Source organism: Polypterus senegalus, chromosome 13 (genome assembly GCF_016835505.1).
Source record: "Polypterus senegalus isolate Bchr_013 chromosome 13, ASM1683550v1, whole genome shotgun sequence".
Lineage (NCBI taxonomy): Eukaryota > Metazoa > Chordata > Cladistia > Polypteriformes > Polypteridae > Polypterus > Polypterus senegalus.
Genome location: NC_053166.1, coordinates 90,583,335 through 90,727,513, shown reverse-complemented (window position 1 = coordinate 90,727,513; position 144,179 = coordinate 90,583,335). Strand labels below are relative to the sequence as shown.

General features: G+C 38.4%; 1 protein-coding gene and 1 non-coding gene across 3 annotated transcripts; both read right to left on the bottom strand.

The window, feature by feature from the left end:
- Positions 1–40,435: 40,435 nt before the first annotated feature.
- si:dkey-32e6.6 (extracellular matrix protein 2) lies at positions 40,436–141,243 on the bottom strand. 2 transcript variants are annotated; one of them, XM_039773977.1, is made up of 12 exons: positions 141,150–141,241; positions 125,544–125,629; positions 119,713–119,878; positions 110,059–110,214; positions 100,959–101,152; positions 97,452–97,956; positions 96,947–97,062; positions 95,389–95,521; positions 90,329–90,486; positions 84,018–84,157; positions 43,860–44,186; positions 40,436–42,682 (listed from the first exon to the last, which is right to left on the bottom strand). In XM_039773977.1, exons 3-12 carry the CDS (start codon positions 119,861–119,863, stop codon positions 42,511–42,513), a joined length of 2,052 nt encoding a protein of 683 aa, XP_039629911.1. In that variant the 5' UTR covers positions 119,864–119,878; positions 125,544–125,629; positions 141,150–141,241; the 3' UTR covers positions 40,436–42,510. The 2 variants fall into 2 exon arrangements, with proteins under 2 accessions (XP_039629911.1, XP_039629910.1); XM_039773976.1 differs by lacking the exon at positions 125,544–125,629 and having other exon boundaries at positions 141,150–141,243.
- LOC120543436 lies at positions 127,311–127,413 on the bottom strand. Its single transcript, XR_005636336.1, has one exon. It is a non-coding gene; the product is annotated as a U6 spliceosomal RNA (small nuclear RNA).
- Positions 141,244–144,179: the final 2,936 nt, after the last annotated feature.

Here is a 144,179-nt window from a genome sequence, read left to right as displayed (position 1 = left end):
GAATAAGACAATACATACTTAACAAAAGCACCTTAATTAAAGAACATGTATGCGTGTCTGTGTATCCCTGTATCTGTCTGGTTGCTATGTCTCTGTCATTCCAACAGATGTGGCATTATTAACATTTGAAGCAATAAAATGCAGGGCATGTGTCATTCCAATAAGTGGCGCTTCACAAAAATTAACACTGCTTTTACAAAACCCCTACCCAATGGCATATAACAGAGACATATGCATTGCAGTTGTCCCTCCAATAGATGGTGCATACAAAAACTTTTCAAACATTTGTACTAATGAATTTCATTACTACAAATTTTTGTGATGCATCATCTGTTAGAATGACAAGTGCCATGCATTACATTACTACTTACATTACAAATACTTTCCAGTAGATGGCACACTGCAAATGTTAACCCTGAACAACCTGGGGTCTACATTGATTACTTAGATTTCAACCCATCTTAGATGGGTAGCAGGGCTAGTAACATTTCATTTATTTATTAAAGTTTTGAAATGCTCAATAACCTGTAAACCCCAGTTTCTTTTCTTGGAGTCTATACATTGTGAAGGACCGAGGAGACAGCAACAAGGGTTGGGGTTTCCGGCCCCGTATATTGTACAGAACTTTTTCAAAACAGAAAACAGGTCTTGGCATAAACAAAACAGTTCATAACGCGACGCCGACTCCGGGCGTCGCGGCCATTTTATTGGGGAGGAGCCGGAAGTGGAGGATGCGGGAAGGACCGCAAGGGAGGATGGGAAGGATGACGTCAGGGCAAGATGGCGGAGGAAGGGCGGAAGTATCGCACTGCGGTCAATCCAGGCCTATGGTGCAGGAAGGTCTTTCTTTCTATGAGGAAGCAGAGGGAGAAAGTTAATACCCCGCCATTCCCTGGCGAATGGTTTCCCAGGTGCTATCGAATCAATCCGCGCCTCCTACTGGCGTGCGACACGATCCCCCTTAGCCCAGGACCGTCAGGTCGGGCGGACCTAACCGAGAGGTCGTGAATACGAGAGAGGGCATCGGCATTGGCCTGAAGGGTGCCCGCCGATAAGTGACAGTGAACTTATACGGCTGTAAGTCCAGGAACCACCTGGTGACCCGCGGATTCGACTCTTTGTGTAGGGACATCCACTGAAGTGCAGCGTGATCAGTCACCAGAGCGAATTCGCGACCCAGCAGGTAGTAACGGAGGTGGGTCACTGCCCACTTAATGGCCAAGGCCTCCCTCTCCACTGCCGCGTACCGGGTCTCCCGGTCCATCAGTTTCCGGCTAAGGTACATCACAGGGTGCTCGACACCATCGACGCTTTGGCTCAGCACGGCACCCAGGCCTGTGTCCGAAGCGTCGGTCTGGAGAATAAACGGAGCCCAAAATCGGGCGTCCGTAACACAGGTGCCGGCGTTAGGGCCTTCTTTAGGTCACTGAACGCGTGTTCTGCTTTGTCGGTCCACACCACGTATAGGGGAGCGCCTTTTGTCAGGTCAGTCAAGGGGGCTGCTCTTTCGAGAAGCGGGAACAAACCGGCGGTAGTAACCGCAAGCCCCAAGAAAGCCTGCACCTGTTTCTTGGTACGGACGGGCCATTCTAAGATGTCTTTAACTTTGGAGCTCTGTGGCGCACCTGTCCTTGTCCCACGAGGTAGCCTAAATATTTGGCCTCCTTTAATCCAAAAACACTTCCGGGGTTTATGCGGAGGCGGCTTTAGCCAGTGTTCGGAGGACAGCTGCGACCTGCAGTAGATGCTCCTCCCAGGTGCGGAATAGATGACAACGTCATCCAGGTAGGCGGCACTATAGGACTGGTGGGGCTTCAGCACTCTGTCTACCAGACGTTGGAAGGTCGCCGGGGCCCCGTGCAGCCCAAATGGGAGGACCTTGTACTGCCAGTGCCCGCTAGGGGTGCTAAAGGCCGTTTTCTCCTTTGCGGATGCCGTTAAAGGAATTTGCCAATACCCTTTGTCATGTCAAGGGTAGTCAGATATCGAGCCGCACCCAGCCGCTCAAGGAGGTCGCCAATGCGGGGCATGGGGTAGGCATCGAACTTGGAGATCTGATTCAGGCGTCTAAAGTCATTACAGAACCTCCAGGAGCCGTCTGGCTTGGAGACGAGGACAATAGGGCTGGACCAGGGACTATGGCTCTCTTCAATTATGTCCATGTCCAACATACGTTTCACCTCCAGTTCGACCTCTGCGCGTTTTGCCTCCGGGAGTCTGTAGGGCCTCTCCCGGACGATTACCCCGGGCTCCGTGACTATATCGTGGGCAATCAGCGCGGTCCGGCCGGGTGACTCGCTCACTACCTCGGGGATGGCTCGGAGTGTTTGGGCTAACTCCTGCCGCTGCTTGGGGTCAGCTCTTCGCCGAGGTTAAGGGCAGTTGTGCTTGCGAAAGGGAGAGTGACCTATGGGAGCTCTCTCTATCTCTCAGGGCTTTAACAGGTTGACATGATAGATCCTCTCACTCGGTCGACGATTGGGCTGTTTCACCAAATAGTCGGCAGTCCTTTCTCTCCTTAACCTCGTAAGGCCCTTGCCAGTGGCGAGCAGCTTCGAGTGGGAGGTCGGGACGAGCACCATAACTCGGTCCCCCGGGCGGAACTCCCTGAGGACGGAGTTGCGGTTGTAACACCGGGCCTGCGCTGCTTGCGCACGAGTCACGTGCTCTTTTAGGAGGGGCCTGATCTTTGTGAGTCGGTCGCGCAGTTGCGCTACGTACTCCAAAATGTTAGAGGAGGGAAGAGCCTCGGCCTCCCAGCCTTCTTTTAGGATGTCGAGGATTCCCGGGGTTGTCGCCCGTATAGCAATTCAAATGGGGAGAAGCCTGTAGAGGCCTGGGGTACCTCCCGGTAGGCAAAAAGCACGGCGGGAGGAGCTGGTCCCAGTTCCTGCCGTCGCGCTGACTACCTTGCGGAGCATCTGCTTAAGCGTCTGATTAAACCGTTCGACCAACCCGTCAGTTTGCGGGTGATAGACCGACGCTTTCAGGTGCTTTATCTGCAGTAATTTGGCTACCTCCTTGAACGTATCCGAAGTGAAGGCGTACCCTGGTCCGTGAGGACCTCCTTGGGTATGCCCAGCGTGAAAACAAATTAACCAGTTCCGTCGCGATGCTTTTAGTATTAGCGGGCGCAGGGGAACCGCCTCTGGGTACCGGGTGGCATAGTCCACCATGACTAGGATATACTTGTGGCCACGGGTTGAGGGCTCCAGGGTCCCACCAAATCGACCCCTATCCTTTCAAAGGGGATGTCCACGAGGGGAATAGGGACTAGAGGAGCACGGTCCCTCCTAGGAATCTGGCGGGTCTGGCACTCGGACAGGATTGACAGAACCGCCGGACCTCCTCATTGATCCCAGGCCAGTAAAAGCGGAGCTTAATCCTCTCCAGTGTTTTTTCGGCCCCGAGGTGGGCGCCTAGGAGGTGAGCATGTGCCAGCTCGCATATCTCCGCCGGAAGGTACGCGGAATTAGCAACAACTTCCGCACCTCGCCCTCATGGGTAGCCACTCGGTACAACAGATCATTCTCAAGGACAAAGAAGGGTTCCCGGTGTGGATCCGTCCGCTGTTGAGCTGTTAGGCAGAACGACGCATTCGGGCAAAGCGCAGGGAGTCATCATTCCACTGCTCCCTCTTAAAGGAGGCGGCGTGGACCGAAATTGATGGTCCAGGCGCCGAGGGTCTTGGGGCCTGGGCCGGGAAGAGTTCCTGGCTAGTCCCTTCTCCGCGGAATCTTCGGGTCAAGGTCCGTAGCCACGGAAAGGTCCCCGAGACACCAGCGCCCATAGGGCCTGCCCTTGTGCACGGCGTGGAGGCCGCGGGAGGGTGCCTTTTCCCCTCATAACAAGATCCAACGAGGCCCGGGAGCGCGAATGGCTTACCGCTGATTCTTTTAGACCAGTCTTGTCCCAAATCACTGGGAAGGGGGTCAGGTAACACAGCGACCGTCATTTGGATTGGTTCCCCTTCCAGGTGACATAGCAGTGGCGGAACGATATGACCTAGTCCCCCATGCACACAGGTGACCAACAAATGCTGTTTTAACCACTGTTGCGGTAAGACAAACGGCGAGCAACAATGGTAATGTTGCTGCGGAATCAAACAAAGCCACCACGGCGTGCCCATTTAGCAACACCACTCCCGTATTGGACTCGCCAAGGGATGCGGCGGGTACAATACCTCTCCGCGATGTCCAGCTGCAGTCCATAGGCTCCGGGCGATGTGATGGGGCAGTTTGGCAGCAGGTGACGGTCTCGCCACACTTGAAACAGCGCGGCGGACCCGCCTCTCTGGCTCTGGCTGGCGCTTCTGCAGCGTCGAGGGGCTCGGGGTGGCCGCCCGTCCCTGCCGGTTCCCGCGAGCAGGCTTTTCTGACCCCCAAGTCGGAGGACCGCCAACTGGCGCTCCAGGGCGTCGAGGAGGCCCGACATGTTCTGATAGGCGTGTCCCGGACCTGCTGGGCGAGGGAACTGGGCATCGCGATTGACCAGGCCTTCACAGGCCACCCGCTCGACCACTTTCCGCCCGCCGGGTCTCTGGCCGTAGCCAGCGGCCCATCTTGCCCCAGAACTTCGAGCGCCTGGGCGCGAGCGGGCTTTTCAGGGTCAAAGACCCAGTTCCGCCATTCGGACGCCTGCTGGCCCGGGCTAAGGCCGAAGCGGGCAAGTATTTCGGGCTTGAGGAGGTCGTAATTAGCGGCCTCCTCCTCAGGGAGGTCATAATAGGCCGCAGGCGGTCCTTCAGGTATGGCGCCAGATGGGCGCCCACTCGGACCGCTGCCACTCGCTCCGGGTGGCCGTCCTCTCAAACATGCCCAGGTAGGCATCGGCGTCCTCGAAGGGCCCATCGGACTAAAGGATGAGGCGGCTGCCTGGGCGGGTCTGGTCTCGCCCGTTGGGCTTCCACTAACCTGGCCTCGTGGCCTCCAGCTCCCGGTGGTGGCGGCTTGCGCAGCTGCAGCGCCTGGAGCTGGTCATTCATCGCCTGCAGCACCGTGTTGAGGTCCTGTCCCTCCGTCATTCCGGGATCTCTCTATCCTGCCGACTCGCCACTTGTAAAGGACCGAGGAGACAGTAGCAAGGGTTGGGGTTTCCGGCCCGTATATTGTACAGAATCAAAACAAAAACAGGTCTTATAAACAAACAGTTCATACGCGCGCCGACTCCTGGCGTCGCGCCATTTTATTGGGGAGGAGCGGAAGTGGAGGGATGCCGGGAAGGACCGCAAGGGAGGATGGGAAGGATGACGTCAGGGCAAGATGGCGGAGGAAGGGCGGAAGTATCGCACTGCGGTCAATCCAGGCCTATGGTGCAGGAAGGTCTTTCTTTCTACGAGGAAGCAGAGGGAGAAAGTTAATACCCGCCATTCCCTGGCGGCGAATGGTTTCCCAGGTGCTATCGAATCAATCCGCGGCCTCCTACTCGCGCGTGCGTGACAACATATACATACAGTCTGTATACGTAATCTTGGTGTTATCTTTGACAGTAACCTCTCTTTTGAGAAAGGTCAATTCTGTAGTCAAGAATTGCTTTTTCCAGCTTCATCTATTAGGTAAGATCAACCTTTTTTATCTTCTAGGGATCTTGAGAAAGCTACTCATGCTTTTATTTTTTCTCACCTCAATTATTGCAACTCGCTGTATTCTGGGATTAGCAAATCTCTGATTCACAGGTTACAGCTGGTCCAAAATGCTACCGCTCGCTTTCTGGTTGGAGCAAGAAAGTATGACTCTGTTTCTCCTATTTTAGCTTCTTTGCACTGGATACCTGTCAGTTTGTCGAATTGACTTTAAAATCTTGCTGCTAGTTTTTAAATCTTTACATGGGTTCGCTCCTGCCTATTTATCTGAATTGTGTGTTTTACACCAGCCATCCAGAGTGCTTAGATCTTCTGTTCAGTTGTCTCTGGTTGTCCCTTGTACCAAGTGTAAAACTAAGGGGAACAGAGCCTTTGCAGCTGCTGCCCCTCGCCTGTGGAACTCTTTACCTCATCATAGAAAGGAGTCGTCTACAATTGAACTGTTCAAAACAAGATTAAAGACTCATTTCTATTCACTTGCATTCCGTGACCTTCAGTAATACTGATGGATTCCTCTTTGTGATTATATAACATTATTTCTATTTATTATGTATCTTATTTTATGTTCATATATGTTATTACTATTTATGTTTTATTGTCTATTGTTTTTGTTTTTTCTTTTACTCTATTATTGTAAAGCACTTTGGCCACAGCATTACTATGTTGCTTTATATAAATATATTGACATTGACAGTCATGGCTAAAATTTTTGAGACTGACACAAGTGTTGGTTTTCACAAAGTTTGCTGTTTCACTATTTTCAGATCTTTTTGTAACATGTTTTAATGGTACACTGAAGTATAATTACAAGCATTTCATATGTTTCAAAGGCTTTTATTGACAATTACATTAAGTTTATGTAAATAGCCATGAACAAAGAATGATACCAGAACATCCTCTGTGACCAACTTCTCCCAACCATCCAAGAACAATTTGGTGGTGAACAATACCTTTCACAGCATGGTAGCACACTATGCCATAAGGCAAAAGTGACAACTAAGTTGCTTGGGGAACAAAACATTGAAATTTTATGTCCATGGCCAGGAATCTCCCCAGACCTTAATCCCATTGAGAACTTGTAGTCAATCCTCTAGAGGTGGGTGGACAAACAAAAACCCACACATTTTGAAAAACTCCAAGCATTGATTATACAAGAATAGGCTGCCATCAGTCAGGATTTGGCCCAGAAGTTGACTGACAGCAGGCCAGGACGAATAGCAAAGGTCTTGAAAAAGAAGGGCCAACATTGCAAATATTGACTCTTTGAATAAACTTAATGTGATTGTCAATAAAAGCCTTTGAAACTTATGAAATGCTCGTAATTATTCATCAGTATACCATAGAAACATCTGACAAAAAGATCTAAAAACATTGAAGTAGCAAACTTTGTGAAAACCAATACTTGTGTCATTCTAAAAAACTTTTATATACATATACATAGATAATGTAATGGACACCAGGCAAGAACTGGTGTTCTGGCCAGGATGGCTCAAGGTCCCTTACCTGGCTGGGAGGATAGTTTAGTGGAAGAATGGAGGGGGACTGCTTCTATGGACTATTTACTCCCCTGACACAGCAGGTAGTACTCCTCCTGGTCTATAATGCCAACTTAGATGTGTGCAGGCTGGCTGGGAGTTGTAATCCAGTATCCAGTATCCAATATATATATAGTAAGATTTTTGAACTCTTTTGAGACCCTACCCAACAGGACAAAAAACAGAAGCTCGACTGCTGCGTTTGTTGAGGGTTGCTTGTCCATTGCCAAGGCAGCTGCAGATTCACAGCGCCAAAGAAACAACTACAAGCTGATCACTGCCGTGAGCAAAGCACAGGTTGAACAATGGGTGATGCAGGGAGCATTATAACCTGGCCACTGACCTGGCCCTGACCCTGCCTGTTTGCTGTGTCTGTGTATAGTAGAATGGTAGATCCTGCTACAATAAATAACCTTACTGTATCTGTTTCGAGAGGAATAAAGCTGGTTTTGCTAAAGTACTGAGACTCAGCCTTGTCTTTGTGGTGCAAGACACCAACTCACACATCAGAATTACCACACTTGTTCAAATGAAAAATTAAACAACCACTGGACCATGCTGATCACTCAATACTGGGACTTTTGAATTAGATAGATAGATAGATAGATAGATAGATAGATAGATAGATAGATAGATAGATAGATAGATAGATAGATAGATAGATAGATAGATAGATAGATAGATAGATAGATAGATAGATAGATAGATACTTTATTAATCCCAAGGGGAAATTCACATAATCCAGCAGCAGTATACTAAATTGCAGACCTCTGTAACATTCTACCCTTCTGACTTTTGCACATTCCAACAGCACTAGGAGAAGTAAATAACCACTGCAATGAAAACATCTCAGCAAACACTTAAAAAGAGACAGAGGGAGAGAATGATTCTCTTAAGTGCTGCAGCCGCATTAATGCTGTAAAATTCTAAATGGGTTTTCCTTACATTGACACGCCTCTGCAACATCGCATGGACATTGGGGACAGTGCCTCTGGATTGGCAGACTGGGGTGGTGGTCCCCCTCTTTAAGAACGGGGACCAGGGGGTATGTTCCAACTACAGAGGGATCACACTCCTCAGCATCCCTGGAAAAGTCTTTTCGGGGGTCCTGGAGAGGAGGGTCCATCGGATAGTCGAACCTTGAATTCAGGAGGAACAGTGTGGTTTTCGTCCTGGTCGTGGAACAGTGGACCAGCTCTACACCCTTAACAGGGTCCTGGATGGTGCATGGGAGTTTGCCCAACCAGTCTACATGTGTTTTGTTGACTTTGAAAAGGCATTCAGCCGTGTCCCTTGGGGAATCCTGTGGGGGGTGCTCTAGGAGTATGGGGCATCGGACCCCCTGATAAGGGCTGTTCGGTCCCTGTACAACCGGTGTCAGAGCTTGGTCTGCATTTCCGGCAGTAAGTCGAACCCGTTTCCAGTGAGAGTTGGACTCCGCCAGGGCTGCCCTTTGTCATTGATTCTGTTCATAACTTTTATGGACAGACTTTCTAGGCACAGCCAGGGTGTTGAGGGGGTCTGCTTTGGTGGACTCAGGATTGGGTCACTGCTTTTTGCAGATGATGTTGGCCTGTTTGCTTCATCAGGCAGTGATCTTCAGCTCTCTCTGGATCGGTTCACAGCCGAGTGTGAAGCGGCTGGGATGGGAATCAGCACCTCCAAATCTGAGACCATGGTCCTCAGCCGGAAAAGGGTGGAGTGCCCTCTTAGGGTTGGGAGTGAGATCCTGCCCCAAGTGGAGGAGTTCAAGTATCTCGGGGTCTTGTTCACAAGTGAGAGAAGAATGGAGTGTGAGATCGACAGGCGGATTGGTGCGGCATCCGCAGTGATGTGGGCTCTGCATTGGTCTGTCATGGTGAAAAAATAGCTGAGCCAAAAGGCAAAGCTTTCAATTTACCAATCGATCTACGTTCCTACCCTCACCTATGGTCATGAGCTATGGGTAGTGACTGAAAGAACGAGATCGCGAATACAAGCGGCTGAAATGAGTTTCCTCTGCAGGGTGTCTGGGCTTTCCTTTAAAGATAGGATGAGAAGCTCAGTCATCCAGGAGGGGCTCAGAGTAGAGCCGTTGCTCCTCCGCATCAAGAGGAGTCAGATGAGGTGGCTCGGGCATCTGATCAGGATGCCTCCTGGACGCCTCCCACATAATTTAGTGCCTGCCCAAATAAGGCCGTCCGTCAGCGGCAATCCAATAGAAACACTGCCGCTAAATATTCACGGGTGAAGGACTGTGCTTATGCAGAGGAAGATGAGATGGTCAGGGTTGTGTTTGGCACAAACTCAGCAAAACTGCGAGAGAAACTTTTAAGTGCGGGTCTTAGCTAACATTAAATACAGCCGTGGACATCGCACGAGATGGCACCAGCACAGCTGGGAACCTTCGATGCATGTACACCGAGTGGCTCACATGAAATGACGCAGTGCATAGACAAAAAGCAACAGTTCCAAAGAGTGCTGAACAAAAACCGAATTAAACAATTGAGAAGGCAGCAAAAAAATATGAAGCATGTGATACATACAAGCATATTCATAAGTGCAGCTACTGCGGAAACAAAGCACACGGTGGAAAAAGTCAATGTCCTACTAAAGGAAGACAGTGTAAAAAGAAACCTGTGCATGCAGTGTGTCACATCTCAGATAAAGAGGAAATTAAAAATGTTTAAAATGTTCCCTTTTCTTTTTCATAACTTTTTTAACACACTACTTATCCGCTGCAAAGCGCAGGTATATATATATGTATATATATACCCCGATCTACATACTCTCAAATAGACAAACCACATGCCATGGCACAATGGTAGAGGCTTCGCCTCTAGTGCTGATGTCTGAGGTTTGATTCCTGAGAGGGGGTGCACTGAGTATGTACATGCACTTCCTGATTCATTTTACCCTCGCATCCCCTTGGTTTGAGACGTATGAAAAAATATACGGTTAACGCAGAAAGACAGACCACCAATTGAAGCTTTATGAATAATGGATACAAAGTGCGTTCCTAAGACTGATTGGAGGCAAATTTCATTTCAAAAGACTACCCGACGGAATCCTTGATAAAAGTGTGGTTTTGTGCAAACTGTCCAAATACGAACCTGATTGAAAGAAATTATAATCAAATCCTTGATGACAGCAACACTCATAACGGTCACAAAACTATTACATTCACAATCATGTTACGTTATTTTTAAAATGTTTCCTTTTCTTAGCACAAGCACAGCTGAGAAGCTTTGATGCATGTACTCCATAACGCGTAAATAAAAATAACGCATTTAATCACACTTTCAATTTCAAGCAAAGGGGAACTTTTGTCAGTGCATGATTTCCTGGTACATCGATGACACTGATGCACACATCAGAGCTACAAAAATGTTAGAGTTGGAATAAAGCGCGTTCCTACGACTGATCGGAGGATAATTTCATTTCAAAAGACCACCCGACGGAAGCCTTGATAAAAGCATGGTTTTGTGCACACTGAAAAGCAAGCAAAATTAGATGCATTACAGAAAGTGGACTTTGTGGCTCTTACTGGGGATCATTGGACTTCCGTGACCGTTACTAATTCTAATTACATCTAATTACAAAATGTTCAATGATCACACTGTTTTAGCCTAATGTACAAAATAATTTTGGCTAATGTTACTCAGAGTTTAAAGGTGAAGCTGGTCAAATTACTGCCCAATTTTAGCCAGGGATGATATTTTTGTTTCTGTTTTGAATTGAAATGCAGTTTAAAAGCATTTTTTTTTTTCAGAAATTAAAAGAGCTTGAGTTTACTATATTCATGTCCATGTCTATTATTTGATTCTATCGTCCACTAAAACCCTTTTAAATTAAAAAAAAAACACATTTGCTATTTGGGGCAAATTTTCATGTGTGATTACATACGATTAATCAAGATTAATTATTACACAGCCTCTAATTAATTAGATTAATTTTTTTAATCGAGTCCCACCCCTAATATATATATGTAGATATATATATATATATGTAGATTTGTATATATATATGTGTATATACAGTATATATGTAGATATGTATATATATGTGTGTGTGTGTATGTATGTGTATATATATGTATATGTATATGTATATATATGTATATGTGTGTATATATATATATATCTATACTAATAAAAGGCAAAGCCCTCACTCACTCACTCACTCACTCACTCACTCACTCACTCACTCACTCACTGACTCATCACTAATTCTCCAACTTCCCGTGTAGGTAGAAGGCTGAAATTTGGCAGGCTCATTCCTTACAGCTTACTTACAAAAGTTGGGCAGGTTTCATTTCGAAATTCTACGCCTAATGGTCATAACTGGAAGGTATTTTTCTCCATTAACTGTAATAGAGTTGAGCTGGAAAGACGTGGGGGGGCGGAGTTTCGTGTGACATCATCACGCCTCCCACGTAATCACGTGAACTGACTGTCAACGCAGTGCGTAGAAAACCAGGAAGACCTACAAAAAGCGCTTAAGAAAACATGCATTATATAATTGAGAAGGCAGCGAAACAATAAGAAGCGAGCAAGTGACATATACTACCATATTCATCAGTGCTGCTACCTCGGAAAGAAAGCAAGGTGTAAACCTAAACTTTAAATTAAGTTCATAGACAGGCTACGCTGGCGTTTCACATGCCCACAGGTAATGCGGGATACAAGTTTAATGAGAGGACGCAGGATATAAACGAGAGTTTTGATCACTTTGTAACTAAGTTAAAATTGTAGGTGAAGGGGTGTGCTTATGCAAATTCGGGAGACTGTGTTTGTGGGGATTGACAGTTAAGGCGGTGGGGAGTCACGCCATCATCTCCCTCCCATTCATCTTATTTCGCTCTGAGCTGAGCTCATGCTAACGCCGTCTTCAAGCAACTTCGTCAGACTGCCACCAAATACTCACAGAAAAATCCACAAGTTAATACACACGCTGTCTCTAGAGTTTCTACACACTGAATCCTCCAGGCACTACTTACAAAAGGTTACATTGACAATCGTGTTACGTTATTTTTAAAATCTTTCCTTTTCTTAGCACAAGCACAGCTGAGAAGCTTCGATGCATGTGCTCCATAACGCGTTAAAAAATAATGCATTTAATCACACTTTGCATTACAAGCAAAGGGGAGCTTTTGTCAATGCATGATTTCCTGGTACACCGATTACACTGATCAGCGCATCCCGATTCATTTTACCCTCGCACCACCTTAGTTTGAGAAGAAGTATGAAAAAATATGAGGTTAACACAGAAAAACATCACCAATTCAAGCTTTATGAATAATCGATTCGACATCAATAATTGTTTTGGTAAAGCCATCCTCCTTCTATTTTATAATTTTTCCGCCATTAGCCATAATTAAATGAACGGTAAATAAAGTAAGAGCAAAGCGAGGGTGACTTATTTAGGCAGGCATATATATGACAGCAACACTCATGACAATGTCAATCATGTTACGTTATTATTAAAATGTTTCCTTTTCTTTTTCATTACTTCTTTAACACACTACTTCTCCGCTCTGGTAGCGGGTATTTTGATATATAAATATATGAATGACCTCCAAAGAGCGCTGAGACTTTTGATATCATGAACGTGTCTGCAAAAACTGGGGTCTCCTGCCCAGCAAAAGTCGAGCAGCCAGCGCGTGCATAGCTGTGCCGCCTTTGAGACGCTGACTGCGCTTCTGCCTTAAGTCAAAGTGAGCACTTTTAATTTTTTTCATCCTCCCCCTGCGCTATAGCCCAGACAAGTGCAAACACGGGACCCCTTTTCTACACCACGGAAAAATAATATTAAGGCGATTCACACTTTCTTTTGCACGTATACGATTATGAGGTCATCACCTCGGATTATGAAGACACGCACACAGTGGAGGACTCACAGTGCAATCACAGCCGATTAATGGCGGGACGCCTCACCAGTCTACACAAGACCCACCGCGACTGTCCTCAAAAGGCGATCATAACGTCAGCGAACACATCTCTCTATACTATATAAAAGAAAAAGGCAACTTTCCTTTCTTTACACCTTTTTTCCTTTTATCCCAAACCAAAGCCTTTCTCTCTTAACACTGCAGAGGACACAAAACTAATTTTCTTTAAATGCCGGTAAGGCACATTACCAGAGGCACAAATTTGAACGTTCACATAGAAAATGTAATTGCAATGTACCTGTACTTCTTAAAACGTTAATGTTTTACTGTTTAATAACTTATAGACTATAATTTATTATTTTTCCCTTGCACTCAGTGACCAAACCTATACACACACATATAGACACATACAAACATACACACAAGTATATATATGTATATATATACACACACACACACACACACATACAGTACATACATACATACATACATACATACACACATATATATAATTTGTGTGTGTGTATGTATGTGTGTGTATATATGATGTAGATAGGTATGTATGTATGTATATATATATATATATATATATATATATATATATGTGTATATGTAGATATGTATATAGATATGTAGATATGAAGATATGTATGTGTATGTATGTATGTACTGCATGTATGTATGTATGTGTGTGTGTGTGTGTGTGTGTGTATGTGTGTGTGTGTGTGTGTGTGTATATATATGACAGCAGCAATCCAAGCTGTGAGAAAACAGTAAAAAGGAGGCGTGTCAGATGTCGTGGTACATTTTCTGATGCAGCTAGACGAAAATAACTTTGTGACGCTGCCACCAAATACACAAAACAATTACTTGACAATCATGTTACATTATTTTTAAAATGTTTCCTTTTCTTTTTCATAACTTCTTTAACACATGACATCGCTAAGCTGGTATTTTGCTATATATATATATATATATATATATATATATCACAGCGACACTCATAACAGTGACAAAACAATTACATTGACAATCATGTTACGTTATTTTCAAAATGTTATGTATTTATGACCTCTGGCCGAGGGTTCTAGGGGTCCCACCAGATCAACCCCAATATGCTCAAAGGGGACATCCTTAAGGGTAAAGGGATTAAAGGAGCATGGTCCCTTTTGCCACAATTGACATTAAGGGCAGGATGTGCAAAAGCGGCGGACCTCCTCATTAGTCCCAGGCCAAAAAAATTTGAGCTTGATCTGCTCTAAAGTTTCTTTGGGACCCAGATGGGCTCCCAGGAGAGGGGTATGAGCCAGTTCACAGACTTGTCACTGTTAAATCCGTGGAACTAACAGCAGTGACCTTATCTCAACCTCGTGTTCTGCCACCCGATACAAAATGCCATTCTTTAACACAAAGTGGGGACCTTGTGGCATGGGATTTACTGTGTGTTGGTCATCTATTAAGACCACTGCATTTTTTGCAAATTTAAGGGAGTCACCGTTTCACTGCTCCCTTTTAAATGAAGCCAGAGTCTGCCTAAATTGAAACTGCAGACACCTGAGAGGATCAGATCCGACCTCAAGAGGCATGGTTTCAACTTGAGCCAGCGCAGCGCTTGAAGATGACGTGTCACACTGCGACAGCTCAGCCGTTGCCACGTCACTGTCAGAGACTGAATTCTAACCCTCCTCCAGTTGTGAACACAGTGTGGAGGTAGCTGAGGAGGGAGGATCCTTGAAGACCGCCACCACCATTTTTTTAAAACTTCATTCTGGCAGATGTAGCAGGCAGGTTGAACATCCCCGTGAACGCAGGTTAGACGGGTTTTAATTTTAAGCCATTGTCGTGGCAACACTAGATGGCGAGCAACAATGGAAATGTTACTGCCAGAATCAAATAAGGAGGTAACCTTGTGACCATTTGTGAAAAAGGCCAGAAGGTTAGTAAAGCACACTGTCCCCTCCGCATCTCTCCACTGACCCCTGCGTCTCCTTGTGGAGTCTGTCGCTGTGCACCAGGTTTTTCCAGAGCTAGCTCCACAATGTGAAACTGGGACTTCGAGGCAGGGACACAAATTCGTCAGGGTCCACATGGGTTCCATTCCGGATCCCCCAAGCAGGTTTCTGCTCTCAGATTATCTATGATCCCAATTAAAGATACCATATTTTTGAACATTTTTCCCCAGGCTAGCTGGGCAATCTCCATAGGAGTGCATTTATGAGCAAGGCACAGGCTACCTGCTGTACTATGTCGGGCATTCCTTTGATTTGGCCTCAGCCAATTCCCGACTTTCAGTCCAATACATTTTTCGCCTGCCAGCCTGAGGCACTCCCACATTTATCAAAGGTTTTTACCTTTGTGGGACATGATTGAGCGACCCTCTTACTCAGGAGCCCACAACCAGTCCCCAGTTTTTTCTCTTCTGAACCTGGCTCTCTTCTGTAGGTCCCTTGTCCACTAGCCAAGGTTACCTTCACAGATTTCTGGGTCGGAACCCACTCCAGCTTCCTCCTATGCACACCGACCTGCCCTCGCTCAGCAACGTGGGAATGCTACTCTCCTACCTGACGCTCCTTGGTTTGGCAATTTCGAGGGTGTGTCAAGGTTTTTTTCTGGTATGGCTTCCGGTTCCATTAGGAGGCCATCATCCTACTGACTACGCCACTGTGAAATGAATAGCCTTGACACACGCAAAAAGGTTTGGGGCAGCCACCCATATATTGTCCATGGCTGCAAAAGGGTTTTGGTACAGCACTCATGTGCATTGTTTTGAGTTCTTCACTGAACTGACTGGTAGAGGAAAGATAGTGGCTTTATAAGACGAAAGGAGGAAGTGATGTCATCTGGCCGGAACCGGAAGTGGCTTCTCTCTGGGGGCCGGCACCGGAAGTGTCGTTGAATCAGGCAGATTTTCCCTGTAGAGATAACAGAGATAGGTTTAGTGCACCCCGCCACCCCCTGGCCTGGCGGGTAATTACCTCCACTTGGTCCACTCAGCTCACTCCTAGTCGTACGTGTGAGATGGATATATATATATATATATATATAGTTGTGGAAAGATCACCCCAGCTACAGAGATGTATACCCAAAATATCCAGAACACACACTATTTATTTTTCTTTTCTTCTACACACAGCACTGTTTATAAATCACCCCCAATTAGGTTCAGTCCCATCTTTCTTTCTTTCTTTCTTTCTTTCTTTCTTTCTTTCTTTCTTTCTTATTCTTCTTCCACCCTCACTCCTCCACACACAAGCTCTTTTCTCTTCCACCCAACTCCCCTTTTATAATGCCCCAGATGTGCTCCAGGTACTCCGTGACGATCTTCCAGCAGCACTTCCGAGTGAGCCAAAAGTGCTACAATCCAGGGCTCCATGGGCCCCAACAAGGTTATGATTTTAAGCTCTGATCTCATGGCCCTATGAAGACCAGGGCGGCTGCTCTCTCGTGGTCCAGCCATCCGCCACGTAGTATACATACTGCTCAAAATAAGTATTGAAAAAAAAATAACAATAAAAAAGACTAAGGAAACTGGTTACATACAGTAGATAAACAAGGTGTTGTGATTCTGACAGAAATATATTTTTGTTTTTTTGTATTACTTTTTTCTTGAGGGGCGGGGGGTTATCGTGGGCACTGTTAAATTACTGGGACCAGAGAATCAAATTTTGTTTCTCTTTATGGTTGTTGGAATTACAATAAAAGATTCTTGATCCTTGAAATTGTGTTTCAGGTTTATTTGACAATTTGGAGGGCTTGGGGCATCAGACAGTCTTCATTCATCCTTCTTTCCTTTGTATGGTTATTTTTTTAGTCACTAGTACATCACATAGTTACATTTTGTCATAGTTTTCTTTTACTGTGATGCCATTTTGTTTTATCATTTTATGGTCCCCTTGTCACAACATGATGCATGGTGTCTATGAATGGGTAGTCTCTATGAGGGTGCCTTAGATGACAGTCGTATGACTTCAATGGCACAAAGCTTCAAAAGCTGGCACTATAAGTTCATTGACACTTAAGATTGCTGTTAGTACTTTCCATTGCATTTGCCTCTTCTACAGATTTTCAGTATAAGAATTACATTGACATTTCTTGACTAAGAGATCTGCTTATTTTTTAGGTTATGATGTCTGGTTTTCATGTGGTTTTGACTTTTGCTACATTTAAGGTTTCAATCCAGGGCCTAATCCCTTTGTCTATGTGCAACCCAGATGATCTGGTAGCACTTCTGTTTGTCATTTATTTGTTTTCTTTGCCTTTTTCCTTCTGCAGAGAAGCACAAAGACAATATTAAACATGTAAGACTGAAAAGATAACTCTATAAGAAAGCTTAAAAAAATCCAAAAAAATATTGGAAAAATACCATACAGTACAGCAAGGGATAAAAAAAATTAAAAGAATTAAGGATAAACCAAAAAAATACTATCAAGGCCTAAACTAACAGCAAACAATTTTTCCAGTGCTACTTAGGAAAAAAACCTCACATATACAAAAATAACTCATTGAAAATAAGAAGTAAACAGTAAATGAACAGAATAAATATTTTGCCTAAATATCTGTAAAAAAGAAATAAACATAATACCCATTAAAGACAAGCTCTGAGTTTACAGATTTTAAAACAGAAGAATCATGTACAGTGAAGAATAATAAAACCCACAAATCTGATGGCATTTTACCAGTTAAACTAAAAGAAAACAAAAATGTTGTTTATTATTTTTAATTACAGAATAATCCAACAGTCATGTCAGATGGCAGAATTGCCTGACAACTGGAAAATTGCCAATGTCACTCCATCCCACTGGAATGGGTCATAGTAATTAAACACAAATACACCTTAAGTCTATATCATTCAAAATTATGGAAACCATAATTAAAAAATAAATTAGAAGAGTACCTTATGAAAATAGTATACTACATAATAGCTTCTGGAGTAGTAAATAAAAGCAAAACACGATGGACTGGTGCTCTGTCCAGGAATTCTTCCTGCCTTGTACTACTTGCTAGGATAAGTACTGTGACCCTGCTAAGGATAAAGCAGGTTTGGAAGATGGATGGATGGATGGATGACATAATTTACTTAGACTTTCAGGAAGCCTTTGATACAGTTCCCTACTGAAGATTAATTTTAAATCCAGAAGCTATTGCCATCAGAGATGGCTTAAGACTATGTGACATTGTGCGATTTTTACAGCAATTTTCAGCCGTAGCCTTCATTTACATAATCTTAGCAAATTGGAGGCAGCTGGCTGCACACTCCAATGAAGCCAGTTGTGTAATGTGACATGCCCCACGACTCACTCCAACTAGTCTGCAACTTGCTCCAATAGAATTAAAAATGTTTGTTCTGTATTTAGCTGTTAGGTCAAGTTCTGTGTGCTTGAGAGCTGACAACCAATGGATGCTCATTCTGAAGTACAATGCGTATAATACACCGGATAGAATGGTGTCCCATGCATCTGAACTTGATGTACCCATTAATCCTTTGTACAGTGATGGTACAGTGTGAGGTTGCATTTTATTGACTGTCATAAAAAGAGGTGAGCACAAATCCACTGGAAGGTCAACACTTAGTCTATAAGTGTGACATGGCCAACAATTTGCAGTCGTTTAAAGTGACATGACAGGCAACAAGATCAGCAACTGCTGTTGGCAGGTCTGACATACCTAATGACTAGATGGTGACAGCAACATTACAAATACTTGATTCCAAGTTGGTTAATCAACATGGAAGAAATAGACAAAATAAGAGAATAATCCTCCACATAGGGTCATCAGAGGGGTCCCTCAGACATTTTACCTTGGAATGTTATTTTTTCATAAAAGAGTGCTGTCTCTCTTTGAATCAGTTAAGTTATTGCCCCAGTGTTTTTGTGACAGTGAAGTCATAAACATTGAACCTTAATTGAGAACTTTCGTAGGGTTCTTTGTGACTTATTTGGGCTATTTTAGCATAGCAGCCACCACTCCTGTCCTAAACATCCTCCATGTCAACAATTTAGCCACAACTGTAATTCAGTGGAGCTCCAAAGACTTAGAAAAGGTTTTCCAAACCAATTCACATTGTCAACATTTTTTGTACAGGTTTTCAGAAACCTCTCTTAATCTTGGCATGATCAAGTCAAGTTGGGCAGCATGCACTGGTACAGTGCACTGCCGCACCCACTACACAACGAAACAACTTGGAATCCCAGTTTGCAACCCCCCAGGCAGACACACGGTCCAGTCCCACCCTCCGGAAATGACCCTCTGTCTGCTGCAGCCAGGTATTACGTGGGTGACCCCTTGGCCTGGTCCAGCCACTCGGGACCCCAACAATGAGGATCTTAGGCGCCAGATCACCCTCAGGGAAACGCGTCACATGGCCATAGCGCCGTAACTGATGATCCCTCACAATGCAGGTAATGTGCCTCATTTGGGACTCCATGAGCAACCGCTTATTCGACACAAAGTCAAACCAATGGTACCCAAGGATTTTCCGTAGAGTAACAGTACCCAAGGAGTCCAGGTCACTGGATAGCGTCCATGTCTCGCAAACATATAGCAAGGCAAAAAGCACCAGGACTCTAAAGACTTGAACCTTCGTCCTTTTGCATGCATATCGGGAGTGCCACACACTCCTTTCCCGCAACCTCATGACCCCCCTTGCTCTCCCAATCCGTCTACTGACTTCATAGGAAGAGTCACCTCTCAACAATGTCAACACTCTCTCCGCAAACAGACACACTGCTGATGGCTGTGTCCAAGAGGTCATTAAAGGCTTCGATCTTGGTTTTTATCCAGGACACTCGCAAGTCCAGACACTCAGAGTCCTCACTCAGTCTCTCGAGTGCCACAATCAGAGCCTTCATTGACTCCGCGAAGATCACAGCATCGTCAGCAAAGTCAAGATCCGTGAATCTTTCTTCACCAACAGATGTCCCACAGCTGCAGGACCCAACGACCTTGCCCAAAACCCAGTAAATACAAGCATTGAACAGAATAGGAGCAAGAACACACCCCGATGAACCCCAAATTGAAATGGGAAAAACACAGAGGTCCTGCCTCCACTCTGCACAGCACTCACAGTACCAGTGTACATGCCGGCCATGATATCCAGCAACTTCGAGGGGATCCCGTGAATCCTGTGGAAAATCCTGAGGAGAGTCGATGTGGCACGATATGCATGTGTATGTGGAAAAAAAAAGTCAATGGTTGCCAACTTTATATTTAACTAGCCTTCCCCTGCAGCTCTGCCCACATAGTAGTGAAACAGAACAAACTTTAAAAATCAATAAACAAACAGGTATCTCTAGCTGCAAACAGTGGCTGGCACATGAGTGAGAAGGACCCTGATGTCATGCTTCACCCTCCCCTTGGCCTGCCTCTGTCTCAGATTAGCACGAATCTATCACTCCTACAAGCAAATTATGATTCTTAGCGCAATGAGGGAAGTCACAAAATCTCCGAAATGTTCAAGCAAATTAAAGAAAAAAACCTATTTAAATCGTTAATTAGTTCTCTCATTTAAAAGCTAAGAGGAGGTAACTTATGCCCCGAGGCTGGTGCATGAGTGAGGAAGGCCCAGCCCCCCCTCCCCTCATTCCGTTGCATCTCTCTTGGATTCGCACAAATAAATCGGTACTGCAAGTGAACTATGATACATAGCATAATGAGAAAAGTTGCAAAATCAACCGGAATGTTCAAGCAAATTATAGAAAAAAACCGGTTCTAAATCTAAATCCGTTAAGTATTTCTCTTGTGAAAAGCGGACACACATACAGACAGACAGATTTTTTACATGTAGAGATTTACTCTTATCAAGCACAATTTGAGTAATGAGCCCAGTGTGCTTTATAATAGCTACATATAACTGAAAAAAGAAGAGTAATATAAATATAAAACATAATGTTGAAACATAAGTATCACGTAATATATAGAGTAATATAAATATAGAAACAGACATGCAGTATATACAGGATGTTTTTATTAAGTAGGACAAAGGAGTGCATCAGGCATGATGTTTAGGTACCCTACACACTGCCTTAGTTGTGTGTCCCTTCCATGTTGGCATTCTTGTATATGAGTGGTAGCTATAACTCGTTCATACCTGAATTATGTGTGTTTGAGCGCAACAGTGAAAGAAGTAAACAGAGAACTTGATTCTTTCCTTGGTCTCTCCCCTATTTCAGAGATTACCTCATGAAAGACTTAATCAAAATTAAATAAAAAAAGAAAAGAAATAATGTAGGAAATAGTTTTTCACATTAGTATTCCATCATGTCACTATTACTCTTGCAACAATAAAGCACAGATTTTCTTACTTAAACAATTGAAGATTGTACATCTGCTCTGGTGCAGGTTTTCTTGGCTCTTTCGCTTCCACAGCTGTGTCAATGGATGCTGCAATGGAATTTTACGCCAAAAGCACTTCTCCGGATGAGACGACACATGTTTGAATGATACGTAGCACCAGCCATCTGTTTATGCTGAATTGTTCAGAGCCTGATGTTATTAGAGATGCATGTGTAATTGTCATACATTTATTCACACTGCTCCCTGGGTCAACATTGCTAAAATATTATTTATTTATCTGACCTGGTCACACAATCTCTACTAGAAAACACCTATAAAATGTTTTCACCCTCTTGGAAGTTTTCACATTTATTTGCTATAAAACAATCAATCACAGACAATTGAATCTGGCTTTTTTACATTAATCAACTGAAATGATTGCTTAATGTGAAAGTGAAAACAGATCTCTGCAAAGTGGTCTGCATTAATTCCAAATAAAAAGCATAAAATAACTAATTGCATAAGTGTTTTAATATGACAGACCTAAATCATTACTAGTGCAGCTGTTTAGTTTTACAGGTTGCATAATTAGTTCAATGGACCTGTCAGTCATCAAGATGTTTCAATTGATTGCACTGTAATGCATCTGAATCTAAAGGGTCCCAGTTACGGTGAGTCCATATCATGGCTTAACCTTCACAACAACAACAAAAGAACACTCCAAGCAACTCTTTGAAATGGTAATGGAAAAGCATAAGTCAGGGGATGGAGATGAGAAAATATCCAGGTCATGGAATCATGAAGAAATTAAAGAGTATTGCATACTTGGAAAGAAGAACCCGAGAAGACTTTGGGCAGTCTTCTGGCCTTGGAACACCAAGAGGTTTATTTTCCCCAGCCTCCTCACCACGTGGAGTGTTTTGTTTTCCTCTCATCCCTGGTCATCAGATTGTAGCATTTGTGTATTAAGCTAGATGGTACATGTGGCAATGCTGACCTTATAAGCATTTGTTTTCTCACCTTTACCATCTTAAAGAACCTTTTCTCAAATAGTTGTTCCTCAGGTTTCACTTTTGTTTTGTAACTCATTATTTTAGCAATTGTTGTAAAGCATTTTGAGCTACTCTCATTCACAAAAATATTCTATATACATGCTTTCAGAAACTATTCAGACCCCTCACTTTTTTCATTTTATCTTGCGCACTTAAGCAAAAATCTTTTAGATGAATTATTTCCCTCATCAAACAACACACAATAACAAAGCAAAAACTGCTTTTTGCTCATTTTTGCACATTTATTTAAAAAAAAACAACAAACAAAAAACTAAAATATCAAATTGAAAAAAGTATTCAGAACCATTGCTATAACACTTCTAGCTTAGGTGTATCTCATTCTATTGATCACCATTGAGATGTTTGTATACCTTGTTTGGAGTCCATCTGTGGTCGACTTAACTGATGGCACATGATTAGGAAAGGCACACGCCTGTCTATAGACGGTTCCACAGTTGACACTGGAGTGCATCTCCTTCCTCGGCCACCCTCCAATGCCATTGCGACTTTCCACGGCTCCTTTCTTGTGACTCCAATGATCCTTTACCTGCTGTGCTCCTGCTTGCACATTCATGCTGCCAACTATATCTCACATTGCTTGTGGCCACAGGAAACACCAATCTCACTCAACTTCCACAACTTATGACTCAATCCAAAGACTCCCTAGCCACCATGTACCCAGGCTAATGGATTTATGCAGCAGGGCGGATCTCACAAAAAACGCTTTTTAAGATTGTGATCATCTCTTTCTCTCTCAAACACAGACACACACAGACATACACACACTTTTCCTCTGCACTGGCACCTTTTGTGGCCAGCTCCTCAGGATGGCTCCATCCCATCTGACAACATTTCTTTCTCTCCCATGTTCTAGTGGATCTACAAGAATTTCCGTGTGCCTCAGAAGTGACCGGGCCAGATTTTGGAACTAGATCTCTGCTACAACAATTAAATATGCCGTGCTGAAGAAAGTAAATACATGAAATAATGAGTACTGATATTATTTTATTGATGTTACATACTTCCTTGTATGAAAGTGCTTGTGGCATTCCTTGAAGAGCCCTTTCATCCTCCACCTTAAAGGTATGACAGTCTTTTGTTTGAAGTACTAGGTTTTACATTGTCGGAGTGAGCAACCAGTGTTGCTGATAGGGTTCTCAGCCAACAAGTTGTTGATTTTTTCTGCTGTACACAAAATTGGGTTCAGACTGGAATATATGTGGAATTAACTGGTAAGAATTACTTTTAAGAACATTTTTAGATCTAGGATCAAAGAACAAACATAACAACATATACAGCAATTGCTGCCAATAGTATGTTATATCAGAAACTGGTAGTCAGTGTGCTGCCACATGAGGGCTTAAGCCACACCTAGAAATGCCAAAGCCTCTTCATAGCCGCAAATTTCCAAAAAAAAAAAGAAAAAAAAAAAAGAAAGCGTTACACTCCTTGTCATATGTGTCCGCTCTTTTGGGCCACAGGAAATATCTCTTAAAATAACTAATATGTACTGAGAACATGGCATAGTTACTGTCAAGATGGCCAGTCATATAACATGGCCAGTGTCTCCAATTGTCTTCCCATTGTCTGTGATCCATCAATGACCAGGCTCATTGTTCTACATGGGGCTTTTATTTATTTTCTCCTGCTTTCTTGAAAGTTTCCGTGCATATAGAAAGTAGCACAAATCTTACTAAAACTTGTAGAATACAGCACTCCATGTCCCCATGTAAAGCATCAAAGTCAGTTAGGTAATGAGCCTGTCCATCTTCAGGACAGTAATGGACAGCTGCTACACTATTATTTGTCTACCACAGGCTCAATTAAACATTTAGTGCTTTTTCATATACTTTGTAGTAAAATTTGTTTTCTTTAGTTTAGAGATAAATTTGTTACTTCTAAATGAAAGTTTGCCTGGAGTTTGTCTTTTTTCTTTAGCCATTAGACAGTGCCACCTCTGTCAAAACATTCTGGCACCATCCACATTGGCAATGGCAGGCCATTTCATCAAACGGGGTTAGGATGTCAGTGAATGAAATATAATCATGAGCCAATTTACAGAAGACATATTTGAGATGATCTGAATGTACAGCTGAGGGCCTTACGAAAACAATAGCGTAATAATATTGTAGAAATTGCCACAACCAGCTGCAGTAAGAAATATTTTATTATTATTATTATATTATTTCACAGAGTCTGTATGTTGTGTGACTCTTGGAGGGCCATTTACAGTTTGTTTTGATCAGTGCTGCTTCACGTGGATAATTCTTATGTATTCCTCCGCACTGCCTTCTGTACACTGGTGTTTCTCAATATATAGTCTTGCACCCCCAGTTTTGCATTTTTAAATTCATTAAGAACCTATTAGAAGCAATTGTAAACCTTCCCCTTTGTGAAATGAGTGTAAAACGAGTGTGAAATCTCACTGTGTAAAGCAAACTCCCTTAGAAACTGAGAAATATATGACACCATGCTGCTAAATGCTTAAGTGTTCCACCACAGCTTTCCTGTGAACCAATGATGACAACCCGCAGCCTTTGGGCGGCACGATCCATTCTTTGAGAAATGCTGTCTTACTCAGACCCGATGTACAGCTGCTGAAATACAGTTACTCCATACTGGCAGTTGACGTATGTGTACTCCATACCCACCCAGCCCCAAATGAAATTACGTGTACTCTTTCTGATCAGCAAACACCCAAACTAACATATGGCCAAATGGCCATTCCCAGATAGAGCTGTAAATCGGTGTTATGACTGTATATTAAATCACACAACTCTATCTTTGCGAGAACACACAAAACTTTATATAACTGTGTCCAATGTTACATTATACTAAAGGATTTGGGAAGTTAAAGATTGGAGTGCTGACTGATGCAGTGGCCTTGGCTCATATATTGATTTTTAATACATGTGACCACATGATGGCACCAGAGAGCCCCAAACCACAGATCCAGCAATACACCACACGTAAATAGAATAACATAAATGATTTTTTATTCTTCTCTCAGGCACGTTCTCAGTCCTCTCCCAATCACAAGCCACAATAATACAATAAATTATGAAATAAAACAATTCTTCTTCCTTCTCCAACTTCTTTGTTTCACCCACTGCCTCCCTAATCTGTCTCCCCGAGCCATGGTAGTGGGCTCCCTTTAAAGTGAGCCCGGGAGTACTTCCGGTGACATGACGTGGCCTGTTGTAAGCACTTCCAGGTCCTCACCTAGCAGCTCCCTCTATCATCCTCCAGGGATCCCTACAGGGCTGCACTCCCAGACTCCAACTCCCATTCAACCCTGTGGGTGTCCATACTTGGACTCTATATGAGAAGCCCTGCCACCTAGAATGGTAGGGGATGAACTGCTCCTCTACTGGTTTCTGCAGTCTTTGGGCATCCCAATGAGGACAGAAATAATAAGGTGTCCTGGCCAGGTATTGCCCTCAGTTTCTTTATTCTTCCATTAGGGCATCCCCGGCTGGGTAAGAAATCCTCTTCTATCCTGGGCAGGATGCCCATCCATCCAATGTAATAACGTGTTAAAACTGCTTGTGCTAACTTTTTCTAAAGGTTGAAAACATTAAGAAGTAGATAAGATGTTAGACATTATATGACATTAATTAACCTGCCCAGTGATTTCTTAAGATTATTTTCCTTTCTGAGAAATGTCAAATGATAAGGGACATATGATGTATGTTTCAGCTTATAAAAAGAGACCTTCAAAAGCAACTATCACACAAGTGTCCAGCAGCTGCAGACCGATCAATGATTAAAGTGTCTTTGATTTATTTTTCAGACTCCCAATTAACCTGTGATGGGAAAAACAACATTTTCCATACCTGATTTGTTGAATTCAGAGATCTGGGAAACAGCCAGACAGGAAGCAGCCCTGGAAAAGGTGGCGGTTCACAGCTTGGTACACTAACACACAAACCCTCACTTACTCAGACTCACCAATTCATTTTTAATGTATATATGACTGAGATGTAGGAAGTAATCCAGGGAGCTATCCTCACAGACACAGAGGATAACAAATAAACTCCACAGTGCTGGTGACCAAGGTGTGATTTGAACCCATTTTCTTGAAGCACTTAGACAGCAATGCTTAACACATAGTCACATGTGAAAAAAGGAAGACATTCTAAAGAGTGGATGGATAGCTAAATAAAATTGTATGCCGCCAAACACTGCTACTGAGATAAAGGAAACTGCTTTTTGGTGGAGTATCAAATCCTGCTGACAAAGAATTTCGTTCTGTTCCCTAACGCTGAGTTAATTAATTCAGGCCAGACAACTGGGACTCTAATGACCCCTGGAGATGTTTTCTTTTGCCAAGAAAACTAATGACTGCACATTATGTGAACCTCAAGTATTGTGTAAACATTTAGACTTATGGTCTTTTGGACACTGAAAGAAAGAATAGACCAGAATAAAGAAAATATGTTTAATATGTACATAAGGCAAATGCAAACCACAAAGCTAGGGTAAAAGAGATGTGTCATTGAGAAATATGGGCAAAAACCAAAGTGATGTCTAACAGATATTCTGTGTTCTTCTTCTAATTGGTTAAACTTCTGGCCATGAGAATATACTCACATGGCATGGACTGTTGACTTTGGATGTACCTGGAGACTTGAATTTACAAGCCCTGCATTGTGCAGTAAGAAAACTAAAAAATATAATTCTAAGAAGTGAAATGTTAAAAACCAGAACTCAAGTCCAATCAACTTCATATTGCAGATACACTTCATTTTATACCCAATGCAGTCACAAACTGGTAGTCATATAGATGAGATGGGAGCAGGTGAGGTGTTTTCTGAGGTTTCTGTGGAACTTTGAATATGACAGCATTAAGTACTTTGAGACAACAGACAGCAAAGGTAATGTTCTTTATGCCAAAAAAAAATTAACAATGAGTGCTGCAACATATTTTGTTCTGATGTTATCTAAATTTTCCAAATAATTTGTGTTATAAAAGGTATGAGGCCCTATAGCATATACATCCCCTTTAAACACAGGTTAGAAATAAGTGACTAAATCAACTTAACAACTACTGTCAGAGAAATAAAAATGTAACACAACAGCTGTTCTTGAAAAAGATTAAGTCCACCATGTAATCATCTATTTTTTGTACCTTCATGTTCCATTATTAGATCATGAAAAGTACAAGCTTGTTATGAATTGTGAACTTTGGGAATTTTTTTCTCTTTTAAAATACTCCTTAGAACAACATATTAAGTGGAAATTTGGGCTGCTTTTTCCTCTAGCATCTTCTGTGTAGGTTCTTCACAGACAGCTGTTTCCTGAATGTAATGATTAATTATTCACGGTGCGACAAACTTATTTTGTTTTACACTTGTGCGCTACCAGGTTATTGTTCCATTACTGGCACAGAGCTGCATGTTGCCATGGAAGTTACATAGCATGACACCACATTGCATGCCATCAACGTGACCCTTTAAATCCAGGGCAAAAATTCACTCGGTATCCGTGATTAGGATAAAAACTACAGTATATCAAACGTATTGCATATTCTTTCTCTACTTTTGGATTCTACTGTTTCTCTCTCTGACTTTGATATTTTGGTTTATGGTTAGGCTTTGGTCTTTACAGTTTTGACTTGTTTCTGGTTTGGCAAACATTTCATCTCCTGGAGCCTCATGCATAACGCCGTGTGTAGAATTCGCACTATAACATGACATAAGCACTAAAGCCGAAATGTGCTTACACACAGAAAATTCCAAATGCAGGAATGTGTGCATACTCCAACGTCCGCATTTTTCTGCTCCATAAATCCCGATCAGCGTAAAAACTAACGCACGTGCATGCGCCTTCTGTCCGCCCTGTCAACTCCCAGAATAAAGGCCTCTTTGAATATGCAAATTAAAATAAATAGGCCTTAAGCTCAGCGTTCTGTGAAAAGGCAATGACAAAAGCAAGAGGGAAAATATAAGAATTTCAGCGAATACCAAGTGGAGGCAAAGAAAAACGTACTATTTGTTGGTTTATACAGTGGTATAATCAACAAAAGGAAGCTGATTGAGTGACATAGCGTGCTGAAGAAACAAGCTCAAGTTCACAAAGTCGCACAGTGCCCGACATAAAAAAGAAGTTGTCACACATCAAAGTCGCCGTGAAAAGCTGAGACGTAGCCCACCGTCTGAGTGTCATATGGAAGCTTTTTAGGGTTGTGGTAGATTGGGGGCGCTCTTGCTCCCTTGAACCCCTGTCCACGACTCCAGACACCAGGTAAAAGTCCAATTGTTGACTGTATTTTGTTGCCACAGTGTACAAAGCACACTCTCCACCACAATACTCATATAATAATAAATACTACAATAATAAACACAATAAACCAATCCTCCAGCTCCCACAGTCCTTTTATATTCCCTGACCCAGAAGTGTTCTCAATCCCCAGTCCATGTGATCCTCAATCACTTCCGGGTCAGGTAAAAGTTCTTTTCTTCACCTCGGAAGCCCATCGCTCTTCCTATGACGAACTTCTGGGTCATATGGCACAAATGAGTCCTCGGTCCTCCCTGCAGCACCCTCTTGAGGCCCCTGAGGTATCCAGCAGGGCTGAGGATAAAAACTACAGTGTCCATGATTCCCTGCTGGTCTTCGGGGCACCTCCATACTGCAGGAAGGGCTCCATCTGGCAGCCTGGGGATATTGGCCGGGATGACAAGCTGGCCACATCTCACAGGGTATAGTGAGAAAAAAAGTCACAGAGTAGGAAAAAAGCACGAAATGTTAACTTCAATCTCGAAATATCCACTTTAATCACATAGTTTATTTTGTCATTAAAGTAGAACATAAACTTCATCTTAAAATCGTTTAATATACTAGTTTCTCAAATCCGATCGTAACTAAAGTAGCCTGTTAAATGCTTTATTTTGTATTTGATCTTCTATGTGCTCTATTTGTGTGAATCCCTACGTGCTTCCGTGCTTTCTCTTTCTCCGACAGGACACAGAATCCATTACATTCATGATATTACAGCTCTCTGAATAATTAAAATACTGAGATGTATACGTGTTTCTGATGAGAGGTTTTAGCTTCTTGGAAATATGTTCTTTTATATTGCGGTGTTTTAAAGAACCTGTATTTAAATAATTATAAATAATAACGGCGATATCCCTCTCTTAAGTGATAGGCAGCGACAAACTCACAGAAATGAAAGGATACACTTAGCTTTGTTTAATATCGGCTTACGCTGCAGTACAGACGGGAAAAACAGGCAGATTTCAGTCCGAGGATTCTGGGGACCCGGCGTGTAGAAATTGCTTTTATCGTCACAGCATAGGAGGATTTTAGACCAATTCGTCTTCCGTCCACACTGTTTCTCAAAGTTGGCAATTCTTTTATACTGCTTTCTACACGTGCAGGCCCCCAGTACAATTCCAAACAAGGTCAAACAATGTTGTGCTGACATCAGACAGTAGGTTCAAATAACATTCAGTTTTCTCCAGTGCTGGCAACACAGACCTCCAACTGTCCCTGTCTGTCTTATGCTTTGCTTGGCCCAGCAATTCTGAATGCTGACACTCTATGCTAAATCAGGCTCAGCTCGGCATGTTACACAGAAAAATACATTTAAAAGGGCCCAACAGAGACAGTGACAGAAATCTTAATATTATAACAAACTTATTATAAGAATACGTGATATCTTTTTCATGATGATAGGAGTTAAAGTAAATCATTAAACAGGGGAACATGGTGCGTGATTGTGTGTGACCTTCGATGAAATTATTGTAGCAGTGCAATCCTCCAATTCCTGTCCTTACCTTTCTTTCTCCAAATACCCAATCGCCACACAAGCAGCTCTGTAATAGACGTTAAGCCATCTGTAAGCTTACAATGACGATTCTTCAAAACTTTTAAGGAACATTGAAATATCTTCATAGTACATGTTTAATTATTCTACCCGTCTATCCTTCCAGTGTCACCCCAGTCTCAGCAAATATACAGCATGAGACAGGAACAATACGTGAACATGCAAGCACTGCGGCACCGTGTCCTCACATGTTTAATTATTAACAATACAGATTATTTAAATTAAATTAAAGTTTTATCTGTATAATATAATCAACATATTTTGCTGCATTTCATCTGACAAATAATACTGTCATCATATATGCTCTTTATAAAGTGACGCAGGTTGTGTAATATTTTAACTGTAGTGCAAGTTTACAGTGGGGTAATTGTACTTATAAGTACAAACAGTTCTACAAGGAGCAATTGATTGAGTTCGTTTATAGTTCTTGGGATGAAACTGTTTCTGAACCTCAAGTTCCGTACAGGAAAGGCTTTGAAATGTTTTGCCGTGGCTGAGGCAGCGTGGGCTTGATGCTGTATACCAATAATTCTCTTTCCGATCAGCTGCTATGATTCCCCACTCAGATACAGTGATATAAATACTCCGAGTGGTGCAGTGAGAGTAATATGGAAAAAGATGATCCGTTGTGGCAACCCTTAACGGGAGCAGCTGAAAGAAGAAAAAAAAAGGTGCAGTGAGAGTTACAACGCTAAAGCAGTTATGGTATTTGGAATACTATGGCTATTCCCTGGACCATTATATTGTTACAGGTTAATTACAATCAGATGCATTACACTAATAAACAATATGCCGTTAGTTTCAGTGTATTTATAAAGCCGCGTCAGGAATGTGGTTCTAACAAATAAAGAGTAACAACACAGGAACAGTAGCACAGCTTTGACGCTATGTGCCACCAGTCTGCAAAACCAAGCGGAAAACTTGCGTACGACAAAGGTATGAGGTACAGTGGAAAAGTGCGTGGCTTTACGCCAAGTTTAGGTTTTATAAATCGCGATTTGAACATGGAAACGTTCTTATGCAACATTTCTGTGCATACGCACCGTTTATACATGAGGCCCCAGGTCTTCATCTCACCTTCAGGCAGAATAAAACCTTATACTTCAGTACTAGATACAACGTAGAGATTAACCCTGAATGGGGTGCCAGCCTACTGCAGAAAAACACATGCATACTGCACATTCACTTCTACCCATATAAGGCCAATTAAAATTTGCTTGAACATTGTTATCGAGGTTAATATTTAATATTTTGATAAATGCAAGTGTGGTAGTCAAAGGGAATAACAGGCTTGCAAAATTATAACTTTTGGGGTGCCAACCTGGCTGTCAACACAAAACAAACAAACGGAGTAAAAATGAAATGGAAAATAGTCGCCACACAAAGTAACTGACTGCCATTAATGAATCGTACGAAGGAGGGTCTGGCTGCAGATCTTTAGTGCCAGGCCCCTCTCTGGCTCCCTTAGCCACAGGACCCTATGACATCAATCAAGGGCCTGTGGCTAAAGGCAGAAGTGATGTAGGTTTGCAAGATATACCTTCTATAAGAGATAGAAATGACATTGATGTTCAATGCTCTTAAATGCCATTTAATTTTTTATTAAGATTCTTTTGCCTGATCTTTTGTAAAACATGTCTATGCCATTATTTTTTATTTACAAATTTTGTTGCAGCATTTGCCAATCTTTTGTCACAAGCATTTAAAGTCACCAAACTGCAGCCAGATCCTTTGGCTGTATGTGGCATGTATCCATTGCATACACACACACACACACACACACACACACACACACAAACTGAAATTCATTTAACCTAAGGAGAAGGAGACCGACAGATGTGATGTGTTTTTACACCCAATTAGTATAGTTTTTGCTGTTTTTCATACACTATACATTTTATTAAGTTTTTGATTAGCCCAAACCGTTGTTGCAAATAGTGAAATAAAGTGAAAATGTGCCAAGGCTGGGAGTACTTGAAGGACTGTGATGTGTGTCAGTTTATCAGAAAAAATATATACATCTCATTGTAGCACAGTGTCTAATCTCTATTTTGAAAGGACATGGCTTCACAATGGGTTAAGAGTAAACATCACGCAATTCTTCCATGAATGTTTTCTAGAGGCGTAAAGTCTATCTTCTAGTGATGTCCTTGAAAAACAGACCTCTAAACCTTTCAAAGATAAGCTCAAAGTGATTTAATTGTATGCTTGATAAAAAGCAAATACCATGCTCTGTTGTGTTCAATGACCTTTTGCTCATTAGAAGGTTCTTTATTTGTTCTCCGACTAGCTAGTTGTGTGTTTGACATCTGTCACTGAGGGCATCTTCTTTTGTAAGGAGGGTTTGACAAATGAATTCCTTTCTGTCAAGTTGTTCACTCATTTCCACTAAACTGAATCAACGTTTCATAGTGCACTCATTCAGTGTCCCATCTGGAACTGAGCTGAGAAATGTCATGGTCAGCACCAGTATTCACTCTCAAAACTCGCAAATACCTTTCTCTCAGCACAGAGTAGTCCACTGAATATTGTTGAAATTTACACTTGTTTTTCTTTTTCACTGTCTCTTCACTTTTTATTCTGAGGTGATGTACGGGTCAGGCTTTTGAAAGAAAACAGGAGACAGACTGACATCCCAGCTTTGGTTTCTGTCTTGCACTTGCCTCCTCTGAGCAGCTCTGACCAGAAAAAAGAAGGTACAAAGAATACAAATTCTGTGAAGGATATTTTAAAAAACAGAGAGCCTTCTCAGATGTTAAAGCTTGCAAATAAATGACTGACATGGTACCATTAGTAACCTGCATTTTCACAGTTCAGAAAATAAAACTGGAAGTTAAATTTTTGTTCAAACAGTAGTAAGCAGTTTACACGAAGATGTTAATGTGGCCCTAAAAACACGCAAACAGGAAGCCATTAAAAGAAGAGGACTGAGTTGAACTAAAACCAGTTTATTTGTTTTTCATCTCAACAGAAGACAAGAGAAGCACAGCAGATGCTCACATTTTTATTTGTTCAGTTTGACCTTGTTGCCTGCAGGTAAAAACTTTGCTGTCTTTCAAAAAGGTAATGTTACAAACTTTAAAAACATTGAGTAAAAAAATTACGTATAGCAGGGAAGATGTTTATTAGGACGACAGAAAGCCACACCTGCAAATAATTAAAAAAAAAAAAGTTGAAAAAATGGAATTTGACAAGTGTTTGGCTGTCAGCCTGTAAAAGAACTATGATCTGATATTGGATGTCTTGTTTTTGTAGGTCAATATGTGGTTTTCAGTTCCGTCTGCGGGGAGATCATGTTTCATGTGGTATACTTTGATGCTGCCTACTTTGGACCCTCTTGTTGGGTATTTTCTGTTCCACTTGGGGATTCCTGAGAACACAACTGAGTGAGGTCAGTATCATCTTATTAAAAAAAACACTCATGGGATTCTAGCATCCTTCTTCATTATAAATAATTGAACACAATGTCATATAATTAAAAGCATCACTGTTATGCTATTTTCACATGTATGATTTTCCCAAAGAAGACTCGTAATAAAATACGCACAACAGCCACACACAGAACATCAGAAGTAGAAATCACTGGGCAGAATATCCTGAAGGAAGGACAGGCTACACTTTATGCCTGCACAACAATCTGTTATGCTCTTTTTCAAATATTGTGTGTGGCTTATACTGTAATCTTTCCTTCTGTGTAAATGTTATTTGGCTTGCATTGAAAGGATCTGTAGAAAATAAAAATGTAACTTATTGAATATGAACTGTTTGAAGGCCATTTATGGATGACTGACATTTTCAATTCAAATCCAAGCAAGAAATGCATACATAAATATATTCATTTTCAAAGTCTCAGGACAGCACAACAATGAATGAAGTCATAAAATGTATTGTATTAAATTATTGTGCCCTCCTCTTACTGCAAGGATGTTCATTAAATCATTATAAAGAAACAATAAGACTAGCTTGAGAACCATTATCACACAAACATGTTTATATCCTTCAGTGGTGGCTGTAGTGTAGACATTCATTGTTTGGATAATAAAGGAAGCTTTATTATTACATTTTGTTGAATACAAAAACTTAACCAAATTTTTGATAATATTTAGTTAGCCATTATTCTGTTATCTTTGATGCTGCGTCCCCACCTATTATAAAGCTTTCTCCACTTCTCTCTATCGTGTGTCACTTCCCCCACGTTTCTTCCTCTTGCTTCCTTTAGCACCATATCTTTACACCTCTTTCTTGGCCTTCCTGCTTTTCTCCTTCCTACTGGAATCCATTGTCTCACTCTTCTTGTTGTCCTTGAGTCATCCATGCACCATACACACCCTGCTCATCTTATCATTTGTGATACGTCTATTTCATTCAGCTCCTTTTCACGGAAATCCTTGTTACTAATCATTCTTGGCCATTTTCTCATAAGCTGTCTCAAGCATCTTTGGTCAAACACATACAGTTTTCTCTTAATTGCTTGGCCCAATGTCCACTTTTCAGCTTCATACATGGCTACCAGCAAAACAAGTACATTATAGACACTAAATATTTCCATGGTTTGATGTTTCTGTGCCTCCAAAGTCTCTTTCTAACTTACCAAATACTGTTCCAGCCCTACCTGGCACACTTAGCAGACTTACACCTCTTATGTTATTACAGTCTTCATTACTTCCATTCTTATGGAATGGTACAACTATCCCTTTTCTCCAATCTTCTGGTATCTCTTCATCCCTCCACTACGACCTCACCACTTTGTGCAGCCATTCAGCTACCTTCTTCCCCCCATACTTAAGATATTCTATCTATATATTGTCTATACCACATTTTATTAATAGGTTTACTTGAAACCACAACAAAAGACACCACTGAAAACTTAGACTTGCATTTAAAGCTTAAATAGAACTTGAAAATCATCATGTTGAACATACACTAAGCAAATTTTACAAGCCCTTACTTTTCGCAGCGAACTGAACATGTTTCATGCCTTTGTGTTGTGTTATTTATTTCTCATTTTTTATTAGCTGCCACAGGTAGTGGCATGCTTCATTGATGATGGGACTGCTGACGCCAGTGGTATAATAAATTCTGAGGTGTACAGAAACATCTTATCTACTAAAATTGAAGTAAATGCCTTCAAACTCATTGGATTCATCCTCCATCAAGATAATGAACCCAAACATACTGCTAAGACAACACAGCCGTTTTTCAAAGTAAAAAAATTGAAAATTCTTGAATGACCAAGCCAGTCACCTGATTTAAATCCAAGTGAGCATGCCTTCCATGTGCTGAAGAGTAAACTTAAGGGGAAAAGCCTCCGAAACAAGCAGGAGATGAAGATGGCTGCATTAGAGGTTTGGCAGAGCACCAGAGCAGATACTCAGCACCTGGTGGGGTCTATGAATTCCAGACTTCAAGCATTCATTGCATGCAAGGGATACTCAACAAACTTAATATGACTGCTTTAATATACCTGCCATTACTATGTCCCATACATTAATGTACCCTCAAAAGGGGGGACCATGTAGAAAAAATGTAGTGTGACTGAAATGTATACAAATACAGTGATCCCTCGCTATATCACGCTTCGACTTTCGTGGCTTCACTCTATCGCGATTTTTTTCTCATACATGCTTACGTCACTACGCATGCGCTTTCTGAGAACTTTTATCTAAGCCCCACAATGGCTCCTAAACGTGCTGCTTTTTCTAAGCCTTCTGACAATAAAACTAAGCGCCAGAGGAAGATGCTTACTATGCAGGAGAAGGTGAAACTCTTGGATATGATCAAAGATGGCAATACCCTATAAAAGCCTCCTCACGCATATGAAAAGACAGCATCAGCAACTGCCTATCAAGATGTTCTTCAGCTGCGCACCCAGACACCCACTGCCTACTCCTAGTACTCCTTCAGCGAAAGAAGACAACGACGCACCTGCTGAAGATACTGCACCACCTGAAGACTCTCCTACTGAGGTCGTGCCTTCATAGGTTAGTGGTTGTGTGTAAGAACTGTGTGTGTGTGTGTAATTAAATGTACAGTACAATAATCCTTCTATATAAAAGCGGTCGGTGTCCTTCTGTCCCGTGAGTGCTACACAGGCGCGGAGTTTTACACACGCCCCGTCCATTTTGCAATGCACGATGGGATTTGTAGTTTCGTTTTCCAGGTAAAGATGATTTTCTACTCCAGACTGTGCGATATCTTCTTCTTCTTTCTTACTGTATAAAAGTGGTCGGGATTGTCCTTCCGTCCCGTGAGTGGAAAGCGTAGCGGTATTCTGCTTATCACAGACTTACTGCTTGCAGCTTGCGGTACCAAGCGACATGATGTGAGCAGAGTTCTGGTGCTCCCATCGTTCCTTTGCTTTTGTGCGTGATGCGCTGGAAAAATAGACAAAATTATGTCTCTGGAAATAATTAATGTTGATGGAGTACAAATGCCTCACCGCGTAGTAAATATCAGGGGGGTTCAAAAGGGTGACCTCAATATAGAAAAAAAGTTAAAATTTCATCACAAAAATAACAGAAACTACGAGTATTAAAGTAATACCGCTCAAATGCAATATAACCAAATTAATGAGTTTGTATAAAATATCAAATTGATCTACATATTGAATTGCCTTAAGAAGTGGTTAACTTAAAAGTCGGTCGCCTTAAAAGGCAGGTCAGCCTAGTCTACTATATAAAAGCGGTCAGGATTGTCCTTCCGTCCCGTGAGTGCAAAGTGTAGCGGTATTCCGCTTATCACAGACTTACTACTTGCGGCTTGCGGTATGAAGCGACGCAATGTGAGAAGAGTTCTGGTGCTCCCATAATTCCCTTGCTTTTGTGCACGATGCGCTGGAAAAATAGACAAAATTATGTCTCTGGAAATAATTAATGTTGATGGAGTACAAATGCCTTACCGCGTAGTAAATATTAGGGGAGAGGGTGCTTGCTTATTCTCATCTATAGCTTATTTAGTGCATGACACTCCGTCTTTAGCGTTACAGATTCGGGCTGACATTGTACAACTTTGGACAGGCACTCGAGGGGATAAAAAAAACTTAGGTTTTCGGGAGATGTTATGAATGGGCACTTTGATGTTCTCATTCCCTACACTTACATGCCTGATGTACACATGGAGCGCACACAAATTGAGGATAAAAGTCGGTCGGGTGAGCCTAGTAATAATATGATATTTGTAATGTCTAATATGTCTTATTTTCCCTTATTTTGTCAAATATATTGGGTAATATGAGTGTAATGGTGACTAAAGGGTGTTATTTCATGTCTAGAGGGCTCTAATAACGTTAATAAACGTATTTAGAAGGTCGTAAACAGGTTTTCTATACTCTAACTGTGAAAATATTCGATTTCTAAATAAAGAATCCTACTTTGCGAAAATTCATTTTTCACGGTAGAGTCTGGAACGGATTAACCGCGATAAACGAGGGTTCACTGTACCTTTAAATTTAAGCCAGCAATGCACACTTTAATCATGTTTGAATTGTTTGATTTGTAATTTTAAACTGTAAAACAGAGGGGCAAATCAAGAGAAAAATATGTCTCTTTCACAAACATGGAGGACACTGCTAAGTCCTCCTCTTCAGTTTTTGAACATTAGAGTATTTCTTGGTAATTTTCACAACATTCTAAGTGAGAAAACTTGTCACATTTAAGTGTGGCCACACTGTATATCATGTCAGGCACAGTGCCATTTTTATGATACTTAGAGATCTCTGTACATACCACCGTGGGGTTTTCTTCATCCAATGACCTGTTTAGATGAATTTCATATCGATCCAAAGGGTTAGTGATTCTGTATCGGCTGAAGTTGAAGTATTTTAGGTTTTCTATGGAACCAAGAAAAACATAGGAAGCACTTCAGGAAATGCAGTGATAGAATATTGTTTTATCTGGGGAAAATTGAACAAACTGATGATAAATATATTCACTTTTAGGAAGAGCATCTAACACCAAAGGAATAAGTCCAAAATGTAATTTTTTAATATTGCAAAAAAAACTTTACTAAATATAATCTCAAATTCAATCCAGATAGCCTTTTCTCACATATGTAGATTTAAATGCAACAGAGCACAGCAGAAAAGCTTTGCCACTTCATAAATCACAGAATAGATTCTAAGGCAGCAATAAAGAAAAGGGTATTATCCCTAACATATACTGCATTTAGAGCATATCATCCTTTGAGGTAGATCTATGAATGCTTTTGTTACCATTCTTGCTAGAAAATTGTTGTTCTGATTGAGGATCTTGAGTCCTCAAAATTGAAAGAGTAAATAAAGCTTTGGAATTTCCTATATTTCAGGCAGTAAAATAACAAGTCTATGTCTGTGACTGAAACATGTCAAGCTGAGAAAATGAAAAAATGATGGCACAGTGACAAGTTTATGATTATTTTTGTAACATCAGAACTTTTACAAGTGTGAAAATATGTTAAATCTATGATTGCAAAAAAAAAACAGGCGGACTTAAGCTGAACTCCTACCTAAGTTACTTTACTGCTGGGGGAGTCATACATCCTAAAACAAAGCTTTAAGATAAATGTATTTGAACACTAGATTTCTCCACAGTTATAAACATATTATTTTACTTTATCTAATAATGTTAATTTGTCAAGAGTGTATTGCTGCCACTGTGTTGATGGAAGTGTTTCTCGATATTACAAGTTAGAAGTAGACACAATTTACCGATTACAGTGTATATAGAATGAAGAAGTGGATGTACTGTAGTATGGTAGTTTGCTCCAAGATTTGATTCATGGACCAGTCATTTTCTGTGTGGAATGTACACATTCTCCTGAATTTGAGTACATTTCTTCCATTGCCTCTTCTTTCACCCTATATCACCACTAATGCTCTGTTGGTTACATGGTCTGACGAGTGTTAGTGCGAATGTCCACTGATGGGCTGATGTCCATTCTAGGTTTGCTTCTGTGTTGAGAGGGTCCATCTTCCTGTTACCATACACTAGAAAAATAGCCTCAGAAACTGAATATAAGAATGGCTGATGGTTATTTTACTTTAACAGGGAAGATAAGCAGACAATCTATGCTGCTGTACTTAAAATCCTAAATTTAAAAATGTATGTTGCATTCAGACCCTTTAAGGAATACTGCACCCACCCAAAAATATTTTTTAATATATTACTTACCCCAAGTAGTTTTTAATGATGGCAGAGAAAAAATGTTAACGTCACATTTTCATGCAGAATGAGAGAAAAAAGTGAGACATAATCGAGACTAATGGCGACCCATGCTGCTCAATGGCAAACAATATGAAAAACATCCATGGAAAAGAGAGAATAATTCTCATGTTGTGTTGCATAATCCACATACCTGTTATCTAGTTACAAGCTCAAAATGCATGAATTTTTTTGTTAAAATATTATTAACAGTTAGAACATTAGAACAATCGAGAAAAGAACAGGCCATTCAGCCCAACCAAGTTTGCTAGTTTCATCCATGCAATTCTTCTACAAAAACATTGTTTAGTTTTGAAAGTCCCTAAAGTCTTCCAGTTACATCTGGAAAAAGTAGTGTACATAGTAAACAGGAAAATGCTACAGGAAAATGAGTGATTTTAACTTGCCCACCCCCAGGGATGGGAAAAAGAATTGATCTTAAATTAGTGAATTAGTGATCAGTTTTTTCTTTGGCAATGCCAGTAATCCACCTTAATAAAAGGGTAAGTGTCCGTGGGTCTGTCCATCCGGTTGCTATCTCAGTCATTCCAAACAATGGCACACCACATATATTTTAAGTAATAGTTGTATAATACATTGCATTTGTCATTCCATTGCATCACAAACTTTACCAAAGTAAATTTAACAAATTTCATACCAAATGGCATGTAACAGAGACATCTGCATTGCATGGTGCACTGCAAACCTTGATACTGAGGTCTACATTGATTACTTAGATTTGAACCTATCTTAGATGGGTAACACAGCTAGTTAATTAAATAATTTGCAAAGGTCTTTCCTTACCTTACCTTTCCTATCTGTAGGAGGCGGTCTCCAGCTGTTAAGACTTGCAGTATATCAAGGTAATTGAAGCACACTTGTTTTAAGAAACAGAATAATGCAATTTATTGATAATCAAAAGGATTATAAAAATAAAATAACTGAATATCAACATAGAAAACAGGATGCAAGACAGACAGCACAGAAAATATATATAACACAGAAGAGACTGGCTGTTTCATTGATATTTAATTTTCTAGTTTGGAACAGATAACATTTTATGATACCAAGTCTTTAAAAGTGATGTATAATGTTGTGTGAAGTTTTTGCTCTGGACTTAAGTGGAAAATTCTTCTTGGGTTGTAGTGCACTTTTTCTTTTTGGGACATAGTTCTTTGTGGTGTGCTGTGCTCTTTTTGCTCTGTTTGTTTGACTCCTTAATTGAGTGTGTCCTGGGACTATGTTTACTTGGATTTTCTTATTATTTTAGGCAAGTCCTTTTTACCTTTTGTGCTCTTTGGATCTTCTTGCTGTTGCAGAGCATTCTTTAAAGACTAAATGTTTTATTTTATAAAGATGGTATTTACCTTTTTTATTAGGGGTAAATCCTCCCCAAAACCAGGTATTTCTGGAAGTGCTTTTAGAGCTGTTTGAAACTTTAGTGCTTGATCTTCAAGTTCATGACAGACTGCATGAATATAATTCAAACAGTGGCCACAGAAAGTGATGATGTCGAAAGGCAAGTTTTAGAAATTGGAACATATGAAATTCCACAAAAATGAACATCATATAGTCATAAAAAAATGGAACACAGAACAGTATCGTGATTAATTAACTGCTCACTTGAGCTGAAATTTGCATTTTATTTTCAAGCTGAGTGTTTCATGAATGCTTATAGAATGTCCCACTAAACACTTCGTCTCATTCTGTCACCTGCTTCTGTTTACTTTTGAGCCTGAGGTGCCTGACTTGTGACTATTATGTACTAGACGTTTTAATGGCAGCTGACCACCTTTGTCATCCAAAACAGTGAAAAATACCTGCTACTTGTATTATTTTACGCTGTCCTTTTTCAGCATTTAACAAAAATGTAAAGATTTTTTTCAGTGCCATTTTACTTGCTTCATGTGAAGCTCAGTTTCATTCTAATCCCGGTGTAGTTTCTCACTGGATGGAAGTGTTTCCTGATGTCAGTTTCCTAAATAGCTACTGTGGTAGGACACATTACCATAAACAATAAGGTGTAATTTAAAAATAGTGATTCTACTCACCTCGGCTAAATTAATAGAACAACTGAAAAAATGACATATTTAAAGACTCAAAATTACTTTATTGTGTCTTATTGCTTAACTGTTTACTCACACAATTATGGGTTTAAAGCATTAGGTCATTTTTTGCAGCTCCAGGGACTTCCACAGAAATACAGGCTTCTATCCGCAAGAGAGGTTTTTTCAGGTAAAACAACCTAGAAGGCCAGACGTTCAGTTGCATTTTAACCACAATTAATGCACAAGTCCCATTCAAAGGTAACTACCAGAAACAATACACCTATTAGAGAGATGACCAACATTGACCTGGAACATAAGATGTCTACGTGGCCATACTTCCACTCATTTGCACATATACTGCCAAGCCAAAGAAAGAATCTTTACACAGGTCTAGTGGAACGTCTTAGGTTTCTAGAAATGTCGAGCATTATCATGAGGAATGTAATTTGCTCATTAGGATAGGTTCCATCTTAGCCCCTGGGCCAGATTACAAGGGGTTAGAAAATCACATGACATGATGTAGATAATAAAGACAGCTTCATTGTGTCTCAATCCAGATGCTGAAGAAGAAATTACTTTTTTGAAAATTTGTTTTGCAAAAAGCAGAGTAACAAGAAGTGGAATTGTGTACATTTTGGCAGTAATAGGCATACAACATGGCCGTCCACCATGGACCACACAGAGTCAAAAATACAAGGGATAGTTCAGAGTAAGAAATCAATTTAATGCCATGATACTGGACTGCAGTAAGAAACCCAATTAAAAAAGATGGTGGCATTTGAACTCCACAGTGCAAACCTTAATTAAACATGAAGCCCAAACAATACTGTGTGTCATCTTCTTCATAAGTTGTTTAATTCAGTAAAGTTATATGTAACTTCAGCATTGAACTAAAACATTAACAATATTCTTTAGCATAACCACAGAAGAGTCACAGTTGTTATATTTGCTCACTCTATGTTGAGACAAACTGGAGTGACACACTTACAGTTTGCTGGTAAAGGTTTACACAAGAACTACATTTTTATTATAAATTTTATATACTTCTAACATATTTCAAAATATAAAAGGTAGGATAAGTGCTATTGCTAGCAGGTAGCAATCGCTTAAAGAGAAGCATATATTGATAGCAGGTGTTGCAAGCTCACTCTTCAAACTTTTGGGGTCGCAGTACAACACTGTGGTATGTCTTGATGCAAGAAAAGGCAGTAGGAGGAATCTGACGGCGGTCAATTAGATTGTTCTCAAGATGCAGCGAGATCAGTGAGGAATCTTCTGTCACTCTGGTATCACAGACCGAGTTGAGTGGAACATACCTAGAGGAGAAAACACTTCAACGTGAAAATCTGGGAAGGTATGTGTTATAAGAAGACGTCTGTTTAAATGAAGTGTCAGCAGGATGAACTGTGTTTTTACATTTGTTTGATACAAAAACTTTCTCAATGGAGCTTGAAAAAAGTAGACAATTCTACAAATATCAAGTATGCATGGCAAACAAATAAATGAAAAAATAAAGTCAGGTGTGACCAGTACTTTTGTTTGAATCTGATGACTTTCATTAAGGAACAATTGGCAATTCTGGGTTTTCTGTAGAAAAGTAACAGAAAATAGTGAAAGGACATATTGCATATTTTCCTTATACTACAAAATTTAGCTGTGTCAGTCATTTTCTAACCTGCTTAGTCCTGAACAGGGTCAGGGGGGTACTGGAGCCTATCCCAGCTAACATAGGGCACAAGGCAGGAACAAAACCTTGACAGGATGCCAGTCTATCGCAGGCTGAACACACATTAGGGCCAATATAGTACCACCTATTCACCTAACCTTGCATGTCTTTGGACTGTGAGAGAAAACCGGAGCACTCGTAGGAAACCCAAGCAGACTTCATTCAGGGAAGACTCGGGAAATTAAATCTAGTCTTCTTACTATGAGGAAGCAGTGCCAGCCCTCAGATGTGCCAACATCCCTAAAGTGTTTTTTAATCTGTAGCAAAAATTTAAAGCAATCTGCAGTTTTCTTCCAAAAAGCATAAAAAATATTGTTCCTTTGCTATGCAATTAGTAATGCATTTATGTTAAAATTATAAATAAAATAAACATTTTATTAATGAAAACCGAAGCACCATTTTCATAATCATTGTTTCCATAAAACACATTCATATTGTGTTAAGTTCTAATATACAATTATGTTCTGTATCTGTAAATGTTAACAGCAAAAAATATGACTATGTTTTATGGTAAATAACCAGTGGCATTTTTTTTATTTGTAAGGAAAGTACATTAGGCACATAAGACTAGCTTTGATGCTGAATGGATTTCTCTGGAGGGGAGGAGTGCTATTAGCATGTCTGTGAAAGGCATTCAAGTTGGAATTTCATTGTGCTCTGAACACATGACCTTTCAAGCCTTTGAAAAAGTAAGGTTATTTCTAATTACTAAGACAAAAAATGGAATTCAAAGCTATTTTCCACACTTTACTACTTGAGAAACTTACCTGATGTGGTTGTCATTGAGGCGTAACACCTGCAGGGATTTGAGATTAAGAATGCCTCTTGGTATGGTACGTAGCTGATTGTTGTCCACCAACAGCTCAGTTAATGAGTGATACAATCCCATGAAGGACACACCATGGATCCCATCATCACGTAACTTGTTATGGGACAAGTGAAGGAACTCAAGCCCAGGTTTCATGTGAGCAAATACATAGCCTGGAATTCGCTCAATCTGGTTGTGATGTAAGGTCAGTTGGCGTAGACTAACAGGGAGGAAGGATGGCACATGGACAAGTCTATTGTAGGATAGATCTATAGCTTCCAGTTTCCTGTCATGGAAAAAATAAATAGATTATCCCAAGAAGAATCAATTTAACTGTTTTTAAATAGCAGTGGTTTTGTGTCCTTTTTTTTTTTTTTTTGCAAATGTTGCTCATTAATGTTAATGTTCTTCCAGCAGCAACCCTAGTTTTTCCTAGATGGTCTCCCAATCCAAGTACTGGATGAGCCTGAAAGTGGTTAGTTTCAGGTGTGTGTATTAATAGGGTAAAATCTACAATCTAACATAAAAATTACTGAAACCAATAATCCACTAACACTGAAACCTTGATTTTATTTTTTTCATTGCTTCAAAACATTTTAAACTATGCTAGCATTTACAGAAATTTTAGAAAAATAAGAGGGGCTCACAACATACTATAGAGACAACATTTTTACTAAAAACCCTTGTTTACAGCAAATACCCATGCACTAAACAGGATGTCATTAATTTCTCAATTAATGAATATTTCGCTTTGAGAGGTTTTGACAGGCTACACACAACATCAGTCAGTTCTTGTTCTGTTGCTTGTGATCGTTGTATTGGTGTATAGAAACAGCTGCAACCATTTGACCATGCAAAGCTGCCACAGCTTGCAGAATGCCAGTCAAGCACAATAACTTAAGAGCAGGAAAGAAATGAGCCTTGACAGAAGATCACTGAGCAGATCAAGGCCTCAAATATTCTAAACAGGACAACCAGCAATAATGACTCCCACCAGAATCTCTTTGCCAGTTTATTGCCTTAGTCTGCTTCCTGTCAGCTGACCATGGAATAAGAGAGACAGGAACAAGTCTTGAATTTTGGCAGCCCTTGCAGTGACCCTTTGTCAACCCATCTCATTGAAAAGGGTACACATCTGCCTCTCATTAAAGTGATGCTTGAGAAGTATGTTTAGATTCTTCTATGATTATTTTTTTTGTTATTACGGTTAGCTATGAAATCAATGTGGTAATATTTTAAAGGGGCCAAAAGTAAATATAATTTGACACTTTAAACATAACAAACCAGGACTGCAGTCTTTTGATAAAAGAATCATATAACACTAATGAGATTATAGAGCAAAAAATGATAACAAATTCAATGTGTCTGTTCTGCCATCAGTCATCCTATGCATAATGGTTACCCACATGCTTTTTACAGTATATCAGTTAAAGTGGAGATTGACCTCTCGATATCAAATCCATTTTTTTTTGTTTATCCACAGCACAAATTTGGTTTCAAAATACTGCATCTATTTAAAAATCATATGTCTCATGTGCAGGCTATGACACAGGAGGTTCTCTTTTCAAATGGGAGAACATAGATAAATGAATTTCCTTATTACAAAACTACAAAAACCCAAATATGATACACAACAGCTTAAATTACACCTTATAAACCATATCCCCCAGAACTTCCAACATCCTGTCATCCAAATACAGTAAAATATATCAAGCTTCCATTCCCAGCCATCAAATATATCAATCACTCAATGAAAACAAAACAAACAAAAAAAAAATGTCAACCTCAACTCCCCTGAGCCCTGCTCCCCAACTCATTACATCCACATTCCTCTTAAAATAACACCAGAGTTACAGCATGCTGGTTTGCACATACAAGTAAGAATTTCACTGTACTCAGTACAAGTGACAAAAATGATCCTATTAAACAATGAGCATCACATAAGCAAAACCCTAATAAACTACTTTATCAATCGTTACACGATAATTAAATGTGCCCTTGTCCAAGCAGGTCTTCATTTGAATAACACAGTCAACTTGCACAAGAACATGTCATTATTATCAAATGTCTAATTCCCAACACACAAAAAATGCACAATGGCATATGACATCACAAGTAGCATTTCCAACAGTATCTCCTGGTCTAAACCAGGGGAGGAGACAAAGTGCTTAGTCCACTTCAGTGTCATGAAAGGCAAGGCTGAAATCTGTCCCAGCAACATTGAGGACAAAGCAGGAAACCTCTCTGGACATGGCACCAGTCCATTTGGAGGGTGCAATACAAACAAACCCATGTTTGCATGTTCTCAGAGTGGCTAATTTGGAATCGGCAGATAACCTAACCAGCAAGTCTTTTAAAATGGGGGAGGCGTGGCCGGATAAAAACCCAAGGAGACACGAGAAGAAAGTGCAAACCTTTCACGTATAATTGCAGGGTATATGATTCAAACCCAGGATATTGGATCCATGAATCAGCAATGAAACCCACTACATTACCAAGAAAAACCATTAGATTATTATTTGAAAAAGAAAAAAAATATATATATGATGAGGATTCAGAGTTTGGTTATCCCATTTCTCAGCAGCATATACCATTTCATAAATGGATCATCCTTTTCTTAATAAAAACATATTCTGGAATCTACCAGCTAAACAAAGGGAGAACTAAAACAAATATAATGATGGAAAAAAAGGATTAGAAAAAAAGTTTAATTCAACAATAAGAAAGTGTTTGAAACAGAAAGGCTAAAAAGTGAAGTGTGCAGGGACTGCAGTAGTGACATAAGTCTCCACGGAGAAAGGCCAGCTGTGAGAGGGAAGTGAAAGGAGGCACAGAGAGTGAGTTTAGACATAAACAATAGAAATAAAATTTGCGGTATGCCTAGCAGATGGTATATTCTTTAAGTTTGTTTTTATTTTCTTCATGCATCTTATGAGCTCAGCACAAACTGTATAAATATGAAACCATCCAAGCCACATGCACTGCTCTGTATTTCCTAAACTTCAGCAGTGGAATGTTAAATGAATAATTGAGGATAATACAAAAAATGAATAATCATAAGCCTGCAATGCTTTTGCCTTAAGCCTACAATTTCAGTACAGAAGTAACATAGGAGGCGTAACTATGTAAAAAATATCATTCCATTCATTGGTTCATTATTATTGGTTCATTATAGACTAACAAAGTGCTAGCTTGACATTGCCTTACACCTTTAATAATAATAATAATAATAAATTTTATATATTTATATATATATATATATATATATATATATATATATATATATATATATATATATATATATATATATATATATATATATATAACCAACTATGTTGCGCGTGTTAAAGTTGTCTATGAAGGGCTCCCTGTTTAAAGTCGTGAACTGGGCCTTTCGTCGCACAGCATTATGATTTTTTATAAAGGAAACAAAATTACAAAAGAAAACCCTTGGATATTAATTCGATAGGAACGGCCTACTCAGAATCACTGTCCGAACAGTAATTATGTGGTGGTGTAGCAGCATTTCTGCTTCTGTCCGTTCACAGTCCGTCTCGTTTTCACAATGCTGTCATTTCCTCTCACGATCTCTTCTCAACCTTTCTCCAATCTGGCAGGTTGCTTTGTGGCAATCCAAAGAGTAAGGCAATATACATGGAGCAATGGTTATAAAAGGGGACACATGGGTATCCAGGCTCTTTAAAGCATAAATAGGGATCACTTTACTGACATGTGAGCAAGCCACAATACAACTGTGAGATGTGCAGCACTCGCCGGCTACAACGTAACAATAATAATTTCCGGAACGTGCTGTTACGTTGTCATTCATTTTACCCACTGTCTTTTTTTCATTCATAAGTTACGTAGGCACGTAGCTTTTATCTTCGGCAATCTCATTCTCTAACCAGGCCTCAGGAGCTAACCAGCGTAACACTGTCCACCACCCCTTTCGTTATTCCAGCACATTGTTGACATCCGTGGCAACAACGTACTAAACTGGAAGGTGGTCTACGCATGCGTGGAATTCGCGGACAAACAAAGATCAAGATCTAAATGAAGATCTCTTTAGTTAATTTAAAGAACAACAATTTGTTTAGTTTGAATGTCTGTGTTTTGAGGTGTGACTGGAGTACTACAGTCTTCAGTAGTAAAAGCCTGGAGGAGATTCTTAATGCAATGCCTATGTTTTACCTGTCTCTCTACTGCCATCTGGTGCTTCTTCTTCTAATTCATTTGCGGACAAACAAAGATCAAGATCCAAATGATTATATATAGAGATATATTTACACTATGTACGACCACACATCAATCTAATTAGAAACACATTAGAACAGGAGCATGGAATGAATCTATTAGTCAATTACTGGTATGTAAGACCTTAAAGGATGAGTTTAGTATTTTTTAAGTAAAATTTTCTTCACAATAATGACATAAATTAAGTTTGTACAGGAAATTCATCTTTAAATTGAAGGATTTGTTATAACATTTAAAAAATACCTAGCCTGTTCTTATGTTTTAAAATGGAAGTCAAGAGGCACGGGCCCAAACCTAAAAACAAAATAGTGAAAACTTGCCAAATGCACCAGCTTTTCAAGCCAAGAATATTATCAAGTATTGATACATGCCCTGAGACTACACACATATTGTCAAACAGTGTATCCTTGTCATTTTAGGAAGAAGAAGAAGAAAAAAAATATATATTTTTTGAGATTCAGCCATTTTGAAAAAGAATTTGTGCATTACCACACTGCTCGTCTCCCACTGTAGCAATCTTTCATCCCTGGGGTGTGAGTTCATCTAGCATAATTATTTCACTTCAAAAACATATTTTTTTGCTGCCATCATAAATCAGAGTTACTCAATGATGTTTCCTGGGGGTGAATTGCTGTCTCTGTTCTGCTGACAGCTACACAATAATTATTGAAAATATGGCACACTTAACAACATAAAAATTAAATAGTAGAAAAGCAGCCCCTGCCACCATCACCCCTCTTGCAGGTTCCACAGTTCAGGATTTCAGTTAGTTAAAACTATATATAAAATCCCTGAAAATGATATTATAATGTCAAGCAAATTAAATTAACTGGTACACAGCCTGAATCAGTTCCCACAAGGAGAAAAGAAATGATAGTATAGAGTAGAAAGAGTAAGCTTGAGTTAAGAGTACAATGTCGGAAGGTGGCACGCACAAAGCAGACATGACAACATATAAAATGTGACAATATATATTCATTAGTCTTTTCTTGATGTGGACACACACCTGAGACTGCTTTAGCAAGAAGAATAGATGCAATGTGAAAATTATCTGTAAATGAGGCACCATGAAGGAAAATACCCATACAATCTTAGTGCACATCTGCCTTCAAACCATCATGTCTGTATGTGATTTGTAGTTTGTGGATCAGCACTGCATATTAAAAAATATGATTTGAATAAACAAGTGCTACCAAGGTACATTTTTAATTACATATGGCCAAAATAGTTTTAATGGCAGATGTGCATCCAAATAAAGTAATTTCATGGCATACTGACTGCTCTGCTACTAAATCAGACCCTATACACATTTTGTACAGATCATCACTTAATACAAGCTGTGCCAGAACATAACCATTGATAAAGCAGAACTGGACAGACTGAAGGAGGAAAATATGCAGCCTCAAATTACGGCCAATTGGTGATGTTCCAGTGGAAAATGTCAAAACTCTATTCACAATGGCCACTATGAGCAGACATACGAACATGAAACATATTCTTACCTAAAGAAAATAGTACAACGTCTTTGTGATAAAATGTATTACTTCTAGCTTACTTGTGTTGTTACCGGCATGCCTCAGAAACACAGCAGGCACCATCTGTTAAAGTTGAAAAACATTGTTACTTCAATGTGGAAATTTTAAGGCTTTTGTTTTCACATTTGGACCCCTGCTCCTTCAACTCCATTTTAAAATGCAAAAACAAGGTAGGTCTTTTTTTTAATTATAAAAAATGCTTCACTTTGGAAATAATTTAATGTTGCAAAATAATATTTACCTGACAGTGAAAAAATAACTTTATCTTTAAAAATTTGCAAAAAAAAAAAAAAAAGTTTGTTTGGTCTGAAGAACAATTACAAAGCAGCAATTACAGTTAAAAATGGGGGGTTACTAATAGTACATATATCAGTTAATTAGTTTTTGCTTGTGCTAAAAACACTAGAAGAGACTAAAAATCACACTATAGCATGCTATTAAAGGCCCAGTTGAAGGGCATTACCAGCTATTTTGCATTATGTGTGGGATGTTAAATAAACCTGCATTCATGCACAGAGATGTAAACTTTACTGAGATAGTGCACCTACTAAGAATTGATAAAAATCGACTAAGGTGTTGTGGTGTGATATTTTGTATATAAGATGATAAATATTTTCTGTGTTTATTTTTTAAGACAGAGAAATGTAATATTATTGTTATTTCTTTGATAAGAACAGCAATGGTTTGATGTTTAAGAAACCCCAGTCTTTAGGACTGAGTGAGGAATTTTATGACAGTTTGGCAAGTGATTCTCTGCAGGACTCTCTCAGTTAACCCCCACAGGAAAGCCAAATTACCTAGATGGCAAGCATCAGCTCAACAAATGGTTTTGGTGGCAGATGTGAAAGGTACTGTGTGCCCAGATTGGTCTGAGGTATGGCTGTTTGGGACTGGTTTGAATCAGAGGCTATTCTGCAGCACAATATCCTACTGGTGTAAGGATTTGGACAAAGAATGTATACATTCTGTTGCTTTACCCCTCCCTCTCTCTCTCTCACACCATCATAATAAAAAAGCATCTCAAATATTGTGGACTGAAAAGAAGACCACACTGAGAAGCTGAACTCGGCAGCCATATTAAGACAGGCATGCGGCCTGCTCTGAAGAAAGTGGACTAAAAATGATGACTTAACTAGAGACATTCTGAATAACTAACAAGTCTGTGTACTGCCTGAAATTACATATCAGCATTTATTAGCTTTGCTTATTGTTATTATTTTAGGAAAATTATCAATAATACATAGTTTAAGTTGTAGCTTAATTCCTGCTTGTCTTTTTTCACTCTATGCAGTTGCCTACGGTTATAGATGAAGTAGGGAAGGTGGGGAGAAGTTACAAAGTACAATAACTTATAAACAGTTGTAAGTATATGGGATTTGAGAAATTCTGACAAAGGCTACATATTAAAGAATACAAAGGGGGAAAGGAGAGTAATATAGAACTCTACCAAGTCAAAACATAAGACCAGAGTGCCAATGGCACAAACGTGCCAAGCACTTTTTCACTAACTCTATTATCCATTTATCAGCGAACTTTACTTATCCAGTCCAGGAGGAGAATGATGGACATCGCAGTAACACCAGGGACAATGGTGAACCCAGTTTGGATCGGGATCTACCCATTACACGCACAAAACTATAATTAACCAATTTAAAGGAATCTACTAATTTAAAATGCACATCCTTAGGATAAATAAGAAAATCCCTGAGAGACTACAGAAAACTCCACACAGACAGTGACTGGGCTGGGAAGCAGTAGCTCAAACTAAAGCCCCATCTTGCAATTACATGTCCTAAAATAGCATTGGTGAACTCTAATCAATATATATTTTTAATTTCTTTTTAATTAAATGTTAAACGTTAAAACGTAGAAGAGTCTTTTAGATCTCTTCCTAGAAAAATGTTCCTTTTTATTCAAAGGATAACAATAGAAAGACCTGAACATCACCTTGAGCTTCTAACATGCTTATATATGTTTTTTGAGATGTCATTTCAGGAGAGAAAATATTTGAGTTAAGGTTTAAGTTGCCCAATTATTTTATTCTAAAAAGTGTTGTTCATTTAAGGAAATTGTTAACTGAAGTATTTAGACAATATGTTATCTGCCAATAATCTGGACAAGTAAACAATGCATAATGTTTTTAAAAAGCAACATTTTGGCAATGAATTTAAGGACATTATTGAGGGTCTGCAGCTGACAACAGCTTGGAAAGACTATTTCCTGAAATGTGGCATCACAATTTACAATGTCATTCTTCTAAAACCCATAGCTTTTTGTGACATTACGATATGCTAAATTTTCAAATATAACTAAAGTTAGAGGTGGTCTATGAAGTTGTAATCGTTCAGTGCTTTGTAATGGAGCTAATAAATTAATTTAGAAAATGTTTTTGCATCTTTTGATACATAGAAACCATTTTACTTCTAGCTGATTACTGTTTTTCATTTTGCAGACACAGTCTCATTTTATGAATGTTACGATTCCCAAAACCACTGTCTGCTTGGAGGCTGTGAGAACAGGTCTGCTTAAGTGGCTGGTTTGCCGGATGTGCACTTTAATTCAATCAGTGTATCTTGTAACCACTGATAACTTTAATAAAATAATGTAGATGACTAAACCACTTAAACCAGTTTGCAAAGTTTTAGTGTAATTATCCAGTGCCAAAGACTAAACAGTCTCTGCTGCTGCCTTTTCTGACATCTTTCTTTAATTTAATCCTTAGCAGATACATGGTGGGAATAAAGTCAAATGTAACGGAAGTCTGTCATTTAACTGACTGTTGCTCAGTGTGATTTGCAATGCCTGACTCAAATTTATTTACTTGAATATTTGTTATGGTATCAGTAAAATATATTTATTTAATGGAAACTAATTTTATTTACTTTCCTACATATCTTTGGATGTTATAAATAACTTCTAAGTATGCATTTAACCACTAAAGAGTGCAATACAAGGAAGGGAAACTAGGTTCTGCTCTTAAAGACATAGATTGAAAAAATGGTTTAATACATACAATTAATGAGTACAAGTATCAGAAGAATTGTTTCCACTGAATTACCTCTTGTTTCTATAGGAGATATTTGCTCCATGAAAACAAATCTTGTTTATTTTGCAGCATTAAAACCCTGACCCTTTCACAATAGGAAAAAAAAAACAAAAAACACCCTCATATACCTCAAAGCATGTGGTAGAGGGGCACAACAGCAAAACACTTGAATACTTACTATAGAATGATAGCAGTTAGTTTAATTATTAATGCTATGTTAATTTCTTTAAAAAAAAAGGTTAGGTCACAGGAAGAAATGCATAACTCTCATCAGCAGAACAGTTTCTAGAGCTAGAAATAATCAGGAACACTCCTCTTGTTTTGCACCCTGCCAGGCTTTACCCAGAGGTTTGATTTGGAAGAAATGGCCCATTGGCTGGATGACTCGACTTTCAAGATGGCATACAGATGCTAAACTACAGTGACAGCCGCAGCATAGCTGATATTCATCATGCTCGTTTTTCATATACTGCAATTAATCCAATAAATAATTAAATTACTATGTACATCTGTATTCATTCCTGCTTCTTTATTAACCTAGAAAATTCTAGCAAGTACAGCAAAAGATTTCCAGCCTGAATGTCAGGTTTATCTTTTTTTTGCCTGCAGTCTAGATGTTGGCACTTAAAAAAGGATTTTGCATTGTACATCCTAAAAATCATGCCTAACCATTTTGCATAATTTCACCCATTACTTAAAATTATTGTTTTCCCAAGTACATCAAAAGTTAAATGTGTAAATATAACAAAATCAAAACATATAGAGTATGTCAGTCAAACTATTTCAAATATTAATCGCAGAGGTGTGAGTACTGTATTATAACTGCAAGCTACACACCATCATGAACAAAACTGTAGACTGACTCAGCATTTTTCCTAAACATAAACCTCTTCAGAAATAATAAGCTTAACCAGTAGTAATGTCAAAGTCAATTTATTTAAATAGCACATTTAAAACAACATAGTAATGCTGTGGCCAAAGTGCTTTACAATAATAGAAAAAGACAAAACAATTAACATAAAAACATAAATAGAAATAAAATAAGATACATAATAGATACAAATACTGTTATATAATCACAAAGAGGAAACCATCAGTAGTACTGAAGGTCACGGAGTGCAAGTGAATAGAAATGAGTTTTTAATCTTGTTTTGAACAGTTCAATATATCTAAAGTATCTAAATATATCTCAAAATATCTAAGTTTTCATGAATAAAGCACTGCAAAACAATACACCAAACTAACCATAACAAGCTCAGCAACAGTGACAGTCAGCAAGATGATAAAATGGAATGATTAGAATGAAAAAGAATGGATATATGAATGAATGGAAGACATGCAGGTTAGGTGCATTGGCGATTCTAAATTGTCCCTAGTGTGTGCTTGGTGTGTGGGTGTGTGTGTGTGTGTGTGTGCACTGCGGTGGGTTGGATTTGTTCCTGCCTTGCACCCTGTGTTGGCTGGGATTGGCTCCAGCAGACCCCCATGACCCTGTTTTCGGATTCAGCGGGTTTGAAAATGGATGGAATGACTTTGAACAATAGCACCACAAATGAAGTCACCTATGCTTTGAAATCATAGCTGGCTGCAATAAGCTGAGAGGCTTAAGGAAAAGGTAGGATGTGCATAAAATGAGAGAAACATGCTGTAAATGGGGCGGCACGGTGGCACAGTGGGTAGCGCTGCTGCCTCGCAGTTAGGAGGCTTCCTGGGTCCTCTCTCTGTGGAGTTTGCATGTTCTCCCTGAGTCTGCATGGGTTTCCTCTGGGTGCTCTGGTTTCCTCCCACAGTCCAAAGACATGCAGGTTAGATGAATTGGCAATCCTAAATTGTCCCTAGTGTGTGCTTGGTGTGTGTGTGTGTGGGTGTGTGCCCTGCATTGGGCTGGTGCCCTGCTCAGGGTTTGTTTCCTGCCTTGCGCCCTGTGTTGGCTGGGATTGGCTCCAGCAGACCCCCGTGACCCTGTAGTTAGATATAGCGGGTTGGATAATGGATGGATGGATGCTGTAAATGTTTATCATGAGGCACAAAAAGAATGAGAACTTTGATCAGATTTGTTCACTGTTGTTTCCCACTAGTTCATTATAAAAGAATGAGCTGGCTAGAGAGTGCAACCAAATGAAAGCTGCTATACTGGTTCATGCAAATCAAAAAATATTAAAAATAATATTATTCTGTACTAAGTTTACCACATCTCAATGGCTCTACTATTAGACTATCAAAAAAGCATTGTGCATTAACATTTTCTGGAAAAGAAAATAATTAAAGGGAGAAAAGTAAAAAAAGGTTGCAGACACAATGTTTTTACCTGTAAAGTCTTCACCAGACTACTGATGATCGTAAAAATTAAAGGATTGTTTTATACAAAAAAGACTCATCTCTGGTAAGTAGGATAGCAGAGAAAGAAGTCACTTGTTCTGCCTTATTTTAAATAAAAAGAACATTATTAAAATATACCCAATTTGCCAAGCTTAGGAACATTATCACAGAGTTTGTGAATTGACTTCCAAAGTATTTAGACATAGCAACAATGCTGTAAATCTAATAAGAATAGCATTTAGTTGTCATCTAATGCCATGCATGTAAGTTTACTGCTTCAGATGGGGTAGATTTTAAGAGAATTTTTAATCTTGCTTCTTCAAGGTAAACGTTATTGTATATTGACAGTTAAAAAAGAGGCAGGCAGAGATATCTGAATTAAAGCTATTATATAGACTGACTGTTAAGTTAAAATCTATTTTGTCCATCGTAAAATATCTTTTGTTCCTGAAGCTTTTCTTCATTGTCATTTTGTAAAACTCTTTGAGCTACATGATTTGTATGAAATTGCACAATAGAAATAAATGCTTTTGTGGTTATGGGGATATAACATCAAATGAACAAAAATATTAGTCACTGCATGAAGAAGTGACACATACTTCAGACAACAACAAATGCACCCCAGTATCAATACTATCCTACAATTAGCTGTGTCATGTGTTAAAAGGTTTGCAGATTGATGAGGAGTAGCAATGTGCTACATGTGTTTGGTTCTCTCTGTGAAAATTGTGTCGCACAACAGGTGTGAACGATTGGCAAAATGGGATACATGTGGTTGTCGAAGTTGCAGGAGTGTCAAAATGTCCAACAGGACTTCCAGCAGTGGCAAATATCTCAGTTAACTGATAATCATTTCCACTACTGTCGAAAGACAGTGCTTACACATAGGACCAGTACTGTGTACCATGCATTGTGACAGTAATCTGCTTTCTCACCAGACAGTCAATTCAGGCCCACATCAAGTCATTTCTGAATGAACACACAGAAGGGAACTGCATGCCATGGATATCTGGAGCAGAGTACTGTAGAAGAGGCTCTTGCTAAAGGTGCCGTTCAAGTAGTAGGTGGCTTTCTGATGATCTGGGGGGTGTTTTACCTTTTGTGTTTCGTCTCCAGTGTGAATACAGAATGGCTACCATTATGTGACGATCATGAAGACAATTCTGAAGAATTCTCACATCTTGACTGGCCCTCAAAATCTACAGAATTAAACGCCATAGAAAATCTGTGGATTATCTGGAGTATCAAATGACACACCAGAGAAGCATTCCAACCAATCTAGCCAATCTGTAGATTTTGTGCTGAAACAGTGGATAAAAATTGATGCTGCATACATACATGCACAAATTGGCAGCATCCATGTCAGATAGAATTGCCGCTGTTCCTCAGTTTCACTAAGGAGTTACATGCTGTTATTCAAGATTTAGACAGCAGTGCCTGATATTTTGTCCAGTGAGCTTAATTTTTTTAGATAGTTGTGATATTGGAGACGTCACTTTATCAGGTAAACATACTATATTTAAGAACATCATAGTCTCTTAATTACTTTTATTTTTTTCGAATCCCAGTGGCACTATAGACCATGGACAGCCTTTTTTGCCTTAATGATGCTAACCCATTGTGACGATGCAGGTTCTGCTCCAATGCTCCCATCTCCCTTTTGGGAGCTCTTGAACCCAAAACTGTTGGTAATGTAACTGGATGAGCTGGATAGTGAGGATACAACGAAGCAAGGAGATGGTGCAAAAAGGTGCAAGTGTTTTTATTAAAAAAACAACAAAACCAAAAACAGTGTTCAAATATATAGTGCAGTGCTCCAAAGGTCATTAAATAAATAATCCATTAAAAACAGTGAAACAAAGTGGAGGTTAAAATCCAATAAATAAATCCAGTTAAAAACAACAGCAGGAAGCAGTCCTTTAAAACAAAACCCAGTGCCTTCTTCTTCTTGCGGCTCCCCTGCTTGTCCCTTCCAGGTCCTGCACCAGGGGAATTGCCCTACCTGCAGCTGACTTCTCCTATCAGTCTGGAAGCCTTTCAGTCCCTATTGGGCTCCGCCAGACCGAAACTTGGGTTCCCCAGCGACCAGGGCACTCACCTTATGCATGAAGCCATCCTCCTTCCGGTCACTCCTACTCTTCACTAATGCTCAGCAAAACCGACCACTACCATCTGCCCCTGGGTGCCGGTCAAACACCCCGCTAGGGCTCATTTCTCAGCTGCCTTCTGCTATCGACAGTGAGCCTGCCTTCGCTCGCTCGCACACAGGCTTTCTGCTTCCAACTGCCTTCTTCTCCCACAACCTCTGTCCACTTTTCTTTTCCTCCCCCCACACTCATGCTGATACTATATATTAGCAGCTCCCGGCATCAGTTACGGATATGGACAATTCCTTACCTGTGCACTTAAGCGAGGAAATGCCTGCATCACGTAGAGTCCGAGAACCGCTCTGGCCACACTACCACGCCCCCTCTTTAAGCCGCAAGTGCGGTAATTATTTATTTAAAAACTGGGCTTTTCTTCTGAGTTGTGTACCCACTATACCCCACCCATTCTCTCTATCTCTTGCTTTTTTTCCCTCCATTTCCTCTCTTGGAGTTTCCTCATATTGGCCTCCACTTCCTCTATGCACCAGTTTCTTGCTTGTCAAACACTTCTGCTACCTTGTGGTCTTTAAAACAGAATTAATTTAATTAGGGCATGGACTGAACAATATGTGAAAAATCCCAGCCCTCACTGACTGATTTATGCTATAATTGCTGCAGATTAGTGGATTTATTTTTTTAAGGTGACTGTGTGCAGAGGGTACAGACCTATAAATACCTGGGAGTGCAGCTGGGTGATAAATTGGACTGGACTGCCAATATTGATGCTCTGTGCAAGAGAGGACACAGCCGAATATACGTCTTTAGAAGGCTGGCGTCCTTCAACATCTGCAATAAGATGCTGCAGATGTTCTATCAGACGGTTGTAGCGAGTGCCCTCTTCTACGCGGTGGTGTGCTGGGGAGGCAGCATAAAGAAGAGGGACACCTCACACCTGGACAAACTGGTGAGGAAGGAAGGCTCTATTGTAGGTATGGAGCTGGACAGTTTGACATCTGTGGCAAAGCGATGGGCGCTGAGTAGGCTCCTGTCAATCATGGAGAATACACTGCATCCACTGAACAGGATCATCTCCAGACAGAGGAGCAGCTTCAGTGACAGACTTTTGTCACTGTCCTGCTCCACTGAAAGATTGAGGAGATCATTCCTCCCCCACACTATGAGATTCTTCAATTCCACCCAGGGGGGTAAACGTTAACATTATACAAGATTATAGACTGTTATACTTGCCTTGCATTCTCCACCTTGCATTTTTTTAAGTTGCACTGTGCTTTTATTTCTCTTTAATTAATATTATATTTATCAGTATGCTGATGCTGGAGTATGTGAACTTCCCCTTAGGGATTAATAAAGTATCTATCTATCTATCTATCTATCTATCTATCTATCTATCTATCTATCTATCTATCTATCTATCTATCTATCTATCTATCTATCTATCTATCTATCTATCTATCTATCTATTTTTTAAATCTGTGAAACAGCTTGTTACACTACGTACCACAGAGGCCTGATGACATTATTTTCTAGTGACTGGAGTTGTCTTCTTCTTACACTGAAACTACTTTCTTGTTACTTGAACCTTTCAGAATCTTTCTAAGATTTGAGACATAGTGTAAAACCGCCTAGAAAAAAAAAATTGAATGTGAGAGTCTGTAGGCTTTGTACTCTAGGAACCAAGTTACCCAAGCTATTCCACATTTCAGCAATCATTTAACGCTCTGATGCTGATCTCTCTGATCATGAAATAAGTCACTATGATAGCAACTGATGAGAAGAATTCACAATTAATCGCAGAATTATGGTATTTGATGGTTATTCTAGGTTGCCTCTTTCTGCTGAACAATTTTGCTCAAAAACGAATCAGCAAATCATCATCTCATAATAGGCTTAAGCTCCCAGTTTGGTATTTTTCTGTCCAGCCATTTTAGTTCTAGATTGTCCTCAAGAAACTGTGACACACAGACACACACACACCCATCATCAAGATAGCAATTTCTTTTTAGTATCAGGGGACCCTAAAATGCTGAAATCCACTGAAAACTGGAGATTGAAATTTTTGATAAATCTAAAGCTTCCACTCCTTTCCCATAGACAATAGGTTATGGTCACGGAGGGCGTAAAGCAATAAAATCAAAGATGGGTGCATTGCTGCCAAGATGAAATGTACAATAATCACCTCACTACTTCAGGGACCTAACGTGTGCTGTAAAAACACATGTCATATGACCACAACCAGTCCACCACCAGTTCACATTGCCAGAATAGAAGATCCATTATAACCTGGATTAATCAACAGGACCAATAATTCATTAGAACAGACACTGTCTTTAGACTCGTTAAGGATCCAATGTCTATGTTCCTTAATGCACTGCAACAACAACTTCTCATTTTACACTCACAGAGGCAGAACTTGACTGTATTGTAAGCTACTATATCCCATCAATGACCAGAGACTATATGTATAACCTGATATTCTACTGACTAGTATTTTTGGGAGCAGTCTATTCTTGTACCCTTTTGCCAATGTCCTTCATGAAAACCCCAGAATACAAAGCCTGCTTCAATGCTGCTTGTGTGGTGTAGTGTTTAAGTCTTTAGACTTCAAACTTTGAGGTTGGGGGGGTTCAAATCCTGCTACTGGCATTGTCTGAACATACAAAAGTCACTTCATCTGCCTATGCTCCAACTGGAAAAAAAACAAACAAACAAACAAACAACTGTATCTCAAATGTTGTAAGTCACCTAGGATAAATGTGTCAGTCAAATAATAAGTAATATATTTAGTTGTGTGAATTTTCCTCTGAATTGAACAAAACGGCGACCAATTACATTGTTCATTCAGTTTTTAATCCAGTTGCAGTTGTGGAGACTTCAATCGGCTAAGTGCTTTGCATTTTGTATAATGATGTTGTTAAAAGAAATATAAACAATCACATTATAAAAAATTGCTTAACATAGACTTAGGTCATTAGTAGTCATTTAAAACATATCTGTGTGATAGGAATGAACCTGTATTATTTTTCAGGATTTCTGAAAGAAAATAACCCTGATGCCATCTTAGAACAAATTGGTCAAAATCTATTGGTACCTGTTCATTGTTCAAATCTACGGCTTATATTATATTAACAGCAACATTATGAATTCTCAAGCTTGTTGGCAGCAAGTGAAAAGCTTTGCAATGAAATGATTCCCTGGTATTTCCATAAATATAGCTCTCACTTAATGGTAAAATGGAATGAATGCACTGAAATAATTCAGGCATTATTTTCTCAGTAAATTCATAACTTTCTGCTATTTGTTTATATTACTATGAAGTAAATGATTTACATGAACTGGTGACACATTCCAGTCAATTATTTAAACTGGACTAAGCATGGATGATAGAATAGTACAAATGGCTGCCATAGTTTTGTCCCAACTGAATACTAAATTGTTTGAAAAACAAGAGTGCTATTTGAACATAACTCTACAGAGACAATCAATTTCTTTCATGCCTGCTACCCTATTCACATGGTATCTTCCTCCTCAAATTTATATCATATATACCAAAACACTTGCATGTCTTAATATATAAAAGTTAAGCCTGTTGATTAGAAAGGCAGGATGCTAATATTGCTCCACAATAGACCAGCTACTGGTTTTGTCTTGGTTTGATGTATTGTGTTTGCCACCTGGTGGTAATCTGTGGAATTTTTCACATGTTTATGATACATGTTCCTAGATGTACTGCACAGAATTCTACAATACACTTAAAATAAATAAACATATTTTCTCAAACCTGCTTAATAAAAATCAAGATTACAGTGGGCTGGATACTGGGTGAATGTGGAATCATCAGTTACTCTAATATGCATGTCTCTGTGAATGTGAGAGGAAACAGGGAAAGAATGTGCAATCTTCAAATGGACAAAAACCAGGATTGGAATTAAAGTACCAGAAGATGAACCACAGTATCATCCATTTTAAAGAACAGCATTATACCAGAATACTTAATATTTTATATTATATTACTTACAACCTCTCGGATAATTAAGATGCAGGGAATGGAAATGGCAATGTTATTAATAATGAGACATTTAATTAAGGCTCTTTATTTTCCTTACATTTCTCTGTTGCCAGCCATTAGATATATTATAAGTTAACTGAAGCATATTTGTTTTAAGAAACAGAATGATACTATTTATTTATATTTGCAAGGATTGGTTATTGGCGGGTGTTGGCATATGTTGGAAAAGTATTCAGATCCTAAATCAATTCTCTAATTTTACTTAACAGATCCGACACTGAAAATGTGTTCCCTTTGAACATTTATTTTTATTTCAAATCACCAAAGCCTAAAATTATTATAAACATTTGTTTTAGTTATTTTTCAGTGTTATATGGTTTTATATTAAGAAAAATGTTGAAGAAGAAGAATATGTTTTTTCATAAATACACAATAGTTGTGTTGTTTAAATTTGAAACTGGTGAAAAACAATTACAGAACTGGTCAAGGGTCAGAATACTTTGGAAAGACGCTGTATATATCAATAGATAAGAAGGGATGCAAGACAGATAAACACATGCTGTGTCACAGAAGAGGCTGTTCTTTGTTCAAGAAACTCTGGAGTTTCTTGATTTTATAAGCTTTTTTGTTTAGTGCTTCTTTTGGAAGCTTAGTGTTACATAACAGACAACTTATCTTTGCTCTAATGGGCAGTCATAGGTGAGAAAAATGTTAAACTTGGCTGGACAGCAGAAAGAAGGCTGAGAGGATCTCAAGAGATAGGCAGTTCCCTTTATGAAAAGTGATGTTCTGTAAGGTACTGTTGGTTTGGCTCTCATACTGACAAAATAGATTAAATTAGTCAATTGCAACTCAAACCAAAAAAACAGTACAAGATTTATGTCATATTATGATTATTTGAATTGCTCTTTGAAAAAGTAACAAAATTCTCAATGGAATGTAGCCATACAAAAAAACCATTCACATCTTAAATTGATTTTAACTTGTGTAAAAATTATTATTGAACATGCCTAACATATATATGCTTGCCAAATTTCTCCTAAGAACAAAAACAGAACTTTCTGATTAAACAACAAGTTTCAACCCAGTGTGTAATTAGACAGCCTTAATAAATCCTGGGCAAGCCAATATAATTTATCAAATTGTTACTGCACCCACTGGGAAACACTAGAATTCAAACTTACTGGTTTCCGTAGGAATTCAGAGCTCCAGTGTGTTAAAGTTTTTAAACTAAACTGAAACAAGGCTGTCTTCTAGGCTAATAAATACCAGATTGAATTCACAGGATATGTAACAAAGAATAAGTATTAGTGCCCTGTTTGTGTCCTAGTACCAAGTTTGACATTCAACCAAGTTCAGGCAGCTACCCTGCTTCCCCTGCTCAAAATAAATCACCTTGTCATGTCTCTTTCACTTTCACTTCCAATTACTTTTAAGTCAGATTTTCAGGCCTTTGCCTCATGTTCACAGTTCATCATCTCTTGACAGGATGAGACAATTGATGATACTGATCATTAGAGGTGATACTAGAGTTAAATGCTGGGTAAGAGTTCTCCAAATCCTCCTACAGTCAACAGGCAATACTCTGATCATTAACCACAAGTTTCTCCCTGATCATGGTTATGCTGTTCAAAAGCCCTAAAAATGTCACAGCTCCTTAGGCATTAATAGTGTACGAATGCTCACCTGTTCTGGACATAAGATGAATCACTCAGAACAACAATTCGGTAATTTAGAGTAACTTCAAGTGGCAACATCTATATATATAGTTCACTAAGGCAAGACACCCATGGAAAGCATGCCGGAAGGGGGCGTGGAGTCACTAAGCCACTGACAAGACAGACACCTATGGCGCACGCAGGAAGGAGCCACGTCCACCAAGTCCAAGACCATTGGATATGACGACAACTCGCAAAGCCACGGCCACCAACTCGAACGCGATGACACAGAAAAAACGCAGTCATTTATATTCGTCTGTCGTAGAGGCTACATGCACCTCCGAGCTACGTTGACTGTTCATAGAGGCATATTTCTCGCGGAGGTGAATCGCCATATGCAGCGTGTAAAACGGTTTGCGAGGGGTATGCCATGGGATCCTTAAAACAATCCTTTACAACTGAGGTTAAAACACAATGAAGTAAGCAGTCTTTAAAAAACGATTTTTCGGTTACGCTGCACGACCATGTGCACCATAGCAAACTGTTTTACACTCTACATACAGCAATTCGCATCCGCGACAAACATGTGTCTTCTTAGATGCTCCTGCAGGAACACGGAAAGTCTACGTGAGTCACAGGTGCATCTGGACTGTGCAAAGACGACAACGACTCAAGTGACGAGTTGGAGGTGGGCACATGAGCGATGGCAGTCCGCCAGTTTTCAGTCACGGACGATTGTGTGTTGGTTCATTCCGTGCATGGTTACAATGTTGCTTTTCTTGCAGATTTATTACATTACCAATTTTTCAAATGTTAATTTTCTCCCTGTGCTTAAAAATCATTAAAAAACCGGTCTGATTATGCGGCATATGGTACGCGCGGGTTGGCTAGTATGAATATATTGTGTGTTTTCACCTTCAGCATTGAACCATAATTATTTTTTTAATGCATAATATGCTGAAAATTACTGACATTCTAGGGGCGCAAACAAAAATTCTCTGAAAGGTAGAAACTATTGCAATTACCCCTTACACAAGCTCTACTAAAAATAAACAGTGTACACAGTAGAGTAATGGAGTTGTTCATTGTGTCAATAATATCAACTTCAAAAAGTAAGTGAAGATTAAGAACAAGATGTATAACTGAACCTGAAGGAGCTGGCAAAAAACTCATAATGCTTCAGCCTAACTTGTTCTATATAGTCTTTATTCGTTGCATCTTTAAATCTTCCAAAATCCAGCTATTTCATAAATGCATTACATGGCATCACTTACTCTGTTCAGCATTAAGAACACAAAGGCCAGCGTAAAAAATACAGAATGGAAAATTGATGATACCCCTTTTGTCTTGGTCATAACCAGCTTTACAAACATCTATCAATGCTAAACATTTACTAGAACCAGAAGTTCCTGACACCTGAAAAACTTATTTACCGAAGTATTGTAAACACTCATTTAATTCTTACAGATGTTGAGTTAGTAGTGCCTACATCTTAACTTTTATAGAACTACAGTGCTAGTATAAACTCACTCATTTATTCATTCATTTGTCTTTTAAAACCACTTATCTAGTTCAGGGTTGTGCACAGTCAGTGCCATACCATGTAGCATTTCATCACAGGGCATACTTGTGCCACATTAAATGGCTAATACTGTACATAACTCATGCAAGACAATTTTAGAGCTGTATGAACATGACTTTTATATTTCTTAAAAGCATGTACTGCTGTTTGGATAAACTAAAATGTATGTTTAAAATAGTTCAGAATAATTTGCTACTGGTCACTAGTAAAACTGGAGCTAAATATAAAAAAAAACATATTTGAATAGGGCAGGAGAAGAACTTTGTTGCCTCACAGTTCTAGAATACTAGGATTAAATCCTCCCCTATCTTCATTGTCTGTGTGGAGATTGCCTTTATCTCTGGGTCTGCATGGCTTTTCTCGAAGTATTTAAGTGTCCACTTGTCAAACAGAAAGGTGGGAAAACCAGGTGAACCAAAGAAGAGCATGACTTGATTTATGATGGCTCTAAACTTCATACATTGTGGAGAGGCCAGTCTGGTGGTGGGGGTGATGAAGGTGATATACTGAGTAGAAATTGTGAAGGAGAGAATACAGTATAAGGATTAACACTTCTAAAATTCAGAGTATGATGGGGAAATTGGACTGATGTTCTGAAAAGAAAGATATTAGATGTATACTGTATACAGGAAATGGGGTGGAAATGTAAAAGTGTAAGAATGTTTAGCTGGAATGGTGGAAGATACAAGTTTTTCTGTCAGGGCAGAACTGATGGCAGTACTGAAGTTGGTGTACTTATATCTATATCTTATATAAAATGAAACGCAGAAGATGACTGGGTGAAAAGGTGCACCAAAATGAAGATGGAGGGGATAAGAGCTAGAAGGAGGACAAAAGAAGCCTACTGAATATGGTGTCACGTGATATGTAAAGAACAAGTTTTCTTGTGCATCTGACAAGATCTAGGTGTTTTTTTAATTATTGAGTTTAAACTGACCTTGTGCGAGTGTTGTAAGAATGTTTGTGAGTGTATCATGCAATGTACTAGTGTCAAATTAAGGATAGCTTTCTATTTTTCACCTCAAAAATGATATGAGGTGGGTTGCAACTGTAAATCAAATAGATTTTGAATTCAAGGAAAAGTAAGGACAAATATAAGGTGAATCAAAATTATGTTACATTGTTACATTTGAATGGCAGAAACAATTTATTCACAAAACATACAGTATGTGCAAGATGATTTACAGGAATGTCTCAACCTGTTCGCCATCATGTTCAACACACAAAAATCAACGATCAACGGTACCATTTAAAGTCCGGATACACATTTCATAGGGAATAGATGATACCACAGTCCGTATTCTGTCCTTCAGATCATTGATATCACAAACTTTCCTGCTATACACATACTCCTTCAACATACCCCATAACCAGAAATCACAGGGTGTCAAATCAGGGGAGTGTGGAGGCCATGGCAATGGTCCACAACGACTTATCCATCGACTTGGAAGGGTGTGGTCGAGATAAAAATAATCCATTAGTGTTAACATAATTTTGATTCAGTCTGTAAATATCAAACTTGTACAATGACTGACCATTTAGCAACAGCAGAGAAGATTCACAGATAGCTATGATACTATTGCTATTAATTGCTATTTTTGAACTTTACCAGGGCCTTAAACAGATGAACATGAAGAATCTTCTTAACATAAAAGTTCTATTTACTCTTAGCCTATGGAGGATGTTTTGTAGTAAGTACAGTTTAGGTTTTTCTGCCAATAGTACATATAGCTTCACTTGAGAAAAATGAACAGTCAACTTAAAATTGGTGAAAAAAACGGTATTTTTGGAGGAGTTTTACAATCCTGATGGTGAACAGGCAAAACCCAAAATTGGAAAAACTCTGTTTGTGAAACAAAGGCTACATTGAACTCCATGGTTGACAATGAATTATCCACCTCATGGCTACATGTCAACAGTAACAATTTCATTTTTCTAAAAATCTGATTTATTAAAGAGGAAACTTCATGCTTGTTAGAGACCAATTGTACAAATAAAAGCATAGACTTTATTAATAACAGGGGTTGTTTTTAAGGAGGAGTGGATTTTTCAAGCAAGACAGTCTTAGTCATAACTAAAGGGGACCTTTTATTTTATTCCAAAATATGACAGAAAAATTGCCTGGTTGACTAATCACAGCACCATTCATGATGCAGCCTTTTTATCTTAAATAATGGGTTGTCTTTTTTCCAACTTGTTATTCTTCCGTAGCTGCCGTTCAAAATCTCAGTTGAGGTGCATCTCAAAAATGTAAGCAATGAAACAAAATATAAATCAATCGAAAATCAAAAACAGAAAGCACAATTTGACGTAGAATTAATTACCAGATCCTAAAGCATATGCACTTGTATTAGTAACTGAATTCAAATTAAAAATAAAAATGTAAAACCAGCCCAAAACGTCTTTTTAGTTTGAATGCTCTTTGCTAATCATTCACTTACTTAAAAATAAAGCTGTTTTAGTGAACAATATGACAGAAAATGTGTTCTGTCTTCTTAACTGGAACATGAATTAGCAAATATGACTATTCTTTTAGCTAGACAGCACCAAATGATTTTACATTCTCAGGAGATAGCAATGGAATCTATGTGAATTTAAATCATTAAATGTAGTTATATTAGATACTAGCTGTATCTATTGAGAAAATTTGTTTTGTGGAGGTATGTTCATATTATATCTCTATTATAAAAAAAAAATCCTGTGGGAGGGAATGACTAGGAGACGATACGTGATCTTCACGTTAAGATCATGGAAGACACTTAAAAGACCTGCGAGACGAAAGAGAATGGCCACAGGGTGTCTCGCAGGGACCATAAACATGTGAGACTTTGTGCCAAGAGATTGACCCAGGAATGTCTTGCAGGGAGGTAGAACATCAGATTCTTGCAAGACACACCCTACTTGCAAGCAATATCAAAAAAGACCACAAAGAGAAAAACCATCAGTGGTATAAATGCTTTGACCACACACAGATCCAGGGCTCTCAGCGCATATAAAGTGTATAAGGACAATATGTTATAAATGAAACATCGATGACTAAACGAAGAAGAAAGAGCAGCGCAGAGAAAAGAGACCCAAAAGCATTGGAGAGAAAAAAATGCAAAAAAGAACAATCTAGGTACAAATGCAGACAATAAGGAAAGTAATACTCAGCCTGGAACAAGTGGAATTGAAAAAAAGCACGTCCAATCAGGCTCAGAATTAAAAGACAAAGAGTAAAAGACAAAGTAGAACTTCATAAAGACGTTCAAAAACATTGGCGCTATACACATGCAGAACAAGTTAGAGATTATGAAAGCAGTGGAATTCAAAAGGCTAAAAAAAAACATTGGCACGATACAAATGCAGAGAAACGCATGGAATATGAAAGCAGAAAAATTAGAAAGTATCAAAATAAAGAAAGTAAACATTGCAGTGGCGCAAACAAACGGGAATTATTACTTGAAAAAAGGAAAAATAATAATCAAGGACCAGATGTCATTGAAAAAAAAGCAGCACAAAGCGAGGTCAAAAATAAAAGACAAAGAGTACAAAAAAAAGTAAAACGTCATAAAAAGGTTAAAGAACAAGAGGGCCAAACACATGCAGAGCAGGTGAGAGATAATGAAAACAGTGGAATTCAAAAGACACAAAAAAATGTAAGCATGAAACACATGCAGAGCAAGATACATAATATGAAAAGAGAAAAAATGATAGTGTCAAAACAAAGAAAGTAAAGATCGCATTAGCACAAACAAAGACAAATTGCTACTCGGGGAAATAACGGAAAGGCGAATAGAGATCAAATATATGGACATTGGTGATATGTCAGAAGTATGTAAATATTGTAAGGCTTTAAGTTCAAGTCAGAAACTTGTAGATTGTCTAATTTGTGTTGCCATCAGGGAAAAGTTGTGTTTATACACAATGAGGAGGCGTATCCAAGAGAATTAAAAGATTTGATGTTTGGGGAAAGTGAAATCCACAAACACGACAGGCAAAATATTCGAGTCTACAATAATCTTTTCGCATTTGCATCATTCAATGCGCAAAACATAGATTTACACAACAATGTGCCATACGCTATGAGAATCTGTGGACCAGCAACAATTAAAGCAAAAACTAGTTTAATTTCGGAGAAACCACAATTTGGGCAGGTGTTCATTTATGATCACGGAGAAGCGATTCAACATAGAATCAAATGAGTTAAAGGATCGAACGTATTAGAAATTATACAGCCAATAATGGATACAAATCCATACGTCCAAAAGTATTGCACTTAACATGAAATCTATCTGCAAAACACAGGCAAAGACATTTTCTTGGATTTCTATATGAATCAGAAAGATCACGCACGAATATATAATAAACCAACATGTGACGAGTTATCTGCGATAATAGTTTCGAAAGACGGAAATATCAAAAACAGAGTAGATATTCGTGTTTATCTGAAAGCAGAACATGAATCGACATTTCTGTCTAATAATTCACCACATTCTGATCCATTATTCTTTCCCTTGCTTTTCCCAGATGGAGAAACAGGATGGTCATACAATATGAAACACACAAATTCAGGAAAACGAATAACACCAAAACAATATTTCGGGGCAAAATTAGCGATACGTTCCAATGTATTTAACCCACTTCTGTCATATAACGTCTAAGGCAACATTACGTTATTAATGCGTATGTAAAAGTCGAAGCTTTTAAATCGAATAAAGCAAAACTTAGAACGGAACATATGCAAGGACTCATTGATCACGTTCAAAATTCAAATATCAATAGTTCAGACAAATTCAAAATGGGTAAAGCAGTAATATTACCATCATCATATCAAGGTAGTCAAAGAGCATTGCAACAGTTATATCATGATGCAATGGCAATATCCATCGGTCGGTCAGATTTATTTATTAAAATAACATGCAATCCACAATGGCCAGAAATCCGGAGATTCTTGAAAACAATGCCAACAGCTACATCAACTCTGGATATTCCGACTTTCGTAAGTAGATTGTTTTATCAGAAAGTCTTACCGGTGTTCGGTAAAATCTCCGCATACATTTACACGATCAAATTTTAAAAACAGGGTTTACCTCATATGCATTTATTGGTTACTTTACAAAAAAAAATTAACTGCTGATGACATAGATCATTTTGTCTGTGCTGAAATTCCAAACAGAGAAACCAATCCTGAATTATGGTACAAAGTCATTAAACACATGTCTCACTGACCTCATTAAAAAGATTCAGCATATAGGGACTTGAAAGAAAAAAAGTGTTTAAAAAAATTTCAAAAAGTTTTCGTTTAAACAACAGATATGACTAAGGCTGGCTTTCCAGATTATCGCAGAAGAGATATTTGTCACAAACAACACATGCACTTATCACGGAAAAAAGATGGAAAATTTGTAATGATCGATAATTCAATGATTGTACCATATAACCCGTATTTGCTAAAAAGATTTGATTGTCATATTAATGTAGAGTATTGTGCATCAGTGATGAGTATCAAGTACATCTACAAGTACATTCATAAAGGGCATGGTAGAGTAACGTTATCGAAAGAACAAGCACAGGACGAAGTTCAAGCATACTTAGATACTCGATACTTTAGTGCAATGGAAAGTGGCTGGCATTTACTGGAATTACCAATGTACGGTCAAAGTCATTCCGTAGAATTATTACAGATTCATTTACCAGGACAGAATATGGTTCAATTTAAAGAAGGCAAAGAAGCAGATGCTTTACAAGTAGCAAAAACAAAAACAAAAAAATATTGTCTTATTTAGAAATAAATAAAAAAGACATAAATGCAAAGGCATATACATATGTGCAAATTCCTCAACATTACATGTGGCAAAAACAAAAAGGAATATGGCATCCAAGAAAAAGTAATTGCAAAAGTGTTGCATGATTAAATATTGTATCACCAAAAGATAGTGAACACTTTCATTTAAAATTGTTGTTACACAAATCAAAAGGAGCAAGGTTGTATAGAGATGTTCTAACTATAGATGAAAATACGTCCGGTACTTTTCAAGAATTGGCTCGAGCAGCTGGATTATGTAAATCAGACGACTATATGTATAAAATGATGTCTGATGCCACGTCTGTAATGATGCCTGACAAATTAAGACACTTCTTCATATACTTAAATATGACAGGGAAAGTTGATGCTTTACAATTATGGGAAGCGTTCAAAGGACCATTATCCGAAAAGTCAAATGAACAAATGGCTCTTTCAATCATCAAAGAATGTAGGATGTATCGTAATGTTGTTGCGTAATTTATGTATGAGTGATGGACTATGCAATGGAACAACATTAGTTTTGTGTTAAAAATTGGTCGAACAATTCTATCATGTAAAATTTTAACAGGTGACAAAAAAGGTAATGTAGTATATCCAGTATTCCACAAATAACATTAGACACCAAAGGAGACCTTGATATGCCCTTCGTATTAAAATGTTTACAGTTCCCCGTTAGAATAGCATTTACTATGACAATTAACAAATCACAGGGACAAACATTTGAAAAAGTTGGTTTATTTATGAGAGACAAAGAAACGATATTCACTCATGGACAGTTATACGTTGCATTGTCACGATGTAAGTCCAAAAACAGAATCAAAATTCAATGCGATCTTGAAGAAAAAATAATTCCAAAATTTTTTTTACCAAAGTTCTAAAATAAAAGGGAAACTAATGAAACAGAAACAATTCCAAGAAAAAAAAATATTGTAAAATTATGTATCCGGAAAACCAAACACGGGGGCTGGCGAGCGAAGCAAACAGGGGGCGTAGCCCCCTAGTTATTATTACTATACTGCCTATAAATATCATCTACTGAAATTCTTTGTAGACATTATTAAAGGTTTTGTTTGTCCTAGAATATTTTTACATTTCAAATGAAAACAATCCCACATGTACCAAAATAAACTTGTCCATGGCTAAAAACAGGCAGTTTCAGAAAGAGGCCAATGTTTTGGTTTTGGATCTTATTTAGAGTCATAGAACAAGGAGGTTTAATGAAAAATTGCAGCCTTTTAAAGGAGAATGACGATGTAATATCGCAGGACGTCAATACAGCATCAGCAGTCTCAAAATCAACAGCTCATTCAGACACTGATATGTCATTAAAATGTTGGGGATCATCAGTGTGCTCACAGTGCCTTAAAACAAAATTAAGAGACGTTCAATGCTCCAGATCAGCTATATTTCAGAATATTTTTCATGTATCTTCTTTCATGCATGAGAGTTAGCATTGAAATCATAAATAATTGTATTAACATTTTCCTCTTGGAAAGACTTATTTTCATGCCTTTTCCTATTGTTTTTTGAAATATCAAAAATATACCATTAATAACAAATCATGCTCCAGATATAAGGCAGTGTATTGTAGCAATATAAGCTGTGACCAGGAGACAACTCAATAAATATATAATAACTCAATATACTGTATATATTTTTTTTCTGGGTTTATTATTTCTGGCAGGGAAACTTTATTATCACAGCAGCCTAAAGAAAAATACTGACCTCCTATGCACTAAGAAGCAAAATGAGGTGCTGAATAATAAGGGTACTTTAATGATAGCACACATGCATCATGCCTTTGGACATTGTAAGTTTTAGATTTATGTTCTTAAACTCTGCGCCAGGAAAAAACTATTCAGTGGTGACAATGGCCTCTTCAGTATTGATAATACTGAAATCGTAGCTAATTTTGCATCTTGTACTGTGATGTTTTACCCTCTTGCAACACCCAATCATAGTTTTCTTAAACTCCTTTTTTGTCTCATGAAACTGTAATACCTAGAGCACCACCAACAATTCTGGCTTAATGCATCCAGATTTACTGATTCAGTAGGCACAGTTTCCTGTGGAATAAGTATGTCACAATGATCCAAGTCTACTTCCTCTTAATATAGGAGATGGATAATTTTGTTCCTATGACTATATGAAATATAATTTGGAAAGCAAATGTCAACTAGAGCAGGAGAGAAGAAAGAGTGTCCCCATCTGGTTCAAAACGTACAGACCACGAGACTGCTCTGAGTGGTTCTCTAACAGGAAACTCTGCACCACAGCCAGTAAAGGATGAGCAAGATGAAACAACTGTTTTTTAAATGTAGTAATTTTGAAGTTGTTAATTAAATTACCAAAAAATGCTTGATGACAGATTTAAATACTTCAAAAAGCATTTTAACAATTGCATTAAAGTCTATTACTTTTGGATAAGGTGATGCAGTGTTTTAGTATTAATTAAAACAGAATTCAGTACAATAATAGTACTGATTTACAGATTAGTACAGACCACCTGGGCAATATTCATTGTTCATAAATTAATTTGTCAGCATTTTACCTGAGTAAATATTTTAATATTCACATAGATATGTACCTGTTTAGAAAATGTATTACTCACCTGGTAAATTCTAAAGGGTTTTAGCAATTATTGTTGCTAAATTTCATTGTTTAGCAATAATTATTGTTTGAGCAATTATTAATTTATACATGGGATCAAATTCTTGCTTACAGATCTGAGACTCAAAAATTGTAAAAAGCAAAGAACTAAGAATATTTTTTTTGTGATGGGTCCTCAAGGTACCAATATATAATTTTGAAAAACACAGGGTTAATTTCTATATAGTTGCAGCATCCAAAAGTTTGCTACTCTAGAAAAGTATAAGTGAACCTGAATTTGCATTTGAATTTTAAGCTCATATAAATTAGTTCTGACTAGATCTGGTAACACTACAGTTGTAACTTTACACAATGAACCTTTCATGAAATGACAGCAATATTAACCTTTTCAAAGTTATAAATCTAGAACAGCAAAACAGAAAAAAACAAAGTAAGCAGACTTTCTTTCAGTTAACAGGATATTAGGTCAGAAAGTTAATTTGCTCAGCCCAAATACACTGAATATCACCATCCTGCCTCAAACTTCACACATGGGCATACTGTAGAATATATTTTCAAACATATTCTAACTTACATTTCTGTATACCTGCAGCTAGCTTTACATGTAGAACAGTCCAGCAAATGGTTTGTAAACTACAAAATGTTTTGTAAATATGTAGAGGTTACCCTAATAACACAGAAGCTTGCTTGAGCATCACTTTCTTTCAGAAGTCTCTTTGTTCTCAGTTTATGCTGACATGGTGTTTTGCATTGGACACAAGTACTATGTAACTTAACCTCTTAATTGCACATTTTCTCAGTGTTTGGTGACCAACTTAGCCCTAAATACAGGCTTCTGGGCCGAAAATAAAACACACAAAGGAAATTTCTATATATGGTTATATGTTATTGGAGATACCGACTATACCGGGTGTGGGTTTGAAAGTCACTGCTATGTGCACAAAGACATGTTCAAGTAAACGAAGGAAAGACAGCTAGGTTCCTGCTTAAATGTGGATTAGGCAGACACAAGTACATTGGAATTTATAACTCGTACTCGCTGCCATAACCTTTGATTGTTATTTATCCTGTCTGAAATAGCACATTAGTCAAAGGCATGGCATGGCTACATTTCTACTCATTATAAATTATGAAATCTAGATTGATGCTCAATTTCAGTTCTCTCAAAGTTGAAATCTACTACAAAATTCCTTTAAAGCATCTCTAAATAGCACAACTACACTTTCACAGTTCTACCATTCTTTACTGCTCTTGAATTTGGATGGAATAACTAAATCCATAAAAGTAATTTTAAGATTAGCGTTCATATGTTATGTAATTAATTCATTTAAGATTAGGTAGAATTAAGGAATGCAAAAAACACATTTCCAGTTTATTCACAAGGGGATCATAAAGTTTTTTTTTTAATCGTGAAAAGTGTATTCTATGCCGCTGATTTTGTAAGAGGCTAAGGATTATTCATTTTTCATATACCTGTACATATATTTTTTTGTCAGTGACATGTGAATATCATGTTTCTAGCGTTTGAGTTTACAGTGTACTAGCCATCCCTCAAAGCTCCGCCCACACAGTAGTGAAACAGGACAGACTTTAAAAATCAATAAACAAACAGGTATTGCTAGCTAAGTGGAAGCAAGGTCCATTCCAAAAACATGGCTAGAGGTAGACAGATTTGAATAGAGTCTGGCGCGTGAGTGAGGAGGGCCCCGTCTGGCTTCCCACTCCTGACGTCACGCTTCCCCCTCCCCTCGGATTACTATGAATAGATTACTCCTGAAAGTGAACTATAATACTTAGCACAGTGAAAGAGGTTGCAAAATTAACCGGAATGTTCAAGCAAATTATAGAAAAAAAAAACAATTTAAATCTGTTAAGTAGTTCTCTCATGAAAAGCAGACAGACAGACAGACAGACAGACTTTGGAATATATATATATATATATATATATATATATATATATATATATATATATATATATATATAGAGAGAGAGAGAGAGAGAGAGAGGTTTATTGTTTCATAACTAAGTCAATATCAATAGGGAAAACCCTACTAAGAATCATGCTATCATTGAATTTTTAATGCTGAAGAAAAATATGCAGATTCATTCTAGCCTAGTTAACGTGTATTAGGACCAGTCGTTATTAACAGAAGGGACACAGAATTCTGTCATGCCAGGATACCTCCCAAATATGACCTAGGGTCTGCCTGGCCAATGACATCATACAGAGGAGTTTATTGAATCTTTAAACTTGTTACATATGACTGGATTAATCGAGACACGTTACCTGTCGTGATTTCTTTGAATTATCCTTTCCCATCATTCCTTGCTTATACTGTACTGTAGTTTATCAGTTGTTCTCCTGATGTTTTACTAGGTAAACCCTGGACAGTTCATTAGCTAATTATTTTGCATTAAGCCATTCTTATTGTCTGAGAAATGTTTATCTTTATTCATCTTTTTTTCCACAAGATTCACTTCAAACTGGTAAGGTAAGTTGGTGTGAAATGAATCTCATTAGAATTTCCTATAAGCATCAAGCCCTATGAAAGCAGGCAGTGTAGAAGGAAAATTTTTATATTAGCATGAGAGGATAGAAAATTAACATGAAGAGCCATAAAAGTAATTAAAAGCTTCTAAAACATTAGATTAAGCATAAATTAGAATGTTAAGCAAATAATTTAGGTCAAGCAAATAGTTAACTAAAAAATCAGTTATATTGCATTATTTCTTAGGCTTACAGTAAAATTTAAAACCAGCTTTGGACAGGATAAGAGTTTGAGAACACCTGTGATTCAAGGCTAGGAAGCGATAAAGATGGCTCTGAAAGGCATATCAAAAAAGCGGCTGAGCTGATGAATCTGTAAGCAGGGTCACGCTGACCTAATGCATGAAGAGAAATCTTAGTAAATTCAGGCATTATCAAAAATATTAGAAGAATATATTAGCAATTAACTTTAGCGTAGAAATTAAGACAAATCACGCATGCCAAGCAATGATTAAATGAAAGCACATACTATACTTCTTTTTAATTAAAGCTTAAGCTTCAGGTCACTATTATAAAAAGTTTGGAAGGCTTAAGAGAGAAAACGATGAGAGGAAACCCATATATGGAATTGAAGCCTTGGCCAGTTAGAGAAAATAGGAACAGCATAGAAAGATAACAGATTCCATAAGGGGGCCAGTGATAGGAAAAGTAAGGAGATAATAAGGGTTCCCATGGAAACTCAAGATTCAGCCGGACAGGAGTAAAAGGGAGTCAGAGAAAATGGGCAAGAGAGCTCATTCAAGCGAGGTCAGAAAAGATCGGAAATTACATGGAAAAACCCAAAGATGGTGAGAGGAAGTCATCCACCCAGTCTTAGACCAATCAAAATAAGCCGAACAGACACCAAGAGGAATAATGGACAGTAAAACCAGGTGCAGAATGAGCTAATTGAATGAGGTAAAATGATAAGAAATTGTTATAAAAACTTCAATTGCTGTAATGATCGTTGCTCAATCTCATTCGGCCGAAATGGGTTGAGTCCGTGTGGTTGATTTATTGCAATAAAGCCTTAAAACTCTGTCTGTCTATCTCGAGTCCTAATAGCCTTTATTTTTAGGTAAAAAGCCTTCTGATGGTGAATTTTTCGCCACAACCACAGTTAAAGTTCTCTTTTTTCTCTATAATATATATTAATTTTTCATGTGAACCTGTTTTGTTTTACCACTATCTGTTTTGTTGTGTGTTTTGTGTGATATTTTCTGTAGTATAATAACATGTTTTTTACCTGTTTAAAAAGTAATCTTTTTCCCTATATCTCATATGCACATGTGAGCTTATTTATCAGACATACATTTACATATAGTACACATACACATACTGTATACATACACACACACACACATCGATCAGCCACAACATTAAAACAACCTGCCTAATATTGCGTAGGTCCCACTCATGCCGTAAAATAGCTATGACCTATCAAGGCAGGAACTCCACAAGACCTCTTGTAGTATCTGACACTAAGACAATAGCAGCAGATCCTTAAAGCCCTATGACTTATGAGGTGGGGCCTCCATGGTTCGGAATTACTTTTTTAAGCATATCCCACAGATGCTCAATCAGATTGAGGTCCAGGAATTTGGGGGCTGAGTCAACACTTTGATCTCTTTGTCATGTACATCAAAACTCTCCTGAACAATTTCTGCAGCATTGCAGGGTGCATTATCCTACTGAACTGAAGTCACTCTCATCAGGGAATACTGTTGCCATGAAGTGGTGTATGAGGACTGCAATAATCTTTAGGTAGGTGCTATGTGTTAAAGTAATATCCACATGAATGCCAGGATAAAAGGTCTACCAGCAGAATATTGGCCAGAGCATCACATTGCCTCCATCAGCTTGCCTTCTTTCCATAAATGACACACACAAATCCAGCCGGCCACATGATCTAAAAGAAAATGTAACTCAATGGACCACGCCACCTTCTTACATTGCTCCAGTTCTGATGTTCAGATGCCTATTATAGGCACTTTAGGCGATGGACAGGGGTTAGCATGGGTACTCTGATTAGTCTGCAGCTATGCAGCCCCAGAAGCCAGCGTTTCTTAACTTTTAAGCATTTGCGACCCGAGTTTTCATAACAGTTTTAATCGTGCCCCCCCCCCTAAAATTTTTTTGAAATGTAGATGCATATTTTATTATACTTACTTAACTTTTATCTACATTTACCTAACTCTATATTTATTGTTCTAGTATCAGAATGCAGTTTAAGTTAATTTGTTTTGGTTTCAACAGATGTTTTTTTTTTCATATTTTTGATTCTTGTTTTCTTTTTTTACATCTTCGCGCCCCCCTTTTTGTTATTTTGCGTCCCCCTAGGGGGCCCACCCCACAGGTTGAGAACCACTGCCATAAGCAGCAACCTGTGATGCACTTTGTGTTCTGGCACCAAGCAAGCATTAAGTTTTTCCATCTATTTATGTTACTGTGGCTATACTGTCGGATCAGACCAACCGGGCTAGCCTTTGCTCCCCATGCAGATAAATGAGCCATGGATGTCAAACACTCTGTTGTATTACCCACTGCATAATGGAAACATCCCACAAGTCTTGCTGTTTTGGAGAAGCTCTGAACCAGCGGTCTAGCCATTACATTAGGAATGAAAGGATGCCACATTGTTTAATGGAAATGCAAATAATCAACCTACAGAGGGGCTGAATTCAAAGACACCCGGAAAATCAAAGTAAAAAAATGACAGGCTAGCACATTTTACCGAAATTTCATTGCAGCTCTCAAAATCGAACTCTGTAGTTTGTTTGGCCCTCACGTGCTTGTCTGCATGCCTGACAATGTTGGGACATGCTCCTAATGAGATGACAGATGGTGTCCTGGGGGATCTCCTCCCAGATCTGGACCATGGCATCACTGAGCTCCTGGACAGTCTGAGGTGCAACTTGGCGGTGTCAGATGGACAAACATAGTGTCCCTGAGGTGTTCGTTTGGCTTTAGGTCAGTTGAGTGTGAGTGCCAGTCACTGGTATCAATTCCTTCATCCTCCAGGGACTGCTTGCATACTCTTGCCACATGAAGCTGGGCATTGTCGTGCACCAGGAGGAACCCAGGACCCACTGCACCAGCATAGGGTCTGACAATGGGTCTAAGGATTTCATCCCAATACTTAATGTCAGTCAAGGTGCTATTGTCTAGCCTGTAAAGGTCTGTGCGTCCCTTCATGGATATGCCTCCCGAGACCATCACTGACCCACAACCAAACCGGTCATACTGAACGTTACAGAGAGCATAACTTTCTCCGCAGCTTCTCCAGACACTTTCACTTCTGTCACATGTGCTCAGGGTGAACCTGCTCTCATCTGTGAAAAACACAGGGCACCAGTGGTGGACCTGCAAATTCTGGTATTCTATGGCAAACGCCAATCAAGCCACACGGTGCTGGACAGTGAGCACAGGACCCACTAGAGGACGTCGGGCCCTCAGGCCACCCTCATGAAGTCTGTTTCTGATTGTTTGATCAGAGACATTCACACCGGTGGCCTGCTGGAGGTCATTTTGAAGGACTCTGTCAGCACTCAACCTGTTCCTCCTTGCCCAAAGGAGCAGATACCGGTCATGCTGATGGGTTAAGGACCTTCTACAGCCCTGTCCAGCTCTCCTAGTCTTGTCTAGTCTAGCCATGTCTTCTGGAATCTCCTCCATGCCCTTGAGACTGTGCTGGGAGACACAGCAAACCTTCTTGCATTGGCACGTATTGATGTGCCATCCTGGAGAAGTGGGACTACCTGGGCAACCTCTGTAGGGTCCAGGTACCGCCTCATGCTACCAGTAGTCACATTGACCATAGCCAAATGCAAAACTAGTGAAAAAAACTGTCAGAAAAGATGATTAGGGAAAAATGGCAGTGGCCTCCTGATAAACCATTCCTTTTTTTGAGGTTGTCTCATTGTTGCCCCTCTAGTGCACCTGTTGTTAATTAAAAACAAAGCAACTGAAACTAATTAACAACCCCCTCTGCTACTTAAATGACCAGATCAATATCCCAGAAGTTTCATTGACCTGATGCTATACTCTGATTAAAAAGTGTTCCTTTAATTTTTTGAGCAGTATATATACAGTATATAATGTATTTTCCTAAAACATGCAAAAGTGTGCACACCTGGTGAGCCCCAATAAGGGTGAAACACATGTTGTGTACTCTTTGTATTATTTGGCAGGTACTGTATCACATATGTATGAGCTGTTTCTCACAACTGAGAGGATGTGGTGGATGTTTGGTGACTGGCTGACCAACCACAAGTGTTACCTGGTAGATAACCACCTAATAATCAGATTGCGATTCAGACTTTGTGCTTGATCTCTCTATTATAAAAAAAAAATCCTGGAGAGAAACACTAGGGCATCGAGACGTGATCTTCACGTGAAGATCATGGAAGACACTTAAAAGAAACCGGAAGATGAAAGAGATGCAAACATGAGACGTTGTGCCAAGAGATTGACCCAGAACCGTCTCGCGATGACGTGGAACATGAGATTCTTGCAAGACACACCCTACTTACAATCAATATCAAATAAGCCCAGATTCAGCAAAACACTCAGTTGTGTAAAGGAGGCTTTGAGCACACACAGATCCAGGGCTCTCAGCGCATATGAAGCATATATAGACAATACGTTATAAATGAAATGTAGACGACTAAGCAAAAAAGAAAGCAGCGCGGAGAAAAGAGACTCAAAAGCGTAGAGAAAAAAAAGAAAAAGAAGAATCAAGGTGCAAATTCAGAAAATAAGGAAAGTAATTATCAGCCCAGAACAAGTGGAATTGAAAAAAGAGCACGTCCAATCCAGCTCAGAATTAATAAAGACAGAGAATAAAAGACAAAGTAGAACTTCATAAACACATTCACAAATGTTGGCGCTATACACATGCAGAGTAGGTTAGAGATTATGAAAGCAGTGGAATTTGAAAGGCTCAAAAAAAAATGTTGGCGCGATACACATGTGGAGAAAGTTAAAGAATATGGAAGTAGGAAAATTAGAAAGTATAAAAAAAGAAAGTAAAGATCGCAGTAGCGCAAACAAATGGTAATTATTACTTGAAAAAAGGGAAAATAATCACCACGGACCAGGTGTCATTGAAAAAAAGCAGGACAAAGCGAGATCAGAAATAAAAGAGTAGAAAACAAAGTAAAATGTCATAAAGAGGTTAAAAAACAAGGGGGCCAAACACATGCAGAGCAGGTTAGAGATAATGAAAACTGGAATTCAAAAGACTCAAAAAAAATGTAGGTGCGAAACACATGCAGAGCAAGATACAGAATATGAAAGCAGAAAAAAACGACAGTGTCAAAACAAAGAAGGTAAATATCGCATTAGCACAAAGAGAAATTATTACTCGGAGAAATAACGAAAAGGCGAATAGAGATCGAATATATGGACATAGGTGATATGTCAGAAGTATGTAAATATTGTAAGGCTTTGAAGTTTAAGTCAGAGAATTTCAAAAACGGAGTTTACCTCACATGCATTTCTTGGTTACTTTGCAAAAGAAATTATTAACTGCTGATGATGTAGATCGTATTGTCTGTGCTGAAATTCCAAAGAGAGAAACCTCTCCTGAATTATGGTACAAAGTCATTAAACACATGAGTCAAAAGATTCCAAATATTGTTTATACAGAAGTTCTGAAACAAAAGTGAAACTAATGAAATAGTAACAATTCAAAGAAAAAAAAATCTTAAAAGCGTGTATCCAGAAAACCAAACACGGGGGTTGGCGAACTAAGCCTCCTAGTCTTCTTTAATTTTGAAATTTCTTTTAACTGTAAATTTCTATCTGATATTCTACAGACATAATTGTTATTTGATTTTTATTACTATTCTCTTTCAGTTTATCTCTTCCACTGTTTTGAAGAATAAAATGTATGTTATCTTCACTATAGATTTCTTAATAAAAAATATCTTTATTGTGCAATTATTTTTACACTATTCTACACTCTGTAAATTCCTTTTCATTTGGCACTGTTTAGCATTAGTCATTTCTGTAAACAGAGTAATTACCCTGCTTATGCAGTTTTTTCTCAGCCTTTGACACAGACGATGAAAGATTTCAACTGTGGTATGAATCTTAATGGTGAATCAAAGAGAATCAGAGTGGGAAATAGCACGCAGTAAGTTATGGGTCAGCTAAATTCATTCTTCATGTACAATGTATTGTAACCCCATCCAAGCATGTTCGAGGCCTGCCAGTATTTGGATGGCAGACCAACCAGGTAAAGCCTGGGTGCTGTTGGAAGAGGTGTTGGTGAGGTCAGTGGGGGGTGCTTATCCTGTCATCTAAATGTGGATCCCAATGCCCCAGTGCAGTGACAAGGACACAGTGCTGTAAAAATATCATTGTTCTTCAGATGAGATGTAAAATTGAGGTCCTGATTCACGGTGGTCATAAAGGATCCCTAGGCATTCTTTGTAAAGAGCAGGATTTATCCTGATGCCCTGGCTAAATTGCCTATCACACTGTTGTTATCCTGACCCTTTAACCCTCTGGAGTATTTTTTTGTTTTTGTTTTTGTTTTGTTTTGTTTTTCTGTCCCCTGGCCATTGAACCTTACTCTTATTCGATGTTAATGTTGATTTATTTTGTTTTATAATTGTGTCTTTCATTTTTCTATTCTTTAATATGTAAAGCACTTTGAGCTACTGTTTGTATGAAAATGTGCTATATAAATAAATGTTGTTGTTGTTGTTAATCATACTCTGTCTCTAATTGTCTATCTCTCTCCCCTTCACCACCTAACAGCTAATGTGTGGTGAGTGTACTGGAACAAAATGGCTGCTGTTGCATCATCTAGGTAGATGCTGCACATTTGTGGTGGACGAAGTGGCTCCCCACTCACTATGTACAGCTGCCAGGATTAATGATCCCTACTTTGTGGTGCTTCTGTTTGACCTGTAATTGCTTCCAAAGGGCTGTGCCCTAGCACCGGAAGTACTCCTGGATCCAAGAAATAAACAGGCCACATGACTTCATCCAGGTGAGCTGGATTCAGTGTGGAGAACAGACAAAGCTTGTGTAAAAGGCATTAGTTAATTAATGTTAAAGTGACAGAAATATTTTTTAGTTATGTTAAAATGTTTGCCTATATATTAGTGCATAGTCAATGGGAGGTTCTATTAATTACCACCACAAGCTCACCTATAAATAGAATATTATAATTATTTCTTGTCCTTCTGACTAAAGATTACTCCCATGATCATAATCTGCCTTGCAGTTGGTTAGGCATGGAAGGCAAACAGCTTCAAACTGTATTGAATGTATTCACCGTATTGAATGGGCCATATGCATAGAAAATACTGAATATATTAAGTAAAGCAGATGTAAGTTGTCCACAGAGAAGTAACATAATCTTTCATGTATAGAAAGTATAACAAGAACAAAGCTAAACTTGTAGAAGAATTTTTTTTCTTTTTGTCTTTTATTTTGCATTTATAATAACCTTTTCTCTAGTTGTGTATGAACTGATTTGCTTTGAATTTTCACTAAACTTTTTTAAAGTGAACTTTACTTGACTGAGAAATATTCTTTTTTTATTCGTTTGACTCATGCTGGATTCTACCTTGCCAACTCAATAGCTGCTCGATTTTGTGAACTTTGAAAAGGCGCAGCTATAGCTTGACTGTGAGGTGTGGAGAAGAACTGTGTCGTGTTTATTCCACTGTTTATGTCTTAAACCATTTTATTATACCAGGACTTGTGTTTGTGTTGTTGTGTCTGGGGTTTGAATGCTCAGCCCTTTTGGGTTCCTGGGGTGCCACAGGGATTGCGGAGCCCACTTGGAGCCCACTTGTCAATGGGCCACAGGCTCCCACCTCACCTGGAAACCCTTGGAGGAGGAAGCAGAAAGACAGAGACAGAGAGAGAAAAGATGACCAAGCCAATGGGCCACAGGAAACATTCCCTTGTACAGGGTAAAAGAAGCCTACTGCTGCTGCTCCAACAGCCAGAGTCGGGAGGCCTATTCTTACAAAAAAAATTTTTAACACTGAGAGTATCAGTTTCAAATATTGTAGAGGTTCTATTGTTACAATGGAATATTGTGTAGCAATACTCCCTTATATGGCTATTGTATAATAGATTATTCACAATGCTGATTGTTCATTTAGAAAGGCGTTTCTATAAGAGAACTGCACAAGATATAGTCAGGATATTGTTGGACACAATGTGAAATTTTATTCTTCAAGTAAATGATTTGGCCATTGAAAAAGAAATTGATGTGGTTTCAAATTGGGATTACAATGGACCATGTTCAGGACACAAATTTGAGTAAATTTATCACAAACAGGGAGTAGCAAAAAAAAAAAACAGCCAAAACTTTACAAATTTTAAAAGAACTATGAACTAGTGTGATGTACCATTGATCAACAACAAGGCTGGCAAGGGTACTAGCTGGCATTTCAGTAGCAAAAATATTATGGACAGAAACGTTACAGACATCCCTGAATTTGTGTACTAACAATAAATGATATGGCAGCTAAGCACAAAGATGTAAGCTAATTATTATCATAATGAAATAAGATTACTAAAAAAACATTATTGCCATATCCAGAAACATGTGTATATATGGTATTTTCCGGGAATTTGACATAATTGCCATTATTTTTTCATCACATTTCCGTGGCAGTTTAAAATGTCATAAATATTAAGAGACTACTCACGAGAGATGGAACCAAGCACGTGGAGCTATGCGATTCTCCTGAATGCGATTATTACTTAACACCAGCACAACGAGATTCAGGGTCTTGTTGAGAATGCCCTCCTGAATATCTTCAATTAGATTTTCATCCATGTGCAGCTCCTGCATCCAATAAAGATAAATTACAGCATTAATTTAAAAAAATGACATGTCATTATGACTAAGTATATTTAAGGTTCCAGTGATACTTAAGTATTAGGTAAAGTTTACTTGTAGCCAGAAAAATCACTGTAATGCCTAATGTTCACAATGGAATGAAACAGCTGAGAGTAAATTAAAAAATGGACTGTTAAATGAAGATAAAAGGTGCTTGGACATGGCAAGAGAATCATTGTTAAGCAGGATGGGGTTAGTTATTAAATAAAATACAAAAAAATGATTATCAAAATACCAAAATGTTGAGTGAAATTTATACTACCAAGAACAAAAACAAATTACTAACACTAATGTGATGTAATGCTTTACTTAATTGTGCTAAATATGAGGTTTTGTTGTCAGGTTGTGAAACCAAAACTCGCTCCACCATCTTAAATAGTGGTATTATGTTAAGCCCACTTAACCAATAACAGGCATCATTGCTAGAAACAATGACCATGCCACCATGAAATCAATGATAAAGAAAAAGATGGCATCCTGAGAAAAAAACTTAAATAAACACACACACAAATTGGTGATGCTATGATGTCAACAGAAACTGTAAAATTAATAACAAAGCCACATAAAACAGACACATACACAGACACAAAAAATGGGAATTAAGACAAAAGATCCTGCAACTGTAAAACATGGCTAAACAAACTGAAGAGATGGGTATACTATACAAGTGCAAATTAACAAACAGGTCATTGAGGAATCTGAAGTGAATTACAGAATCAAAAGTGTGTGTCATGCATACACAACTGGCAGAGAACTTGCAGCTGCTTTGATGTGTAAGTTTAACATACAGTAGTACTCTTATATGTAGTATATACGGTATATAATTGTATATATGGTATATGTTGCATTTCATGTATGCTGTTTTATTCTGCCTTTTGTAAATACTGTATGCTATCTCTGAGGAGATACACAAGTAAGAATTACATTGTACCATACACATCTACAATACAACTTTAACGTGCTTTGTTTTGAGTCAACAAAAAATATTGAAGCAAAATGGATAAACACAGTAAAAATGGAATGGATGCAGAACAGACCACTGTTTTCATTAAGCCAAGTAATTGTTATATATTGAGTCAGAATCAAATCATCAAAGAGAGCAATCTTGGCTTTGATCATTCTTGACAAGATCCTTGGTGTAGTAGCTAAGCCATTGGACATTAAATTACACATTTGCCAATGCAGTATTTGCCTCACACTTTCTGATTGTTTCTGAGCAAATACTTTGACGTGCTTATGTTCCAAATTAATATATAATGTGTGTGTGAATGGGTAAAGCTCTTTGAAATTGAATTCGCTATGAGCTCTGCAGTGAGAAGTCAAGCAAAATGACACCTTTTATTGGCTAACTAAAAAGATTACAATATGCAAGCTTTCTAGGGAACTCATGCATCTTACATCTTGCCTGAAGAAGGGACCTGAGTTGCCTCAAAAGGTTGCATATTGTAATCTTTTTAGTTAGCCAATAAAAGGTGTCATTTTGCTGACTTCTCACTACATTCATAATGTCTAACATGGTACAACACACTAGTACTATGAGCTCTGTGAAATAAACATTTGATTGGAATGATTTGTTTGTTCTTGCTAGTTACTCCCTCACACTAATCATGACTTTATGCTAGTGGTGTTTGTTCTCTCTTCCTCCTGTACGGGATTTTTTTGTTTGCTGCCCTATTATCTTGTGTTATATACACAGTTTTGAATGGCTGTGCTACTAAGAATACTACTGATTCTCAAACATTTCTTACCATCTTTAACAGTTTGCTTGGTTTCAATCTTTTCAGCCTGCTGACTGCAACATAATTCCTCATAATGAAACATAAATCTTTTTAACAGAAATATTGTAGCGGTGCCACATAGTGTTTAAATGTCAGTGCTGTGTGTGTCTCGTTTTCATTGTCCCATTGACTGCGTTGTGTGTATCAGTTAATGTTGTCCCCGTAAAGGAGGACGGATGATGGGAGGAGTTCACAATCACTTACCTGGAAAACACCTGTATATCAATTAATCAATTACTGCCGTCACGGATTATTTAAGGAGAAGAGGAGGAGACGAAAAGGGAGACCAGCACGAGGAGAGAGAAGGAGAACAACCAATAACGCATTCACGATTACAACCTGCCTGCCGTTTCATTCCATTGCGCTATCATCCAGTTTGTATTTCATTCATCCGGACTGCCTTTCAACCTGCTTACCGCTGAAGACCCGGGTCGAATCATCATTCGCCGCACGCCGAGGAATCACGGTGAGGTTATTCCAAACGCCGGGAAATACGAACATTACTATCGTCATTAATCAGTACCCGTATTCAGGACATTTATTTCACGTACCGACTCAAGTTCATGATCATTCCGTTTGCCAGCCATTTGTCGTTTGTGTGGTGTGTGTCATATGTAACGTGGACAAGGGAGGGGATTTATATATATATATATATATATATTGTCGGGTTTGCTGTGGGATTGTCGGGTGGAGGAATATTGAAGTGTACATTTGTCTTGTGGCGTGTCTTGTCCCATTTAATACATTTATTCTTGTTTCCTTTTACATTCTGCTTATTGTCTTTGCTTTTCAAACCGTCGATTGTGGGAAAGTTAATCTGTGTAGGAGTACGGCTTGACAGGAAAAGGTTTCTCAGTCAATTATCCAGGCCACAGGTCTTGGAGGTGTAGCTGCCGGCTGGGAATAAGGGGTCGGCCGTTACAATATTTTTCCAGCACAAAACATCTATTTGTTTTACTGCATAACCACATTTGCTCATGTTTTAACTTCTTTGCTTATCTTATCCAGCCTTGTTGCCCACAGTTTTAGATGAGAGATCTTCCATTATGACAAGTATTTGTTTTTTATGACTGATTGGAATTCCAAACACAGCTAACAACCTTGAATAAACTGAGTCTGCAAAATAAGGATAACTGTTTCAAAGACAAAGATGGAAGAACTGAGAACAAGGCCCAAACAAACTTCCATTTATCCAGCATTAACAGGAGTTGAAGTCTGTTCCAGAAAGCCTCTCGAGTTCAGTACAAGAATGAAGTATACAGTAATCCCTTGTTATATCTCGCTTCGACTTTTGCGGCTCCTCTCTATCACGGATTTTATATGTAAGCATATCTAAATATATAACGCAGATTTTTCGCTGCTTCGTGGGTTTCTGCAGACAATTTACTTCTGGTACATGCTTCCTCAGTTGGTTTGCCCAGTTGATTTCATACAAGGAATGCTATTGAGAAACTACCCAATCAGAGCACACAGTTAAGTTCCCGTGTGCTATTGGCTCAGCGACGGAGCGACGAAATTGATTCCTCTGCATTAACCAGGAAGTCTCATCTTGCTCATTCAGCATCAACATGTTTCGCTGTGTAAAATTGTAACTGTTGTGTTTATCATTGTGCATAGTCAAGCCCTTTGTTATGGCTCCAAAACGATCTGCTCCTGCTACTGATTCAGGAGCCGTGCCCAAGCACCAACGGAAGATGCTAACGATTGCCGAAAATGTAAAATATTTGGATATGTTGAAGTAAGGGAACAGCTACACCGCTGCAGGACGCCATTACGGCATCAATGAGTCCACAATTCTTTTTATTTAAAAAGGAGGAAAAGAATATAAGATCTTTAACAAAGGCGCAAAAGAGTTGTAAGTGGATGTAATAAGGAGGTAGTCCGGATGAAATCTGCTTTAGGGATTTTGATTGAAGACTGCCGGAAGAAGAACAACGGAGGTGCTACACAATCGCCTGAAGAGGCTCCTTTAGAAGAGCTGTAACGCTCTCCTTTGTTGTGCAGTAAAATTAAACTCATCATTATCAGACAAGTCGTCGTGTCATTGTTGGTGAGTACCCATAACTAATTTTCTATGTACTTAGTACATGTACATATGTTTATTGTAACTGTACACACATTTTGTACAATTTTTCTTGCATTGTAGGTATTTATTGCCGGTGGCCTGTCTATCTTAATGGCTGCAACATATGTGATATTGGAGACGCTCTATAGTATCTTTAAAATAAAATTTTCGTTTTATGTACAGCATTTACATGTTATAGATTTTTCACTTATTTTTATATTACCTAATCAGTTACAATATGTTTAAAACTGTATTACGTATCAAATAAAACGCCTCAATGATATACGATACGTATGTTTGTGAGTAGTATATAAACAGTGTGTTTACATACATAATTTCATTGAATCTTACCTAATAACTAAGAGAATATAAAGGGTTTATGCTGTATAACTGTGCGGGGAATATTTATAAACAATGTGGGAGAGTTTATAAGGGCTTAAAATATATAAAAATAACCATACAAACATATGGTTTCTACTTTGCGGATTTTCACCTATCGCGGGGGGGTTCTGGAACGCATAACCTCCGCGATCGAGGAGGGATTACTGTACTGTAAATAGGATGCTACATAGTAGGTCAGTGGAGAGTTACCAGTTAACATAAAATACATGTCTTTGGGATGTTGAAGGAAGATAGATTATCTAGGAAAAAATTAGGAGGACAAACTAGGGAAAAAAGTTGCAAAAGAAGATGTTAAAACCAATAAGGTAGTGTACCAGCTCAACAATAAAATCGCCAGTCCTTCTTAGAAATGAGCATGAACAAATTGCTAAAGTACTCTGTGCACTGGCTTTATGAATAATATGACACAGATTTGTTAACTAGATGGTGAGGCTAAAGTGAAACATCAGTCTTTTCTTCTGTTATTTTGCAATAAATATTTTTCTGCCTAATTTTAAATCATTTTGCCATAATGCAATGGTTAGATTGGTTATATTCTTGAATAAAAGCGCACTTGTTTTGTTATACTTGTACCTTTTGTGGAAGTGTTTATTTGATATCTGGACTTCAGTCTTCACACATTATACACTTCATGTCTACATTTTGTCAATTACTACTAAAACATGAAAAACATTTCTGTTTTAGCTATGTGTTCAACAATTCCTGCCTTGCATTTTCTGTCATCCTACATTTACATAGATGATTGTAGACACAGAACACACATGAAATGCATGTATTCCAAAAAACGATATATATTATTTACCCTCTACAATTCCAGGCACCTCACACCCAGGTAAATACAATTGTGCTCTGAAAATCTTATCTGCGACTTGAGCTTTGGCAGTGGGGGGATGGGATAGCAGGCTCCTTGCTGATTGACACATTTACAAAACAAAAGACGCTAATGGAGAGGTACGAAGGAATTTAAGGTAGCCCGGGATTACAACTCACACAATAATGCCAGTGCTCCATTTTTATTTCCCCTGCCCATCTCATCATGTGGCTGCTGCATTTAATCATGCCAGGCAACATAACATGAGAGCTACATAAACAACATGGATGCCATGAGTGTAGTCCAAGCCCAAAGCTGCTAGCACCATGAACACCTCAATAATCTATTTGGCAAATATAAAAATGAGCTTGTGATTTTAGAAAAGGGTTAATTTTCCACAGTGTGTTGTGGCCTAACGGCTCACATGGGCAAGATTGTGGGAGGGTGATCATGACAATGGTTTCAAGAAAGCTATCATACCTGCTGGGAAGGATCTGGAAAACCCAGAACAACAACATCACAAAAGAACTAGCTGATCATTCAGAATTTATAATTTTGCCTTTTCCTATTCTTTGTACATTCCAGGAAGACATGACACTATCCATGGATTTCCAGGTATCACTCTAAACCATGTGACAGTGATTTGCTAAGATGGATGTCCTATAATGACATGCACCGTGACTTTCCTTTACTGAATGCTGTCAATTGCTTAATGCCTCTGGATTGGTGTGAGTTTTAGGCCGCTTTAGGATGTCATGTACTAATATCAAATCACTCTAACACAAACATTTTCAGTTACCATATTTACTTCTGAAGGGCTTACATATCCTTCTGGAAAGTTTTCACATTTAAAAATGTGTGCAATTTCTATTTTAATCATTTACTAATGTGCAATGGGATATTAGAAATTAAACGATTCAGAACTAGGAATACTAATCAAAGCAAAAAATGTGATTAGCATTGAATCAAGCTGTAATTTCAATTCAACAAGATCCCTTTGTGATGTTTTCTTCTGGGAAGGTGAACATTGGAAAAAAACCTCAAAGAATATATAGATTTACCTGAAGTGAGCTTGGCAGACCTGATGGCAAAGCTCTGAAACGGTTCTCATCCAGCCTTAGATAGATGAGTCTGCTGAGAGGCTTAAAAGCCAGAGGGACCACATTGCCATCGTGCAGACCATTTCCTTCCAATTCCAATGTCAGAAGTTTCAAAAGGCCTACAATTGAAAAGTACAGTACTTATAAAAAAAAATAAAACAAAGTGGAGGTCACTCACATTTTAATGGTTTTGGTGGACCAACTGTATTACCCTTTTGTTTATCATTGCATCTATTTTCTGAGACATCATTCTACAACAGTAGTAGGAAGCTGGACTCCACATCATTTGCATTTCTAATGGCAGTGGACAGGACACCACAGCATGTCCGTGTACTCAGACAGACACACACACCAACCCACTTTGGTGCTTAGCTTTAAGCCTGTATTGTGTTTTTGACTTTATGCTTTTGCAGTTCGTTAATTGAACTGATCTATAACTTTTGTCACTAACTTGTGTCTACTTTTGTCATACATACAATTTATTCAAAGGGAAAATTCTGACTTGATTACTTCCAATTATTTTCAGATGAACCTATGCACGTTTATTAAGATAAGGGGGTATATGAGAAACAAGAATGCATTATGTTGCTGGAAGTAGGAGAGAGTCTGTCTTTTTAAGGGTAGCAATGGTTCACAGAAGGTAAAGTTAAAAGTGTTCAACGACATCTCTCTTATTACTGACTCAGGTGATGCAGCAGTCCTAGTCCTCCTTGACCTGTCCACTGCCTTTGACACCATTGACCATGAAATATTGCTGATGCGGCTCGAACATCTTGTTGGGCTTAAAGGGGCTGCTCTTAACTGGTTCAGGTCATATCTAACTGGTAGACACTTTTCAGTGACTTTAAATTCATCTTTTTCATCTACTGCTCCTCTTAAATGTGGTGTTACTCAGGGATCCATTTTGGGTCCTATTTTATTCTCTACATACCTTCACCCTATTGGAGCGATTTTTAGGAAATTTAACATTTCTTTTCACTGCTATACTGATGATACTCAGGTTTATTTTCCCGTCTGCAACTCTGCAACAAATCAACTCCATAACTGTCTGTCTGAACTAAGATCCTGGATGGCTAATAATTTTCTTGATCTAAATCAAAATAAAACAGAGGTGCTTATAGTGGGTCCACCAGCTAAAGCCCAAATTGGTCTTGGACTTCTCGGCTCTTTCTCTGTCTTTTCCAAACCACAAGTCTGCAATCGTGGTGTTACCTTTGATAGTAACCTCTCTTTTGAGAAACAAGTAAATTCTGTAGTCAAGAGTTGCTTTTTCCAACTTTGTCTATTAGGTAAGATAAAGCCTTTTTTATCTTCTAAAGATCTTGAGAAAGCTACTCATGCTTTTATTATTTCTCGCCTCAATTATTGCAGTTCGCTGTATTCTGGGATTAACAAATCTCTGATACACAGGTTACAGCTGGTCCAAAATGCTGCTGCTCGCTTTCTGGTTGGGGCAAGAAAGAATGATTCTGTTTCTCCTATTTTAGCTTCTTTACACTGGCTGCCTGTCAGTTTTCAAATTGATTTTAAAATCTTGCTGCTAGTTTTTAAATCTTAACATGGGCTTGCTCCTGCCTATTTATCTTAACTGTGTGTTTTACACCAGCCATACAGAGTGCTTAGATCATCTGGTCAGTTGTCTCTTGTTGTCCCTCATACCAAGTGTAAAACCAAGGGGGACAGGGCCTTTGCAGCTGCTGCCCCTCGTCTATGGAACTCTTTACCTCATCATATTATGGAGTCATCTACAATTGAACTGTTTAAAACGAGATTAAAAATTCACTTCTTTTCACTTGCATTCAGTGACCTTCAGTAATACTGATGTTTTCCTCTTTGTGATCATATAATATTATTTCTTTTTATTATCTATCTTATTTTATGTTCATATATTTTATTACTATTTATGTTTTATTGTTTTTGTTTTTTTTTTCTTTTATTCTATTATTGTAAAGCACTTTGGCCGCAGCATTACTATGTTGTTTTAAATGTGCTATATAAATAAATTGACATTGACATTGTGGTATCTCACAAAGTCTCACATATGCTGTGATAGATGTGAGGACACAGCTGGCCAGAGACAATGATGTGTACCACTCACCATTACACTCTACGTTCTTATGGTATGCATCATTACTGCACCTTGGCATATGCTAATTTGGTGGTTACCAGGAGAGTGCTTTGTTAAAGCCAATTTGATATCAAGACTGACACCAATTCAGAGGCATTAAACAATGAACATAATTCAATAAAAATAAGTCAAGGTGCATGTCTTTATAGAACAGTCATGTAAGCAAATCACCGTCTCATGACAATCCATGGAGTGCACAACAATCTTCTGGATAGCAGAAAGTATGGAAAAAAAGGCAAAATTATGGAATTTTGCAAGATCAAATAGTCTTCTCTGGGTTTTCCAAATCCATCTCAACGGGAATGGCAGCTTTCTTGGGACCATTGTCATGATCGCCTTTCCACTATCATGAAATTGTAACAGCCTAAGCCAAAATACACTGGGGTTCAAAAAGATGGGAAGTTAGTCTTCTATCAAAGTCACAAGTTTATCTGCATATTTGACAAATAGTTTATTGAGGCATTCATGATACTGGCAGCTTTGGGCTCAGACTATACTCAAAATTAAATTGATGCCACATTATGTTGCCTGTTGTGATTAATAATGAAGCAACAACATGATGAGTGGGACAAAGAAAAATAACAACAGGGCACAGGCTTCGATAAATGATTTATCATTGTGCCAAACAATTATTCTAAAAGCATATATTTTTTATTTTGATTAAACAGTTGGGGGTTTTCCAAATTTTGCCTGTTTCTTAAATTTGTTCAATCACTCTGTGTTGTGTTTTGACCTGTGCTTGATTTTAGAAACTAGTTTTTGGATAACAGGGTAGAAATAGCATTCTAACTTTTATTTGCTGCAAACCCTACTCTACAATTGTTTCTCAGTATGTACCTACTCATTTCAACCTGCAAAACTACTTTGTTCTTGCTGCAGGATAAATTCAGATGGTGCATTGTTCTGCTCTTCTTCCTTAACACTTGTTGTCTGCATCACAGAGACTTATGTTTTCAGCCTGGTAGCAGAACCCTGGCTGAATGCTTTTAAAGAAGAGGCAGAGGCCTAAGAATTTTTTTTAATTATAACCGGTAATTTATTTCAATTGCTACAGTTTTTTGGTTTAAGGTTTTTAATTATACTCCCAAACTCACGTTTCAGCTATAAGTAATTGCCTGCTCCAGAGACTTCTGTTCAAGTGTGTTATGCCCATTGTCGAGAGAAGCCTGCCCTTGTGCCCCCTTTCCAGATGTACCTGTGAGTTTTACCTATTTCTGTGTCATTTGCTTCTATCCCAATGTTGCATATGCCTCCTTCAGAGTGAAGCTTCCTAAGCTGCCCATTCCAAAGTGCAAATATCTAAATGCTTGGTTTCTGTGGGATTCCCATCATTATTAAATTCAATAAGGTTATCCAAAGGTGATGTGACTCCTTGTACTTCTGATGAATCTGTTATTAAAGTTGTCTTTGTAGTTGAGGCTATGGCTGGATCCAGGAAGCCCTTACTTAATGGGTAAGTTATATAGGGCTCAATTTGAGCAGATGACCACAACTGAGAGCACCTGCATTTCAGGGTCTCATGTAAGAAATGATCTGATAATACTTTCATTGTTTTACCCTAATTCTAATGCATAGCCTCCACAGCATGGACTACTATCTTGATATAGTATATTCACATGTACAGATAATACTGATAAAAAGGATTTAGCAGTTCTTTACAACTGTTTTGCCAGTTAGACATTTTACAAACAAGTTTCTCGCTGGGTAATTTGAAAAATATTTAGGGAAATTAAGAGCTCAGGTAGTCATGCACAGTGCAATTAGAAAACCCAGAAATGGCAAGAACTGGGAAAAGTGAAACTGTTCCAGGCTACATATCAAAGAGTTCAAGAGACCATTTAGCTGTCTTCCAATCAAGAATAGCTGCATTTTGCTTATTTACTGTGTACTGGCCTAATAGCTAGATGTTTAGAAGGTGAAAAAAGTACAAATTTTCTTTTTTATGCATTTTTTCTTAGTTTTTGTGAAAGGGTGGTCGATTTTGAGGAAAAAAAAGTAAAAAAAAAAATTAAATACTTTTAACAATTGGTCATCTGGGATTCAAGCTACTGACCAGGAACCATATGGTGAAAAGGCAAAATGTAGCAATTTAAATACTATAGAACTAAATGTTATATGAAAGAAAGAAAGAAAGAAAGAAAGAAAGAAAGAAAGAAAGAAAGAAAGAAAGAACAATTTATTCATTTATGATAAAATACAATTAAAAAACTGCAAAGGAAAGCAGAAATACAAGCAAACCTAAGATTATTTCTTTTTTGCTTCTTTGTTACTTTTATTTTTAAGTATACAAATAAATACTTTCATAAGCAGTTGATCTTTTTTATCTTTGCAATATGGGAGACAGTATGAACCATTATCCCAAATTAAGATACAAAAAGAAAAGTAGAACATGTGAACCACGGCACACCTGCTTCTAATATGTTCTTTAACCAAAATGTTTTGGAGTAGTCACAGTGCTACATTGTAGACCAGCTTCATGTAAATATTGAGGGGAAATAAGGGTGCAGTGTTTGGGAGTCGTTTTACTACTTTCACTATTAGTTTAGTCTATCCATTAATTTACTGAATTTAGTTATCCTAATAATTGAGAAGGTATGCTTAGAATATTTGTTTATTCTGTTTGAGCACTTATGCCAATATATCTATATAAAGAGTTTTAAATCTGCTGATTGACCCCCTTCACCTTCCTAGAAGTGAATTATGTAAATGTTATTAACTCTGGAAATGAATGGGCTCTCCTGGCAAGTGTGAACAAATGAATCACACAAAAAACCATGGGCTGGTTCACACAGTAATGCCCCAGGCTCATTTTTTGAAACAAGATTATATTTGATTTCACTCTCATTGAACTGACAAATACAAAAGCAGTATCCAATGTCTTAAAGAACGTCACCTTTAAAAGATTGCTGATCTAAGCCTTTCAATTTGTTGTCATTCATTTTCAGCTCTTCTAATGATGGAGGTAGGGGTGGGATCTTGGTTAGGAAGTTCCCATCCAAGTTCAGCCTCTTCAGCTTTGTTAGGTTCTGAAAGAAAGTGGATACAATTTATTACAATAAACATATAGACAGAAAAATATCAGATTTGTGAACTGAGAGCAATAGTATAGTCTCTTTGCTGATTTAGACATGTGCACAGCTAGAATAATGTAATCAGTGAATAGTAGGTTAAAACTATTGCTATCTACTGATATATAATTATCAAGCCCATTTGGTAATTGGACAGTTAAAGATTTTCCAAGACTAGCCATCCCCCGTGGCTCCACCCGCATAGTAGTGAAACAGGACAGTGAGGAGGGCTCTGCCCAGCTACCCAGTTTTGACGTCACACTTCCCCCTCCCATCGGCCCACTGCATCTGTCTCGGATTAGCATGAATATATCGCTCCTGCAAGCAAACTATGATTCCTAGCGCAATGAGAGAAGTCGCAAAATCAATCAAAATGTTCAAGCAAATTATAGAAAAAAATGATCTAAATCCATCAAGTAGTTCTCTCATTTGCTACCTAAGCAGAGGTAAAGTACATGCCCCGAGGTTGGCGCATGAGTGAGGAGGACCCCACCTCCCTCCCCTCAGCCTGCTGCATCTCCCTCGGATTCATGCAAATAAATTGGTACTGTGAGCAAACTATGATAGTTAGCACAGTGAGAGACATTACAAAATCAACCGGAATGTTCAAGCAAATTATAGACAAAAACCCTATCTAAATATGTTAAGTAGTTCTCTCGTGAAAAGTGGACAGACATACAGATGTTGGATTTTATATATAGAGAGATATGTTGATGTTCAAATGGATAATATGATTAGAAGATCTAGTCCTTGTATTCCTTACATAATTGACTGAAAAGCAGAGCAGAGGTGATATTGTGTGTCTCAAACCCAAAAATGCAGTCCTCTAATATTTGGTCTAGGAAAAGGTGCTAATCAGAGACAAAAGTTCCTAATGTGGAGTCTGAAAAAGTTTTAAGAATTTGCAGAATCGGAGTGATATAAAACATTTGATGAAGAGAGCTGTAATCCCTTGTATATATACTCATTAAGAGAGGGTGCACTTTGGTTTGCTGGGCTATACAAAAAGAAACACCTTTACTTTAGATGGCAAAAACAATGTCCAGAAAGGAAACATTAAGGTCTGGGAGTGTAATTCTGCCACATCCTGAAAAATAACCCGCTGTTGGTTAAGTTTAGGGATGTATTATGCCCAGGCACTATTGGAAGACTGTATTGCCCTAGTAAGAGGTAATCCATGCCCATATCCATGTCCATGAAAGTAAGAGCAGAATGAGAAATCGCTATTCCTTGCTAGGCCAAATGTCAAAAAATAGGGTGAGGGAACTGGAAGGAGTGTCTGAGGGATGCCATATGCAAAATGTCTGAGAAACTAGGAATACTAATCTGTACAAGTCCAGTATGTATATTATAATTCCTGAAAAAATGTAATCTGGCCCTTACCTGGAAGAGTTCACTTGAAAATGATGAGTCATTGAGGCGGTTCTTACTCAAATCAAGCCACTCCAGACCTGTAAGTCCTGAGAAAGCCCCAGCAGGAATCTTGGATATTTCATTTTCTATACAGAAGGAAACATTTAAAATGCACAATAATAATGAATTGCCTTTTTGACAAAAGTAAAGATAACAAATGCTAAAAGTAGGTAAACATTTTAGAAGGGTGGGTAAAGAAATAAAATAAAACTTTGTTCTAATACTAATGTCAATAAAGCATTTCTGTTTAAGACATTTGAAAAATATCACTAATTTGGAGTTTGTTTTGACTTCATATTTTATGCATTTAAACTGAAGCCTCACACCCGTCAATGAGAGCTGACACAACAGTAGTATTCATCTTTTAAATGCAAAATTATATGGATTATATATAATGTAATCTACAGTGAGCAAACATCCATTTGATGTATTAACATCCATTTAGTAGCACATTTAATACAAAATGTCTTCTAACCTGCTAAGTAAAGTGTCTTGATACCAGGATCATTCAGTATAGGGACATGGGTCATCTTGGTGCCACCGCAGCCAATGGTAGATTCAGAAAGGATACATCCAACTGGAAGTGACTCCATGATGGCATGTCTTGTGTGAGAGGGGCGTGGCTGATCAGGAAGTGTCCTTCCAAAGAAAAAGTCTCCTAGATCATCATAGATATCTTCATGATTGTTTTCATTGCTGTCTGCATCATCAAAATCATTTAGATCTTTAAACCTTGGGTGGCTTGGTGCATTCAGCTTGGGTCCATCCAACCACTTGGGACTAGTCTGCTGGGTACCCTTTGTAAGAAATTTCACCTTTTCCTTCTCCTCAAAAGTTTTAGGTGCTTTCTCTTCCTTTTTCATATTTCCTTTCTTTCTTTCCTGTTTCATGGTACTGCCACCCACTTCTTGTTTTCCTGATTTTACATCCTGTTTCTTCATTTTTCTTTCGTCTTGCCTCTCAGACATAAGGGGGGCTTTCTGTTTTTAGAAACAAGACAGCTTTAGACACTGGAATGGGGAGTGACTTCATTATGTACATGGGCTTAATTATATACATACAATATAATTCTGGATTACACATTTACTGTAGTAGTACTAGGGTGTTGTACCGTGTTAGCCATTATGAATGTAGTGAAAAGTCAAGCAAAATGACACCTTTTATTGGCTAACTAAAAAGATTACAATATGCAAGCTTTCGAGGCAACTCAGGCCCCTTCTTCAGGCAAGATGACAGAAACTGAAGTTCCCTGTGCTTACAAATAAACTGGACAAGAAACAACATTGGTAAATCTTTTAGTGAGAAATCTTAAATGTAAAAATTAATAGATTCCTTCAGGTTAGGGTTCATTTAACAAGAGAGAAGAACAATGTATGGTCAAGATCTTTGGATAAGATAACTGTCCAACAAAGTCTTTTGAAGTTTCTAATGAGTTTTTCATTCTTGATGGCATGTTAATCATTTTGCAACTCCTATAAAGGGATTATTGTTATTGTTGTTGTTGGATTATTGTTTATGTTGTTGTATATCATTTTGCACCACCATGACAAATCACCTACACAAAACAAAAGTTCAAAGTAGCATCAGATTGAAATTACTAGTTATTAGTAATATAGCGCTCACATCATTCACAATTTTATTTTTAATAATGCTTATTTACTATTCTGATTCCTCACATTCATTCCTGTCATGCTTTGAGGATCTTCATAGCCAGACTGTGGATGAAGAAACTCAGAGGTTATGCTTTGATTGGATGGTGACATTGCCTTCTTTGCATAAATTACAGATTTCACACTAAACAGGAATCATGGGTAAATATTTACAAATAATTTTTGTACTTCTATTTCACCGAAGTTTGTGGTTATATTAGGCTGGTCATTTTATTTCATTTTTAATAATTCATTTTTAATGATTTGCATTGAACATTCAAAAATGATTCCTGTTTGTTGTATCTCACAAAACTATGCAAATAATGCAATCTTGCCATCCAATGAATTAACAATGTCACAGAATATTTAAATCAGTCTTCAACAAAACAAAATTTACAACTCATATCCTGTTGCCCTGCTGAACACTGAATTTTATTTCGCCATGTCTTTTGACTGCATGTTACTCAGATCAGAGCATTATTCTTATTTTTATCACTGATATTATTTTGTTCATTAATTAGGTTGTAGCATTGGATTTGTTTGCAATACCAGCCCCATGTTTATAATGAGTCAGTGGTTATGTGCTTTATTGATCTGGTTGTGACAATTGTGGATATTTTCAAGTACCATTTTTTAACCCACCCATTAGTTTTTTGGAGCCCAGCACAAAACAAAACCTATTGCTTTAGTATCGAGTAGAAGGTGTTAAAAGCCATATCCAGCCATCCAGGTGCCTTACATTAAAGCCATAATAAAGGTCTCAAATGTAAATAATGTAAATAATAGTAATAATAAATGTAAAAAATAAAACATAAAAAAAGCATTCGCAATGAGATTGTGGTAGGGCCAACAACCCCTATGCATTTCTTTGGGGAATCTAAAAGGAAACCCACTTTGCATGGGAGAAAATCCAAACTTAACCCAGAGAACAACTGTGCTTGTAGTTCAAATGCAGCAGCTCAAGTCAGTGTCCTTTTCAGTTACCACTGTGTCTGCTGTCTAGACAGTTTACAAGTATACATGATACCGATGAAAAGGTAATGCATTGATAAGCCTTTGAAGAGCCTGGGCACAATGTCTTAGTCTATTAACCATTATTACTAGAAGGACAATAAAGTTCTTAAAAAGTAAAAAAAAATGTTCTTACTAATGTACAAATATGTATTAGAAAAGGATAACACATTATACAATAACATTCTGATGCACAGAATATTTATGAAAGGAAATTTAGAGTATACATTTTCAATGAATATTTATCCACAGAGTTGATACCATTTTAAGGTTTTATTTTGTAATACGCCATTGAATTGCTTGAAAAGCACAATTAAAAATGTATTATTATTAATGCTTGTATCTTCTCTGTGAGGATGTAAACTTCAAAGGCACACATCATGTTCACACACAGAATAATAACAGTTTAAAGCCAATAAAAGTCTAAAAAGTGTTCAACTTAACTTCTATAGTTTAAGAGAAGACGGTTGCTAAGTCTTGACCTGAATCTGAACAGTCTCTTTATTGGTGAAATGCAATTTAAACCTTTCACTGCCCCCAGATGGTGGATTTTCAAGCTAGTGCAGTCAATTTCTGAAAGAGTATGATTGTGCACAGTAAGGTACAATACAGTACAGCTTGGCTGTATCTGTACGGTGAAACCAATTCCTTCTCTTTACTAATTATTAAATTATTTATTGAAATAACATTAACTTATTTTAAATTTCTATTTTTAGGTGTTATAGAAAATTAAAGTCTATTAAGTATAAGCAGTACCTATCAACATTATTTACAGATTACAAATAACATTATAAGGAAACAACCAATTTTTTTTTTTTTTTTACATTTCCCTTCTATTAGCCAATATTGCATCTAAATAGAATTTGTTTTACTTTTGGCTTGAGAGATTCTGTGACGACAGAACTGAAAAAATGTAATAAGCTTTCCACTTTAAGGATCATTAAACATGAAAATGGTTTTGGAGTCTTATTGAGTTACATTTAACCTCCATTCTGAGTATTGCAATCGTATTTGCCCTAAATATTTATGCATTTATTTATTATGCATTTAAATGAACAGTGTCCATCACATTTGGGATTGTGACTCAGGAGAACCAAGCTGTGAAAACGTGGGGTGGATGGATTGCAGAATATTTCAACATTTTCTTTTCGTATGTGTGTATTTGTTTACTTGGTCCAGTGTCATCTGTGAATGTACACTCAGTATTGTTACTCATTGCTGTCCCAGGAGGACTAAAGTGAAATATTATACACACATTTTCCTGTTAACCCTGCCCCCCCATTCATTCTCTCTCATAACTTCAGCTTGATTTTTTTTTTAACCTCCTTTCTCTGTGAGACCACTTCTTGCTTTCTTGGTTTGCCATTCTGCTGCACATCCTGTCGGGGGCTGGCGGCAGCTTGGATTTTTTCACTTTTTTGCTTCATCCTGTCAGCTGGTGTTTTTGTCTTAGATGCCTGAGCTATTTTTCTTCCAAGTTTCTTTCCTGGCACCAGTGATGCTGCAGGGTTATGATCTAGAAAAGAGAAAGAAAGAAAGCAAGAAGGTCATATCTTTTCTCATATCAATAATTTAGCCTCCAAAAAAATAAACATCAATCCAAAAATATTATTTCATTTTTGAATTTTGGAAAGGATATGTTAAATCTGCAAAAAAAACAAAAAAAAACTATCAGCAATGAAGGCTGTATCATTATGCTTATGCTGACTGTGTAGACCTACCTGATTTTGAAATGGTAGGAAATAACTTTGGATGGTATGTCAGTCTCTCGTGGATCACATGTCCACATCAAACAAATTTAGAATTAATAAATAATTAAACATAAATATTTTTGGTATATGGAAGGCAAGCTGGTGTATCCAGAGGAAAACCTACATAGACTTGGAGAAAAGTGCAAACTCTAAGCACAGAGTACCCAGGCTGAAATTCAAACCCAGTTTTCTGTGGCAGTGTGCCAGTATTACTAACTACTGAGCTATCATGTCAGCATTATGATTAAACAGCCAAAATAAAAACTATGAAGTAAAACAGTGATGCTAATAAACTAGCTATATTACTCTGCCTTGCTCGGGGAATTTCATAAGACAGCGGACCCCAGTTATAGTGCTGTTAGATAATCAGATGTATCAGAACTACTATGTCCTAAGTACTTTTTTGTCTACAAGTATACATTATTATTTTTATTAAATCTTTTATCGGTGTATAATATTAGTACGTCACTAGATTGCCTTACTCTTGAACATGCTACTTACAATTGATGTAGGACAAAGTGGGCATTGCCCATTCTGCTAGGTTTCTTCCTTGCATTCCAAACTAAGTGACTGAACTCCAGCTTGTACTAGGATCTGCAGGGACTTCATCTGACAACAAAGGTGTAAATCAAGAGTTGTTCTCACATCTCTATAGAGTCCATTCCCCAGACCTCTTGAGCAAGAAGGTGCGAAATGGACTCAAGCTAGAACAAAAACCTATAATTCAAGGAATGACAACTAAGATGGACAGAAGAACCCACCTATAAGAAGACACTGATTTTGTAACTGAAAAAGACTTTAATCCAATCAGGAGAAGACTCCAGCTTCATTTAAAACAACATGCAACCCATATCTCAAAGTAAGTGAGAAGAAATACGAATGGCAGAGAATGGGGAGAAACAAAGAGAACATTGGAGAATTATGAATTGAACACAATGACTGGAATTCTCCAGCAGCACTTCTAGGGGCACTCTGTGCCAAAATAACATTTCAAATTAAAAGCTGTGAGCTGCTCTTGGAGTGCCAAATTCAACAAACTCTTATCTTTGTTATCCAGAAGCTGAGACCCAGTTTGTCAAATCAAATCTGTGTACCAGTAGTCTAATGAGGCTGAGAAGCCAAGACTTCGAGAAAGTGTGTTTCTCTATGAAGTGGCAAAAGACAGCACTCTAACGCATAAAAAATCTTCCACTTGAACCGAGAAAAACAACAAAGCAATAACTCCAAGCAATGTCGGACATAATCCATAAAGTATCATAAAATTATTTATCTATGCCAAGATAATCCAGAACTCTAAATACCAATAAACAGCCAACCTATATGTTATATGTTTGTCAGTCTATTGTGTCTTATATGAGAGCATATACAGTCATATGAAAAAGTTTGGGAACCCCTTTTAATTCTTTGGATTTTTGTTTATCATCGGCTGAGCTTTCAAAGTAGCAACTTTGTTTTAATATATGACATGCCTTATGGAAACAGTAGTATTTCAACAGTGACATTACGTTTTTTGGATTAACAGAAAATATGCAATATGCATCATAACAAAATTAGACAGGTGCATAAATTTGGGCACCCCAACAGAGATATTACATCAGTTGAGCCTCCTTTTGCAAATATAACAGTCTCTAGATGCCTCCTATAGCCTTTGATGAGTGTCTGGATTCTGGATGGAGGTATTTTTGACCATTCTTTCATACAAAATCTCTCCAGTTCACTTAAATTTGATGGCTGCCGAGCATGGTCAGCCTGCTTCAAATCATCCCATAGATTTTCGATGATATTCAAGTCAGGGGACTGTGACGACCATTCCAGAACATTGTACTTCTCCCTCTGCATGAATGCCTTTGTAGATTTCAAACTATGTTTTGGGTCATTGTCTTGTTGGAATATCCAACCCCTGCATAACGTCAACTTTGTGACTAATGCTTGAACATTATCCTGATGAATTTGTTTATATTGGGTTGTATTCATCTGACCCTCTACTTTAACGAGGGCCCCAGTCCCAGAACTAGCCACACAGCCCCACAGCATGATGGAACCTCCACCAAATTTGACAGTAGGTAGCAGGTGTTTTTCTTGGAATGCAGTGTTCTTCTTCTGCCATGCAAAGTGCTTTTTGTTATGACCAAATAAGTCAATTTTTGTCTCATCAGTCCAAAGCACTTTGTTCCAAAATTAATCTGGCTTGTCTAAATGAGCATTTGCAAACAACAAGCGACTCTGTTTGTGGTGTGAGTGCAGAAAGGGCTTCTTTCTCATCACCCCGCCATACAGATGTTCTTTGTGCAAATTGCACTGAAATGTAGAATGATGTACAGATACACCATCTGCAGAAAGATGTTCTTGAAGGTCTTTGGAGGAGATCTGTGGGTTGTCTGTAACCATTCTCACAATCATGTGCATCTGCCGCTCCTGTATTTTTCTTTGCCTGCCAGACCTGGGTTTAACAGCAACTGTGCCTGTGGCCTTCCATTTCCTGATTACATTCCTTACAGTTGAAACTGACAGTTTAAACCTCTGAGATGGCTTTTTGTAGCTATCCCTAAACCATGATACTGAACAATCTTTGTTTTCAGATCATTTGAGAGTTGCTTTGAGGATCCCATGCTATCACTCTGCAGAGGAGAGTCAAAGGGAAGCACAACTTGCAATTGACCACCTTAAATACCTTTTATCATGATTGTACACGCCTGTCTATGAAGTTCAAGGCTTAATGAGCTAATTCAACCAATTTGGTGTTGCAAATAATCAGTATTGAGCAGTTACATGCATTCAAATCAGTAAAATTACACGGGTACCCAAATTTTTTTCACATTTCATTTAATTTCATACAACTAAATACTGCTTCACTAAAAATCTTTGTTCGGAAAACACCCCGGTACTCAGATGTTCCTAGGAAATGAAAGACATACCACTGTTATATTTTTGATGAAAGTAAAGTAAATTATTATGCAGGCTGAGAGGAGTTACCAAATATTTTCATATGACTATATATACAGTTATAATATTTATATAATCCTTGTATTTATCAATAAATTGTATTATTCTGTTTTGTAAAATGAATGTGCCTCAGTTACATTGATACAAGTCTAAAGGCTAGAGAATGCCTACAGAGAAAGGTATGGTATTATTTGATTAATTACCTGTATTGCCAAAGGGAAAATTGATAATTAATTAAACAAGTTAAAATTTTATTTATAACAATCCAAAATTATGATGATGTCCTTGCCCATGAATAAAATTTTCCTACTATAGAACAATTCCTGCTTTTTAGTTGTAACTAGTGTTGCACGTTATGCCGATAGTGGATAAGCACTGAAAATCTTAAGTTTTGAAATGGCATGGTACCAACATTTCAGGACTTTTGTTATGAGAAACAGAAGTTTGTCTTTCCTCTCAATTAAAGCAGCATAGTGTATGCTTAGAATTTACTACAGTATATTAAACATAGATACATTTTCCATGCACTGGAATGAATCAAATGTCTTTTTGTCAACTGAATGTGACCAGAAATCAAGTTTTATAAACAAAATGTATTATTACTATTATTTATAATAATATCTTCTGCCATGTTGCTTATTCTTCTTTGGATTGTATTACTGGAAAGAGGTATTGTTTTGAGCTTGTCAGACTCTTTTTCACCAAACGTTATTTGCATCATATCAACCGCTGTTGGTAAAATCAGATTTTCTGCAATTACATGTGGCTTACTGGCTTTTACAATGTGAAATGCAGCTTGATAACTTGCTAGTGATGCTTTTTAATTAGTAGTGGTTGCCAAAGTAAAAATGGCTTGTTCCTTGTGAAGTTAGTTTAGCATTCTTTTAGAGAATTCCACAGGCTTGTCTTTTTTGCCTTGGTGTTTGGCATTTAAATGTTGAAGTAGTTTTGACGGCTTCATACTTTCTTCTGACAACACTTCTCAACAAATTATAAACTGGGGCTTATTGGAAATAACAGTAAAACTGTATTTGAGATATTCATCACTGTATGATCTCACGGTATGATGCAACTTATCGTTGAATATTTGTACTTGTCACTCAACAGCACAGCATAGAAAATGATGCCTCATCACGCTTCGCTGCTTATATAAATAAGGAAGAATTTAAATTTCTGTAAGACTCCAGTGCCATTCAGCAACGATCCAGTAATTAAAAATAATCAGCATGTACTTTTTCGAACATGGTGGAAAGTCCAGGAAACACGAAGAACAAAGACAAACTATAACTATTTTACTGCTGGTCAGCTGCTGTTTATGAATGAGGGTGGAAAACAAAATTCTCGCCTAAAAGTGAGTCATACCTTAAAGTTTGGGAATCACTGGTCTAGGTCAAAAGCAATATACACATTGCAATAGGCCTAGGGTATGGAAACAACAGTTTAACTCAAAGAAACTCGGTAACTAAAAGCTGCAACCAATAAGAACTGAAATATATACCAAATAAACTTCAATAAATTAAAATGATGGAAAGTCAAATAAAAAGTAGGAGTGAAATACAAATGTAATCTTGCAATGTGCAATATGAACATAAAACACAATGCTAGTAAGCCAAAAGAACTAAAGTCAGCTTCAGATTTGGGTTTTTACTTTGCTCACTCAAGAATTTACTTTTCAGTTTATTTGCAGTTTTATGTTCACCATTTGGGTAGGGTGGAGTATTATAATAAAAGCAATAAAGTTCTAACCCTGAATAATGTTTTACTTTAACTTACAAACAGTAATGACATTTGCAGGCTGCACAATCGAGTGGTCTCTGCAATGACCTAAACATTTTTAATTTTAGTGTTGCTTTTTCCTTGTAAATATTGTACATAAAGCTTCATGTGTACAAGAAGAATACACATGACAACCAAGGGAGGAACTTTTATGAAGCAGTGAGGCACAAAACAAGTGAGCAGTAAGGAGTTGAAAAGAAATAATATCATGAACCGTGTACCGTGTCCAACCCCTCTTGGTTCTTGCCATGGGTGGACCCTTTATTTGACTTTTGCTAACATTTAAATTGAGCTAGGGATGTTGTCACTCCTGGATTGTCTTGGACCTGAGAATGCCACTTCCTCCTCATCTCTATCTCCCTCCCTCTTTACCTCTAGTGATGCAACACCTATGATCACAGCCACAGTGTTTGGCACCTGCACTCAAGCTTTATGTTGTGTCATTTTACTTGCGCTTGGCTGAACTATGCGCCTCCTACTATACTGCTCACTGTCCTTGCCACATATCTTGTCTCTTTTTCCTATCTAGGACAGCTTCCGTTTTTCTTATGTCTGTCCCCCCATTGCTCCATGCTGATATTTGTGTATCCTGTCCATCACTTCTACTGGTGGCCTTCATTTCCATAAGCTAAAAAAAGATACAGTGCATTAGTATAGCCTACTCACTACAGTACTGCAATAAACAAAAGAAAAAAAAATTCTATTACATTCTTATATTTCAAATTTGTCAAAGCATGTTTAGATTTTGGGATATATGTTTTGTTTCTATTGTAAGGGTTGTTTTTAAGTCATAAATGTTGATATATTAAAATGCCCTTTCTTAGTGAAAACATACTGCCCAAGATGTACAATCCTGCCAAATTTCAGTTTTTAAATTAAACAAGAAATAAGTTTTTTGTTGATGAGTGAGTGAGTCAGTCAACTTTGCAATTTCAATTTATATATAGATTAACCAAGAGAATTCTACTTTTATATCTCAATGTTTACTGCCAAAGGTACTTTATGAGGTGTATGACACATGAATGTATCAGTCCCAAGTAAATACACTATTCAAAAGTTTAACACAGAAGAGCAGAGAGAAGAGCTCAATGGTATTTAGCATGAATGATTGACACTTAGCATGAATTCAAAATCTACTGTCAGAATACAAGAGAGAATGAGAGGTGGGTCAAAATGGCATCAATGAATATTGTACAATTGACTGCTGGTTACATGTTCCTACAATCCTGAACTGGATAAGAGGGTTAGAAAATGGTTGATGTTTGCCTACTGTAAGAGTGCTTCAACTGTACAAATCTGAAACATTTAAGTATTCATGGCATGTGGTACAAGAAAGCACCAACTACTACTATTAGAATAAACCAACAAAAGTATTAATATAAAACATTGTATTATTATATTTTAATTAATACTATCAACCTTGAAATCCTAAAAAGCATACCGTGTTTATATGTTTTTTAGTGTTCAGGAATGTCGTTTGTTGATAAAGATTTAATTTAACATAAAGACTTGAGTAAGTACAAGCTGTTGATGCTGTTATCACTTAAAATGTGATCCAAAGGATGGCTGCCCTCTTGACCCTGCCTATTTGCCACCAGGTTTCACTTTGTTGTTCCAATCACCATGGAACCAAACTTTATCACTTAATTAATAGTATTGTGGCTGCTAGTATCTAGAGTCAGGGAAGCCACAACTTGAGGCCTTAAAACATTGTGATGCCACTAAATGGCTTTAGTATAGACATCAGGCCCAAACTATTGATTACATCCATTTTCTAATACAAATTTTCTTGAACCTCTTCTGGAAGAATCAGGTGCAATGCAGAAACCAAACCTAGAAGGAATGCCAATCCATTAGTTATGCCATTTAAATGTTTCATTACAAAGGAGAATGAATTGTCAGTGCCACCTATTCGTCAGTAAGGTCATTTTGCCTCAAGAGCATTTGGGTAGGAAGTGATCACTGTATCCAAAATCAGTGATGGATAAGGATTTCCCCTTAAATAAGTATGAATAACCTGCTGTGGGTATACCAGCATCAGTTCCTCTTCCTAAAGGACAAATAAAAGGAATATAAAAGTTGAATGAAATGCCCTGCGAGTCATGTATTTTTCACCCATTTCTGAAGGGCATGTCAAGAAGTTGGTATATGTTACATAATTGGTTGTGTAGAACATTTCTTTCTGGAGGCCATACTGAGCATCAAAGTGACCTATGCCGTGGGAAGTCTATCAGACTGAGTATAATAGGCACCCACTTTGACGATAAAATGTTGTCAATCCCCATCAGGCCCATAAAGTGCCTGTTGGAGTTCTAAAATGGATTACCACTTTGACACAATCGCCTATGATGCCAGCCGAGTAGACCCTGTTTGGGTTGTTCTTTTAAATATGCTTCCACACACAACCCTCCAATTGTGACTGATTTTAGTAGACATAGATTTTAGAAATCTATGCCATTAATAGATTAGTTTTGCAGCACAACACAAAGCATTAATGTATATAGGTGGAATAGTTTACAATTAAAAAGGATGGCATTTAGTTTTAGCCTTAGTTGTTCTTAACACAACAGGATAAGGGTTAAGTGTAGAATAAAGTATTACTTTTCTTTCAGTATTCTGCTAGTATGAGAAACCTGATTGGTCTTAGCATGTAAATTAAGACCAAATACACATAATTGTAATAAAGCCTTCCCAAGTTAGAGCTGCTGCTGCAGCTAAGGCTGCTTAAATTGTTCTTTAATAATTTGGGCCTTTGTTATTAATAGCTATTTGGCCAATACTGGCCCTAGTGTGTGCTTGGTGTGTGGGTGTGTTTGTGTGTGTCCTGCGGTGGGTTGGCGCTCTGCCCGGGATTGGTTCCTGCTTTGTGCCCTGTGTTGGCTGGCATTGGTTCCAGCAGACCCCCGTGACCCTGTGTTCGGATTCAGCAGGTTAAAAAATGGATGGATAGATGGTGGATGTTGTTACTTTCACTAGGTTGTCACTCGTAAGTTTTGAGTGGAACTTCAGAGTGAAAGAGGGACAATAGCATCATCATTAAAAGCCCTACAGCCATAACATCTGCTTTGTATTTTATCAAAATTTTTTTTATAAATTGCAATATATTTAAAATGTGCATTGTAAAAACTTGAAAATACACACAAAAAAACTTCAATTCATCAAGTCATTGTTTTATTTGTTTATCTAAGGCTGTGTAAGCCAGTGCTTCAGTAATAGCAATTAAGATTTGGGAACTACTGCAACTGAGATACTAAAGCCTTATATGGCACAAACTAGAAACAAACACAGATGGGTGTACACAAATTTACAATGGGTGTTTTAGAACCTCATAAACTCACTGAAGCCCAACAGACTTAGCAATGTCAACATTCCTGAGAGTTGTCTGGGGGCTAGCAGTGCTACTTAAGCATTTCAGCTGTCAGAATGGAGTTTGCATATTTTCCCTGTATTTATGTGGGTTTCTCTTGGCACTCGGATTTCCTCCCACATCCCTTGTATGTGTTGTTTAGATTGATTATGGCCTCTAGTGTGAGAGAGTTGTGTGTGTGAGTTATGGCTTCCTGCTCTTTAGGTTGATTAGGGTTTCTAGTGTGAGATTGACAGCTTCCTAAAATGGACTGCTGCCTCTTCTATGCTTGGTTCCTGACTTGCTCCAGTGCTAATCAAACACAATTTGGCTCCCTACAGCTTTGTATTTACATAAGCGAGCTCATAAGATGGATGGGTGGAATCCACTGGAGCACAGGTCTTTACACCTTTCAAAGCAGTATAATTGCCCAGGAATACCCAAATCAATATAGCAACAATATTATCTATTATCAAGTTTTACTTTCCAATACTTTTCTATACAGTTATTAGGAACCTAAGCAACTGAGTGCACCCAAAGTAAGGCCTTGGAGGCCATGCAATACTTGTATACAAGATTCTTGTAGAGTGAGTGATGCTTACTTACCTGTAGGAACACAAGCTGGACCTACACAAGTAGAAGAACTGCACAGCATATCCTCACAGTTCACCTTTCCACGCTTACATGAACAGACACTGCAAGGCTTTGGGGACCACACAGCACTCTCAAACATGACCATTCCATTCACTAGACAGTGACCACCTTCCAAAGTGCGGCAAAAGAGGAAAAAAAACAAAACAAAAACAGTTAGTGCCACAAAATTTCAATACGATCTTAAAGCAGTACAGAGTACTAACTAATAGTTGTAGAATCAGAGACATGGGTTCCTTTTCACATTTTCTGTCTCTGTCCAATGAAAATTTTTTTATAGCCTCTGAGTGCTTCTAGAAAAAGGAAAGTTAAACCAAGTTATTTTCAAAAGGCAAACCAAGTTATTATCATTATTTTTGTTAAAAAGGAGTAGGAGGTATATCAAATAGAAAATATGGCAGGCTGTTGATAAAAAAAATATTCTGTGTAATCACTCTACACCAACCCTGACTATTCTTTTCTATTAAATATATAATATATGTATTACTGTTTGCAGTAGAAAAATTATCATAGTGTTCAACAGCAAATTATGTTAGTGAACACATAATTCCGTTAGCTATTTTTAAAATGCCTTGCATTCTTAAAAATACTGTATTCATCATCAGAAAGACTGGGCAGCTAGTTAACAGACTATATATTTAAAGAAGCCTCAATAAATGCTATTTACACTTTATTTACATTTATGTACTTTATTGAAGGGAGGTGAATTGTAGAAATAGACAAAACATGACCCCTAGTGGGCATAAGGTTTAAATATCACTATCAATTTGGATAGTATTGAGCGAGGGGAAAAAAAAGATTGTGTAGATTGATTGTCTAACTCAGACTGGGAGCAGTTGAAAGAAATATTTTGATTTAATACTTGATAAATGTTGATGAACCCTTTGGTAAGGCAATCAAGTTTCATTTATTTATTCATCACTTTTCACAAGCTTTTTCTTTTTTTCCCCCATCAAAACAAGAAGAATGACAAGAATATACTGAGAAACTGGTTATGAGGGGGGAAATGAACGAATAACTGTGAAGAGAAAGCAGACACAAATTTTACACTGTCCATTTTAATTTGTGGGTTCAGTTAAAGGTACAGAATTAGCTAAGCACAGAGGAGAAGGAGGGGAAAAAATAGTTTTCAGATGCACATTTCCACGTCCTGTTCATCACCTTTCACAAGGCAGACAGAATAACAAGGTAACAATATTCAGTGTAGGAGCTTCATTTATTTTTCTCTGTGGAGCCATTTTAATAAATAATAGTTTTAAAAAACTAATTTCTATGTTTAATTTTTTTTTTTAATTATTTTCTACAGCATTCCCTCTCTTCATCTGCATGTCTGTAAAATAGCAAACTTGAGAATGGAATGAGCTAGTGCAATACAATTTTCAGCAAAGTTTTTTTGGTTCACTACCAGGCCAGCATGAGGACTACATATGTTCATTAGCCATTATTCCAGGGACACCATCCAACACTAACATCATATATCTTACACAACACTTAAACATCACTCTGTAATGAGTAAAATGTATTATTCCATAAATTCAATAACTGAAAAACAGACATTTCACTAAAAATTAAACATGATTCATTTATTATAAATGGCCATCTTGACAATTCTTGTAAGGTATGCGGTGTTACATGTCAAACAATACTTAATGCTTATACAGTTCATATAGTATTCAATCTAAAACACAATTCTGAATGGCAGTGTACTGTTTACATTTGTATCAGAATGTAACTGTGTATCAGCCATAAAAGAACATATGAATCAGCAAAAAATAACCACTAATAATGAAATACTAATAACTAATCATTCAGAATGGGCCTCCCTTACAACTGTTGTTTGTGGCCTTTCTTTGAGAAACGTTCTTAATTTTTTCTAAGAAAACAAAAGACCTCAAGATGTAATGCCAATAGATATCAACATAGATAAATTCTGCACATGCCAGAAACTACAAGTCTGATGAACTAGCTGCAATTACGTTCCCATTACACATGTTCTACTTCCAGCTTTTTAACAGTCTCATTTGAGCAGCTGTACAACAGTTGTTACTGTGATAGGATTCAGGCCATAACAGATAACATTCATCACCCTTCTCATGGGCTCTGCAACTCCTTGCATTCTGACAGGAAGCTTAAGGGCATCCAAACACTCCAAACTCAACAACATGTTATATGCTGGGCTGACTAAGTATGGACTACCATGTACTGATTCAGGTTGTGCAATCAACTATAATTTGCATACATTTCTTTCCAAAACCAAATTTCACTTTCAGTCATGTTTTGACATTAAAATTCTGGTGGAGCCATACCAGAATTTTCCTTTATGTGTACATACATCTCTAACGTTAATATTAACATACCTAATAATAGTAATATCTGTTCCTCTTTTGTTAATGACTAGCGAGATGTGCAAATTCACAATTTGCTCACTTTAGTTAAAAATCAATTAAACAACTGAATGCTGTTGCCTGGTCTGTTTCAAATAATAATAATAATTCTTTACATTTATATAGTGCTTTTCTCACTACTCAAAGAGCTACCACACAGGGAGGAACCGAGACATGAACCCATGATCTCCTTACTGCAAAGCAAAAGTGCTACTACAAATGGCATCACATTGTTTTGATATGTTCATCTAAGAAAATACAGAAATACAGACTTAAATGTTAAGTAAACTGAAAGCCACACAACCAGTTGCTGACCAGGAAAACAAACAGTATTGGCTATTGTAATGTAGATTAACATTTAATATTTTGATAATTGCTTGCAGCTTTTTTTTAAACAAGTCAAACTCTCCATACATTTAGGAATGCTACCACACTGGGGGCATTCATCAACCCACATTCAACCAGATTTACAAGGACATTCTATGAGCCATCCCCCAGGAAGGCACAAGTAAAGTGAAAGTGGCCAGCTAGCTTGAGATGAGAAACCATTAACAGGCAGAGACTGAAATGGAAGAAATAGATTAGTAGTATTTATGACATCTCTTCCCATTCTAGGAGGACAACCAGGGCTACAAATGGGGGAGAAAGTGTGCCTATATAGAATTAGTATGAAGTAGGGACTTGGCCTATTTTACTGGTTCAGGAAGATAAATACAGAGTTAACAAAGAAGGTGACTCTCTCAACCATTTTTTCCATTTTGGAAAGGCCAACTTTTTCTCTGCAGCCATACTGAGACAGGCAGGCTGCTTGCCCCTGTGCAGACAATACACTATCTAAGGAGAGAGGTGAATGTAACTACAAGTTTATGTACTATCTGAAACTACATGCCAAGCAGTATTTATGTTCTATGATTGTGTGAAGCTATGTTTTTATATGATGGCATTAGTTATAGTAAAACTTATTATCTATAATAAACAAATAAATGTGCAACTTTCTTTTGCCTGTTCTTTTACTATGCCTACTTACCTGGTGTTATAGATAGAAGGTGAAAGTGCTGAAGTACAATACCTGACAGTGTGGTTAGTGTTTGGGATTTGACACATTTTTTTAAGGTTGACATAATTAAAGAATATAAAAGAAAGAATAGGGTCACCCTAGCACCCTAACATGAAAAAACAATAAGAAAAGCTATTCATTTTAACAGAAATTAGAACTGAATGTCTTTGGGGTGGGATGTACTTACCAGGTATTTTGCAGGACAGTGCAAGATCAGCAGACAGTTGATAAACAATTTTCTACATATCTGTCCTTTTTGTACCAGGACTCTGCATCATACTACAAAGTCAAAGAGCACTTGTAAGGCTTGCTTGGTGGCTTTTTCAAAATGTTTGCTTTCAGGAGGTCTTCCACAGCTACGAGTGAGGATCAATAGGCTGCTCAGCTACTCTGATCAGCATAATGTCTGTGTTTGATGCATTCCTGATATTGATCTGATTTTTTTTTTCCTCAAAGTATTGTCTCTACGTTTAAAATTGTACTGGGATGGGACTTTTCAGAAACAGGCTTGTTGCAGCATCCAGCACAAAAACAGTTCTAAATACTACAAAAAACAATATTTTTCTAGATAAGAAATTACATTGAGCAAATGATGAAAAACTGGAAAAATAACTGCTTAAGAAGACAAAATTGAGTTATTTAAAAATCATATTAATACATTATTAAGGGAGTTTTAATACTTATTTTGCACAACATATAGAGGAGATGTGTCCCACTGGTCCTACATGTAGAAACACAACGTGTGTTTTGCTATCTTTTCCATGCAAGTTTTCCCTGATAAGCAGCACCACTTGTCTTTTGTGAGATGGCCGTGTAAGCCTTGTGAAAACTGCACAGTGTACTATATTGGGTACATAACTAACTACTGTATACCATAAGGAAGAAATGCATTGTAAAAGCATCCTTTCTGGATACACATGGCAATAAGACTGTTCAACTTCAAGTGGCATAACTGAAACAACTCCCTTACAGTTTTTATTTCCCAAGTTAATAGTCTACAAACATCTTTGTTTTGCATTACAAACTTTAATTGAATAGTCGTATAACTGCATGAATCTCACATATCTTCTTGATGGGTTGGGCAAAAGAGAAAATGCCCATTATGTCTTGTGGGCAGTACTGCTGTGTTTTGCTCTCTGTATGTTTCTGAAATGATTGCAAATATCCAGCAGGAGTCAGGATTGTATACTAGTACTAAGCCTGAATTCATTTAAAGCAGATGCAGGATTACATAAAGGATGTGTCGTTTCAAGAAGCCAGTCTATAGCCCTCATGTATGCACTATTAAAACATAGTTGTTACAATAAAAGATTTAGGTATCACTAAGATCTGTTACCATTATTGTTACTTATGTATTAATTTACTTTTTACATAAAATGTATGTAGCTTGCTATTAAATACGTCATGTTAAATTAATGTTTTAGTATAATTATTAATACACAACACAGGAATTAAACTAAATGAATTAAAAAGAAAAGCTAAGTGCAGTCCTTCATTTTAAATTTATAAGTGATAATTTTCATTTTGACAAAGAGTGGTGGGGAGGTGGGGGTAGCTTGTTAATCGCAATTTTAAAAAAATGTAAAACATATTTTTACAGAGCAATTGTACTCTGCTATCCACAGCAATGCAGACTGAGACAATATGCAGTTTAATGGTTGTTTTACCTTTTGGCCTCATTCAGCCATAACTCTGAGTGCAAACAAAAGCAGAATGAGCCTGCAAATGACAAAATTAAATTTTTTGAATCACTATAAGACAACAGACATATGCATTAACATGAATAGAGGTCAGTTGCCCTCAATGGGGGAAACAAAAATTGGGTCTTGTGAGCATATGAAAGGCATTGATAAATCCAAATTAGTGAAATGAGAACTGAATTTTTGTAGAAAAATGTCTCCTATTGGTACAAGCTTTTTAACAACTTCAAAATCACAGCTGCATCTATAGGCAGCTGTTTGTGACATCCTTCATAGTGTTTTAGGGTAAAAAACAGAGCACAGCAACCTTTTGACTTGAGAGAACCCGTTCAGGTGACTTATTCATCCTCGGTATTGTTACAACAGGAGATGTACTGGTCACAGCTTACCGAATTCACATATATGACAAATTATACCAGTGAATCCTAACAAGAAGTTAAACCTGTTGTTTGGATCTCTGATCTCTCCTTCTCATGTTACTTCTTATTTGATGCTCAGAACAAATGGCTTTATATTTAATTGATGGTCAAGCTAATCTTTACTCATTACTTAATACTCTAACTTTCTCTAGTGCCATTATGTCTTGAAATTAAGAGATTAAAATGGCATAAAGTATTCACAATTAGGCCACATAATTGTTTTGTACATATTAAACTTTACTTTTCTTGACTGGTGTTCCAGACTCAGCCTTTCAAATAATATCCATCCATCCATTTTCTAACCCGCTGAATCCGAATACAGGGTCACGGGGGTCTGCTGGAGCCAATCCCAGCCAACACAGGGCACAAGGCAGGAACCAATCCTGGGCAGGGTGCCAACCCACCGCAGGACTTACACAAACACACCCCACACCAAGCACACACTAGGGCCAATTTAGAATCGCCAATCCACCTAACCGGCATGTCTTTGGATTGTGGGAGGAAACCGGCGCCGGAGGAAACCCACGCAGACACGGGGAGAACATGCAAACTCCACGCAGGGAGGACCTGGGAAGCGAACCCGGGTCTCCTAACTGCGAGGCAGCAGCACTACCGCTGCGCCACCCTTCAAATAATGTTTCCACACTAATGTAGGATTCCCAAGTGCAATTTACATCTTTATGCCTTCACCAAACTCTCCTTTTTATAATGTACATCCTTTGTGTAACACTTAGTTTTTCTTTACATTAACCTTCACTTGACACATACTTTGCTAAATCTGAGATTTGTCAGCTCTACTGTACTTTCTGTTTCACTTATGTCTGTGTCTTAATCATACAGTACATTTGTTCATATTTTTTCCACATTTTTACCCAAATTGAATATGTAAATTAAAAGAAGTACTGGCTTTAGCACTGTTTCCTGCCAAGCTCTCTTTCTAATACCCACTGCCTCAAGAAGACAATCATCACAACAGAATGAGATATGTTCTGTGTTTGCTTTTAATTTTGAAGTCATTTATTCATTGAATTCCCGTGACCCTGTATTCGGATTCAGCAGGTTACAAAATGGATGGATGAATGGATGGATTCATTGAATTCTAAATTCCTGCACTTTGTAAACACCACTCCTTGTTGATTAGTTTCTCATGGAGTACCTACGTAAAGTTACAAAGTCTACAGAGCCAGGGTAGTTAATCAGAGAAAAGTAATCCATTACAAATACATATTACCATACTTCTCTCAAATTCTTACTGTACTCATTACTTTCTAGAAAAGTAATAACATTATTAATTACTTTATTTTGATGTCAGTATCTAAACCCATGCGAATATGTACCATTTTGAGTGTAGAAAGATGAAGCACAGAAGTCCTTTCAGCATTTTAATAAGGAGGAAATAACCAGTAATAGTGAACATGAATTCAGCAGTTAAACACATAAACTACATGACTTACATTAGCACTGTGCCATTTGAAACACATAAACCAGCACAAGGCTTTAAGCCTTAGTAATTAAAAAAGAACTGCTTTAACCACTCACAAACTTGCAAAAATGGAGCTGGCAGAAATGAATGAAGTTTTGCCTTAATTCTCACCTCCATGATTACCTCTAGTGGGTTGAGTGTGTCCCCTAACTAAGCCTGTCTTCTTAATTAAGTTGTTGATTTGATGGGTCGCTCTCAAGATGATTTTACTGGTCCAACAGGCAACAGCTTAGAAAATCACACTGGCAATCACAGAGTTACAGAATATGTAAAGGATGTCACTACCCACACAGTCTTCAAAAAAAATGTATCAGCTATGCCCCTTCTTTGTTAAGAGACCAGTTTAGCCTGTCACTGATGTAGGCCCCCAAGTACCTGCAGCAGTGCACCAAATCCACATTCATTTCTTATGAAGTATCTGGCCAAGGAGGCTTTTTATTGTGACAAAAATCAATATGTAGTTGTTTGGTTTTGCTGATGTTCAGTTGCAGACAGTTCTCTTCGTACTAAGAAACAAATTCCCCACACTGTTAAAAATAATGGTTCTTTAATGGCATTCATGTTTTTTTACTGGGTTGTATGGTTCCTCATAAAACAATTGCTTGACAAAGTACCCTTTTTTTCTGGGAAGGGGCCTTTGTGCTTTGAAAAAAATTCCAAACTTGTAGAAAAAAGATGAAACTTTTAATATATGTGCGTTACCTAGCAGGACACAAACAGATTAAGAAACTATGCTCAGGATTAAGTGTGGTGTGGTATAAAACTCCACTATATTATTAAAACTATTTCAAACCAGTGCTCACTGTTAGTTACCACACCTTTATTAGATGTCTGCTTTTTTGTCACTTATAATCCCTCTTATTATTGCTCCTGTAATGCACACTAAACTATGTGGTCTAACAATATCAAAGTTGCCACAATTCCCTTTTTAAATGATGTGAGAACACTGGATAGCTATCAGTCCTGAAGATTTTTATTCCAGTTTTAAAAAATATTCTAAAAGCATTTAAAGGTTTGTAAATATAAAGATTATCTTGTCTGAAAACCCATGGTTAAATGGTTACATCTTGGCTATTTATTTGGTTTTAGTACCACATTGCTCTCTCTCTGTACATTCACTCATTCATTTCCCAATCCATTCAAGACAGTTCAGAGTCATAGAAGCCTACACCTATCTCACCAGCATATGGTAAACAGCTGTGACTTGAAGGAAGTCACCAGGAGGAGCATCTGTCTATCTCAGGAGAGACACATACACTCTAATGCCAAAATGGAGTTGCAGATTAACTTAACATGCACATTATAGTATTATGTGTAGAAAAACTTACACAGGCAAGGGGAAAATGTGCTAACTCCACACAGAAAGGAACAGGAGCAGAGCTTAGGGTCTAAGGAGAAGAGAGAAGAAAAGAGCATGCACTGATACAGCACATTGCTGCACCCACCACATGACAAACCAACTCAGGATCCCAGATTAGGACCCGGAGTTTTCTTCAGCTGCGTGACAGCAGGGCTGACTGTGCCCCTATGCTGCCCACTTTCCTGTATTTAGTCACCAGACTGTTCACTGTTTGTTCAATATTCTCAGTTGGCATATTCTAAGCTGTTTAATTCTGAAAATATAAAAAGTAAGAATTCAAATAACCCAGTGTTTTATTTTAGTTATATATGCAGTTGTTAAAACACGGCCCTTGTTCTTGACAATCCTCTTAATGCTAACATGATAAATAATTATCTTGAAGTTGGCTTTAACATTATAAGCAGTTTTGCAATGCCTACCATCACAGCAGGTGTAAATGTGGCTTTCTAAATTTTCACGTGTGCAATTAGCTTTCATCAGTTTTTTTCTTCTCCTAAATGCACTAATCTCCTTTCTCACACTTGTTTAAATTTTACCATTTATTCATATGAGACTAAAGTAGGACGTAGCACTCATTTTTAAAAATAGTTTTTTTGTTAAATCAAATGGATGAAATCTCGATATTTGTCATGATTCATGATGTACAATTTAGAAGCCACCAGATGTGTGGTCCTTGTGTGGAGGCCCACAGGAGCAAGTGAGCATGTGTTTTCTTTTTCTTCATGTGCTGCACGTGCCTTGCAGAGAGTCTCATGTGAGTTCCTGTGAAAAAATGAATGAATGCTGGAGTTGGCCTTTATCTTCTCTGAACACATTGTGCATGTCGGCAGGACTGTTTATCTGATTATACTGCACTGGGCTTACCCTTAAACTGGGTGAGGTGAGGACATGATTCACTATCACTGACATTTTATTGCAACTCATGACTTTAAAAATAATAAAAAGTGACAGCTTTTAGAAATATTCTTACTCAGAATTAAAACACACTTTTGTTAACAAACTTACTGAACCAGCCTTTTTTGTCTTAGTATGACTTGGAATATAATCCAACTATCTGCTTTCTGACTAAAATTTTTTATTTTTTTTTCTGAAACTAGTTATTAAAGAGACATTGGTTTGACATTGATTTCACAGTATGTTGTCATTCTTATTCATACAAACATTTCATAGCTACACACACATGCAGTTTCAAAGATGAATGCTTACCTGGAAACAAGTTTGAGGAAAGTGAAGCAGGACTGTTAGCTGGCTTGGGATCAATTCTTGTGTTCCTCTGAACTCTTCTGTCCTGTACCCTCACATTTGCCAAACTGTTACCCCATAAAGCAATGAACAGTAAGATTAGAAACATCTTCATGTTGCAGAGGTAGGCCTAGAAGCACAAACAGGAGTAGATGTCACATTCAGGACGTGTCTGACATCAGACCTCTGCTAATGAGGGAGCTGCACTACTTGCCTTCAATGCAACAGCATGTAAAAAAAAGAAGCTGGTCAAGTGAAATGGAGGTGGGGCAATGTTAACAAAGACCTCTTTTCATGAAAACCTGTGGTCCCTCAAACATTTTTCCTCCCATAAGCTAAACTAATAAACAGTTACATATTACAGAATGTCTGATAAGACTACATATACATATTATTATCATTGATACACAAGTAGCTAGTTGCCTAGCTCAACTAGGCATTAAAAAATGTCTGACCTGGTCTGCATTAATAATAATAATATTAATAATAATAATAAAGAAAAAAAAATCCTTAAGCTTCTGTTTTGAATGCAAACAGGGTACCATGGTGAGTGTGGCAATGGTCCATTTGAAATGTATATTGCTGAGGTTGCTGAGGGAAATCTTGGAAAGAAGTGCTCAGTGAAAGGCCACATTGTGCCCATGCTGTTACAAGGATGCAGTTTGGGTAGTGTTTGGAAACCCAGATTCTGTGCAGCAAAAGTCACTTTATTTAGGTTTGTTTACAATGTGTTGCTGCCAGATACTCCAATATCTATGCATGTGGCAGTACAAGAGCCTGCTTATTGTTTTGCCTGATGCTGTACAAAGCACTCCTACAGTATATCTACATTTTTTTTAGATGCAGTCCACTTCATAATTTAAATAGGCTCCAGAACCTTGCTCAGTACTTTGACATTAAATCATAACTCTTATTTTTGTTTCAGCTTAGCTGATGTTTGTTTTACCTATCCCTTGGGGTTTATAGTTTTTCCTTTCTGTGATTTTGAATCTTTCCATGAATTCTGACAGTGTACCACTTTGCTTCATTTAAGCTTTTATCTTATCAGTTAACTGGTTTTTACTAATTTTATCTACAGTATGTTCTAAATTTCACGTGTTTGAATGCAATTTTAAATATGACCTTAAGCAGTTCTTGTCTTGTATACACAGGTAATATCCTACCATCTCCATCTAATCCCAGTTATTCAATAAAAAGGTAAGTACTGCAACCATGGAGGTGATATTTCATTAATGGAAAAAATCATGGTAGGTTCAGATTTTAATATTTCTGGCATCATACTAGGCCTAGCTCAATAAAACATTTGAAACTATAACACTAGTATACAATGGGAAACCACAATGGGGTTTGCTATAGATGGAAGGATAAATTTAATAAAAACATATTCAAACACAAATAGTAATATTTTTTATTCAACTGACAAAAACATCAGCATTTTTTATTCAAATACAGAATTATAGATAAATGAGAAAGTTACCAAGCAGTAAACTTTGATAACTTTCAAATATTGAGCTGATGAAAATTAATACAAGTTAGGCAAGTTGGGATGAACAAACTATGCTGACCTGAACAGCCTTTTCTTATCAAAATTGCACTATGTCTTTATTAAACCGTTGCAGCTCATCGTCTTAACTTCCAGCCATTTCCCTGTAATATGTCATCAGTTATTATTTTCCCAATATTCAAAGCAAACCCTTGCCCAGAGTTCCAACTAGTAATAGATAAAGACAAGATTTTCATGTTGTTTGGAAGACATATATATATATATAGCTAGAAAAATGTAATATTTTGTCCTCAAATACAATGACCCCTCATTGCATAGGGTTGTGTTAAAACTCTATTCAGAAGGATTCACACCCAATGTAATACAAAGAATACTAAAAAGAATTAAAGATGTTTTCTTTTCCATCTGTTCACATCAAACGGCTATCCCAGGACATTTATCAAAAAATGCTTACATGGGAGGTGCCACAAACCTCAGCAAACAATCAACTCAAACCTTATCTCACGTCCTACTTGGCACACCCATCCTTATTACAGTGGTGTATCAAAAAGTACAGCGCACATCCTCTCCAAATTAGACACCAAAATAGTGAATAAACCTGCCAACACTCTATAGACTGTTCTTCTTAATGCCAAGAAGCAAGAAATCTGCACCAGAGACACAGAATACAGTATACTATGCAGAGACTGCCCAGCTGAATACATGGGAAAAACATCTAAAACATTCACAACACACATACAAGAATATTAAATGCTGTCAGAAGGAATGACACATGATCACTGATACACACAAATACAAGTTTATCTGGACACATGTTCAACTGGGAAACGGTGCAAGTAAAATTCGGAGCTAATCCTAAAAGTGCCAGAGAGCTGACTGAATCATGGCTCTCAAATAAAAACAACATTAACACTAGAATTACCAGAGCCTACTAAAAAAACTTGTAGATCCGTCCCACCTTAAATCGCTTCTCACCTCTCCGTCAGTGTCTTTTCTCCTGTAAATGTGTGGATAAACAGCAAGCAGCCTGCTATCACATCCCCCCACTCCACACAGTTTTCTCAGCTAAAGTCTGTTTACCTGCATGTCAGTTGCTTAGAGTTGTATAGAGTGAGAAGTCAAGCAAAATGACACCTTTTATAAATACTATATCATTATTTGGAACACTTGCATTTCATGTGTGTTCCGTGTCTACAACGATCTATGTAAACATATCATTAAAACAGAAACATTTTTCATGTTTTAGTAATGATTGACAAAATGTAGACATGATATAATGTGTGAAGCCTGAATTCCAAATATCAAAGAAACACTTTCACAAAAGGTACAAATATAACAGAACAACTGCGCTTCTAGTCAAGAATATAACTGCAGAAAAAGAACCCGCGTTAGGGTGCGACCTTGACACAAATTTGCAATGATCGCTTTGGTGGTGCAACGGTATCAACTGTTGACTGGTAATCAAAACGTCACAGATTCGATTCCGGACGAGTCTGTTTTGAGAAGTGAGCTGCACGTATTCTTACTATCCTTATATATAATTTGATACAATCCGTATGTATGGTGTTCACGTCAATAACCCGTATGTATGGTGTTTGCGTCAATACCTCAACTCAATACAAGTTAGAACCATGCAATGGGACTCTGCCTCTGTAGTTAGAACATCACATGGCAAATGTGGACGCAGTATTGCATGATTGGCTAAGAATATTTGAATGCTTCAGTGACGCCGCAGGATGGCCGAGTATAGTAAGTCAGTGTTGGTTCGAGCAGATAACGGTAAGTTCAATTGGTTTTTGGAACGTTGGTTTGGTGGGGCGTACTTTCAGGGCTAACATCGTTGACTGACTTAAACCCTTCGACAGCTCCGGAACCGTAAGTAATTTAGAACGTATCGCCATTTTCTTGGTATATTGAAATCTATCTTGGGCAGTTCGGTTTTGCCATCTATCCTTCTGACATCTGTTGGCAAACTGAGTAATGAAGGCTGGGTATTAACAACGGTCATTGTTTAAATTTTAGACAATCTCAGATCTAAAATGACCACGCCAACATGATTATTACACCGACTCTGATTAGAGTCGTAAAATACGGTTTGTTTTGAAAATTTGTTTGCCGGAAAAAATCAAATGAGTTGCGCCGAAGAGCTGAGTTCACGTCTCGCAACCCCGTTTAAACAGGAAGTTCTTCATTACATTGGCTGGAAAGGTCTATTTTAAGCACAAATCAGTGCCATGATAACAAAATCATTTCAAGGACTTAAAAAAAAAACTAATAATTCTTTGCAGACAAAGTATGGATTTAACAAACGTCGAATTTGTAACCCGATTTGATCGGGCTCCCCAGTCGCTACTTTTAGAATAAAAACATACATTTGATTCCAGTCTGTAACAGCCGATGTAATTTATGATACTTGTAAAGGTTAGCTTTGTTTTTTTTTTATTCAGTTTTATTCTCTCAGCCGCGTTCACAATCCAAACATACCCCCACCCACGTTTGACACTGCTGTTTTCACATAGACGCGCTATAACAGAGGTCAACTCAGATCATGACGATCTGAGCCAGATCGAATGTTATTTACCTGTTTACCTTTACTTATTTACTTACTTCCTACAGCGTAAAGTCACAAGTAGAGGGAAAGAGCTTCCCATGTACATATACAAAGTACAGTGATGGTAAAAGTGCATTCTTCCTCCGATGTAGAACCGTCATCATGATCTAAGTTGACCTCTTTTATAGTGCGTCTGTGTGAAAACAGTGTCAAATGCCGCCTAGGGGGGGCGGATTGTTTGGGGGCGCGGGTGTTGGGATCCTGAATGCGGCTGAGAGAATAAAACTGAATAAAAAAAAAACAAAGCTAACTTTTACAAGTATCATATATTACACCGGCTGTTACAGACTGGAATCAAATGTATGTTTTTATTCTAAAATAGTAAAAATAAGTGCAGCTCACTTCTCAAAATGGACTTGTCCGGGGTCAAACCCCTGAAGTTTTGATTACCAGTCAACAGTTGATACCATTGCGCCACCGAAGTGATCGTAGCAAATGCGTGTTAATGTCGCACCCTAACGCAGGTTCTTTTTATGCAGCTATATTCTTGAATAGAAGTGCACTTGTTCTGTTATATTTGTATCTTTTGTGAAAGTGTTTCTTTGATATTTGGAATTCAGGCTTCACACATTATACACTTTATGTCTACATTTTGTCAATTATTACTAAAACATGAAAAACGGTTCTGTTTTAACGATGTGTTTATATAGATTGTTGTACTCACAATACACACATGAAATGCAAGTGTTCCAAATAACGATATAGTATTTATAAAAGGTTCCATTTTGCTTGACTTCTCACTCTAGACATGACTGGACATGAACCCAGTCTACGCAGGCTTAAAAAGAAAGACCTTTATTCATCCCCCCCTTGCAAATTTGCTATATATTGCCTTTGATTCTTGTATGTATAATCATTTTCCTCTGATGATGACACCTGATAGGTTGTCAAAAGTTTAGGTATAAAACACTATTTTAAGATATGTGATTAATTGTCTTCTTTCATGGATTACTAGCTACAATTATGCAAACCATATCACAGACCTTAGCTTCAATTCCACAGATCTTCCTGTCAGTTATATGGGTATTCTATCAGTCTTATTCGTCTGTTTTAAAGGAAACACCATACAGTACCCATCTCTCTTCTTACAAAGCAGAAAAATGTCTAGGATCCCTTCTCTCACAGTGTAGTAACTCTGTCTCCTCTAGTTCCCAGACAAATATAGCCCAGAATATTTGTCAGCAAGGCATTATTGATCAGTAAGTGACCGACATGCACAATGATAGTTGAAGCAGAACTGCCTTAACAGCATCATATGGATAAAACTACTACTTAATAATGAAACAATATTCTGGGATATATCAAATCTGTTCTGTTCTGGCTCACAACTCATCTATACCATCAACCCCAAACATTAGAGGCTAAGACAAGTTTTCTTCACAGTCTAAGAGTTTCCAACACTATGACTAACAGCAGAGCAGTGTTAGGGAAGCTTAGGAGAACCAAAACACAGAAAATAGATCAGACACAGAAAGCTTTGAATTTTCGTTTTCACATCAAAGGCTAAAATCATGGGGTTGTAACCAAATCTGTTGAGGCAGAAGTAAAGGTGTTTTGCTACAGAAAGGTATTTAAGATGAGTCAGTCATTTTAAAGTGAGTATGTTTCACTATGCAGTTTAAAAAGCAATAAAGAATGGAATACAAAGCAAATGTAGATAATAATAGTAGATCCCTATACCTAGTAATATGAAGGTCAGGGTGCAGGAAAGATTTTTCTGAGATGTGAAGCCTTCCTCCCTTTGAGAAGCTGAGCAGCCAAGTAGGCTGAGATCCATGCAAGAAACAAAAATATATGTTATCATCATAGGAAAGCAAGACAAGTGATAGTAATGTCTGACTAATGTTATATTTAGTTATACATGTGATGCATTAGCATAAACATAATACACATACACAATTTTGGGAGGGGTGTTATAAATTTAGGAAGTTGTTTATGTGTCATGTTTGCATTGTTAGAAGATCTTATTTTATTAAGTAACAATGACACTTTCTCATAACTATTGGAGCCAGTTCATGCTCCCTGGACACTGGGCAAGAGCCAGCCTAATGTCTAACACACTGCAGCACACCATTGGAGTTTAGAAAATGTCAAATCTGCAGTATGGCAGGGGCTCCCTCTTTATGGGTTATTGAGATGAGACAGCGTCTTTGTGATACGAAAATTCTAGGTTTGTAACTGATGGGTAGTGCTTAGCAAAGAAACTACAGAGTAAATTTGTGGACTGAAACAGTGATATCATATGAGTAAAAAACACGGTTGTGTCAGTTTATTGAAAATTCTAATTCTGCTTAATGGCAATCCTGTTTGTCTGCTGGGTTACAAAACAGAGTTCCGGAACTTTACTGATGGTTTAAATACAGCAATGAGCAAAAGGAGTCTGAATCTGAATTGTGCCTACACTGCTTCCAACATTCTAACAATTGGCACAGGGGGAGAACATGAACTAGAAAGCAGGTCGACCAACCAGATGGAGGCGTCTTTTTGGGACCATGTCCTGTGACAGAGGAGCATTCCTTTGGGCTATTGTAGCTGACTTTTCTATTGTGCCTTCACACACTTGTTACCTTTGGTTTTGTGGTTTCACCTAGTTGGTGCTTTAACATTCTTCATTGGGTTCTTATAGTCTGTTAACTTATTGACATCATAAATATTCTAAAATGTTAACCCACATGCTGATGTTTGAAATTTGTCAATTTTTCACCATCTGGGATGGCTCCTAAAGGGCTAGGACAACTGGAAAAGAATCAAATACCAAGGATATTATCTATGTGATCAGCAACCTCGAAATAGCATAAAACAACACTCCACATACCTGTATTACCAATCCGCATTTTTTGAAGATTTGTGAAAAGGAGTAACCTTGACCCCTTGTATCTTAAGTATTAATGATCATTTTTTCTGAACTCTTTGTCGTTAGGAAGAAATTTCATGCACAAAATGTGGCCAAAAATGGCTTAAAAATCAGTGTTTTTGCATCTAGATAGCCAAAAAGGGGGACTCCAAAAGCTCAATATCAGGCATAATTAGACATCAAGACAAGTCAAAGAGTGTATTATATTTAGGTGTTTTCTCGTACTGGTAAGCCAGAAAAAAAAACCTGAAGTGATTTCAAAGCATTCATAACTAATTCTTATGAACACAATATGGTCAACCATGCATCTATTTTTTTAACCTGCTTATCCAGGACAGGGTCACATAGAAGCTGAAGCCTAACCCAGTAAACATAGGGCACATGGCAGGAACTATCCCAAGACAAGGCGTCAGTTCATCGTGGGGTCAATCTAACATTTGACAGTTCACTTAACCTTTGTCTTTGAATTAGGGGAGGAAACCCATGTGAACATCTGGAGACCATGCAAACTCCACACGGAGAGCACTCAGGATGTGAACTCTTGTTTCCTTGTTGGGAGGCAGCATTACTACCACTATGACACCTTGCCACCCACAAAATACGAGCATTACACAAAATAGCATGTTATGTGCAGGGGCCATGTTACTCTTCTCTGTATCATTCCAATTTTAGTAGATGTGCAGCTGAAGGAAGCATATGTGCACAACCATAATGATAAATCCTAAAAATATAATTAATAATACCTATCATATAATTAAACTCTGTTATTTGAGAAAATCCCCTGTGATGGACTGGTGCCTTGTGCAGGTTTTGTTCCTACCTTTCTGGTCCTCATCTGTAATTTCACATTTGTGCTGACAGTAACAGTCATAAAAATTAAACAGTTCTACTTTAGGACAATGATAGTTATTGAGTAAACAAAATAATAAAATGCTAATCAACACTTTAAAGTTACAGAAACAGCTTCATCAATTGAACAACTGGAAATGGATACAAGGAATTAGAATTAATTTTTGAATACATAAGAAGGATAGGAAAATAATTTGCATAAATTAAACAAATTTAACAACATGGCATCCAATTAGACTACTTTTTCATTTTGCAAACTACACACTGGAAAGCAGAGGTATACTGTACATGGATGTTCAGCAAGACTTGCATAGATTGTCAACCTTTCATCTCACTTTAGCTGGAAGAATGAACATTGTTAAGATGAATATCCTTCCTAAGCTCCTTTTTTATTTCAAAACATTCCAATATCCATCCATTTTCTAACCCGCTGAATCCGAATACATGCTGGAGCCAATCCCAGGAGCCAATCCCAGCCAACACAGGGCACAAGGCAGGAACCAATCCTGGGCAGGGTGCCAACCCACCGCAGGACACACACAAACACACCCACACACCAAGCACACACTAGGGCCAATTTAGAATCACCAATCCACCTAACCTGCATGTCTTTGGATTGTGGGAGGAAACCGGAGTGCCCGGAGGAAACCCAGAGACACGGGGAGAACATGCAAACTCCACGAGGGAGGACCCGGAAGATTGTCAACGGTCTCCTAACTTTAGCTGGCAGCAGAACATACCACTGAATATCCTTCCTAAGCTTCTCTTTTTATTTCAAAACATTCCAATATACATCAATAAATTGTTTTTTAAGATTTTAGATTCAAATATAACCTCATTTATTTGAATCCAAAGAGCGACCCTACAAAGACCTAAAGTGGAAGGTGGCATGGCTCTACCTATCTTTCAATTTTATTACTGGGCAGCAAATATACAAGCTATAGAAAGCAAATATAAAACCTAGATATTGACACAAATAGAATAGCAAAAGAAATAAAATCCTGCAGTACTTCTTTATACTCCTTGCTTTGTACCCCAATAAATGCAAGTTATCACTAATTTGCTAACAACCCAATTGTGCTTCACTCATTCAGAATATGGAACCAATGTAGGAAGCATTTTAAGATAAAGAAGCTTTAATCTGTGGCACCTCTGCATAAGAACCACCTTTTTCAACCCTCTCAAACATATGCAGTTTTTAATGTCTGGAAAACATTTGGGGTTAAATCACTTAGAGATCTTTACATAGACCACGTCTTTACATCCTACGAACAATTACATTCCAAATTTAACTTTTCAGCAACACATTTCTTTACTACCTTCAAATTAGAAACTTTCTTAAACAGAACCTGCCCAATTTTCCTTACCTTCCACCTACCTCTATGCCGGAAAAAATACTGATCAGTCTTGAGGACTCAGACAGCAGTTCTGCAATATATAAAACTATTTTACAGTTCCTCACTTTTAAAGATACAAGAATACAGTGGGAAAAGGATCTCTCACTCAATATATCAGAAAAGGAGTGGAAGGTAGCAATGCAGAGAATCCATTTGAGCTCCATATGCGCAAGTATACAATTATTCAACTCAAAATTATATATCGAGCACATCTTTCTCGCTTACAATTGTCAAAATGTTTTCAGGGCAAGATCCAACCTGCCACCGTTGCAATCAATTCCAGCCTCACTAGGCCACATGTTCTGGGCCTGCTTCAAATTAACAACATTCTGGACCAAAATCTTTAAATGCCTATCAGTCAGCCTTGATACACAATTCCCCCTAACCCATTAACAGCTGCTTTTGGTGTACTCCCAGAAGGGCTTAAAGTGGAGAAGGACAAACAAACTGTAATTGCCTTTAATACACCATTGGCACATAGACTTATCTTGTTCCACTGAAAGAATCCTAACTCCCCTCTTTTAAGTCAGTGGGCAACTGATGTTATATACAATTTGAAACTGGAAAAAATCAAATTTGCACTTAGAGGATCTGTGCAGACGTTTTTCAAAACCTGGTAGGATCCAATCAATAACATTTGAGAAAAAGCTTTTAAGGCACCGAGGAAGCAGATTCTCTCCCCTTTTTTTCTTCGTCATTTATCTTTATTCACTTTTTAATTAATCTATTTACTTATTTTTACTAGCTTTAAGTTTTACTCTCTGGCCTAGCTCTCTTTCTCAGGGGTGGGGGTTGATTTGTTTGCGATTTTTGTAAAAATCGATTTATTTGTATAGAATGTTGTGTGATTTCAAAAATATCAATAAAATTAAAAACAAAAAAAAAATGTTTCTCCTTTTTCTCAATAAGAACATCGATGAATTCTTTATGAGTTACAATTTTTATCATATTTATATGACTAGTAAGATTTATACATGGACCTTCATTTACCAGATAGCCCAGTAATGTGCCAACATAAGGATAATGTTTACTTCTCTAGAAATTTTTTTTTTCTAATTTGTCCTATATTGACAATACCATTCTGAGCCACAGATTTATACACCTCTGGTTGGTGTGTTTTTGAATTTAAAATAAAGATTTTGTTTTGTTAGATATTAATCACCATATAAAAAAAAATGAAGGCGGATCCTTTTGAAGAGCTAAAATATTTCAGTTTTTGCCTACTTTCTAAATATTTGGTTTTCTTCAATTTTTTTCCAAGGTTTCTGGTTTTCTAATTATGGTCAGGTATGTGAAGTTAGTGATGGCACAATTGCCCATATGATGCTGGTAGACATAAATGGGAGTTGTGTGAGGTTGTTATTTAATTCTCCCTGCTTGACTTCACATCTGTAATTCACCTCCAAACACAAACACAGGAAGAGTAGAATTATTCTACTAATCTGAAGAATGGCAAGAAATAGAAGACTTAATACACTTACAGCAGGAGTGAGAGATTTCAATTTAAAACAGAATAGATTTAAGAAAATATTACCTTAAACATGTCAGGAACATGCAAATTAAGATGTCTGTCAACTTTAAATAGAGCTGGTATGGGTGCACCAAGGTTTACAAGTGAGTGTGCCCTGTGCCCTCTGAAACCTATCCAGAGTTGAATTTTGGCTTGTGCCTGATGCTGCTAGAAACACACAAGTTCCCCATGACACTAAAACTAGATTAAGAGGGAGGGTTGACATGTTCTTAAAAGGAAATCAAAGGCACCAGCTTACAGATTCCAAACCTGTGGAAAGAAGTTAGTTGCTTTATTTGCTGTATGCCACTGGAACACTGCCATTCTTACTCATATTTGCCCTCTGTTAAAGAAGCAAACAAACCTTGTAATGCATTGGTTTAAATAGTCCTTGCAACTGTGTGAGCATTTGTTTCTTTTGGTGGACTGTGTCTCCTTATTAGAATTAAAAATGAATGAATGAAAATGAGTAAAAACCTAAAATGTGGAATGAAAATGTGTGGGTTTAGGCTCAGAGTGAGTCAGAGATCTCAGTAAATAAACACTATAATCACTAGCAGCAAACACACCATTTTAAGATTTGAAACGAAATAGTGTGGTTACTATGTCCACAGTAGGTAGTCTAAGGTCTTGTCTTAAAATAGAAAAAACACTCCCAATAAACATTAAATTTTAACATCTGAGTTGTTTCATTTATTCCTGAAGGGGTACAAAATCCTGCGGTTGTCCACAAGAGGGAGTCAGAGGTGCTCGTTTTAAACTGAATAAACATCAATTTCAGATCTGAGATAAACCACAGCCGAGGAGTAAAATGAAATCTTGTAGGGAGTGTTTTCATAGTGGGGTTCTAGTTTACAACAGCACAAACATTACTTTAACAGAAAACGTGTCAATTTTAGCATGCTTTCTTGAATAAACTGGATTATGTCATGGCCATGTCTCAATGTCTGTGCACATATTCTCTCTATTTCAGTTTTGATGTAGTTTTTTGGCTTTTCATGTTTTTATTTTCATTCCATTTCCTTAAAATATATGAATAATGTCTTCTTGCACAGAGCACAAAAACACAGGAATTGATGGGTACAAGATAAAAAAAAAAAAACAGAAAAACATTCATAAGTATTTCATAATAAGTTCCTATTTTAGGTGTCTAGTCAAATTTTGTACTACATATGTCTGAGCATTACTTTCCTTGGGGACCATAGCTGTCACTAAAAGCAAAGATTTAAAGGATTTTCATGACAATTAGAACTGAAAAACTATCAAGCAGCAATAAAAGATATCAAAGAATTCCTTATTGTACTTGAGGATTGGTGAAAGTACAACAAAGTTTGCACGCCATCATTTACACAGAATTAATTTTGTGAACCTTTTGCAAACAGACTTTAATGTGAAATAAGGGTCAGGTGCTGTTAACAAATATTTTCCCCATTCCTGATGTATTTTACTTTTGTGTATTTGTCACAATGAATGGCTTGAGATTGACAAATTGTAATACTGAATAAAGGGAAAACAGCAAACAAATAAAACCATTTCTAAATTGTTACTTAATATCTTTAAGTGGACATTAGTGTGTGTGATGCCAGCATACTAATAGGAGTGATTAAAAAGCCGAGTTCAACCTTCAGATTCAGAGTGAACTCACTTTGGGAAGTGGTAGAACAGAGATCACTAAGCAATTTGCTTACTATCCAGGACAATGACTCTCACCTCCAGTATGAGATTTTAGCTAAACAGAGGAGCACCTACAGTGACCGAGACAACTGTGTTGATGCAAGGAGCGCTATATGTGGGATCATTTTTATCCTCGGCCTCAGGCTTTATAATGAGTCACCCCTTGGACGAGGTGGTCTTACTCCCTTTGTGCTGAATGATACTGAGTAGGTCTAGCAGACATCTTAACAGACAATGATGCTATCTACAATATACTGTATCAATAACTGACATCCTGTACTGTGAAATTAGAACTTATTCTTATTATATGTGTATTTGTACCTTTAGTATACTTATGATTATTATAATTCTTGTTATACAGTATGTATATTTGTGCCTTTTTATGCTGCTGCTATAATCTGCACTTTCCTTCAGAATTAATAAAGTATCAATCCATCTACAGTATCCTCCATAATGTTTGGGACAAACACATTTTTCCCTTGATTTACCCCTCTGCCCTACAGTTTAAAATTCAAATCAAACAATTCACATGTGATTAAAGTGCACATTGCAGACTTTAATTTAAGGGTATGTGCATACTTTACATTTCAGTCACATAACACTTTTTCTACATGGTCCACCAAGTTTTAGGACATTGCAGTGACAGGCATATTAATGCAGTCATATTTAGTACTTTGTCATGCATCCCACACATGCAATGACTGCTCTGCAATTCATAGACATGGCATACAGACAAAAGTGGAAATGTGCGTACGCAATAAAAATCCAGATGCATAAATCTGTGCATACTACAAGTTCCAAACACTTCCCCATAATAAATCCCAACGATTGTGAATTTTAACGTACAGAATGCACCTACAGCCCTACCCCAGCTCCTCCCAGAATTTTGCATATTTTAATATGCAAATTAATATAAATATCACGTTTGGTTAAAAAACAATGGAAAAGACATGAAAAATTAGGAATTTCAGCAAATACGAAGTGGAGTCAAGGAAAAACTTACTATTTGTTGGTTTATACAGTGTCATAAGAAACAACAGCGTGGTGGAGACACTAGAAAGTTCAAGTTCAGAAAGCCGCAAAGTGCCCAAAAGAAAAAAAAAGTGGTCAGATATCACAGTTGACATGAAAAGGTGAGTCGCAGCCCACCATCTGTTTATTCTGTTTCAGACAATATTACAAAAACTGAGCCCTGTGCTATGCTCAGGAGGTGATGGTACTGCTATGCCTAGCATGTCTTCAGTTGCTAGCTGCCCACACACCTCTGCCTTGGAAACCACTAGGAGGCCATCTGGCTGTGTGGTGATGAACTGTTCTGGAGTCACAAAATGCAATAGTGGATGTTGTAAGAGATATGGCCAATGAACTAAGAATTATAAAGACTTTACTTTGTGTTACTGACCACAAATTAAATGAATTGGTTAAAAAATAAATGCTGCATCTGATTACCTGTTTTTACATTCTGCTAATTACATTCAAATTCATGCTGTGAAAATGTGTGTGGCTTTATGGCAAGTTTAGTTTTTATACTGTACATCTTGAACTGAGCGTGGAAATGGGTGTACACACCATTTATACATGAAGCCCCAGGTGCTGAGCATCTTTCTTGGGGCTCTGCCAAGCCTCTAATGCCACCATCTTCAGGTCCTTCAGGCTTGTTTCATGGGCTTGTCCCCTTAGGTTTTCTCTTCAGCACAATGAAGGCAAGCTCACTTAGATTTAAATCGAGTGGCTGGCTTGGCCATTCCAGATTTTTATTTATCTTAGTGAGAATTTTTCTGTCATTAACAATGTGGGTCTTCCTTGGTCTTCCAGTTGCTTTGATATTACTGAACTCACCAATGCATTCTTTTTTCTTAATAATATTCCAAACATTTGATTTATATAATTCTGAGGTTTTACTAATGTTTCTAATTGTTTTATTCTTGTTTTTCAGCTTTATATTAGCTTCATTCACTTTCATTGGCACAGTTCTTGTCTTCATGTTGAACAATGGCAAATACCGACTCCAAAGGTAGTCTGTAAAAGAAACACACCTGAGTAATCACAAACACCTGTGACAGCAATTGTCCCAAACATTATGGTGCCAAGAAATGGGGGGACCCTGTATAAAAAAAGTTGTGATTTCTACATAGTGTGACAAAATGTATGCAAATACATGCAAGGATGTCCCAAAGATAGATTGCCTGCCTGCTTACCAAAGATATCCAAGATATACCTTACACTGCCCATGGAAAATGGATCTACCTATTAGTTGCTCACTCAAACAGCTGACCAAAGTAAATTGGTAATTAGACAAAGCTGACCGTACACTGCCAGATTTAACTGCAAGCAGCCCTGTTGATCCTAAACCTCAGCATACATTGACCTTTACCATGAGAATGAAATAGTTACAAAATTTCAAGACGAATTCTGTGCCTAATCTAAGGAAAATTCCACATCAAGTTAGTTTAATTAGCTATTTCCCAATATCTCATGCACAATTTTTTAAGAAGTTGTTAAGGTTTTTCACTAAAGATATATTGCTTGGGAGGTTGTTAATTGATGCTAAAATATTTCAAAAGAATTCTGCAGGATGAACTTTATCAATGACTTTTGATAACTTTGATAAAATTGCATTAGATCCTCATGCTGCCTTCTCTATACACATTTAATTGCCAGAGGCCTGTGTTGCAGTTTCACTAAATGACTATGCTTTTACCAAAAAAAAAGCATCTTTCAGGGTCACATTTAACAATACCAATATTTATTTTGCTTTAGCTGCCAAGTTATACACTATGCAGATTAGAAGACAGAGCTGTCTAAGTTGAGAAGTGGGAGGATGAAGGCATTGGTGGCCCTGGGTCCCATGCCTGCCAAATCCCCAACTCCCTAACTCCCTTACAGCAATCTTGCCTGTTGTTGTGCCCATGATAAAATGTAATGTCAATACTTACAATAACCCCCAACTTCAAACAGTACCCCCCAACCCAACAAATTCACCTGCTGTTTTAAATCATATTTATTACAGTATTTGAGAAAGGATTCATATACAGTAGTGCTAAAGTGACATTATTTCCCACTCTACATATCATTTTAATATAATGAACAGTAACACAATATAATTATATGTAACTGTTGATCCTGGCCGCAAACCCTATACACAGCTTTCTGTTCTGCCACCACGTCAATCTTCATTTATTTCAAAATTCTACTGTTTATTAAATTATTATTTGTTTAAAGAAACTCCCAAATTTGCCAAGGCAGCACATTGTTGTCATTCCTAACGTTGAAGGCATAGTTTTGTTTTTACTTTTTGCACTTTTTTGTTGTAATACTTATGGTTAAAACAGGATGTCTTCTTCTGGTTATTTGAGCTTGTCATGCTTGTTAGTTCTATAGACTGTGTGCACGGCTGGTGCGTAATGGTACACAAACCAATCAGATTGATATATGTATAAGCAGCACAGTATATAGAGCATAAAAAACATGCAAAGAATTGTGCGAGTGAAAACAAACTCTCAGTTGGCAGAGGTCAGAATATAATGGCCAGAAAGAACAACACATACTTAAGTTCTTCATAACAGTGATGTGATAAAGTGTTGTGCATTCAAAGATGCCCATCTTACTTTAGAGGAGATGGGTTACAAAAGATAGATAGATAGATAGATAGATAGATAGATAGATACTTTATTAATCCCAAAGGGAAATTCACATAATCCAGCAGCAGTATACTGATACAAAGAAACAATATTAAATTAAATAGTAATAAAAATGGAAAAAAAATTAAAAGAGGAGAATACTGGGTTCATATCTAATCAATACTGAACTTTGGAAAATTTCACATGGTCTGAGAAATATTGATTTATGCTCAAAAGTACACACAAAGTCAGGATGTAGTATAAACAGGTAAGGAATCCAAATGGATCCATTGTACCTTGTGCTAGTAGAGCAAAATGGTGGTAGTAATGTAATGGTGTGGAAAGTTATCTTGTCACTTAATAACATTCTGAATACCAATTGATTATCACTGAATGCCTTAGTATACCAATGTTGGTCACTGATCTACTCAAATCTTTTCAGTAGCATATAGTAGCACTATATCATAAAGCACTCATTTGGTTCAACAATCAAGACAGTGATTTCAGTATACTCAATAGCCTGCTCAATTCCCAGATCTCAAACAAGCAAAACATGTTCAGGTTGACACAGAATAAGAATATGAATATGTGGGTAAAAATAGGTAGGAATTATATAACATTGTTAGGTCAGCATGAACCAAATCACTAAGGAATGTCTCCAGCATCTTGCTGAACTCATGTCTTTAAGGATTCAGGATGTTCTAGAACTTAAAGAAGGTCCAACATGATACTAGACACCATAGTTGTATCTAATAAAATGGCCAGTGACATCAAAATCATGGGTGAAATTGTTAGGAACAGCTCTACACCTTATTATCCATGCAATTATCTAATCTGTCAATCATGTGGCAGCATCACAATGCATAAACTCTTGCAGACAGAGTTCAGGTGCTTCAGTCAATGTTCAAATGAAACAATAGAATGAGGAAAAAATTGTAGTCTCAGTGATTCCAAGCGTGGCATGATTGCTGGTGTCAGACAGACAGGTTTGAGTATTTCTTTAACTGATGATCACCTGAGATTTTCACACTTAACAGTAGAGTTTACTCGCAATGGAGCAGAAAACAGAAACATTCAGTGAGCTCTAGGTTCTACAGGCAAAAATACCTTGTTGATGAGAGAGATCATAGGAGAATGGTCAGACTGGTTCAAGCTGATAGAAAGGCTACAGTAACACAGATAACCACTCTGTACAATTGTGGTAAGCAGAAAAGCATCTCAGAATGCACAACATGTCACACATTGAGGATGATGAGCTACAGAAGCAAAAAACCAGGTTGAATTTTGTTCCTTTTTGGGAAAAAAGACAGAAAACTGAGGCTGCAATGGTCACAGGCTCACCAAAACTGGACAACTAAAGACTGGAAAAATGTTGCCTGGTCTGATGAATCTCAATTTCTTTTAAGCACATGGTCAAATCAATAGCATGAATCCATGCACTCAGCCTGCCTTTTTTCAACAGCCAGGCTGGTGGTAATATTGGTGGTGTAATGGTGTAGCGAATATTTTCTTGGCACATTTTGGGCCTGTTAATACCAATTGATCAATACTTGATTTACCAATGATAACCACAATTTACCAATCTTCTATTGACTATTTCCAGCATGATAACACACAATGTCACACAGCAAAAGTTGTCTCAAACTGGTTTCATGAACATGACGTTGAGTTCAGTGTTCTTCAGTGGCCTTGTCATTCACTGGATGTGATTGCAATAGAACTCCTTGGGAATTTGGTAGAACGGGATATTTGCAGAATCAACAGGCTACTAAAAAATCTGCAGAAATTGTGTGATGCAATTGTGTCAACATGGACCAGAATCTCAAAGGAATGTTTCCAACATCTTGTGTATTCCATCCCATAAAGAACGGAGGCTGTTTTGAAATCAAAATGAGGTCATACCCAGTTTTGGTTTAGTTCTTTTTTATCAACTTGCTCAGTGAGTGTATATACAACTCTACAATTAGGGTTGAACAGCTCTATTTTCTTGCTTCCAGTTTCATGTCATTCAGATTTAGTTTTAACACAGTCACACCACCATCCAGAAAGTGTTAGTTGGTTAGTTAGTGAAAGTTTACATGATAGCCAAAGTTAACATGACATGCAAACTTTCTTTTGGAAGCATGACTGCCTGTACTAAAATGATAAATGTTTTCAATATTACGGACACTGGGCTACACCCTTCTGCACAATGGAATGCACAAAGAGGAGCTGGGTGGCCCAGTTTGACCAAATGCTATATAGTTGTCCAGATCTGCCCATTCTTAAAGTATTATGGGGACTAAATTAAAGGCAATACAGGGGGTGTTTAAAAGATACACTAGTAGTAAAACATGTTTGTCTGCTTCCTTAATAATCCAGACATTAGTAATCTGGAGGAAGACCATTAATTCGACTTTATTAGTCATACCTAATATTCCGGGATTATAAAATAGGGAATGTCATTATTTCACTCATGTCCAGATATCTAAAAGGCTCATCAAAAAAATGGTCACTTAAGGCCGCATAACTGCCAGGCCTGATGCACATTCTCTCTCGCTGTCATCACCATTAACAGTAAATTGAGTTTTTCTGCATATGGGATTTCAACTTTCATCATGCTTACATGTGTTTTCTTTAATACAGTGTATACACTGTGTAGCAACCTTGCTTAGAATGAAATATTAAATCAAGCATCCTTATCAAAATATTTTAATAAGAACAAAATATTCAATGGTGGATTAATTAATGGGAAGGCTCAAAGTAAATCAATAAACATCTGTACTGAGAGTTTGTTCATTCATTTCTCCACTAACAAAAAATGTTGTGCCATAAAAACAACAAATTTTCTGAATCACTACACAAACTCAATCTCCTTTGACCAAATCACTCTTGCTATGTGAGCCACTGGGTAGTGACTACCTTCTCAACTCAACCCTGGGGTTACTTTTGAGACAGAAACACACCCTGGAAACATCAAATTATGGGTCTCCAACTGCAGTCTTGGAGCACTACCATGGCTGCAGGTTTTTATTCTAACCCTTTTCGTAATTAGTGACCATTTCTTGCTTCAAATGAACTTCTTTTCCCTTCATTTTAATCGACTTATTTTTTAACATTAATTTCTCTGATTTGCTTCCATTTTTCATTGAATGGCACCCAAACAGAAATGAGATGTGTAAGGAAACAGATTACCAGCTAAATCAGGGCATCAAACTCCAAATAATTTCACTCCAACCAGTTTCTTAATTTGATTTGCACTTGTGATGCCCAGGAGGACCGGAAGAGGGCCGCGAGGGGGCATCCGCCCTGGTTATGTTGTGGGCCACGGGTAAAGGGCTTGGAGCCCAGCCCTGTAGGGACCCGTGGCCACCCCCAGGCGGTGCCCTGGTGCCTGAACAACCCTGAAGCCCAGCACTTCCGCCACACCAGGAAGTGCTGGAGGGAAGACGACAGGGGACACCCGGCGTGTCCGCGGAGGAGTGCCGGGGAGCAGCTGGAGCCCATCCGGGTTCCTATTTAAGGGGCCGCCTCCCTTCAGTCGAGAGCGGAAGTCGGGTGGAAGTGGACAGAGCTGGAGAGAGGATTGGAGGCGGCCAGGAGAAAGGCACAAGGACTGTGAGGCCTGGACATTTGGGGGAACGGTGCTGGAGGCACTGGGAAGTGCACTAAAGTAAATATTCTTGTAAATATTGTATAATAAACATGTGTTGGGTGAACAGAAGATGTCCATCTGTCTGTGTCCGGGTTCAAGTCCACACACTCTTAAATGAAATCATTATTTAATTCCATGGCTTCTTGGTGGTCTCATTCTGCCACAACAGACATTTCCAAACCTTTAGATTTTTTTTTTCTAAGAGCACTGTCAAAATATTTTGTGGACCTGAACAGATCAACTTGACCAAGGCCTTCACCTTTCTTTATTTTCACATATTCTATAATGGACACAGGTCACTGGTCATATATTGGCTCATTTTGTACCTCATTACTGTTTGGCTATCTGAGTCCTAAATAGCAAACCAATTAAAACTGTGACAAAAGAAGTTAATGAGCAGCAAAAACTGTCCACTATTTAAGAAAACAGTTAGAATGAAAACCTGTAGGCACTGTGACCCTCTAAGTTGCCCTTGCCTTACGACCTACCCTTCGCTGCCCTTGGTGGCCACAATTCTGCCTTAATTACCAGGTCCCACTTCTTGTTTAAAATACTGAAATTTAATGTTTCTAGGATTGCTTGTTCAATTGCTTCACCTATCCCAAAAGGACTCTTTATCCTGGCCTTCTTTATTCTATGCCAAATAAGGAATCTAACTGTAGAGGGAAGGAGTTTGTTCATTCAGTTAATTAATATTCAATTGACTTCAGTTTATTTTTGTATAGCACCCTTAACTGGGCACAAGCTTAGGGTGTTTCTGAGTAAAAAACCTAACAAGGGAGTTGATTTTTGTTTTGTTTTAATTTACATAAAATTCAGTTCTGCAGTTTAATACATTCCTGTTTATCATGGCACTGCAGAGTGGCAATGTGTTACATTTTGGATGTAATTTCATTGTACTGCTGCTGTATAAATGTATTATACAATAACAGTGTTGGAACACGGACTTTACATATAAACTTTGGAAAAGGTACCTGCATGTGGTTTTCCCTTTTCCATATGCATTTTCTTCTAGAGCTTCACTCCAGTCCCTTATCCATCCATCCATCCATTATCCAACCTGCTATATCCTAACTGCAGGGTCACGGGGATCTGCTGGAGCCAATCCCAGCCAACACAGGGTGCAAGGCAGGAAACAAACCCCGGGCAGGGTGCCAGCCCACCGCAGGGCGCACACACACACACACACACGCGCGCGCGCACACACACACACACACACAACAAGCACACACCACACTAGGGACAAATTAGAATCGCCAGTGCACCTAACCGGCATGTCTTTGGACTGTGGGAGGAAACCGGCACTCCAGTCTCTTATCCCAAAAGATAATATTTGAAGTTGTGTTTCTGCATTAAGAGCAAGTGGGGCATTGAACCCCATCACCAAGCAGATGGTGCTTTTGTGCAAAAATAAAATAAGTAATAAATTTATCTCAGTAACCTAAAATAGCTAAAACATTTACTGCAAACTTTGTCGACATAATTTTGCTTTTCCAATTTTCTATAATATGCACAGTGCAACTTCTTATCTAGAAAAAATATTTCTTTTTAGAACATGTAAAATTAACCCCTGGTTCTGCTAGCTTGTTTTTAGGTTATTTTGACAGGCCCTTTGACCCTGCAAACCTTTGCTTTTTCACACAACCCCTCTGCACGGCTTTTCAGGATAGCCTTCCCACAGCATCTCTCTCAGGTTCCCATGGCAACACCAGATTCAGGTAAGAGGACTGCCCTTCCTGGCAACTCACCATTCTTCATCCTAGAAGAAGGCACTCTTGCTGAGTCACTTCTCCTTGGCTTTCAAGAGGGAACTTGCTTGAGAGTCAAACATAAAAGGAAAGGGGTCCCACACTGCAAACAGAAGACATACATAAATGTAGCAGCATGTTTAGTTTACAAAATCTAGTAAAATATCCCTAGTCACTGCTTGTTAAGCACCTTCTAGCAGTCATAATGTTTACAAAGACATCAAACCATTCACATTCTGTTATAAGGTCTAAAGTCTCTCTTGGCAGCATCAGGGGCAAAGATAAGGTGCAGGTCTAATGTAGGACATACACATACACTTACATTCTTGCATTGCATCCTGGGATGGTCTGAATGTAATATTTCTATATAAAATAATTTTACAATAAGACTACACTATGACTACAAAATGTAAAAACAATTATTTGTATTGACAATATCCAAAAACAATACACAGTATTCCACGTCCCAAGAGCCAGTTTCTGTAGCCGAGGATCAGACCGCCAAGGTCCCCGCCTTCGGCCACCACCCAACTCACACTGCACCCAACCTCCTTGGCCTCTCCCATAGGTGGTGAGCCCATGGGGAGGAGGACCCACGTTACCTCTTCGGGCTGGGCCCGGCCGAGCCCCATGGGTGCAGGCCCGCACACCAGGCGCTCGCCATCGAGCCCCACCTCCAGGCCTGGCTCCAGAGGGGGGCCCCGGTGACCCGCGTCCGGGCAAGGGAAAACATTGTCCAAAGGTTTCGCTCATCATTGGAGGTTTGTTGAACCGCTCTTTGTCTCATCCCTCACCTAGGACCAGTTTGCCTTGGGTGGCCCTTGGGACGTGGAATGTCACCTCTCTGAAGGAGAAGGAGCCTGAGCTAGTGCGCGAGGTCGAGAGGCTTTAGCTAGATATAGTCGGACTCACCTCGACGCACAGCTTGGACTCTGGAACCAATCTTCTTGAGAGGGGCTGGACTCTCTACCACTCTGGAGTTGCCCCGGTGAGGCGCCGAGCAGGTGTGGGCATACTTATTGCCCCCACTGGAGCCTGTGCATTGGGGTTTACCCCGTGGGCGAGAGGGTGGCCTCCCTCCGCCGGGTGGGGAAGGGTCCTGACTGTTGTTTGTGCGTATGCGCCGAACAGCAGTTTGGAGTATCCACCCTTTTTGGAGTCTCTGGAGGGGTTGCTAGAGGGCATACCTTCTGGGGATTCCCTCGTTTTGCTGGGAGACTTCAATGCTCACGTGGGCAATGACAGTGAGACCTGGAAGGATCTGAACCCGAGCGGTGTTTTGTTATTGGACTTCTGTGCTCGTCATGGATTGTCCATAACGAACACCATGTTCAAGCATAAGGGTGTTCATATGTGCACTTGGCACCAGGACACCCTAGGCCTCAGGTCGATGATCGACTTTGTGGTCGTGTCGTCGGACTTGCGGCCATATGTCTTGGACACTCGGGTGAAGAGAGGGCGGAGCTGTCAACTGATCACCACCTGGTGGTGAGTTGGCCGATGGTGGGGAAGATGCGGTCAGACCTGGTAGGCCCAAGCGTGTTGTGAGGGTCTGCTGGGAGCGGCTGGCAGAGTCCCCTGTCAGAAGTAGCTTCAACTCCCACCTCCGGCAGAACTTCAACCCGCCCCGAGGGAGGTGGGGACATTGAGTCGAATGGGCCATGTTCCGTGCCTCTATTGTTGGCGGCTGACGGAGCTGTGGCCGCAAGGTGGTGGTGCCTGTCGTGGCGGCAATCCCGAACCCGTTGGTGGACACGCGGTGAGGGATGCCGTCAAGCTGAAGAAGGAGTCCTATAGGACTTTTTGTCCTGTGGGTCTCTGGAGGCAGCTGATAGGTACCGGCAGGCCAAGCGAACGCGGCCGGTTGTTGCTGAGGCAAAACTTCGGGCATGGGAGGAGTTTGGAGGCCATGGAGAGCGACTTTGGACGGCTTCGAGGAGATTCTGGTCCACCGTCCGGCGTCTCAGGAGGGAAGCAGTGCAGTGTCAACACCGTATATGGTGGGGATGGTGCGCTGCTGACCTCGACTTCGGGCGTTATGGGTCGGTGGGAGGAGTACTTGAAGACCTCCTCAATCCCACTAACATGCCTTCCAATGAGGAAGCAGAGCCTGGGGACTCTGAGGTGGGCTCTCCCATCTCTGGGACTGAAGTCACCGAGGTGGTCAAAAACTCCTTGGTGGCAGGGCCCGGGGTGGATGAGATACCGGAGTTCCTTAAGGCTCTGGATGTTGTAGGACTGTCTTGGTTGACACGTCTCTGCAACATCGCATGGACATCGGGACAGTGCCTCTGGATTGGCAGACCGGGGTGGTGGTCCCCTCTTTAAAAGGGGACGGAGGGTGTGTTCCAACTATAGAGGGATCACACTCCTCAGCCTCCCTGGAAAAGTCTATTCGGGGTTCTGGAGAGGAGGGTCCGTCGGATAGTGAACCTCGGATTCAGGAGGAACAGTGTGGTTTTAGTCCTGGTCGCGGAACAGTAGACCAGCTCTTCACCCTTAGCAGAGTCCTGGAGGGTGCATGGGAGTTTGCCCGACCGGTCTACATGTGTTTTGTGGACTTGGAAAAGGCATTCGACCGTGTCCCTCGGGAATCCTGTGGGGGTGCTCGGGAGTATGGGGTACGGACCCCTGATAAGAGCTGTTCGGTCTCTGTACAACCGGTGTCAGAGCTTGGTCCGCATTGCCGCAGTAAGTCGAGCCCGTTTCCAGTGAGAGTTGGACTCCGCCAGGGCTGCCCTTTGTCACCGATTCTGTTCATAACTTTTATGGACAGAATTTCTAGGCGCAGCCAGGGTGTTGAAGGGGTCGGTTTGGTGGACTCAGGATTGGGTCACTGCTTTTGCAGATGATGTTGTCCTGTTTGCTTCATCAGGCCGTGATCTTCAGCTCTCTCTGGATCGGTTCGCAGCTGAGTGTGAAGCGGCTGGGATGAGAATCAGCACCTCCAAATCCGAGCATGGTCCTCAGCGGAAAAGGGTGGAGTGCCCTCTCAGGGTTGGGGAGAGATCCTGCCCCAAGTGGAGGAGT

Coding starts and splice junctions, on each gene's coding strand:
- si:dkey-32e6.6 (XM_039773976.1), bottom strand. Junction 97,957..100,958: donor TGGTCTCACAGAGAAAGGAG/GTTAAAAAAAAA, acceptor TTCTAAAAACAG/AAAGCCCCCCTTATGTCTGA. Junction 44,187..84,017: donor CGTGCTTGGTTCCATCTCTC/GTGAGTAGTCTC, acceptor TTTCCATGACAG/GAAACTGGAAGCTATAGATC.